Source organism: Akebia trifoliata, chromosome 3 (genome assembly GCF_017979445.1).
Source record: "Akebia trifoliata isolate Shusen 1 chromosome 3, ASM1797944v1, whole genome shotgun sequence".
Lineage (NCBI taxonomy): Eukaryota > Viridiplantae > Streptophyta > Magnoliopsida > Ranunculales > Lardizabalaceae > Akebia > Akebia trifoliata.
This window is the reverse complement of record NC_141377.1, coordinates 33,099,596-33,238,421: the sequence shown is the minus strand read 5'-3', so window position 1 is coordinate 33,238,421 and position 138,826 is coordinate 33,099,596. Positions and strand designations below refer to the sequence as shown.

The following is a 138,826-nucleotide window of genomic DNA, read 5'->3' as shown; positions in this document are numbered from 1 at the left end:
GAGAACGCTACACATGTCTGATTTTACAAGATTGCCTAAGTGGGTGGCATGATTTCAAAAACTTGTCCGAGACCGGGACATATCTCCCGAGTCGTTTCTATATCAGGCATGGATGAGACAGACGGACAAGTGAATGTATCGGACAAGATTTAAAACCCAACATGTTCATTTTTCTCATTGTTGAATGAGATGTCTCAAACATATCGGAAAACTCATTTGAGCCCTGTCGAATCTAATCGAATTTCTATATCATTATAATGGATTTAGTTGTTTCAAAAATAGCTTTTTTGCATGCAAAAGTTTTAAAAAATTATGTAATACCGTTAAGTCTTATTTTGCTTGTTGAAAATCTTTTTGTTGTAATGTGCCTAAAACTGAATATAAAATCTTGGATAGTCGTTGTCTTAGTAATGAGTAAAAAATTATAGGGTGTTCTAAAATTTAGAAAGCTTGCAAGGAACATTTACAGAGGTGTCAATGAAGATGTTGATTCATTGGGCAAGGGAGGTATATTTAAGCAATTCTTGTTAGGTTTGGTTGGGTTAGATGGTTTGGCTAGATAGGCACCACTACCCTTGCTGCCATAACCTTCTGTTTTGCCACTACTACTAATAGCCACCACTTCTTCTATAATCTTCGCTACTGCCCCAAAGTCCTCTTAGTATTCTTTGTTATCTCCACCAGTGCATAATCAATAATATGCTAATACTGCTATGTTGAAAGTTGAAATGTGATAAAATATTACATTGTGATCTTGTATTGCTGATCACTTTGGTCTCTTTTATCCAATACTTATTGATCAAGTCTAAACTATGTTGTTGAATAACTATATCAATGTGACCTTTGGAATTGTGGGCATTGTAGGCAATGTAGGGAGTGGAGGTAATGCAGCGTTAGGCAAAGAAGGCAATTGGGTGCTTGGCAATGGTGGCAAGGTTAGCTTGGGCAATGTTGGAATAGTAGGCAAAGGTGGTAACGTGGGCTTAGGGAGAGTGGGCACAACAGGCATGGTTGGTATGAGGGATTTAACTATGAGAGCCTATGCAAAACATTAGAACAACTTTCAAGAGTTGAGACAATAGTGAATTCAGGAGTGATTGGGTCGAAGTTTCTGAGTGGTTTAAGTCTAGAAGATATAAGACGAGCTGGTGAACGTTTAATGCTCCAAGATGGTTGCATAGATTTCTTTCAGAGGATTGTAAACAAGGCAGATGTCCATATGCTTTCAGAATGTTGGTGTGGGGATCTCATTAGATCATTTTTTTCATCAGGTACTCTCATTAGTTCCCTTGATGTTCTTATAACATTTTTAATTAGGATATATTACCAAGCTATTTGTGTTCATTAATTAACATTGTGACAATCTGATTTGCTGCTTTATGTAAAGTATGCTAACTTCTGATATTTAAAAAAAATTAAGTCATTTAGTTAATGGCTGGATAATTTCGTAGATAGTAGATTCCAAGAAGTTGTAAGGTAAGCAATTTAATTTTATTAATTCAAAGCTATATTCCATTGAAACAAGTATCAGAAAGAATAACTTGCATTCTAATTTTATTAAAACTTCTGCAAATTTATCCATTTACCCTTTTTTTTAACATGTTTACTTTCTACTTTTGAAATAGGTGTGGAAATTGGATGAAATGTTTAATGCTGTGACCTTTGCTACAAAAGAGTGCAAGAAAATGGATGGTTGCTCCGGCACACTGCATACACAATGCTTGCAGACTAGGATTTTGGACTACTTTAGCAGAGATGATAACAACCCTCAATGTGTTTTCCCGAATAAGATGAGTCGAAGCAGGTTGAGACAAATCTTTATTTTCTTTTCTGTTTTATTAGCTGTTATGCATAAGGAAGATTGAGAGAGATCCCGATTTCCCAAATGTGAAATTTTCCCTTGTTGATCTTTATCTTTCGCCTTAGAGATCTATGTTGGACCCATTCAATGGGGTGCCAAATACCGGGCATTTGTACAAGTGTACATCAAGGATTGGGAATCCAAGTTCTTATTCTCCCAACTTGAAAAATTAGTCTTAGTAATCGATGTTTCCTTCTAGTGGTACTTATGCGACTATCATTTGCATTTCAGCCCATTTTTGCGATCGGATATAAAGGTGAGTTCTCAACTGCTAAGTTTGCTTTTTTGTGACTCTGATGGGAAACCCATTTTTTTTATTTTATTAGATGGTCAGAAACATTCAAGGAAATATACAACATTGATTGATGTTTCCTTGAAGGGTCCTTGGAAGGTTTCTGTCGAGGATCTGAATTGCTGGTGATGTGATCTAGGGTCTCCATGTCTTGATCCGAAGGCATTCAATGGGTATTGCCAATTGAAAACATCAATCAATGTTGGTCACTCGTTTGATGAAAGTCATCCGATAATGTCAATATAAAAGAGATGTTTTTGTTGATCAGAAACGATGGGTCCCTTCATGTAATCTTTCAAAATAGTGATCATGCTCTTAGTCTCTGAATTTTGAGGGTCCCTTTTTACGAGTTCACCAACAAGGTTAGAAGAACGGATTGGTCTGAAAGGGAGAACAACATCAAAAGTAGACCACAATGCTGTGAGCAATAATAGCATGCATGCCATGATTATGATATGTTCTACTATGAACAAGTGCATGTAAATTAAGGTAGTGAGCTTGAATTGCTGAGTTTTTTTTATGGGTGTAACAAACCTACACCCACACCTTCATCCATGCTTGAATGTTGTCGTTTAAGCTGATTTTCTATGACTGGTGAAATAGAGGAATTCAACCTTGGAAGTGAGTAAGTACTATTGTTGTTAATGTTATTCCAATGACGCTTCAGCATTTTTCTTTGTTTTTTTGCTGGCCAGAGTTTTATAAAGGTGGCGAAGTGTCCAATATCCCCACCTCTTGTCAAGGTGTGTGTCTCAGACTGAATATTTCTCTGTTAGAGGATTGGGTTCCATGTTTACGTCAGCCCCTTAGGATGATCATTAAAAAACAATGTAGCCCAATACTATCAGCCACAACCCTGTCAGCCCCCTGGGAATCATTTAACACACTATTCATGCACGCGCGCGCACACACACACCACTCAACTAGACAGACATTTAACACCTTAGAAATTCCACCTGGTTTTCAAACAAGTTTAGTTTTCAAATTGATCATACAGAGACTAAGGAGAGATGAGGCCATGAGGGGATACAAATGTTAATGAAGAAAATTTTTTTTTTTTGGGTTAATTGCAGGTTTTAGAGATGTTAGGGGAAGACTATGGTGGTAGTGTCGAGCTTGCTAAAGCTTATTACAAAACCATAACTGATTCTGTGAGGAAACATTTTAAAGGAAATTGAGTGATTGCTAGCATGGAACATTGCAACGACTTCATGTTCCTTGGTACTGAAGCAATCTCGCTTGGTCGAGTCGGTACGTTTTGATCTTTCTTCCTTCTTCAATATTTTTCAATTTTGATTCATAATTTATTTTTTCAATTTTTATGTATTTGATTTGATAAGAAAGCAGGGGGGACTAATTGGATATTATTTTACTTATAACTACTAAAAGCAAAAAAAAATTGTAATTTTTTTTTTGTTGAGAGAGAGAGATACTCTATTGGCACACCTTTTTCTTTAAGGTAACTCCAATATAATATAATGTAAAATAATTTATTTCCAACAAGTACCTTTAGATTTGTATCATTATGAATGAGGAAGCTTAGAATTTGACATTACATGATGTCTCGTATTTTTTAAGGATCAACCTGTTTGCACCTACTAGATTCAGCTTTTCCACTCTTTAATTACAATTGTGTTGGCGGGAGAAGCGAAGACCATAAGAATAGTTCAAGTGAAATCACCCTAATATCCTTTATCAAATAAGAACTTTACAAGATATGTCCCACGAAGTAAAACCCAATTAGGATAAGAGATTTTTATATTGAGAATAAGTATCAAAATTGTATATGCTTTTTCACAATTGGTAAATAAAACATAATTATCTGGATAAATAATTCATTTTTCTGTTGCACTTTACATTTGCAGATGGAACCTGGACAAAGTTCATCTGGTGAGAGGACAAAGTCGAAGAGAAAAAGAGGCCGCACTCGATACCTCTCATTACAGGTTGATGAGCAGCACAATCAATGCATCTCATTATTGATAATAGAATATATTGTGTTTTAAAATATTTTATTAATAAATAAATATTTATTGATATAACTAATTTGATTAATATGTATATGAATTGTAGGTTGATGAGCAGCACAATCAATCCGACAATGATTACTGTCCACAACAACAACCATGATAGATAGTTTTTGTTTTTTGAGTGATAAACATGGATTTATAAATATTAAACATGGATTTATAAGCATTGACTCTTAATTCAATCGACTTGTTATTTTGTTATAAAAATAAAAAAAAAATCTTATTAGCGGTGGCCATTACCATCATTATAGGCATTCAAAATTGTATTTATAGTTACGGTAAAAAACTAATTAGCGGTGGTTTTTAACCACTACCATAGATCTCAATGTATATTTATAGCGACGGTAATACATAATTAGCGACGGTAATATACTATTAACGACGGTTTCTGACTGTCACTATAGGACTCACTCATATCTATAGCAATGGTAATACAAGCTATTAGCAGCGGTTTTTGACCGCCACTATATGGCTCCATATGGCCTTTAGCTACACCACCTATAGTGGCGGTACATGTGGCCATCACTATTAGTAATAGCGGCGGTTGTTTGGTATTTGCGATAGTTTTTGACCTTCGCTAAAAACCTAAAATTTTGTAGTGTTAAAATCATGATGGGTGGTGATGAGATCATTTCATTATTTCCATAAAACCAGAGTTCCTTTCTCAATTCATCTGAAAAATGCTCATAGAAACCCTAAAACAAGTTTGTTATTAGTTCATAATCCATATAAAGACAAAAATGCCCTTGGGAAAAAAGTTAAAATAGGTATCTTTCTACTTTATGTCAAACAATTAGTTACGATGCAATGTTATAAGGTACGATATGATACACTATATATTCTGATAATGATTACTACAGGTTGATTAGGATGATTTAATCATAAAATTGAGATTATCTTTACTCAGCATTCTCTTCATTGCTTTCTATATAAATCATATTTGACTCATCGTGCTCAACATCGAGAGTAGGTCATCAACATAATCATGATTCTCAAAAAGAATAGAAATGAGTCTTGATTATATGACTCCCCTTTCTGACACACACCCCCATTACAAAATTGTAGGTCATTTTCCTTGGGATACACAATAAAAAGATTTATAATTATGAGTATCCCAATGCAAATGATCTACGATTTTGTGATGAGTGCACGTGTCAGAATGGGGCGTTAGAAAATCATTACACAATAGAAATGTAAGGGTATGTATTGATTTCACAAACTTGTAGTCAAGGAGAAGTACAATAAAGGTAAAATTGTCATTTGTTAATTTTTCGTGACACAAAGTTCAAACGATAAATTAAAAAAATAAATAAATAAAAATGAGATTTACCTTGACCCATCGTATTTGTTAGAGTCACTGAACTTCAATAGTTAGGACAAAGAGAAAACTTTATCTCTGCACTACTGCTTCATTCTTCTCAACCGTCAAATATATCTCACTAATTGAATGAGACGAAAAACAATATCACGCGATGTGTCTCAACTCTCAATGGCTCCGTCACCAAGTAATAAACGCAACTTAAGCTATCCAGTCGACAACTCGGTCCACGACTCAAATTGATATATCTTTTAAATTTAACTAATATCTTTAAAGTTATATAAAATTTTATATATTTTTTTAAAATAAAATAAAATAATATAATGCAAAATGGGTCGAGTTTCCCAGACTATGAAACCAAGAACTTAAACTCAAAGAGCTTTTTTTAATTACTGAGTTAACTCAATATTAATGAGCTAAATCGAATCATTTGAGTTTTCACTAAACTTGACGTAGGTATGGAACTGAGTTACATAAACTAATATTCAAAAGATTTCATAGAATATTCACTCACCAGAATATGCGTAGCCCCTTAACACGTACGGATCTCTAAAGTTTCAGAGTTAATCAGCAAAATCTCCTCATGAGAAGGTGCCACGATCACTGAATTTTTGTTGATCTCATTGACTATGTACTCTGTCTTATACCACCAAGCTATTGTTTACATCATCCAACACACCCACACAGAATCAATATTTCGTAACCGAAACCAAAACTAACCACTAGTGATGTAGGGTGCGTAGTGTACCTTCCGTGTTTGCTAGCTCTGCATCTATATGGCTGGGTAGAACTCGAATTGTCCTGAAAATGATAGTAACTCTGTGACTCATACGTACAAACTTTGATACTCCTCAGCCATTTCACCATTCGTCCGTCGATCTATCCTGGGATAATCACCCTCACTAGAAACCCATGATCTGGTAATAAACGCTCACCATTATGCATGTAAGATAATATGACGTCTCGCGAAGGATCCACAACAATCTCACTCCTTAAACTTGTACAGTACTTGGAACCACCGCCACCTGGCAGATCCTTCAAAACACACATGAAGAGCACCTTTTCGACGGCTGAGAATACCGCATCGCTTCAAAACATCAAGTATCCCTGTTCCGCACCACACCGAAATGGATACAGCTGATGGGCCCCAGTTGAAACCGATGGTTTGTTTCACCATGACTTACTCTTTACGTCGGTTACCCGCGCAAATGAGTGTAACGGGAAACTCCTGAGTTGGGAACTCGTTAACGAGTTGGTCCATGTTGAATCGAGCGGGTCGTTTAATGAGTCCGGATACTTCAACGGTCCAATCCTCCCACTTGGCTCTTGGGAGCGATCCACGGTTTCATTCGTAGTGAATTTTGAACCGGTGTGATGAACCCTTGGTTCATGAGTCGAGTCAATGACGGTTCCGAGTTGAATGGGTGTTTTCCTATGAGTCGGAATAATGATGGGTTACGTTTGATCCAATGATCAGCTGTTGCTTCATCCCTTGGATCGAAGATCGACGGCTCTAGTTCATTGTTGAGGTTGCTGAAGTCGTTCCAATCGGTCTCTTCCTCATCTTCGTCCAAATCCTTTTCCATGATGGCTCGTTTAGTTGAAGACAAGTTACATTCACGAACCGGTGAGCAAGACCGGTTCATGAAAGTCAGACCGGATTCGATATGTTTGAATATCTGGTTCTCATGTGAAACCGCCATAGATTACAAGGAAAAATAAAATAAAGACTGAAATTTGAAAACTTTCTCACGTTTTCTCTACCTCCTTCTTTGGCTCTTTCTCATGTTCTTCTTCGTCTTTGTCTATAGTGTGAGGAGTTGAAGCCTGATTGCGGCCTCAAATAGAGCAGTAAGTTGTACACGTGTCAAACGAGGTATTGGGACCCATGATACGCTTACGTAGTTCGGAGGTTCGAAGATGACGACTGTTAGTAAAGAGACGAGGATTCAGAATAAAGTCGTGATAAACTGACGCTCCCTTTTGACAAACGCCCCCATCACAGAACCGTAGATCATTTGCCTTGGGATACATAAAACCATAAACTTGTTATTGTGTATCCCAAGGCAAATGATCTACGATTTTGTGATGGGGGCGTTTGAGGAGAGCGTCATATTGTCACGGTTCTTCCGAAAAGAAAATGGCGTCTTGTCCTAACATCAAACGACGTTTGTCATTTTCCACCAAACCGACGGCTAGGATAAGAGGTTTCATGGGCTTCTCAAACGTCCTACGAGATGTGTGATTACTCCTAGAGATTCCAACAGGGGATCGGTGATAATTTATGATGAATGCCGTCCCACTCCACGCTTTTATAGGCGTGTCCAATGAGAAAATTTTAGATTTTAACTTGACCCTTTTTTCTTAAAAAATTGATCATTTTTTAGTCTTTAAGATGATCATGATGATCCTATATATTTTAGCTGTTGACATTCCCCTTGACCTTGGCCTCCCTTAAAAATTAAGAAAAAATGACTTAAAAACCCATGATTTTTCATCCTAAAATAAGTAATATTAATCCTCTTGAACAAGATTGTGATGATGATGAATCATTATCATGATGATTGAGTTGATTGATTTTAGGATAAAGAATGGGTTTTTTAATAGCTTTTCATCATTCTGTCTTAGACGACCAAAGTGGTATGTCCCAAAAATGAAAGGAGATACTTAAATAGCAATAGGAAACAAAGGGTTGAAAAATATTCTCACAATAGATGTGACTTCATTTTGATGAGAGTAATATTTCATTGGTAGTGTTACTAGTCTTCTTTGCAAATGTCTGATGTAAGTTATATCAAACTTTCTCTCATTTGGAACTGTTCTGGTAGATACATGAGGTTCAAAAATGTGTTTTGACATCGACTACATGAGTTTAGAAGTCACCATCATTCAAAGAGTTTATATGTAAATGAACACCATAAAATGAGTTTTAAATTTTATTTATTTATTTATTTATTATTATTTTTTTTTTTTTTTTACTTATAATAACTCACAATCAATGGACAAGGGGTAGGTCCACCAAGGAACTAAGTAAAGAGATTTGGTTGAGGGGCAAGGAAGGTGTTAGATATCTTATTTCACCCATTAAATAATGATTACTAAAGATATGGTCACAAGTGAAGTAGAAAACTATTTTTTAATATTTTATAAGTTAAAGGAATGTAAGAAGTTATGAGAAAAATTGATTATAGTCTGGTTTGCAAAATCGAGAGATAAAGATAGTGAGCAAGCTAAAAATAAAAATAGGTGTTTGTTGGATTTTTTTTGTGAGCTTAGGACTTGAATACAAATCCACGTAGTTTTCATTATCTTGAGTCCCTAAGCTCTTTTAAACACTTATATACTACTTTAGGTGTAAATTTTTGTTGGTTTATCTCTTAAGAAGTATCTACTCTTCTTCCTTGCCCTTTACCTCGTTAATTTTTGTTTAGGAGGTGTCCATCAAAATGTTAGTCATTATGTCGTAATTACAATGGAGTCCATCTTTTAATGAGATGACCCCCACGACTTAGGTCCTAAATAAAAATCCCTTAAAGTTTAAGAGTACAAAATTTCATTTCCAAACATTTTGCTCTTAGGTTTTCTAAATAAGAAAATAGGGTGCCTAACACCTTCTTTTTTGCCTAAAAGGACCCCTTAGATCTTAGGTAGGCTAGTGCCAAACCATACGAGTGTCACTAAAATCAAAATTTTGAAATAAAATCAATTTGAATACCTATTCACACCCTATTCTAAAAAAGAATGGTGACAACTCCAAATCCAAGTAGAAATTGGGTTTTCAATAAGAATCTCATGTCCACAAGAAGAATAAGTGAATTACTAAAATACCTTGGTAGAAAAATTAAAAGAATGTTAATGCATAGGCATCGTGGGAAATATGAAGGATTTTCTTGAGGAATAAGTCAATTAGGAGGGAATTAAATAGTCATTTCTTTAAGCAAATCTTGTGCATACAAAAGCTCGTAACTACCTAATTGAATTGACTTTATATGAGTGAAGGTTAGAACAAAATTTGCCTGCATGTAGGTGAGTGAAGTTCAACGCAAAAATAGCATGTACACCAACCAATTAGAAGTCAATACATAAGATGGCATAACCTTTTTAGTTATAACCAACGGTCAGGCAAGCCCATGCTTGGTCGTTGGTTGCTCGGGGGCAGGCTTAAATTAAAAAACCCGATTTTAAGCCTTAATTTGCTTTGTTTTACTTAAGATGGGTCCCACTCGATTGATCAAAATTCTCTTGAGTAATCTATCCTTATTGGATTCAATTTATCTATCGGTCTCATTTAGTCAAATTGGGGTGTCCATTCTTAAATTTAGTATACTCATTATGTATAAAAAATGAGCTGATTTGGGTAAATTTAAGGTTTATTTTTCATTTTTTTAGGAAGTGGGGATGCTCATCTTCCAATTTTTTTCCTTTCTTAATTTTCACAAACTTCTTGTATTAGAACATTGATAAAAAATACTATAACAATCAAGTAAGGAAGCATTAAATTGTTTGTGTCAATTAGCTTACTCAATAAAGTCTTTTGGTGATGATACCCGAAACCTAGGTTCAAATTCTATTAACACCGAGTTATTGAACTCATTAAAAACAAGCTTACCGATTAAAAAAAAATACAATAAATTCGAATGAATCAAATATGTAAACTTGTTTATATTTATAAATGCCTAATTTGTCTTTTATCTATTTTCTTAGTTCTTTTCTATTTTGGTTTCTTATTATTTAAGTCCCATTGTGCATGTATCTTAGCGAGATTTTTTTTACATGGAGGTTATCCTTATTATGATGTTGACCCTGCTTGCTCCCACAATGTTTCTGGATATATATGAGTGATTAACTCATGACTTTTTACCTAAATAGAAATCAGTGGAAGTTGAAATATTTATTGATCACTATATAATAGTTGTCAAAGCAGTCTGAAGCCATCCCACTTTACAAATTTGAAAAACTTAAATGAAGAAATTCATTTGAGAACATTTAGTTTGGAAGGTTGAAATCCCACACATCTTAGTATCGAATAATGGGAGATATTTCACAAGGAACATGCATTGTTACTTTCTGTTAAATCCCAATGCAAGAACAAAACATATTCTTACCACCCAACACAAGATAATTGTCAAATCAATAAAGCCAACACTTGGTGTGATGAACGGAGCACTTGACCACCTTGCCAAGGTTCTTGCAATTGTTGAAAACATTACGTTACAAAAGGTAAGTATTGTAAGCTTACGATCTTCTTGAATAATACATTTGATGTTTTCATGAGTGGTGTGTCCTATCCCCTCTGAATGTATACAACACTTACTAATTAGCTTAGATATTTTCTAATTGCGATCATGTTGATTCTATTGTTGGTTTATTCACTAGAGAAGCATTGCTTAATAAGTTTGGTATAATAAGGACAATCCAACTAGATGTAATCCCTCTTATGGTTGAAGCATTCTTGTGACATGTTTTTTTTCATCAACAGTAAAAGGTTTTAATCCAATTAAGTAAATTATGGTTAACTTATTTGAATTAGAGTCTAGCCCTCTCACACTTTTTTGTGGGAGAGAAGCACGCAATCGACTCTTATATCCATTAGATTTCTAAATGAGCATCTCAAGTTGCTTTGTCACATCACCCATTATTTTTAAAGGCAACTTGTTTGTACTCTCACAAATTGGTGAATTTTGAAATAAACCTTATTTATTCAAATAAATGACAGTAACATATGAATAATAAAGTGACTAAATACCTTCATCATCAATCTAAGAAAAATTACTGTAATTTATTCTCAATTTGATCCATTAGTATATAATATTTTTATTTTTAGTTTTCCAAACAAACAAAAAGAAAATAAACAAGGTTTCATTAATTTACTTTGTTAAATAAAAAAATGTTGAAGAAGATGGATTTAGGGGAAAAATCAAGTGTTTTGGGGAAAAATATGAAATCAACAAATATTTATCGGACCCACTTGATTTTATCATCTCTTTCTTCTTCTAAGCATCACTTCTCCCATTGAAGTAGATCTCCTTTACAACTAAATCACAATGCTTCATAGTTTCTTGTATGGGTTTAAATTGTTTGAAAAATACAAAGTAACCCAGTAGAATATAATGAAGAAGAAACAAATCCAAGAGTAAAAATTAGTGATTTTTTTAGAGAGAATAAAGAAAGAATTTTTTTTTTCTACTTTAGAAATCACCGCCAGTTTTAGTGAAAAGGCAGAGGTGTCTCAAAATTGATCAAATCATAAGGGGTATGAACAATTTACCTTTTAAAAATAGTTATAAATGGAAAAAAATAACTCGAGATACTCGTTTAGAAACCCAACGAATAAAAGAGTCGTCTGTGTGTTTTTCTCCCACGAATGAGTGTGGGAGAGCTAAACTCTTTGAAGTATTGATCCAACATTATAACCCATAATGTATGAACAATGATATTTAACTGGTTAGTTAATGACATGGGAATTAATATCTCATTTGCCCTTATGCATTTCACATATCTATGGTAGTAACTATGTGGGTAAAAAGTGTTACAAAACACATAGTGTAAATAAAGCGAATATTGATCACATGACTTGTTGAACACATATCTCGAGGCATTGATTAATATATTTTAATTTAAATTTTATTTGTTTAAGATTGTAATCTTACCAAAAAATATAAAGTCTCCTTCTTGATTGGGGAGTATCTAGTTTTAGATAAAGATAGATTTAATTGAAAATCCTGAATTGTTTGTCTTTTTTTTTAGGGTTTGACTTTTGTATTCATATAAAGAGAACTATTAGGTAAAATAGAAGGCTTTTGGGGGAAGGAGGCAAAATAAAGAGGAGGCTAGCCATTGTAGATCTTGTAATGGCTTCAAGAATAGTGAATGGTTCTTCGAAGCCTGGGGACGTAGTCCAAATTTGGAACGAATCCCATAACAAAAAAAAAATTTCTCTCTTTTTCCTTTTACTTTGATTTTTTTTTTTTTTTGATTGTTCATATGCATCAAGAATAATAAAGATTTATCATTAGGGGTAAATCTCGAAGAATCAGTGGTATCCAAAATTTTACCTCTAAGCAATTAATGATGCCCATAAAAAATCACATTAGCAATTAAGTGGATGATAAATTAAATCACATTTAAATATGTGGTGGGAAAGTAGTTTCAAAAAATCATTAGTGCTGCAAAAACTAAATAATAATCATTAACTACCAAATTGCCAATAAGTGCTCCAGAAAGAACTTGTGATGGAGTGTGACTAAGAAGTACTTTAAGCTTCCTTCGACTTATAAGATGTTCTTGAAATAAGTCTGAAATAATCATATTTAAATTGTGTTTTATGATGCACTTCTTGGCATATTGGTAGTTGATCATGAGTATTTAGTTTTTACAGCACTGATGATTTTTTGAAATTACTTTTCCATCACATATTTAAATGTGATTTAATATATTGGCAACTTAATTGATTATATTTTTTTTTATGAAGATATTTTAGAAGAGAAGAAGAAATGGACGAGTATGCAAAAGAATCTTCCACCCGACCTTGTATGAAAGTTCGCTTCTTTACTTATCAAGATTCTTATCTTCATCTCTTTGTCATATACGTTATCAAGCACACATACAATCTTGTTTCTTTATCTTACAATTTTTAATTTTTCTTGTCTATATTCTATGAAATTTTTAGATAGAATGAAGACTTGTTCACAATAAGAAAAGGTGAAATAAATTTACTTGGGCCCGAAATCCTATAAACGTAAAGCTTTGCATTTGCAGTTTATTGCATGCTTTTGTGTTTTAAAGTGTTTAATAGTAACAATCGAAAAATCTTGTAAAACTTTTCGAGTGCTTGATTGTAAAAAAAAAACTCATCTGTTGAACTTGATGAACCCTAAGTCCAATAGAATCAAATATCTTATCCTTTCTTAAGGTCGACAAACTTTAAGTTCATAACCACACGAAAATTCCATCTCCTCTCTTCTCTTGAAGTCAAAAAACTCTTAACAATGTACATATATACATTTTGATCTCATGTCGAAGGGATCCTCTTTACAATTATATTTTTATCAAGAATTCAATATCCAAAGGATCATTTTGACACTGTACATAAATACTTTTTGATCTCATGTCAAAAGGATCCTCTTGACAATGAGATTTTTAACTAGAATTTAATGTTTAAAAGATCCTTCTAACACTGTACATAAATACATTTTGAACTTATGTCAAAAAGGGTCCTCTTGATATTGATATTTTTTAATAAATTAGTATCGAAAGGATCTTTCTGATATTGTATGTAAGTACATTTTGATCTCATGTCGAAGGGATCCTCTTGAAAATGAGATTTTTAACAAGAATTTAATGTCTAAAGGATCCTCCTAACAATATATATAAATACAGTTTGATCTCATATTAAAGGGATCCTATTGACATTGATATTTTTTTTTAATAAATCAGTTTCCAAATGATCCGACGAGATCAATAGAATTTGTCGATTGTGAGGAAGACAAGATGATGCCGACGAGATTCCCTTATTTTGTTAGAATTTGTCGACTTGAAATAATATGCTCATCAAATAAAAGACATGTAAATATATTTTAACAAAATGATTCAAAATCACAGACTTAAGAATTTAAGTGTTTATCTAAATATATTCATAAATTAACAAAATGATACAAAACCATGAACCTAATAATCAAACTGACTGTTTAAATATGCTCTTAATTTAAAAAAATGATTCAAAATTATAGACCTAATAATCTAAGTGATTGTTTAACATTTTCATAAACTAACAAAAACATAAAAATCTGTTTAAACACGTTCACTAACCAAAAGAAATAGATGTTCAACCCTCTGAAAATTCCTATATATCTCTGATCTGATCTTGTAGTGACACCAACTTCCTCACTCTATATTGTTCATTATTCACCAGAAACTTGTTCGTTTCGTGATAATTTTTTGTAATGATGTCATATGCAACATCATATCTAAATATTCTATACTAAATCCTTTACACTTCATCACCTCGTCATATAGCATCTTTGAGATAAATAAGACATCAACAGATTTCGTCAAACTATCAAGACAGTCAATTATACCTTCTAATATACCCTTGAGTTCCTCATAAATACGTGGCTTTTTGTCATGTTGCCTCTTTTAGGTAAAGACATTGTCCCCTTACTACCACCATCAACATAAATATATGCAATTTCATCTATATCATTCAAGTTTGGAGTCTTTTGCATGTTTGGTAAGTAAGTCGTAGGATCAACACCATCACTGATGTTTGTTCCGATCCCTCATAAGATGTCACCCCTATAACATGATAATTTTTATCACCATTGAAATCTTGTCAAAATTCAATCTTAACCCCGATCACGAAATTGCTATAATTTCTTTTTTGCCCCCCTAAAGTATATATACAAAAAATAAACTCAACTAATATTTTCTATATCAACATAAATCATATTGAAATATGAAACAATTATAAGAGACAATACTTAATTGGAGTTTGCAACAATGTACCTCATATGTCATCAAGTGCAGTCACTATTTTTTGTTCTTGATCCTCCCATAGCCACTCTTGGCTTTTAACTCTAAGAAGTTTTTATAATCTGATTTCATGGTACATATGCGATGTTCAATGTGTCTCCTATTAACCTTTTGTCCACATCTCTCAATTAGAACATCAATGATAGGGGACCATATTCTCGTGTCCTAAAAGTTTCCATATTTCTTTCCTTACTTGGTTACTTCATACATGTCTATAAGCATATGATCCATAGTACCAATCTATCTCAACTGGATTTTAGAGTTGTTGAGATTGAATTTGGCTTTACTATCATCGATACCCTCCATACCTATTACTTAAGACAAGTACAAATATACCCAATATAAAAAAAAATTCATGTTAAATTTAAGGAAATAGTTCAAAAATTATCTTCCAAAAAATTACAATATATGAGACGTTTCAAATTATTCAAATTAGGCATTACAAAAAAGTACAATCCATAGGATGTTTCAAATCAAGCAATGCTATGACGACGTTTGTAGTCATCATACATTTTGTTTGTAGTATTATCCTTAAATTCAATCTACCTCTATAGATATGCTCTATAAGTTGCTTAAGTAACTACATGCTTGACCACACTCGCATGTGAGGTATTACTTAAATGATTAAACTACCATCACCTTCAACATCTTCCCAAAATCCCTTGATTTTTTTCTAGAATCCGATCATCTTCAACCCGAAGATTAAATACAAGGTGACTCCTTCGATATCGTTGTAGTGTTAAAATTTTAAGTAAGATTAAGAGTGGTGAAAAGAAAAGAAAATTCAATTTCACCTTAAACCAATTACCAACTAGGGGTGAAAGATCTGATACCATTTTTTGAACTTGGAAACTCAATGTCTTGATTTGGCCAAAGTGAAAAGTGAAGAAGCCTTCATCAGGTTGTCGTCCTATTAGCACTAGCTGAGGTGTTATTGAAATTCCATACAGACGAAAAAGAAAAAAAAGCATGCAAGCTTAAAAGCAAGGGTATATATAGTATTTGCTTTCAAAACACCCAAGAACATAATGTAAAGGCCCTTGCATGGTTAATTAAGTCACATAAGTTGAAGTATACTGTATGTAAAATAGCTATATTGTGTAGTAATTTTTTTCTGTCGATCACAAAAACCTCAAGATCTTAAATGTTCCATGTCTAATTTTATTGTGGATTTTATTTTTGTCATTGTTGTTTGACGATCACAAACATTAAAGAGCCTTTGATATGCTTAAGTCGAAATAAAATTTTAGTTCAAAGAATGATAAAAAAATCCTTAATGTATGGTTTTCCTCCTTTATTTATAAGGTAAACGCCTCTTTTTCATGTTTTGTGGGATTCATCATTTTCCATTTTTGGGTTTTGTATCATTATATTGTCCAACAAACAAAGCCATCCCTACTCCCCACTCCATCCAAGTGGATGGACCATTCCCATGAGTGGACATGAACATGCCATGAACGAGATGTGTCTCAAATAGGAATTTATCCCATCCCAAGGTACCACTTTTATCCTATCCTTATAGGGTGTGTCTATTTGCACGCATTGAATTGGCTCATTTTAGCTTGTCATACCACCTTAACTTCAAAACATCTCTTCGTACACACCTAATAAATCTATTTTAATCTCTATTGCTTATTGCACACAATTACTTGTTTTTTTTACTCTAACACTTCCAATTGAGTCTAAGCCATTCACATGAGAAAGTTATGCCGGTAGGTATCTGCCAATTTTGTTTTGCATTCAAACACATATGAGGTACAACGACAAGTTTTTTCACCGCTACAAGGTGTAAATTCCGTCGTTTAACCGTATTGTGATGGATCAGTGGCGCAAACACCATCCATAGTACATCATCCGTCACTAACTATAATGGCGGATTTAATTTTCTAATGCTAAATGTGGTATTTATAGATCGAAACTCATTATTAGACATTATAGTACATTTAAGAAAATGAAAATAATATACAGGCCCTTCTTATTTGCTCCGCAAAGAGTTGTAAAAAGATTGAATTATGCCTTCTTCCAATAAGTTGGGTATGCATATGGTCAGATTGGTTGGTTCAAGGGAGAATATTTTAAGTATTCCAATTTTTGGACCCAACCCAAGACCAAATACTATTTTCGGACTAGATGAGGACATCCCCATTGGGTCCAATTTTTACGTTCATAGTCTTGGCTCCATTAGCAATAGGGTTGGCAATAGGCAGGATAATACCTGTCTACCCGACACATCTGACCCGAATCACCCGATTAAGAATTCGGGTAATATTATCTATACCCGTTTATCTAAAAGTTTTGTAGGGTTGAGTACGAGTATACATATATCCTACCCGATTACTTGTTTACCCAAGGGCAAAGTTATAATTTAATATTATACATATAAATATATGTAAATAATTAAAAAATTTTATTATTAACATAAAAAAATTCAGGTGAGAGGATAAAAAATTTGGGTGGCACAAGAATCTGATAAGAAATCAGGTATGGTTGTCCACTTAAAACTTGGGTAAAAATTAAAATTTGTATACTATCCCAAAAATCTGGTAGGAGTGTGTTCGTTTCAATTCGGGTATGGAGTCGATAGAGGCCTTATCCGACCCACACCCGACCTGTTGCCAACCCTAAACAACGGGGCTGTGAATTCGGCATATTGGTCCATTGGCATGGCCAACTTTATTTCTAGTCTATTCATTTGTGTTTTTTTCTTTTCCAAACAGGATGGAGAATAAACTCCTATTTTAGTCAAATGTAATTTCAAAAGACTTCAAAAAAACATAGATAAATGCATGAATTAACATTTTCATGAAATTTGTAAATCAATCCGCTACCCGAATCAAAGATCAATTTTAAGCTTTAGGTCCGATACGGGTCAAAGCCTGATGCAAGCTATAGTCTTACGGCTCACCAAAGCCCGACCCGACCCGAACCATACCGCCATTGACAGCTCTTTACAAGCTATAAGTCTACAAGAAGTGCTTTGAAATGTCTTGGCGGGCAACATTCGCGCCCTACATTTCATACTCTCTCTCTCTCGCTCTCTGTCTCGACTCGAGCCGCAATGGCTTCTGCAACTGAATCCTCTCTAATCGCAAGGTTAGAGACCTCAGATTACAGAGGTCTTCATCAAGAATTCTTAGATTACTTGCATCCATTCTCCGATTTCATCTCTCTCGATTCCAATCTCGATTTGACGAATCAATCCAAAAAGAAGAAAAAACCCCAGAAAAAAACCACTAAGAAGAAGAAGAATCAGGAAGAAATCAAAGATCAGAAGCTAATCCGCCCCCTAGCAAAGCAATTCCTTCCATTAATCTCTCGCGCTCTCAAACTCTTGCAAACTCGTCTCTCCCCATCCACCAAACCCATCGGAGAAGAAGTAGAAGAAGAAATCTCTCTAGAATTGTTTGAAATTTACAAGCTTTGTTTGGATTGTTTATCATGCTTGTCTCCTTGTTTGGATTGCAAAACCTATTCTATACATTTTCAGAGGATTCGATTGGTTCAATGTTTGGAGGCCCGTGGGAGGTACAAAGAGGCTGAATTAGAAGGGTTTTTGATGCTCGAGAGTGTTTGTTCAGTTAGCCTGATAAAGGGAAAGAAGGTTGAAGGACGATTTCTTCCATATTTGGGGACTGAGAATGCCGATCCTGAACTTGCTTGGTTGATTGTGGAGATCGTTGTGAGTGTCGTAAAGTGTTCGTATAAGAGCCAGAGAAAGGAAGAAACTGTGTATCATAGAGTGATTGATTTGGTGGATCAAGTCATGCCATGGCTCAGGTTTGGAAATTTTTTTTTTTTTTTGGGTTACGTTTAGTATTTTTTGTAATTTGAATTTTAAGCCATTGTATGAGTAATTGATTTAGGAAATTGTAACAACTATGATTATTCTAGGGTTTTAGATTCGAAGGTGCTAGAGAGGTTGCATCGTGTGCTTGTAACCGATCTTTACAAATGCACGCTATTCATGTTGGGAGATGATTCGTGTTTTGAAGATGAATTAGTACATAAATTCTGTATGATATCATTGGTCGAGTGTTTGAAGTCATCCATGAAGAATCAATTCCCAAAGGTGCAATCATACCCATCTTAAGTCATCCACTTTTTTTTTTGGTAATCAACCATTTTGACTGAACTCATGAGGTTTAAATGTTCAATGTGCAGTTAGCCCACAACATCTGTTCATCCCTCAGCTCTCAATGGTTTAGTAGACCCTCACTCATCTGCGACATATTACAGTGTGGGCTGGATTCTATTGTATGTGAATGCAAGGTAACATAATGCCACTATGAAATGTACACATTTTAATATCCAAAGAATATGCTCATGTATGGATTACATTCATAAATAGCTGTGTGTAGTGTATGTCACTAATCACATTCAAAATTCTGATATTAATATAAAGGGTTGGGGGTCCGTTGACTCTTAAGTATGACTCATGAAAAAAACACATGATCCCAACCCTTTAAACACAAAATCCAATGGTTGAGATTTATGAGTATCTTGATAATACAAATCTTGGAGATGCTTATCCTAAGGGTAAATCTCAACCATTGGATTTTGCATTTAAAGGGTTGGGATAATGTGTTTTTTTCATTAGTCATTCTTAGGAGTCAAGGGATCCTGACCCAAATGTAAAAGTATAGAATTACTCTTGTTATAAAAGAAAAAAAGCTAAATGACGATAAGTAAGCCGTTGCAACAAAGCAATCAAAGCAAGTTCAATGGAAATGACCAAGTTCCCCATCCTTAGAATATCTAATAGTTTTCATGGGTTTTGGGTAGTTTTTTTCCTAGTTCTATATTAAAGTAGAACAATGAGTGTGGTTCACTTTGAATAAAATGTTGTTTTACAAGCCTCTCGGTCTAGTTTGATGAACTACTGGGCCCACTTGCATGGATCTTTTAAATTCCTTTCGATTTGCCCCTTAAGTCATTATCTAACCGCCAATTTGTTTTTCTTTCTTCCATATGGTTACAATGATGCATCACCTATCTTTGAGAACTCGGAGAGGTTTGACCTTTTGAGGGAAAGGATATGGTGCTAAAGTCTATAGGTGGTGCATAGGTTGTTGCTCTATCATGTGAGAGGACTTCTTATGAAACACTCTTATTTTACCCTGAATTGTTGAATTCCCTAGTATTTGACTGTTATCCATTTTTTCTCCTTTTTAAAAGAAAATTCTAAATTTATGCTGTGGATGTCACATACTGAAACTTGACATCCTTTTGGATTTTATAACAAAATCCACATTCAAATTACCTTGAGTTGAAGATTGCAAACATGAGACATTAGGAGTCAATGATTGACTTTTCTCTTTTTTTTGGGTATCGACCTCCACTCCACGCCAAAATAAAAAAACCATTCTATCCCAATGTTTGGAATCTTCTAACTGTCAGTTGCTCTGCTCAAATCTCACTCTTGCTTCTGGTCATAAAATAGTTTAATTTCTGATTGTTGATGACAATCCTGCTCTCAACATAGAGTTGTTTCTTGTAGATTTTGGTAAAAAAGCTTCTACCACACCTAACTACACCTATGTCTCCCATGTAACACCTTTATTTTGGACCGGGGTGGGGGGGTGGGTTTACTGTATCAAAGACTTCACATCTCAATGAAGCCAACAAGCAATCTAAATAGGATCTTTTCCTACCAATTCGAATCCAATTATCCACTGTACCTTATTCCACCCACCCATACCCTTATCACTTTTAATTTGAGAAGGGAGTTTTTCCTCATATCAGAGACTTGGTGTTGGTTTTTGCCAGCTCAATGAAGCCAATAAGAAATTTAAATGAGATCTTTTGAACAATTCAAGCCCAATTATCCATTATGGAAGTTATGCCTCTAACAATTGTCAATAATTTTATAACCTCCTAGGAACTTCTATTGTGTCCCGACTCCACCTCATCATCTTCTTCCTTCTCAATCAAATTAATTTTATATAGATGCCATTTCTAACTTAAGGTTTTAAGAAAAAATAGTTTTATTAAACTGGACATATTACATGGGGGCCTAACTTCCTTTATATAAATGAGAACTCCATACAAAATACAAAAACTACCCTAGTCAACATAAACTAATTTCTAAACATTATTCTAACAATTTTCTTCTATACCTGTCCTCAAGTTGGGGCAGAAATGACGATGGTATTTTAATTTGTCCATAACTATTTGTAATCCTTTTCATCCAATAGTCTTGTACGTTTCAACACTTGTATGCTTCAACACTCATTTATAGGTGTCACTTCATTTTGATGCAAGCACTTACTCAATGATCATAAGTTCATAACTGAACAGTGTATTAAAAGGCTTACACCTCAAGGCTTAAGCCTCACCAAAAAGGCTTAATACTCAATCCTTATTAAAAAAAATCAAATCAAACTTTTTTTTTTTTTTTACTTTTCTTACTTTGTTCTACTTATTTATCCCTCTTAATGTTATTTATTTACTAAAATTTCTAAAGTTGAGGGTGGCAAAAAAAACACAAGATTTAGAGAAAAATCTCAAAATCTTTCTCTCAAACCCTATTTTTTCCCTATACAAGGATTTCTTCATTGTGTTTTAAATAGTCAATTCTCATCCAATTTCTATTGCGTCACTTCCGATGAGTTTTTTACTAAGATTAGGGTCAAATAATAACATCAAATCAAAGTTTTACTTCGTATTTGAGGATGATATGGATAGAGCTCAAGGATGATGAAAAATCTAGTATCATGATGACTCTTTGGAGGATCCCACTACTAAAGTGATGGAGGTGATTTTTAGCAAAATTTTCTTGTATAGTCGATAGGGTCTAAAACTTTATTGCTACTTGTTATTTTGTTAAAAGCTTAATATTTAGTCTATTAATGATGACATTACTACGTTACTAACATTTAATGTTTATTTTTTGATTGATGGTTTTTAACTTGTTTTTTTTAATATATATATATATATATATATGGATGGCGTTATTATGACCCCCATTACGACCCCCTTTGCGACACACCATTTTGTCTTATATGGGCAAAAATGTTTGAAATGGGCTGATTTTTTGTGAGGATGATCTCTGTGATGAGGGGATCATCCTGGCAAAAAATCATCCCATTCCAAAACTTCTAACCCCATCAAAATTGATTTACAAAAATTGGACGGTCTAAATTTTTTAACTTGTAAACATGGGGCTAGAAGTTTCATAATGAGCTGATTTTTGGCAAGGATGATCTCCTCGCCATAGAGATCATCCTCACAAAAAATCAGCCCATTCCAAACATTTTTGCCCATATAAGACAAAATGGTGTGTCGCAAAGGGGGTCGTAATAACCCGACCCTATATATATATATATATATATATATAGATATTTCTTTTGTTACTTCCTCAAAGTTTCATATGTTTAGGTATTATCTGTTCTGGTTTATGAATCATGCTTTTTTGCTTGTTGACTTGTTAAATTTTGAGTTTTGAGTCTTTTGAAGATGACATTGACATTGATAGAAGCTTGGACTATCAATAACAAAGGCAAATTACAAAACTCAATAACTAAATGAATTATATTCTTCAATTTTTTTTCTTATGAATTTATTGTGATTATATATATATGTTAGAATTTTTTAAATAGATTGGCTTATGCCTTGCCTCAAGAACCCATGACTCCTCAAGTGTGCCTTGGGAACTTTAAAAGACCGTAACTAAATAAGCTACAATTTGAATGAACATACATCGATTAATAGAACACAATTCATGATGATCAACTAGTATTGGTAATACAAATAGACAATACAACGACCACGCAAATACGTTACACTTGGGAAACGCATTGCACATGGTAACAACCTATGACACACACTAATGTAGGACGCAAGTCATGATTTCCAATGGAAATTTTATGCTTAGTTAGATTTTAATTTTTTTGGTTCTAGATTTGATTTTTTTTATGACTTATTTTTTTGGATTATTTTTAGGTTAGTTAATTTTTGTTTTGAGTTGTCTTTAGGTTATTTTATGAGTTTGATTTGAGTCTAAGTACTAATCACGTTTTTCTTTAGGCTTTATTTTGAGGGGTCAAAACTTCTCATATTAGGTTTATTTTTGTGTCATTTAATAGGTTATTGAATTATCTATCCAACAACTCAAGATTTTGTAATTTCGATAAGTTTTGAGAGATTTGTGGCCAACATATTGATAGAGTGTTAGTTTTACACATGATTGGCTCTCAAGGTCAAAAGTGTCAATTTTTAGGTCATGTTAGGATTAGGGTTTTGAGTCTAATATTAGATAGCCTATATATATGGCATTGTAATTGATTTTTAATAGTTTATGGAATAATATTTTTTTTATAGCTCTTTTATTGAGAATTTTCCAGTATTGGATCATGGTGTGAGACCAAGGTATTATCTATCTTCTTCTATCTCCTCTTCTTTTTTATCTTCTCATCTTTGTGAAGCATTCTTTTCTCACCATCACTTGATCATCTTTAAAAAAACTAGAACACATGTTTAATGGCTTGCAACGAAGTTGTTAAACTTCAGAGGGACAAAAAAGAAGAGCCAGTTTTTTTGGGTCCATATTTGATTCTTGTTGAGTGTTGTGTTATCCGCCTCTGTTCTCGGGTGTCTCATGCTCACGTATCATGCCCCAGTTCGACCTGTGATCCTTTTATATTCATAGTTGCACCTTCCTCGTCAGATCAGCCTTTTAGGGTAAATGGTTGTCAACTTGGTATTAAAGCGTGAGGTTTGTATAAGTCACGGGTTTGTCTCCTCGAAGGAATTTTTCACTCTTATGGGTGAGGAGTGTTGAGTGTTGTGTTATCTGCCTCCATTCCCGGGTGTCATGTGCTCACGTATTGTGCCCCAGTTTGACCTGTGACCCCCTTTTATATTTATAGTTGCGCCTTCCCATCAGATCGGTCTTTTGGGGTAAATGGTTGTCAACAATTCTTTGATTTACGCTCAACACATGCTAATCTAGGATTCCTAGCATGAAAGTGTTTCTCTTTCGTACCTAAAGAATTCTAAGGGCTTTTGTATGTAAAGGAAGATAACAAGTTGACTCTTATATCAACTCTCTACTTCCTATATCCCCCACTCTTGGACCATCTTGATGTTATTGCTCTCAATGTTGAACTGCCCTTAATTTACATTTTCGGAATATAATTGGATCATGATATCGAAGGAATATGATTCATTCAAGTTTTCACATGAGTGAACAATATTTATGGCTTGGAGATTACTGTCTTCCATTGAATTTGTGCACGATTTAGTAGTTGAAAGATAACATTGGCTCATTATTTTGACAGGGTGGGGTGGAATATACTGTAAATGAAATTTTTAATCTTGTACATTATTGCGTCAATAGATGCCGACATGCAGCCGGCATGGATACGTGTAGCAATGTTGCTGGACATGTAAATAAAATAGCAAGTGAATTCATTCAGGTGTTGTATGATTCACACATTTTACCAATTTACTTCACTTCTTTATCTATGCATTTTGATATTTTCTGTTTATAGATGAAAGAGATATGTTGTTTGCAATTTATATTTGACAAGTTAATCAGCAGGTTTTGGCACCTATTGATTCAATTCTGAGACTATATGCTTCGGGACTATATATCGATTCTTTATCGAGGTGCAGTAAATTTACTATTTTCAAAAGTTCAGTGGCTGAATCAGCAGTTACATATTCGCTTGATATTGGGGAGAATCTGCAACATTTACCTGCTTTGCTTGGTTCTTTATCAAGTTACTTCCACACTTCCAACAATGAATGCGGTTCATCACCCTGTTGTGCAGAAAAGGATATAAGAGGTGTATCATGTCCAGCTATAGGATTTGATTTTGAGTGCTCTATAGATTGCAATAATAAGCATGGACAGATATCTTTCCTGTCGTATTTAAATGCTTTGGCATTCTTCTGTCAGCCGTTGGCTGACTTAGCCAATCAAGCATGCAAACATATTTTTGCTGAAAAGGAATCTTCTCCTTTTTCTTCAAAGATAAATTATATTCAGGATGCGTTTCACCAATTCTGTGACGTGTTTCTTATTGGTTTCAGGTAATTCTACAATTGTTTTATTTGGTAATTTATTTTGATTACTTTCCAGTAAATGTATTTTGTTCATGCGGGTCACTAGTTTCATCTTATTAAGAATTCTTTGCTAATAAAATTTATCCATTCACATTTTATAAAAAAATGAGGGATGTGTTGCTGTTATCATATGTACCTGTGCAGATGTACATCTGGAAGGGATAGAGAGAGGTTTTGCGAGAGCCACAAAGCATTTCTTCATGTAGCTTTAGCGGCTTTCACCATCTCCCTCAGGACAGATGTAAATATCCAGGTTGTTCTCATTTTCATGATATTGAAGTGATCAAGTATTTCTTTGTTATCAATGATAAACTAATCTTAGTTCCCAGGAATTAAATTACTTTTGGGAGAAAAAAAATGCTGTTTAGTCCTTTACTATCTAAATAGTTTTATTTTTCTTATTTCAGAAAAGTGTGGACTGCATTGATCGTACTATATCAAGGGGATGTCTTCAGTCTAAAGAGATCAAATTTATTATTACCTCACTCTATAACATTGGTGCAGATTTGCACAATTCTAAGCAATTGAAACTGGTACTTTCTCAGAAGATATGAAATTTTCCTCAATTCATGTTTTGTTTTTGGGAATTGATCAATTTGTGTTATCAAATCACCTATTCTTTAATAATAGCTGCTTAGCTTACCTTTTTAATATTTTGGTAGTATCATTTTGTTTATCCTTGGTTTTCATTTTAGTTAATTGATTGTTGTCCTTTGGACCAGTTTCTCTTTTTGTTGTTTAATCCTTGCAATTCCTTTGGGATGAAATGGCATTTGATTGCTTTTGTGATGTATGTTATTGAGTTGAATACTTATGGTTACTTTGTGGTGGAAAGAACTATCCAAAATGAAATAAGACGGAGACAAATCTTACTTTTGTGATTCACCATGTCTTACACTTCTTATATAGGTTAACTGTGAAATACAGTATTCTATCATGTGCATGTCAACCCAAGACTCCACTGGGAATTACAGTTAGAGGCTTTTCTCAGGAATAAAATGGTGCAGGAGAGCCCACCACCTAGTTTCATTTGTGTACAAGACTATGCATCTAGCTTACCAAAAAAAAACAGAAAATGAAAAAGAAAAAAACACCGCTCTTTTGATGAAGTTTAATGGGATACTTGTGTGCAGGGTGGAAAACTGTAATGGCATCGTGAAAAACAGGTTTAACACCTTTGGTCCTGTAAATTTATTGGAATACTAATTGCTTTTATTACAAATACCAAAAATTGAAAAAGAAAAAAACACTGTTATTTTGATCTAGTTTAATGAGAGATTTGTGTGCAGGATGGTAAACCTAGAGTACTGGCATCATGAAAAACATGTTTAACATCTTTGTTCCTATAAATCTATTGGAATACTAGTTGCTCTTATTTATTTATTAAATTTATTTTTATCTTTTGTAAAAATAAGTTCAAGCGAAATTATATCTTTAAATGTTGTTGGTTACTATACAGAGAAGAATTGTAGAAAAGTGATTGTCAAATCTCATAATGAGAGCTTGGAAAAAATATATATAGTGTGAATGGACATAAATGCCCTTACATAGAATAAAAAAAACTACATTTTTTCCAATACTCCCCCTCAAGTTGGGGAAAATATATCAACTAAGCCCCAGTTTGACAATATGAGAGTTAGTGATAGAAGGATAAACAGATTTTGTAAGCGTTTTAGGGAGTTGTTTTGTAGAAGATACAAAGACTGTCTGAAGAGCACTAGATCGAATTTTCTCCTTGAGAAATTGAACATCAACCTTTATATGCTTGGTCATTTCGTGAAGAATTGAGTCAGAAACAAGCATGATGGCAGGTATGTTATCACAAAATAAAGTAAAATAACCAGAGATTGGAAAATCTATCCCCATCAACAAAAATCTAAGCCAAATAAGCTCACAAGTGCCAAGGGTCACAGCACGATACTCAGCTTTAGCAGAAGAACGGGAAACTATACTTTGTTTCTTAATTTTCCATGAGATCAAGTTACCACCATGGAAAAGACAAAAATCAGAGGTAGATCTTCTATTTGTAAGAGAACCAGCATAATCAACATCAGTGAAGCAAGATAAATGTGATTGAGTAGTGGAAGAGTACAAAAACTTAAGACTAGGACAAGACTTCAAGTAGTGAAGACTACGATAAACAACGTCAAGATGAGGGATACGCGGGGCATGCATGAACTGACTGACCACACTAACCATAAAGATCAAATCCGGTTCGTGTGTGTTAGATAAATTAGGTGGCTTACGAGTCTTTAATAAGAAGAATGACCAGATAATAGACCATCAGTTTTGACATGAAGGTGATAATTCTGATCCATAAAGGAGGAGACAAGATGAAAATCGATCATACCAATGTCCTGAAGAAGATCCAATGTGTATTTGCGCTGAGATAGCGAAGTACCACAGCGAGAGCAAACTACTTCTATCCTTTAGAAGTATTTGAGGGGATCCAAATCTTTAACCTCAGAAGCACAACCCAATAACATCTTTACCTTATCAATCTACTGTGCATCATCTCCAGTCAAGATAATATCATCCACATAAATCAAAACAATTCCTCGACGAACAAAGCAAGTATGATCTGAGTGGCATATGAAAAAATCCATAGATAAAATAATCTTAAATAAACGTTGAAACTAGGCTTGTGGAGATTGTTTCAGGCCATACAAAGATTTGAGAAGACGACATATTTTCCCAAAATACTCTTCCTGAAGATGAAACTTAGGAGGGGGATTCATATAAATAACCTTAGTCAGATCATCATTCAGAAATACATTTTTCACCGAGCTGGTGAAGATGCTAAGAATGACATGTAACTAAAGAGATAAGGAGGCAGACAATAAAAAATTTAGTTATAGGGACAAATATAACATCAAAATCCTTGCCTGGAGTTTGCGTAAATCCTTTAGCAACTAGGCGGGCCTTGTATTGATCGACGATGCCATCCGCGAAATACGTGACAATGAAAATCCATTTACAACCAACAGTCCTTTCCTCAGAGGAAAGGGAAACAAGTTCCCAGATGTGATTCTTCTGCAAAGTATCCATCTCAGTGGTCATGGTTCCAGTCCACTTAGAATCTCATAAAACCTCTGATATAAATCGAGGAACTCGAATAGAATTAGTGGTAGCAAGGAAGGCTTGATAAGAAGGAAAGAGTCCCTGATAAGAAACAAATGGACAATAGGATGATTATTAACACAACCTTGCTTACCTTTGGGAAATGCAATAGGCAAGTGAGTCAGAAATAGAAGGAATGAGAACAAGAATGGAAATAGGGAATACCTAAGTCCAATGAGGAAGTTGGCAAGGTTGGAGTGGGGCGAGGGGGATGATAGTAGGCCTTAAGAGGTGACAAAGATGAAGATGGATCCTGCAAAGGAAAAGTGTCATGCAAAGAAGATGAAGATGGAGAGAAAAACGGAGAGGGTAACACTATAGGAGAGGGGTCCTGCATAGGAAAAGAGTCCTGTAAAGAAGATGTAGCACGAAAATAGGGACATTTTAAAAAAATGCGACGTCCAAAGAATGAATTACACGATGAGAAAGTGGATCATAACACCGATACTCCTTTGACATAGACGAGTAATGTAAGAAAACACAACGAGTGACTTTGTCATCTAATTTCATGCGATGAGGAGTCATGTCCTGAACAAAACATGTACACTCAAAGACTCTAGGTGTAATGGGGAAGAAAGTGCTATTAGGTTGAATAATATGAAGATGCGTTTGCCCTCTTAAGGTGCGGTTCAGAACGCGGTTAAAGAGAAAAGCCGTAGTGAGGACTGCCATATTCCAATATAACCTAGGAACACGTATATTTCAAAGAAGACAACAAACAATGTTCATAAGATGATGATTCTTGCGCCGCCACCTCGTTCTGTTCAGGAGTGTTGGGACAAGTCAACTGGTGAAGCTTACCATGCTCATGAAGATGTGATCGAATCCTATCATGTGACAGAAATCAATTACCCAAGTCAAAGTAGCAAAGTTAGATTGAGCATCATGAAATGCAAAAGATGTACCTGGGGGCATTGTAATTGAGGCCACGATCGCAGATGAGTGAGTATGAGCATGGATCTGATCCCATACAATAGCGGCAATTTGAGTCTGGAGTTGTTGCAAATCAATAGTGCCAAAAGAAACATGATTATTAAGAGGAATTGATGATGACTCCACAACAGCAGTATGGGGGACAAATTATCCCAAAGAAGGGGTGGTAGATGATCGCAATAGATGGGGATAGAGTTGAAAGTAACGGCTCTTCTCATGATCAATCTTTCTACAATGGTTGTAAGTAAGGCCACTCCTTTTACCACAACCACGACCTCGATTCCCAGATCCCTTAGTATGAGAGTTAGAATTTGAATTGGCTACTAGAGCCATCTGATTTGTAGTTGGAGCAGAGATAATGCCAGGAGCATGAGTCTAAGAGGGAACTACACGATGATGATGTTCATCACTATCAATGGTCGCAATTGTCTCAAATAAAAGGGTAACGGTGTGGTGTTAAGGATCTGTGTCTGAAGTGCCTCGAACAAAGGACGTAAATGCATGAGAAATTGGTATGTCTGATGTCTAGCAATTTGCGTAATCACAAACCTAGCTGCCTCTGCAGACAACTCAACCTAGATTCATAATGAGAGAGCTATTCCCAACGAGACTGAAAGAATCTAAATTAGTCAGCTACACTCTGAGTCCCCTGGGTAGCCTGGGTGATGTTTTGATAAAACTCGTAGATCCTTGAGTCATTTCGAGCATGCGCATATGTCTGAGTGAGGGTTGATCACAACGAAGGAATCTCATGATACATGAATATGGTGTAGATGCACTGCTTCATGGAGTTAAAAAGCCAACCAAGGATAGTACAATTGTCAATCTCCCATTGTTCAAATTTGGGATCAATAAGGGGTGGCTTATTAATGGTGCTCAAAAGCCATCCAGATTTTCTTTTACTCCCCAAATAAGGCTTAATTGACCGAGACCAAGACTGAAAATTCTGACCATCTAATAGGGCACTAGTAATGCGTTGGACTGAGAGGTTTGCTCCAAGAATGGTGTTGGAGTCTTTATTCTCTTGATGCGATGTCATTGCTTACAATGAACAATGCAATTGAAACTTCAGTTTGCAGGGAGATCACTGTGGTTCCAGAAACACACTAAACTGTTGCAGTTGAAAGATCACCAAGGGCCAAGTAGAAATCACCACAAAACAGCTCCCTTGTTGTGGTCGTGGGTCAGAAAAAAAGGGCCTAGCTGCTGTCGCAGTCACCTACACAGCACCGTATCGCTGTCGTAGGTCAGAAAGTAGACTGGACTGCTGTTGCAGGGCTTCACATAACCCCCTGTTGATGTCGCAAATACCAACACAGCAGTCTGCTGCTGTCGAAGGTCCCAAATCTAGCTGAGCTGCTGTTGCAGGTCTTCATGTAGGCCCCAGAACCCTCCTACTTGCTGTCGTAGGTCAAAAATAGAACTTGTTTGCTGTCGCAGGGCTTCACGTAGTCCTCCCCATTTGATGTCGTAGGTGCCTATAATACAAAAGCTGCTGCTGTTGTAGGTCAAAAAAACAGCAATCTGCTATTGTTGTGGGTCAGAAACACCTTCTAGGTGATTGCTGTTGTCGCAGATGCCAAAGAGAAACTTTCTAGCTGCTGTTACACTCACCTACACATCACACTGTGGCTGTCGTAGATCACAAAAAAAAAAAGGCTCTGTAGAACCGCAGAAGGGTGGGAAAAAGAACACTATCGAAGGGTAGAAAAAGGAACAGCATAGAATCGCAGCATGTGAAAAACTTAGAAAAAAAAATTTATCGTAACATGCGATAAAGAGAAGCTCCCAAAGGGGAGACCTTCTAACGAAGCTGTGGCTAGGTTAGTAGGCTTCAAGATCCAGAGATGTTGAGAAGGGATGAAAAGAGAAGAGAGGAGAGGATAAGAGAAGAGACTTCAAGGTCCCAAAGGAAATCAAAGAGGGGAACCCAAAGAAAGAGTGGGACGTCCTCTAGAAAGCTCTGATACCAAGAAGAATTGTAGAAAAGTGATTGTCAAGCCTCATAATGAGAGCTTGGCAGATATATACATATATATTATCGAAAGTGTGTATGGACATAACTGCCCTTGCATAGAATAAAAAGAAAAAAAAAAAAACTACATTATTTCCAATATACAACACTTTTAGTAGCTGTGAAATACAAAATGCTACCACATTCTGTTTCTTTGTAGGTATCTTTATTTGCGTTGTTGATGTTTGGTTTAGACTTGTGGTACCCTCAACAATCTGTTTTCTACATGTAGATGGTTATGACATGCTCCTCTATCCTCTTGGAAGTCTTCCTTTTTAATTCTTTTATCCTTTCACACCTCATGAGATATGTGGATCTATTGATCTTTCTCTACAGGCTTCAGTGGCTTTAGATCTATGTTGTAGATCTTCATGGACTCATGTTTCGCTTCTTTGCAAGAAGTTTATAGAAAAATCAGAGGGAATACCTGAGGATTTATCAGAAGAATCAATTACTGGTTTTGTTACAGATGCTTGTGCAAAAAGCGTAATTCTTCTAGATGTTCTCCATCAACGTGGCAGTCCAGATGTGAATAGAAGTATGGTAAATTTTCTTTTGAATTGGTCGCTCGCTGGAAATTTGTTTGAAAGTTTGAGTGGTCCTGTGGCCTTGGTGAGGAAATGGGTTAAGGTATGATTTGAAGCTTTTTATTTGTTTTCAATATGTTCTGCACATTTCTTGGTGCTTAGTTTTTTTTTTTTTTTTAATATATATTTTTTATTTGGACTTCAGATCATGTGTAAAGATACTAAGGAAGATCTTGATGCTCCAACTCTATATTCTCTTTTGTCTGAATCTTCTGCAATATTGTCAAAAAGGGTGATTGGTATCATCTTGGAGCAGGTTTGGCTGTTTTATGATGCTTATTTTATGAAACCAATGATGCGTTTTGATGTTTTTTTGTTTATTGTTAACAAACACTGATTTGGATGCATTTGTTACTTGAATTGTCTACAGGAGCTTTTAGCATATGAAGAAATGGAAGCACATAACAAGAATATGTGTCAGAGAATGCAACTGAAAATCATAAATATTCTCCTACTAAATGTATATGTTACAAAAGATTACTTTTTTCAGAAATCAAGGATTCTTATTAGGAAAGGAAGAGTATTTAGGGCTCGTGGAATTGAAGGCCTGAATAACTGTATGCAGTGTTTGTCAGAGGCTATGTCCATACTTGTGAGATGTTATCCTTTGGTTTTATTTTCATTTATTTTTTGGCTTTATAAATTGAAAACCTACATTACTAAATTGTAGTTACATTTCGAGTTGATAATGTGGTTGACATGGAATATTAATCAAACAGATCGACATATCTGGTGAACATTCTAGCAGTACTGCTCCCATTTTACATCAACTAGCTCTTGCATATTGCTTGCATGCACTGTGTACCCAGGAGGCTCAACCAAACTTGGAGGTCATATTTTACAAGGGCCTGTCTTTACAAATAAGTAATTATATGTTTTTGGAGGCTCTAGTTGTTCTGTGTAGATATGTTTTGTTTCGGGCTAGATTAAAGCTATCCTTTTTTTTATACATATTTTCTTGGTTTGTGTTTCAAACAGGTAATCTTGCGTGATATTCGTCAAGCTCTAAAGCTTTGGTCGAGTATAAATTGGTCCACAGATGTTCATCGTGAATTGGTGACTGAAAATGCAATACCACTGTTGTGTTGTGTAGCTGATCTTTTATCACTAAAGGTAAGCTATTGATGGTACACAGTGCAGTAGCTTCAATGTAAAATTACATGACTGACTATTCTTATTGTACAACTGCAGGGTTACTTACACTTACAGTATGACATATATAAGCTGGTCATCGTATTATTGAAACAGAAAAGTGTTCCAGTGGAGAAGTGCTTGGCCATGTTGTGGGCCGATAGGAGGCTTACACATGCCCTTTGCATTTCACCAATTGATGAAGATTTTATCTTTAAGTTTGCACAGGATTTTGGAGTTCATTCTGATTCTGTCGGTTTCTGGGTAAGTTGTATGAAGGATTCTCAACCACTGCTAACTGGGTTTCGCCAGAAGTTCTTGCTTTCTGATTCTATGTTACCCCGTCGTCAATGTGGAAGTGATTTGGGATCTGATGTCACTATTGACGAAGTCAAAGAGGCTGCTTCCACTCTCATTTCAAATGTAAGATCTGTTAAAGTTGGATGTAGAAACAATTGATGTTCAGTCATGCTGAACTTGTAACAAGCATATTGTTATGTGCCTGTTAATCCTTGATGTTTCTTCTTGTGATAGGTTCATGTACCCGGTTCAACTTTTCTTGCTGGATATCTTTGTTATGACTTGTGTGAAAGACTCATGTCAAATGGACAGCTATTCGAGGTAAATTGCATTAGGTTTTGTCTTCTCAATGTTTCAGGATCAAACTGCATACTTTGGGATAGAATACTCTATAGAGAATTAACAACGATCCTTATCGTCATATGAAACATTAAAACTGCCAAACAGTGATGTTACTGGATTAATCAAAAGCAAATATTGAAATGAGGCTCTGAAAAGCTGTAAAGTTTGGAGAAATTGAATCCAAAAACAATTGCAACCCAACTTGGCTAGTCCATATGTAATTTCGGACAAGAGATTTTATGCTTTACAAGGAACACAAAATGGCACAAAAAACCCAATAAAACTGCCAAACGGTGATGTTACTGGATTAAACAAAAGCAATTATTGAATTGAGGCACTGAAAAGCTGTAAAGTTCGGAGAAATTGAATCCAAAAACTAGTGACCTTGCTCCAGAACATTTAAAGATGGTGGTTCAAACCATATGAAGATTCAAACCTGATGAAATCCCCTTTAAAATCAATTTTAAATTCCTTGAAATATCTTCAAGATCAACTCAGATATTGAAAATGCATCATACACTGATGCCCGTATACAAATAAAGATATGGATGCAGATATGAGATATGAGGGTATGATTTCATTTCCCAAAATCTTCAACAAGGCTGCAAATACGCATATCCCATCCTATATTTTGGGAGTAGCAAGGTCAAGTATTTTGTATTCTGATTATCATTTCTTTATTTTTATTTAATGCCAAATGCAATGAAACTATTACATGGCAAAGTTTATTACAATAAGCTCTTTCAAGATATACTTTGCAGATAAAGTTATAGGAAAAACAGTATTTAGTTATAATTTATTTTTGCAATGAATATAAAAATGATAATTTATTGTAGGAACTTTTAATTGTTCAAATGCAAGATATTTCTTTCTTGTTGAAATATAAAATAATAATATTTTATTTTATTATTAGTGTAGGGGATTATAACTTGGAATTCAATAATGTGGATATGAATCTTGAAATTTGGAAATATGTGGTGGCTACCTTAATTCTTTTTTTTTTCAATATAATTAATTATAGTAGTTGTTAAATTCAAACATCTGAGGCTTATGCCTTGAGGCTTTTGCTTTGCGGCACTTGTTAACTAAGTGCTGTTCCTCATGCTTCAATGTCCGAAAACATTTTTGTATGGACACGTGATTTAAAGTTTTGTATCGTTTCAGAATGTTTCATCTGAGACATTTCAGTTTCTGCCAAGACCGGAACAAACCGTGATTGTCTTTGAATGTTTCGGTCAAGACTATCTTGATTTTATTTCTGATTGAAGCATTGCCTTGAGATGAGATTTTGAACCTTTTAAAGATATGGGTATGCCAAAGGTATCATACTATTTTAGTATGATAGGATATGTTTACTAGATACAAATCTAATACAAACATTGACGGGAAACAAGGGCAGACAAGTACTAACATGGATCCCATCCTATAAGCCATATACCAATGTCTAAATTTTATTTGTCTTGAGCATCATTTCTTAGTTTTATATTCTTCCAAATGCAAATAAACTTTTATTGAATGAATTTTATTACAATAAGATTTTATAGATAAATTGATAAAAGATGTGGCTCTAGACAGAATTGAGTGATGGAACATGATTCATTTAGCCGACTCAAATCTTTGGGACAAGGATTTGATGATGATAATAATGTTGATAGATTAAAAAAAATTGTTGAAAGTTAACAAAATGTCTCATGTAGTATTTGGTATTGATATCTGCATCAGTACCTATGGTGTCAGTATCATCATTGTTTGATGATAGTGAAGATGATAGCAGGTTGTTTCCAATATTATCCTCACCAATAAAAGTTGACTTATATGTAAGATCCTCACCAATAAATGTATCAGAATGTTTTCTCCACCTTTCATCTTTAGGAACTACTCAATTTTTTTTTCTTGTCAGTATTTTCTGTTTTGTAATTTTTTTCCTGTTCTGTTCAGGCTCTTTCATATGCGAGGGAGGCCCTTCGCTTGCGTACAAAAATCTTACAGAAGAAATTTATTTGCACCTTTGGGAAGCTTCCTAAGAACCCCAGTGAAACTAGGGAAACTACTGAACAACATGAGTATAATCATACTCATCTAGAGGTGTTGGGATCAGTAGCTACTGAAGTTTGGCCATATACCACTCGCTTATGGAACTTTGATGGCTGTAATCTTAGTCAATGGAATGTACTTCAATGCTATCTAGAAAGCATTTTGCAGGTATCTTGCCTTACCTTTCTTTAAACCTGTTTCTTTGGAAAATAGACATGGACTTTTAAATCATTTTCTGTTGTTATAAACCACTCATATAACACATAGATTGGAGGCATCCATGAAGCAATTGGAAACGCAACTCTGGCTGAAGCCCTTTTACTGCAAGGGAAAAATATATCCTGTACGCATGGCTTGCCGATTTTTAAAGTTGCTTTCACTTCTGCCTTAGGTATTGGAAGTAATTTGTCTTAATTCTTTCCTACTAGTTGTTTCAATCCTCTCTATTTCTACATGGCTAGAGTGATCTTTTAATTTGGCACCTTTCTATTCATTTCTCCCTCTCTAGGGGAAATATACCGAAAGAAGCAACTTTGGGATTTGGCAGAAAATGAACTTAATAGTGCCAAGAAAATTCTGGAGAATGATAGCACAGCTATTTCATGCAAGCGATGCAAATTGACCTTGGAAATTACCGTTGATCAGCGAATTGGAGATTTAATCAGAAGCCGTTCTGGTGGTGCTACAATGCCTGAATCAGTTAATAGCTTTTCTTTTTCTATAGATCTGTACAGATCAGCTCTAAAGAAACTAAAGCTTCCTGAATGGGGAAGCGCTCTCAGTTTTTCTGAGGAATCCAAGGATGAGCTGAAGCCAAGGATGACTCGCTCCAAATATCGGTCCTCTCATAATCGAAATAAACAAGTTCCGGGTGAGGTGGAATCCAGCTACACTAAATGTCCAAGTGGCAGTAATGGTTTTGAAGAAGCATGCATTTGCAACAGAACAAACTGTTGGAGATGTCTTCTCTTGAAAGTGATGGAAATGGGAACCATGCAGGATTTCGTTTATATGAAATGGGAATTTCACCATAGGCGGCTATCACTGAGGCTACTCATGGGCATAGGTATGGTACAACTGTGTATTGATGACATTTTGTTTTTCATGTTGGCAATTCCTTTATCTCGTGTAGTGGAGCAAGCATTTGATAACCTTTTGGCTGTATCATAGAGCATGGTTTCTTTCTCTGTATTTCTTTTCTATTGTTATGTAAGCTGGGAGTGAACACATTATGTCCGTCATAACCATAGTGAGGAAATCGAGGTTAAGGAATAGTTTATTAAGGGAAAAATTGCAAAACTTGGCAAAGTCGGGAAAATTAAATGGTAAAAATATTAATTCTGGAAAAAATAAAAATGTATATTTCATATATTAAAACAGTTGCAAAATTTCGCATTATGAAAATGCATTTTCTGTGTTAAACATAATATAAAAAGGTATTTTTCAAAACTTTGTGAATTGGTCAGGTTTAATTCTTTGAATGAAATACGTGAATTAATCGTTAAATTTTCAAAAAATTGGTAATTTTGGTCACCATGTTCATAACATAGAGAATGCGTGCTTTTTGTTTTTAACTTTGTTCTTTGCCAGGAAAATGCATGGGGATTGTTGGTGAAGTTCATGAAACACATGAAATATTTTGGCAAAGTATCTCTGTGCTGGTCAATAGAAAGCCATTCTGTGCTACTTACTCTGCTATTCCACATCCCGTTTTGCTTGAGTTCATTGGGAAAGAAAGGCAAGGGGATATTTTTTCCATTGAGCGTGCCACATTACTATACAACATCTCTTGGTTTTCTCTGAGGAACCACTGTGCAGGGTGTAGCAGGTATTTTATATATCACTCACATGCATATACAAGGGTTGATGTGAGGGAAATGCCCTACAATTCCTGTAGATGCATAATAGTCCTTAACCTTTATATGACTAACTTCTTTTCCAATCTTCATTTTTTATTTTATTTTGGTTTATTCTCTGTTTACCAGGATTGCCTGCTGTGATTTATCTCGCATTAAGATGCCGATGATAGTATCTTGGCTGTTACAAGCATTTATACTTTGCCGTGAGCTGCCCTTACTTTTTCAGAAGGTCATATGATGTTTGCGCCTTTTTTATCATCATTTTTCATGATTGATTTACAACTTTCTTAAGCCTTATAGTGTCTTAAACATATCTTTTGAGATTGAAAGTGGTTATCAGGTTTCCTTTGTTGACCATTGACAATTGTAATTGGATTCAGACACATTTTATCCAATGACATTCAAGCCAAATTTTACCTCGAAATGTGGGTTGTTGTGGTTAATTTTTAATGATCTACTTGAGATGGTCGGGGGTTGAATTTTTCTTATGATACTGCAGGTATCTAGGTTACTTGCTACGATATTTTTACTTTCCACTTCAGGTGCACCCTTTTGTTTACCACTTTATTCCGGGAAAGCTCTCTCTGAAATTCATTGGGCTGCATTTTTCCACCAAGCTTCACTTGGTACTTATCTCAATCATCAGTTCCTTTCGAATCCCAGTGGACAACTAAAAGCCTGCAACACTATGGATTTTGAGGTCCATCTACCTATTCTTTTGTATTGCTCAGCTGTATTTTCTTTAGGACAGATGCATAGTTTGAGTTGTGATCCAATTCTTTTACTGTTTTTTGTTGCTTGCACACCATTTCACACATTGTGTTTTGAATGCTGAATACCATTATCACTAATCTAAAGATGATGTCAATTTTTTTGATAGGTTAACTATTGACAAATCTATTTCCACTTTTGGTTAACTGTTACTAATTGTACTCACATGCACATAAGCCTTGGTTCTTGTAGTTGCAATAACATGAATCAATTCAAGTTAAAATGTGCATGAGATCTAATTTGGTAAATAACTGAACATTTCTGGAATGATATATTATTGGATATTGTCACTTTATCCTCGCAAAACTGGAAGTTTCAGTTTCAGGCATTCTCTTTACCATGTAAGAATTGTCATTTCTACATAATCAGTTACGATTAAGACTTGATTCCCATTATATATTCTTGAACATAATTAGTTGCTGAGATTTTCCTTGTTAAGTACCAATTACCATCTTGCTTTTGCAATATTACATGGAAAGCATTGTAGCCTAAATGTTTTTTCATACTTTCTGAGAAATTTTGTACTTATGCTATTGTACGTCTGGAAAACTTTTGGTTTGTTTTTCTTCTGAAAAGTGCATACATTTATTTTATCATATAATGTTTATATTTTCTTTCAGGGCTCACAATTTCCTCAGTATTTTATTATTCTCCTATAGTGCATCTTAAACTGTTATGAATTAAAAAGCGTATAAATTTATTTCATCATTTAATGTTCTCATTGCATCTTCCAGGGTTCACATGTTACTGGCTCAACTAACACAGCATCAGCAGCTTGCAACTTACTCAGGTGTTAATTGTTACACCGGCAGAAAAAAGAATCATTTTCGAAAATAAAGAACTCTCCCATGACTAACAAGATTTCTTTTTTCCCATTTTATCCTGCCGCTTCTGCAGGCTTGCACCAGAAAAATTTAATGATCTTGAAAAATTTGTGACTGACTTTTTCCAAGGCCTTCCTAGTGTCACAGTCGTCTGCATAAGTTTGCTCGAGGGAGATTATTGTTGTGTGTTAAAAGATATTCTGCCTTTTCCTTCCTCATTTCGAGCATGGATGCTATTGTCACGATTAAATTCAAATGGCCAGCCTATTGTTATGCTTCTGCCTTTGGATTTAATTCCTGAAGGTATTATTCTTCTTGTTTAATATGTACTTGGATTCTCTCTCTATATATGTGTGTGTGTATGTGCATAAACATGTACTGACATATCTACCGATTTATGTAAGAAGCTCTGGATGATGATGATGCAAATTCTGGCACGGGGTCTGTCTATGAGAGCAAGAACTCATGTAAAAAGTGGCGCTGTCCCTGGGACCACACTGTAGTGGATGATGTAGCTCCACAGTTCAAGTCGATTCTGGAGGAGAATTACTTGTCATCATCCATCTCTCCCACAGTAGATTCACAAGGAAATAGGTTGCTCTGGTGGACCTGGAGAAGGAAGCTTAATGATCGTCTTGACAAATTCCTGAGGTAGTTCTCTAACCTGTTTATGTTGATACAAGTGGTTACATGTGTGCATGCATGCATTTGGGCATGGTGGGACACTTCCACAGGATGCAATATTATCAATACTCATCTTAGTCTTTGCGAATGAATTTTGACATGCCTTAATAATTTTACAGGTTGCTTGTTCAGTTAATGGCTTTGTAGAAGATGAGCACATTCTACATTATGCAATATTATTAATATTCATCTTAGCCTTTGAGAATGAATTTTAAAGTTAGTTTCCATATAATTGTGTTAATGTTTCTTGGGTGCAGGGGTATTGAAAAGTCATGGTTGGGTCCCTGGATATGCTTGCTTCTGGGTGACCCCTTAGACTACAAGCGCTTGGATTCAGTTCTTTCTGAGCTGATCTATGATCTGAAATGTAAATGTGAATTTGATGCACATGAGAATCTTCTGAGAGTTATTCTTGGAGGTGCCAGATCTGTCTCTGAAACAGAAGCTTGTGTTTCTCAGTTACTCTTACACAAAAACTACTTTATTGGAGGTGGATGTTGTCGAGAGAAAAAGTGTGGGTTCTCATCTTCTGCTTGTGGTGAAGGTGAAAAGGTATCTGGGTTGCCTCATCAACTTATAATGGAAGCAGCCAGTAAACTTGAAGTTGAATGCGTCAACAGAGAACCGATAGTTCTGGTGCTGGATTCTGAAGTGCAGGTAAATTGTTAGATTTCCCGCCCTAGTATATTTGGTAGATCAAACTAACATTCGTCAATTTTATCCTTGATCATGATATACTTGATCTTGTTCAAACTATCACATTTAATTGATTATGTTTTAATTCTATGAGAATCCTGCCATTTTATGGAAGGATACCTTTTTCTCCTTAGGGTGTGATAAAGATTTTTTCATGCCTGGTACAGTTGACTGTCAACAGTTAAATGTGCTTGGGTGTATGAGCTGAAGTTTTCCCAGATAGACTACAAAGATTGCAAAAACAGTTAAATAAATACTAGGTTGGCTGATAGGGCTTCAATGAAGAAGTTGATGATGACTGGGTCAGCAGACTTGCTTCTGAATCCAACCACTTCCTTATAGAGTGAACTGTGAGAGATTTTATTTTGGATAAATAAAACCAACCTCCACAGGGCCCAAACAGGAAATTAAACTTGTGCTGGGTTAGGACTGGATAGCCGAGATACTTCTTTCATTTTTTATTTTTTTTCTTTTAATCTTTTTGTTTTTTGTTTTTTTGATCTGTTGATTTAATCTTATTGGGTTGTCTGATTCTTTTTAAACAGATGCTTCCATGGGAGAATCTACCTGCATTGAGAAAACATGAAGTATATCGCATGCCTTCGGTTGGTAGCATCTCTGCAACACTTAATGTAAACTGCCACGTTCAAGAGAAAATTGGAAAGAGAATTCCCTCTTTTCCATCTATAGATCCCTTGGATGCATTCTATTTGTTGAATCCCAGTGGCGACCTTGACTGCACACAGGTTGAATTTGAGGAATGGTTTAGAGAGCAACAGCTGGAGGTAACTCCCACCCCACCTCACCGACCTTTTTTTTGTGAAACAATGATATAAGTTCACCTTTCAGTCCATTTAGAATGATGGTTGTAACCAGGGTCATCACTTGGCAGTTGTAGCAGGAGAAGCTATTCTTTTCTAGAATAATTAGATTTAAAAATAAATAAATCATGTTATAGTTTATTTGTGCTAATGAAATATTTAATTGCATTATTGAACAGGGAAAAGCTGGAACTGCACCAACAACTGAAGAGTTGGTCTTAGCTTTAAAACACCATGATCTCTTCATATACTTCGGGCATGGAAGTGGTATGCTACGATTCAAAACTACTAATTATCACTTTTTTCATTGCTATTTATGGTTATTGAATTATTATTAGTGCTGCCATGGTAGTATTATTGTTTCCGGCAATGCTGTTGCTGCCCTACATTCCCTATTCCAGCATTAATTGATCGATATATTTGGTGGCTCAGGGACACAATATATACCTGGGCATGAGATTCAAAAACTGAATAATTGTGCCGCTACTCTTCTAATGGGCTGCAGTAGTGGATCACTGTCTCTTACGGGCTGTTACAACCCACAAGGTGTTGTTCTCTCCTATCTGTTAGCCGGTTCTCCCACCATTGTTGCCAATCTGTGGGAAGTAACGGACAAGGATATTGATAGATTCGGTAAGGCCGTGCTTAATGCTTGGTTAGAAGAAAGATCAACTTCCTCCATTGGTTGTGCCCCACACAATCTGATTGTGGAAGAATTTGGATCCATGAAAATTGGAAGCAATAAGGGAAATGCTAAGAGGAAAGCTTCAAAAGGAAGAAAGTTGAATGAAGATTTAAATGGAAGTAGTGGCAAGGACTATTGTGTCCATAGACCAACGATTGGATCGTTCATAAGTCAAGCCCGAGAAGCGTGTACACTCCCTCTCTTAATTGGGGCATCTCCAGTGTGTTATGGCGTCCCTACAAGTATAAGGAAAAAGAAGGATTTATAACAACATGAGACCAATGTTTGCTAAGATTCACATTGGAAAAGCATCGACCTGTCATGATCTCTTCCTATTACTTGCTGTATTCATGCCCTAAAATGGGATTCTGCAAGTATTTAAGCACGTGGATCTAAAGCATGATTAATTCTTTTTTGTCTTTATGGTTGTCTTCTGTAACATTGGGCCCGACATTTCTTGTAGTCTTCCTCGGCTCCATTAGAATACCATTCATGTTCTCGCTCAAAAGTCCGACGAGTCACAAGCATGTACAATGTGAGTTGATTGTATTTTCTACCTCTTGTAAAAGAGAATTTGATGAACAATTCAAATGTAGACAGTTATCGTAAAGTGTTGTTATTATACTAGGTATTTTGGTCATTCCAAGATAATGTATTATGTCGAATCAATTGAAAACTAGAATGGAATGCAAAGCAGTGGTTTATTGAAGTCTGTTATTGTTTTCAACAGCATTGGAGGCTTACACCATGAAGCTTGTCTCAAGGCTGTCTCTGACAATGTCTTGGGGCCTTAAGGTAAGGTCTTTTTCCTCTGTAAGGCTTACACCTTACTCCAAGAGGCATTGAAAATGGCATTAGAGGGGGACCTGTGCTTTTTGTCCAAGGTGCACACCTTATGGGGATGTGATATATTTCTCTTTTTTTAGTTTTTAGTATCATTATATAATCGTCCTTATAATTATGTAAGTTGTTTTGTTCCTATTATTATCTTAATCTAAGTAATGATCTTATATATTTAATATTTTCTTTTGACCATGATTGATATTTACAATTTCTAGGTGATTTGCAACTATAGTAATCTGTGGCTCTTGCTCTTCTTCCACTATTTTTTCCCGTTTCTTTCATATAATTTCGCTATATTAAACCTCCTCCAATGCATCTCAATGTCAGGGTCGTGACATTTTTTTTTCCAGTTAGAGTGGTTTCTTCGACTCTAAGAATTGTAGTTTTTTATTTATTTTAAGGAATCGAAACTCGAAATGTTAGATATATAATCTATAGATTTGGTTCAATTTAAAATTGTACTTAATGAGTTTGAAGGGCAATATAGAAACACTGTACCCGATGTTGTTAAATCGCTTATGCTATATTAATCAATATATGCTTGTCTTCATGTGATTGCGCAATTGCATATTTAGTTGCATATCAATAAAAGTAATTTTTCCCTTTTTTAAAAATGGAAAAATATAATTATCATACTAATTCTAGAAATAATATTTTAGAATCTTGTATTACAAATTTCATTATATTTGCATATTTGTCAAGTATTTAAGAATGCATAAACTAGCAAATTAGAAAAAAAAAGTGGAATTTATTAATGCAATTATAATCTTGATTGTTGCAAAATTCTTTGAATCTTACCTCTTGATCCTTGGATTGGGATTTATTGTTTTTATTTATTTAATTTAATTTTTTTGGTGGGGGGGGGGGGGGTATTTATTGAAGTAAAAAGGTTTTAATCATATTTTTAAGTCTTTTTTTCATCATATTTTTTTACTTATGTGTATTTTGTCTACAGTTCAAATTATAATAAGTAATACCATAATGGAAATTTTTTGCATGCAAATTAAAAAATTTATTTATTTTTGTTGACAACAAACCATATTGTGCATGAATATCTAGAATAGAATTATTTACCTAATAAACCTTCATTACTTTTTTTCTTACAAAACTCTTAGTAGCTAAAAGAAAATAAAAATAAAGTAATTCCATTACTTGACGAACATGTGCATTCTACCTAAATGTGTGTGTTTTGGGAAGTTTATATAGATGTATGACCCTCATTATGTTATACACAATAGTGTGAGTAACCCCAAGGGGTTGGCCTAGTGGCAAGAATAATCTAATAAGCTCCTCAGGAAGAGTAGGTCAAGTGTTCGAAACCCTACAAAGCAATGAATTCCTTGGGACCACTCTCTAGGTCCGATTGACCCTCGATTCAACCAATAGCTTGTAGGACTTTTCGAGGGCATAAAATGGGTCGGATGTTATCCAAAATCTGAGTGATTTGAATCCAAATTTAGCAAGGTTGGACCCTTGGAGTTGATTCGAATAAAAATATGGGTTGATGTCCCTTAGCCCCCAAACCCCAAGTCGAATTAGGGTCATATACAGATCCATCTCTATATCTGAATAATATATTGCCTTCAATTTGTTTTTACTTTTCAAAATATATTTATTTACTACTTTAATAACACAATTCTTAGAAAATAAATAAATTGTATTGTAAAATAGAATAATATAACAAATAGAAAAGAAATATAAAAGAAAAAAGTTGAACGGTCCAAAATTATTTGGGTCAGATTCAGATTTAGTATTCAACATGGTTCGGATATGGATTTAGCTAATAAGGTCCAAGTCGGATTCATATCCAGATCCAGATCCGAATTTTATTGATATACTCAAATCCAGTTCGAACCCGACCCATTTTAAGCCCTTAGACTTTTCGAGGGGGCTGTTTGTGTGACACTAGTGTTCTTACATGACATTTCAAGCAGAAGATATCAAGTGAAGATTTTAAAAGATAGGAGATGAAGAACTAAAAAATGTGGATGGAAGTAAGGAAAGTAGATATCAACATGATTTTAGTAAAAGAAGTCATGGCTTTAGATATAGTGGAATAGAGTAATATTATTCACATGACTCACCCCCAAACTTTGGGAAAAGGTTTTGAGGATGGTGATGTCTTTATTGAAAGTAGGCCCAGTGTTAATGGTGGAATGGTCTACGATGTTTCAAATTGCATTCCATTTTTGGTGGAACTAAATTTTTAAAAATGAGATGAGGTTCTTTTTTACTAAGACGACCTACAAAATATATGATTTTATTTGATTATCGAGACATCTCAAAATGGTGCAATTCTTAATTGTTAGATTATCAATTCAAGGTATTTTTCGTAAAAAAATATAATAGCTACACATTACAAAAGAAAATATGAGAGAAAATTTCAGAAAAAATTAACAAATGTGAGTTGTCCCATCGTGGATTAAACATATACATTTTAAAGAAATGATAGTTCTGAATTATATGTTCAATATTTTTGTAAACGATCGGTGGGGTTGGAAAACTAACACATAAACCTAAAAGTTTTATGTTTTGACTATTTAAAAAAGGAATATTTCTTAGAGAAAAATAGGCTGACATAGAGCCTATTTGCAAAGACAACATAAATTTAGATTTGCATAGTTTATTTAAAAAAAACATATAAATCTTAATACTCATCCGATTTTGATGATTTTTTTCATTTTGGAAAGATGTTTTTGTCCCTTATCTATTCGCAATGGTGGCATATTCTAAAATTAATAATTTATTGAATGATTTATATCTAATTTATTCCAAGCTCGAAAATAAATGACAATCAAACATAACCTCAATCCATTATTTAAAAAAATTAATAATCAACCTAACATTCCTCTTGGATGATTAATCACATAGATTCACAAATAAAATAAAATAAAATAAATAAACCACTTCGTGTTTATTAAGACACTTTCTTAGAATGAGCATATGATAATTTTGAATAAACAACGAGAAAAATCTTTATAGGTACTATTATATTCACTCATGATTTAATCAGAATAATAATAATATCGAGTAAATGAAGAATATTATAAATCTTCTATTGTGTAATTGATATAAAAATAATTGAATAAATAAATAAATAAATAAATTATGTCATACAAATGTCTTATCCACATAATACGGGGCATGCATGTATAAGTTCATACACATATATAACACGGGGTCTTCCACAGGACGTTTGGGCCTTACACCTTAAGGCACTTTGGCTCTTTCTTGCTCAATTAGGGTTTTTATCAATCCGTTATGTCAATGCAAAAATATCATTTTTTAAAACATCATTATCCTGATACATTCATCGTTAATGAATTCTTCTTCCTTAAATAATATATAAAAAGAAACACATAATTTTTCTTAGATCAAGAAAATTAAAAAAAGAAGAAAATAACATTATTATAACAAAAATATCAAGAAAAATATAGGTGTGTACCTTCCTAATATTTTGGTTTGAAGATGAAATATGTTTTAGACCTTGATTAGATGAAGAACTTTTGTGTTTCACACGAAAGGAAAAGACTTTAGCAAATAAAAGTTAAAAGAACTTTTCAATGGTGTTTTTCTAGCAAATAATAATGTTTCTCTAAATATTTTAAAGTGGGGATGAGGTGAGCACGAATTTGAGGATACTTTTAGGAATTTTAAATCTTCAAAAGTTTGTTTTTCTCATCCTAGGTTCCCAACAAATTGGTGTGACATTGATCCTATAGTTTACACTTATTTAGGTTAAAATACTCCATATTTCATTATGATCATTGATTATTGATTTTTGAGCCATATAGAAACATCTTAGAGTAAAATGTCATCAATCAATAAGATTAAAACACATATTACATTTTGGATAAAAAAAAATAGGGTTCTGTGCAACAGAAAAATGTCACGTGACATAAAAGAGTTTTAAAAATTCAAAATTATCAAATTTATAGGATAAACATCAACTAATCATCCAATTTTCTCTCTTATAATTCAATAACAATTTAAAATTCAAAATAGATTATTTTGAGATACTTTTTGACTTTTGAAAATTTCTGAAAGACCTTATATAAAAAGATCAAATACATATTTTCAAAAAAATCTCAACTTTTAACCAATAACACCATCAATATCATCATATTAATTTTAAAACTTTATTATATAATATATAATGATAAAAATATAATATTATTACAAAGTAAATCATATAAAAAAAACAAAGAAGTTATAAAAAATATGTGAAGGGTAAAATAATCCAAAAATCTTATGTCTCTTAAAATTTAGGAAATCTAATATATTTTGTAAAATTATATCCTAGACATCTATTATGCTTTGGCAAAAATGATATTTTGACATTTGGGTGTCCAAATTACTATAAAAATTATTCAAATAAAAATGACAGTTACATCTTTAATATAAAGAAATTCATAATTTTTAATTAAGTTATGATTTCCCATATTCAAAGGATGATCAAACTTACGTAAAGAAATAAGTGTTTTTCTAATAAAGATATTTTCAAAGTGATTAAACTATATGTTGGTGAAATTATCTTTTTACCTTAACGAGAAAAAAAATTATATTATAAATTCGAAAAATGATAGAATAAAATTTATATCTATATGTTATCAACTATGTTTTATCAAACATGCATGTATACATATATATTATATCTATACACTTTATTATTTCAGGGTATTACAATGTCCACTCTCACTATCATTATTCAAACCCATTTTGATTTTGATTTTTTGCTAGGCAAGCAAAGGGACAGTTGTTAGCAAAAGTGAAAGGTAGTTCAATAGGATTTAAACCAGGGTTAGTTCAATAGGATTTTGAATAAATTTATTATTAGGCTTCTTTGTAAATAACCAAGAATTAACAATCTGAATTGTGCTAGGACTCTATTTTATTTCAATTAAATTTCTATTTTTTTAGTATTGTTATATCAGTAGTAATTCTATCCATATGAATTAGTGATTGGTAGGTGTTTTAGTCAATGTGAAATTAGTAAGTTGTTAGGAGTAGGACTCTTTATTTATGTAAAGATATAATTCCATTATTAATAATTAATAGGAGAATATCTATTTCAATGGTGTGTTTACATACCTTGGTGCGTTGATCACTCGAGATTGCTCATTCTCTCGTTTAAGTGGGTACGTTAGGGTTAGGTTCCTCACAGTTGATATCAGAGTAGACTCTTCTAGGCATGCAAGCGAGGAAAAAAGGAAAAAAAGCTATCAAAATCAGAAATCATGGATGAACGTATGGCCAAAGTTGAAAGTTATATATCGCAAATCTATAAGCTATGATGACAAACATTCAACAATCAATCGAGCGGCTCTCTATGCCACCACCACCACTACCACCATTGAATAATCAATCCCTACGATGAGATGATGGAAGTTAAGACAATGCTTCTAGTGTTGGTAATCATGATCAACGCCTTGAAGTTCTAGTAGTAGGACGAGTTCACCCTCGCTTTGTACACATTAATTTTCTAAATTTTGATGGGCAAAGGCCTTTAGATTTTATCTATAAAGTTGAGCAGTTCTTTAGTTATCATCTTACAACAGAGCAAGAGCGCATTCTTCTCGCTTCATTTCACATGGAAGGTGTTGGTCTAGCTTGATATCAATGGTATAGTCGAACTTATCTTAACCCAACATGGTGAGAGATGACTACAACCTTGCTGAAATGATTTGGACTGCTTGAAGCAAACAACTTATATAGAATGCTCTCAAAGTTGCGTCAAGGCTCCACGACCGTAGATATGTTTTAGGAGTTCAAAAGATTGGTGAACAAGTATGAGGTTGTTATCAATGGTCAAATACAAACAAAAAATTGATCTAAGATGATCACAACACTCACACTATGAATTTCCAGTGATGAGATGAAAATTCGGTGGGACAAGAGGTTGTGTTATAACTGCGATAAACGTACATAATAGGCTACCGATGTAAGAAGATGCAAATATATTTGTTAGAAGGACGGGATGAAGTGGATGATGAAATATTCTAATTGAAATTACTCTTCCGTCTTCGTCTTGAGGACATGGTCAATTTTTAGAGGGGGGCATCATTAGGACTGTATTTTATTTAAATTAGTTTTCTATTTTTTGAGTATCTTCAAATAAAGAGGATTGCATCAGTATGAATTAGTAATTGGTATGTGTTTTAGTCAATTTGGACATGTCGAATTAGTTAGTTGTTAAGATTAGTACTCTTTATTTATATAAAAATGTAATTTCATTATTAATAATTAATAAATTTTTTTTCTATTTCAATCATGTTTTTATACAATCCTTGCTGTGTTGAGCACTTGATATCACCCTTTCTCTCGTTTAAGTGGGACATTAGGAGTTAGGATTAAGCTCCTAACAAATTAATTTTGCCTTACTCTATCACCTATTGGACATGGATGCTTTTTTATTTATTTTTTTTAGCTTTATTTTTCTTAAGTTTTTTTTTTTTTTTAATATATTTATTTCAAAAAATAGTTCAAACTATTTAAATGTTATTTCTTTATTGCCCAGATCTTGATTATCTTGACTCATGCCATGTTTTGTTTTTAAATCTTGAGATTTGCATCGTTGACTCCGTCTTCCAATCAAGCCTTTAACTTCTTTTTTCTCTCTTTCTACCCAATCAGAGAAATCAGCCAGATTGATGAATGATTGATTTCCTCATTAATTTGAGTTCTCAAAATAAAAGCTCTAATAAAAAAAATAAAAAAGAAAAAAATTAAAAACCCACCAATTCATCAGTTTGAAACTATCAAATTTCCTCAATTACTTGTTTTCATAGCACATCAATTAAGGAAATTACATATAACACACCAAAGACCATATGTGGACACATGACGGAGTTTGGAGGAAAAAAAGAAGATAGCAACAAGGAAGTCGTTGTGAAATCAATCCGATGACAGCTAACCTTTGATTTTTTTCCTCGATCACTCACACTCTTATAACTAGTATCCCAAGAGTTCCGAAGAAATTTTCTAATCAAAATAAAATAAAAATCGAAATCATAGAGCTTATTCAAAAAAGAGAAATGGCAAAAAATGAGTATGGTCATTATAAATAAAAGGAAAATGCTGGAATGACACAAACGGAGACACAAAAGTGACAAATATGATGTGGTGGCGTGCACATAAGCATAGATGCTTTTTACTCGTATCTCACGGAAATGTGCATGACACCACAACTTTTTGTCACCCTTGTGTCTCTTTTTGTGTCACCTCAGCACGACTCTAAATATAATGGTTATCTGCACCAAAAAACCAAATTTAATTTCATTGCTTGGGATAAGGCTTTGATGATGATCATGTTCTATAAAAGAAAGTTGGTGAAGCAATAAACACTCTCTTGATTTTTTTTATGTGTTGGACAACCAAGTGATGGCCCAAAGTTAATGATGGGCCAAAATTTATAAGGTCAGTGGGCCCAAAGTACTGTGCTTAATTGTTTATTAGAAATGGGTCTTAAATTCCAACTCTATTAAATCATGAATAATCCTATCTACCAAAATGTCTCTATTTGGTCAAACATTAACCATCCTTCTGAATAAACTTGGAAGAAACGCAAATATAGAGTGCTAAGGGTCCCTTGGTCCCATATCATTTAAACCCTAACCCTTAAAAAAAAAAAAAAGAGTCGTGATTTTCGGACTTGTTTTTTTTTACTTGGTCTGTACTAGAATGACGTGGCAAGGGCACAGAACCATAGATTGTTTTTTTGGGGATACAAAAGCAAAAAAAGATTTACAGGTCTGTGCCCTTACCATGTCATTCGAGTAAAAAAACCGAGTCGGAAAAAAATATCTTAGGCCAACCAAGTGGTCCATCCATTTGCGTCTGACCTGGCACAGACATGGGTGGGTCCCACAAACTAAGGGGTTGAACCCTAACCCCAATGGTCCCTAATGAGTAAAAAGCTGACCAGACCCTTAAGTTTAAGGGTCCCTCCCTTCCCCCACATGGAAAAAGGCAACTGACTCTTGGGCTATTTCTAATGCTGTATTGCTTTCAACATCTTCACTTGAAAGGCAACCACTTATTCTAAGGAACCTATCTGCTTTAATTTTTTTCTTCCTAGAAAACAATGAATTTGTTCTCTTCCTAGAAAACAATGAATTTGTTCTCTTAAGCTTTTTTCAGAGATGGGTTCTTCTTTTAACTGTTTCTTATCAGTGAAAAACACTGTAAAGTAAAGGCTAGAAATTAAACAAGATTAAAATCATAAGGAACTCACTAGTAAAATCAGATAAGCATAAACCAATTAATTAGTTAGGTTGTGTTTGGAGCAGAATTTGAGGTGCGACTTTTAGCTTTCGTCCACCAAAAAATACTTCCCAAAATCAAAAGTATGTACTCTACTTTGGAATTTCTGAAAAAGCCATAAGCCGAAATCCGAAAAAGGGTCTAGAAGCTGAAGCTGCCTGAACCCACTTTTGGCTTCTCATTTTTTATGGAAGCAGGATGAGATTAAAATTATGGGATTTTACGATTTTGCAACAAATATGTCCCCATTTGTCTTATTAAATATTTAAAAAAAAAATTCAATACTATTTATAAAGTTATCTCGTCTCCTCGTCGGATACTGGAAACTGTTTTTTAGTTGATTTCGTCAAACATCCCACAGCTTATGCAAGTGCTTCTAGAACTCAAAAAGCTTATTTTAAGAAAGTGATTCCATAGAAGAACTTTGGTTGAAAGTAAAGCTGCGCCAAATAGGTCCTTAGCAAAATATTATACATCATAAGGCCCATACAACCAAAAGAGGGAAAAATTTTATGTAGAGTGTGTATACCAAACAATGGCTATTTCTAAATCCTAGATGCACAATTGTATACGAGTGTACGAATCACGATGTAGCCTTTTCACATAATCCAAACACAAGTGAATTATTTTTGAGGCATCAAAGGTCCCTATCATGTAGATAACAATGCACATGTAAGGCAAGGGAAGACAAAATAATAGAGACCCAGCTAGGAGATCTGATGTATCAAATAAACAGAATTGATGGGACAACGACAACCATTCGATCAAAGTGTATGGTTTAGAGTCTGACCCAAAACCTATTACATGGCTTTGAGATAAAACATGCAAGAAAGCAAGAACACAGAAACATGTAAAACATGTTGAATTAAAAGGTATTTTAACAACATCAAAGCAAAGATTACATAACCAAATGTTTATGTAACATAACCAAAACATGAAACCATAGATGAACTAAATCACTAAAAGCCTCTATAGATCACAACAAAACAAGGCAATATAGCCTTGGGATTGGACACAAATAATTCATCTAAATCCGAGTACATCCCAGCAGCACCAGCAACCGAATCAAACTCTTCTACACTAGAATCTTGATTTCTTTTCACCCTTCCAGCGATCACTCTACAAACCAACATTGCCCGTTTATCGTCTTCGGATGAAATTCGAGCAATGTCATGGGCTTTCCCACTAGTAGCTGTCGTGCAGATCCCTCCTTCAACAATGACTCCATCGTTCTTGAACCCATTCCTTATAATGCTACAAACATTACATTGGGGGATCAAATTGCAAAGATTTGAAGACCCATTCATGCCAATAGAGCAAACAAAGGTTGTGCAATGGAACCTCAGTAGCTCGTTACCGTCCGCTACACATCTTGGATACTTCTTTGCATGTTTGCTTGCTTTTGCTTTGATAGAGTCCCTATAATCTTCAAATCTAGTAATGGTTTTCTGACTGTTTTGGACTTTGAGGATCCTGTCAATCTTGCATATTGGTGCTTGTTTCTTCAACCAACTTGATTGAAATATGATCTCTACTATGTTCCTACTTGTATCTTCAGGACCCAATTCAGATACTGTGAAATTTTACAACAAAAATAAATAAAAAATGGAGGAATTAAATTAGTGAAATGGGTATTAAAATTCAACTGAAATCAGATTTTTGGGTATAAGAATTATAACAACTAGATGCCATTATTGAATTCTAATTCAAAAGGAGTAAAATACAATTAAAATTATAATTCCAAGTCTAGTATTCTCTGCCGAAAATAGTTCACTGAAACTGGAATAACATAACAGTAACAGATTGAAAAGGAAATTTATATAAAACCAAATGTAACACCAGGAAAAAATGAAACAAACCCAAACAAAACAAAGTATAAAAAAGTCAAGAAAAAGGAAGAAATTTTGAAGGATAAAAACGAATGTAACATCAAAAAAAAAAAAAAATGTAACAGACCCAAACAAAACAAATTATAAAAAGTAAAGAAAAGGAAGAAATTTTGAAGGATTAAAACAAATGTGACACCAACAAAAAATGTAACAGACCCAAACAAAAAAAGTTATAAAAAGCAAATAAAGGAAGAAATTTTGAAGGATAAAAACAAATGTAACACCAAGAAAAAATATAACAGACCCAAACAAAACAAATTATAAATAGTAAAGAAAAGGAAGAAATTTTGAAGGATTAAATCAAATGTAACACCAAGAAAAAATGTGACTGACCCATACAAAACAAATTCTAAAAAATAGAGAAAAGGAATAAATTTTGAAGGATAAAAAAAAAAAATGTAACACCAACAAAAAATACAACAGACCCAAACAATTTTTCTTTTATATGAAAAGTAAAGAAAAGGAAGAATATTTGAAGGATACCTGCATGTCTAACAGATTGGTGAAGCTCCAAATTCTCAGGTTTCATGAAAACCTCTCCACATTCAGGACAGGGACAGAGAGTAGACCTTAGAGAAGAAGAATCTCTAGATACCCCATGAGATGGATCAACAACCATTCTACACTCATAACATCCTGAGAATCTCCTTAGTTGCATTCCTCTAAATGATCCACTAACAGAAGAACGAGAAGACAAAGACATTGATGAAGAAGATGAAGACATAGAAACAACTCCATTGATCTCATTTAAAGGAGCTTTAATAGATCTGCTAGAAGTAGAACCATTAACATTAGAAGAAGCACATTTCTTGTTTTCTTCAGGAGAACATGTTTGATCAGGTCTGTGCATCACCTTTGTGTTGTTACATAGAGAACCAGAACATCTCATTTTCTTGCATTTCTTACTGTTTCCTTCAATGGGTTCTTTTTGTTTTTGTTGTTGTTGTTGTTGTTCTGTTTGGAGATGTTTACAAGTTAAGAGGCTCCTCACAACTGCCCATGAAGGTGGTTTCTCTGTATTTTTTGGTTTATGGGTCTGGTTTTGGTGGTTTTTCTTGATGGGTTTTTTGGGATTTCTTGTTTCTTCCATTGATGAAGAGATTTGAAGATGGTTTTTGAGATTGAAATTTTAATGGGTTTGTGTTTATTTCAAATGGGTTGATGAGGAACCATGGAGTGAGAAAGAAAGGTTGCAGAGCAGAGAAGGAGCTTCTGTTGTGGACTGTGGACAGATTTGGTTTTTGGGAAATATGATGGGCGTTTTGGGTATTTAAAATTTCATTAATTACAGGCCCTAATTAGTAGCTAATCACAAAGAAATCATGTGATGCTTCCCAAGAATCTAGCAATTAAGTAATCATGAGATATCCATATGCCACGTGTCACTTTTAATATATATATTTTTATTTTATAGTTAACATTTACATCAAATCCTATTTGGACATTTGTATCCGTTTGATTTGGGCTTTTCATGAATAGGCCCATGTATATTTTAAAGCCCACAAAACAGTGTGACTTACTTGTGTAGGTCCACCAAGAAATGAGACAAATATCTATGATAAGTTGGCAAAATAGAAAGACGGTTTTGATATGTTTTTGAGTTGGGCCACATCAAACTTTTGATGCACAAGTTGTCAGCAAAAATGATTTTCTATTGTGTAATCTGGACCAGTGCACGTGGAGTTGGAAACCTCCGAGATGTCAGGCTTAAATATATGGACAGATTGCGGATCCCTTACCGGGGGAGATGCACAGATAGACTCATAGTATTAAAGCTTGACTCGAACTCGGCCGAGTCAATTTGACTTGACTCAACTAGATTTTGAGGTGACTCATCTTTTAAAATTCGATTGCACCAGCTCATCAAGTTGGTTAGGGAAATCATGGATTCAGTTCATCAACTTGGTAGAGAAAATAAAAAAATGAAAATGTATTGAGTCAGACCATAAATAAATTGAATTTTGGTTTCTATATTTAATATTTTTAGGGAGAGAGAATATAAATATTATTATTATTATTTTAAAATATTTATAAATATAATATACTTTCTTTAGAGGTAGATCGGAGTTTTGCCTCGAATAACTCTACTTAGTTATGAGAATATGCTCCTTGCTCCTCTTTGATAGCACATGTACGGTACCTGCCAATAATCTTCTAACGATCAAGTTAGAATTACAGAGAAGGTTTTGTAAGTGTTCGTTTCAATATTCAATTCAACGATCCAAAAAAGCCCCTTTTTGCTCTTAGTCATCCCTTGGATATACAAGGTCTCCCCCGAATTAGGGTTTCCCGTTCATTTGGGATTTGATCATGGGCAATCCCGTTATTGAAGTAATTTCAAATCGAATTGGAATCTTTTTTTATCCATGCTCCAAGATTCTTGGGATTTCTCCTAGAATCTTAGAGCTTGATATGCATGTTATGTGCGAATATTCTGATTTAGTCTTCCCTACCAGTAGGGCAGATCTATATCTATGTACTGCTCTACTGCTAGGTAGAGCTGAGTTATTGACCTGCTTCGAGTTCCACTTCTCCTTTTTAATTATTATTCTTCTATTTAATTTATGCATTCATAGGGATACATGTAAGGGTCTAGTACCGATTTTACTCTCTACACTTTTTTTTTTTGTTGACATGTTGATCAATTCTGGGTTGTCAACTTGACTCGATTCGATGGGTATTTTAGTCAACTTGGGTTTTTAAATTTAGGAAAAGTTACTTAAAGGACCCTCACGAAAGAATTTTTTAATTAATCCCTAAGTTTTAGGGTTTCTCTTAATAGTCCATTTAGTAAAAATTTTTTTTCTAATCAGTCCCTGAATCCCATTCATCACATTTCTCACGATTGAATGTCCTAATTGTTCGAACTCATTATTTTTCGTAAAAAAAAAAATATATATTTTCGGCATTTAAATCGAGTTTCAAAGACTATTTCGTCAAAACTTTTTTATGACGTATGTAAAAAAACTAGGATTGTTTCAATTTTTTTTCTTCGTTTTAGGATAAAAATTGATCAAGGGTGGTTCTTTTGGTTTGAAATCATCTAAGACAAATCTAGTTTTTATTCAAATTTTCATGTATTTTAGTTTGAAAGAACTCGAAAAATAAATATAGATAGGTTTTACTAGCGTCAAGTTCATCACTTTTTACTGTCGAGTTTGACATTTAAAAAAAATTTTGAATTTAACAATAAAAATTGGTGAGCTAGACAATAAAAAGTGGTGAGCTTGACAATAAATAAAAGTGGTGAGCTCGACAATAAATGAAAATTGTGAGTTCGACAATAAAAATATTGACCTCGACAATAAATTAAAATTGGTGAGCTCGCCAATTATGAGGGATCAATAAGAAATTTTTTTTTTTACTAAATGAACTATTAAGAAATAGTCCAAAACTTAGGAACTATTTAAAAAAAATCCCTCCGCCAAGGTCCTATGAATAATTTTCCTTAAATTTATAGCATAGATGTCATATTCAACATATCTTTACCTGAAGAGAGAAAGGTGAGAATTATTGTTATAATTTGACATTAAATAATTTTAAAATTACAAAAATAACCTTGAATCTTAAATCTATATTTACAGTTAATAATATATGCATACTATAGTTAAAATAGTCTTACATCTTAAACATGATAAAATATCTAAACATCTAGGAATTTCTTTAACTACTTGTTTTTTTCTCCCATATTTTCTCCTTTAGGGTTTTCTAAAATATTTTATTATCGAATCAATTCTAGTTGGGTTCGGGCATATAGGGGCAGAGCTAGGATTTTGCCCACAGGGGGACAATCAAGAGTAAATTATTTTTTGTGAAGGCAAATAATAGTGAATTTTTTTTATATGGAGATAATAGCAGCATATTTTTTTTTATCTGTCGTTGTTATCTGTCATTATAACTAATAAATCATTAAAGACTTTGAAAAATCTTGTGGGGACAACTACCCCAATTATCGTCCTTGTAAATCCTCCCTTGTAGGCATAGACATCGGATTGTCCATACCTATCCATACTTGAACCCGAACTTAATATGATTATAGTTTAAAAATATTTTTTAAATATCTTTGCTTCTTTCTCATTCACAATTCATACTTTAATTAATCATCATCATCTTTTTTATGACAAATAATTATAAAATATTTTTAATATTTTCTTATACTAGATAATTTCTCATTCACAATGCATACTTCACACTTTAGTTAATCATCATCCTCTTTTAAAAGAAGTTGCAAGCATGCTTTTTTTAACATACCATTTATCTTTATATAATTGTAAATTATATATATATTTTTTACATACCATTGATCATTATTATTATTATTAAATTATCTAGTATTAATGAGGAATGAGCCAACCTAACTTGGGTTGGGCTTGGGCACGGGTTGGTGTTTGTCAAATGTGAGTTGGGAGCAAATTGATCTCCAATCCAGTCAATCTGCCTGAATTGTAGACGTTGTTGTGATATTTGTCAAAGAGACTCTTATATATAAGTTGGAAGAAGAAAAAAAGAAATAACTCACACATACATATTCCTCTCCACCAGAAATTTCTTTCTTATTAGAGTATACATTTCCCTAACTTTGATGAGTTATGCTACATTGCCTGTCTTGGACACTACGTTCAACATTGAATTGATGTGGTAGTGCACAGATAACCATTTTTTGCAAGATACAAGTTAAAATCAATGGTTGGACGGTCTAACTCAATGCCCAACGCAAGTAGTCCATCATTTTCCGAATTATTATGATAGTTGTCTCAAAACCATTTCCACAAATAGGATTGAATGATACCGTCGCATTACCACAGTTCTTGCATTTTCATACCCTTTTTCGTGGGATTTCATCTTGGTTGATCTAATACAAATCTCGAGACGGTAAATATACAAATCTGATGGAGTGCATATTTTTACTTATAAGTTACTTTGTCATATATTTTTTCTAAGTAAATGAAGTCATAAACCACCTTCCTTTTCTTTAAATCCAAATCATTTGTCTAAGTTGAAAGATGTTCTTGATGATCTTTGTCAAATTTAAAGCTATAAAGAGTAGTAAAAAATAATCAAAATCAGTGAAATATAATCCTTTTTTCAAACCTTCTCAGAATCGACGGATAGGCGGGTCCAGAAGTTTTATCTCATGATCGGACGGTTAAGATCCATTGAATCCCCCCTTCAGAAGGTTGGCACATCATCTAGATGGTTTGTGCTTAGTACAATATGTATACACCACTAGTACGAGAAAATTAAAGCCTGATTTGATTCTCTTTGCCGAAGATAGTTTAAGGCAAAGTAAGCAGCTTTAATTAGATTCTCTTAATGATAATTATTTATTTACTTTTGGCTTTTGATTTTCAAATTTCTATTTGAATAATTTTGAACGGTTTAAAAGGCTAAATATTGCAATAAATACGGTTTAATGTAGAATTTATTTTGGGAAAAATTACTTAAAGGACCCTTACGGAAAGGTCTCTTTCTAAATAGTCCCTAAGTTTCAACGGTTACTTGGTAGGACATTTAGTAAACTTTTTCTTTCTAATGGTCCTTGGACCTCCTCTCTTACATTTCTCATGATTGAATGTTTTAATTGTTAGAACTCATCGTTTTTATCCAAAAATTGGATTTTTGACATCTTAATTGAGTTTTGGAGACTCCATTTTGTCATAAAGGATTTAAGAAAGAAGAAGAAACTATTTCTAAGGGTTTTTTTTTTTCACTTTTTTTCCCATAGTTTTTGGATGAAAATTGATCAAGAATGATTCTTTTGGATTGAAATCATTTAAACAAGTTGCTATCTCAAGTTTTTAGTCAAACTTTCCATGTATTTTAGTTCAGAAAACTTGAAAATTGTACCAATAAAAAGTGGTGAGTTTGACAATAAAAATTGTTAACTCAACACTAAATAAAAAAGCATTGAGTTTGATAGTAAAAATTGCGAATTCGACGAGGGATCACTAAGAAAGAAATTTTTTTTACTAAATGTCCCATCAAACTACCATGCAAAACTTAGGGATTATTTAGAAAGAAACCCTTCTACGAAGGTCCTTTAAGTAATTTTCCTACTTATCCTCTCACTTTAAACCATTAATGGATTGAATCATACCATAAATCACTCAAACACAATCATATAACTTAGGGTTTGGATCAAAGATTTGGAATCCAATCCAATAGCATATCAATATATATATTGGGGAAAGCTAACATCCAATACTTCGTGGGGATATTAGCATTGTCTAACACTTTTTTTTTTTTTTCAATAATAATCCTCTTCATTTTGTCTTTTAGTGAAAAGAAAATGTTATATTAGTTTTTTACACAATAAAAGAAAAAAAAAAAATAATTAATCGAGGTTGAAAGGGAATTATATTTCCCGAAAATAATTACGGGTTTTGGCAAGAAGTTGAAGATGAATTCCAACCATTCTTTGTTTGTCTCTCGTAGAAGACATGGTCAAGGGTTGTGTCATCAGCTTGAAAGCCCATGAAGTACCTCTTATTTGAAAAAAAAAAAACAGAGGGGTAAGTCAAAATTATACATAAATAATTTATAACTTTATGATAATAAAATGAGTCTAGTTGAATTTAAGTATATCCATGTTAAGATCCAGATAAAAATACGACCTTGAATCCAAATCTAACTTGGATCATATTACTCTAAAGATCCAAACCCACCAAATTTAATTTTCGGATCACTTCGATTTTGCATCAAGACCAACCCAATTTATGCCTTAATAATAGGGTAAATTACACTTTCACCCCCTATGATTTGACAAAATTCAATTTCGACCCCCTACATTTTATAAAGACCATTTTACCCTTTTTAAAATATTATTCTTTTTTATAAACAAAAATACCTCAGTGAAAAATGAATTTACTTATGAATGCTTAGCCATCGATATTTTTATAATTTTAAAATTTCATTTTTTAATAAAACAAAGATAAAATGAGAGTATAAAATAGTAAAATAACATCTCAATTTTAACACAGTATATGAAAGGGAAGGTAAGTGCAATTGTCAAAATGTTAGGGGGTCAACAAGAAATTATGCCAAACCACAGGGGGGGGGGGGGGGCAAAGTGTAATTTACCCTTAATAATAAGAGTGATATACATATATTTTTAATTTTTCCCAGGTAATTATTTTGGCGGGAATATTAAAAACCCATGAAACGAACTTTCTTCTTAATAATTAAATTAAAACTATTTAGAGACTTTAAAAAGCATTTTTTAGTGAAAAATAGAGCATATTATTGTGTGGTTATCTGTGATGATTGTCGGGAAGTGATGGGGAAAGCTATAATATAATTTGCGTTCAATACTGTCCTTTTCTGAAAATGATGGTACCAGGAAAGTGGGGGACACTAGTTCATGGAAACTGAACATATCTGTAGTTTTTGAGATTCCTCACATCCTTTTTTTGGGTCCAAATCACGAGAAAATAATTCTGGTTTGAAATGATCAAGAGTGGGCCTGATACTACATTACCGTCGATTGATTGATATGTCATTTAATCATATAATCTAGGATATTGGTCAAGGTTTTCAGATCTTATAAGATCATGATTCGATAGTATATATCTTGAATAAACGTATAAGTTTTTTTGGATCAACTTCAAGGGACTCGTGAAAAAATACGAAATCTAACAATCAAGATAAAATATGTATCCCGAGGGTACATTACATGTCCCTAGTGTAAATCTCATCTAATATTAGATATTATGTTTTAATGATTAGGATTTCATGTTTTTTTTTTTTTTATGATTGATCATATCTCAACCCCTTTTTTTAGATGAGTGTAATATCATCTAAGCTAAAGGAGAAGACCAAAAAGGGCATAACCCCAAGGGGTTGGCTCAATGGTAATTTTGGACTGATAAGTGGTTAATGCCCATAGGTCATGAGTTTAATAAATTCTTTAAGGGCACTTGTGAAGGCACACCCTCACTTATCTAGTGCATGTGATGTGGGAACGTTGCACGTGCCCCGGGACTGATCCTTGGACAAGACCATGGTTTATGGATTAGGCAAAACTCAAATACAGGTTGGTCCGTTGTCTATAGGGATACCTGGTTATCAAAAAAAAAAAAAAAAAAACAAAGACAAGAAATCTGATCTAAACAATAAGAAAAAATAAAAATGTAAATTCTTACAAAGCATCTTAAAAATAAAATCTTCAAAATAAATTTTTTGAATTCTTTTAATAACTTGCACAAGTGTGATTTAACGAAGTTAAAAAAAATGCATATGATGAATCAATTTGATTTTATGTCGGATGAATAAATCATTGGCATATTTATCCATTTAAACAAATGATAGAGAAGTATAGAGAAAAGCGAAACATCTCTTATAATTTATATTGATAGAGATAAAGCATATGATGTACCAGAACAGTAATTTAATTTGAAGGCTATTAGTAAAGAAAAGAGTTCTTAATTGATATATAGACATAATTAAAGATGTGTATGAAATGTTTGTGACTAATTTGGGAGTAAATGTAGAAGAGACAAATGAGTTTCCAAGTACAATTGATTTACATAAAAAATTGACTTGGAGCCCTATTTGCTTCTACTACTTATAGATGAAGTAATTGTTCATATTCAATACCACATACATTGATGCATGTTATTTGTAGATAATCATTTTCGTAACCAATTTTGTTATTTTTGGATTTATTATACATAAAGATGGATAGATTGAGGAAGATGTTGCTCATTGAATCAAAGTTGAATGGTTAAAGTGGAGGTATGGTTTTAGAGTGCCATGCTACCGATTTATACCAATCAAATTAAAAGAAAAATTCTATATGACATTACTAAGACTAATTATACTTTATGAAGATGAATGTTGGACGATCTAAAAATGTCATGTTAATTTAATGGTTTTGAGATTAATATGTGGAAAGAGCAGGAAATATTGAAATGGTTTGAGTACATTCAAAGGAGGTCGATATAACCTTAGAAGGAACATACAAGTTAAAGATTCTAAAAGAATGAGAGGAAGATCCTAAAGAACGAGTAGGTGCCAACTAACTTAGTTGGTAAAGTCTACATTGATGATTCCACAATATTGGGTTCAAGTCTTGCCTGCAACAAGTTACCAATCTCATTAAAAACAAGATTCTAATAAAAAGTGCCCAATGTGGATCAGGATACTGAAAATGATATAAACTTACTTTTAATAACAAAAGACATGACTATATATAAAATTGAATGGAATAACATGGTTTGTTTATGACCCCAAGTCTTTGGAATAAATCTTCAATGATGATGATGATGACCCCAAATTAGAGAGAACCTTTCTACAAGCTCAATACAAAGTCATGCAAACCATTTTTCCTTTTATCCTATGTATATATTTACCACACAAAGACTTAATGAAATCATAGAATGTCACAATCTCGTCAATGTGCTCTGGAAGTGGAAAGGGTTGCGATGATCGAGGGGTCAAAATGGATCCATCACATTGTGGAATGGAATGACAAAGAGGAGTGCAACGAGTCCCACATCGAATATGAGAATGTTCAAAACATGGGCTATGAAGACATACTATATCCTACATGGTACGGTTGTAACTTGGGGGGGGGGGGGGTTCTGGCCCAAACTAGATCTGATTGATGGGTGAGCCTGGGTCAAGTAATGTAGAAGATGAATTGAGTCTGGGTTAGAATATCTCAACATGAACTCTATTCGGGTTGAGGGACCGGGCAACCTAACTCAACTCGATGCCAATATACTAATATATAAAAAAATTTATATTAATTATTTTTTATTCCACCTTATTATTATGGCTTGAAGACAATTATATATTATTAATGTGGGTTCTGGTATTGTTGAGTGTATATTTTCCTCCACTTTCGAGTGTGTCATTGCCTTGTCAAGCCTTGTGACCTTCTTATATTCATTGTTCTCCCCTTTTCCAATAGATTGGTCTTTTGGGGTAGTTGGTTGATAAATTTGAGGGTCCAACTCAAAGCCTATTTGCAATGAGTGGAGAGGCCCATGAGCTTAAAAAGAGAGAAACAATGCAATTTGTGTCTGATGTGGGATTAAACTTAACACCCCCTTGCATGCGTGGGCTAGACTTGGCCGAAGCACGTGGAGATATGATTTGGGTGATGTGGAGGAGAGAAAATCTCACTCTAATACCATGTTAAATTTAGGGGTCCAAATCAAAACCAATGGGCAATGAGTGGAGAGGCCTAGGAGCTTATAAGGAGAGAGACAAGGCAATTTGTGTCCGATGTGAGACTAAACTCAACAGATACCATGTTAACCAATCAACTACTCCAAAAAATCGATCTGTAGGAGAAGGGGAGAGCAATGAATCTAAGAGGGTCACAGGACTTGGTTGGGATATGACACACCTGAGCGTAGAGGAAAATATACACTCAACGCTCTCCCTCGCACATAAGGGTGAAAAGATTTGAACCCATGACTTATAAGAACCTAGCGCTCTGATACTATGATAAGTTTGAGGACCCAACTCAAAACTAATTGGCAATGAGTGGAGAGGCCCAACAACTTATAAGGAGAGAGACAAGACAATGAGTGTCCGATGTGTGACTAAACTCAACATGTTTAGTATGGTTTGTTTAAATATTCTCTCAATGATGGATTTGGTGGTTGTATGTGATTTTATTTTTGATGTTGAATGTATTTAGATATAAAATTTAATTATTGATTGTAAGTGCATTTTTCGGGTTGTCGTTGATACCTTGTACAATGCATTACAAAAAAATAAAATTGGACACAAGAATAATCAAGAAAGAAAAGAATATGAGACGATGATTTCTTGACAAGGTTCCCCAAAAATTGTTAGGTACGTCCATGGGTTCATAAAGTCATTTCACTATAAAAATCCATGAAGACAATACAATAAATCCCCTCCACTATTGGTTGTCCCCTATACTACAAATCATTACCCTTTCTCCCCCTCCTTTAAGGATAAGATGTCTATTTATAAATTTACAACATGGTGTCTTCCAAAGCCTTTTGGAATTTGTAAGCACAATTTCTTAAATTCTCCAAATACACTTATAATTATTTGAAGAATATCTTTTTAATATTCTTCGAAGAATTTCACTTCGATATTGAGCGAGTAGTTTCATGAGAAGAGGATGACACAAAAGATGGCACATGGACGATGGACAATGTATGCAAGTTTTTGACTCCCACACTGATCAAAATGAAATTAGTGTTATTCAATAAGCCCAACCCTCCCAAAATTATGTAACTCGGGCTAACCCTAGCTCAACTTGATTTTTGAAGATCAAGCTTGGGTTAGGAAGTCCCAACCAATGGTCAATTTGAGTTGAGCTTGGGTTGGGGGTTCTACCACTTGGGTAGACCTATCCAAGTTGTAGTCCTACGACATTGTACAATGCATTTTAAAGCTGTGCAAGCTTCAGTCTAAAGCGAACAATATTATAATATTGTGGGCTTAGGGTATTACAAATGGTATAGAGTTGAGGATGAATTTTCCTAATTGGTGGGGAGGTTGTCACACCCTCACCAATGCACCATTGATTAGACATGGAAAGGGTTGTAGAGACCTAGGGGTTGAAATGAAATCGTTATATTGTAAGGTGAAATAGTAGAGAAGAGTGTGATTAGTCTCATTTTGAACAAGTGAACGTTTAGAACCTAGGCTATAAGAACAAACTAGACCCTACATAATACAACACGTTTTAAAGTCATACGAAATTCGATTCAAAGTAAATAATATCATATTGTTGTAGACCTTGTGCGGTACACAAAAGTGAGACCTTCTATTAATATGAATCACAGTACTTTCCAAGACAACACACTCAATAACTTTACAAGATAATAGTTGTTGTCCCATATTTTGAGAATGCTTCAATCAAGATTATCTTAATTTATTGTCCAGAATTGTAACAAGTCAAGTCGTATTTGAAGTTAACTTGTTTTAAAGTTATGCTAAAAACCATCCATAAGAGTTTCTTGAAATTAAGTTGTTTAGTTGAAGTTTTTGCTTCTAAAATTAGACAAATAAAATATATATTTAAAATAAATATTTTTGAGAGGAATAGGCCAAAACTTAAGTCTTTTTTCATGAGTGAGACTAGCATGACTAACTTAGTAAGACTTCAATTTTACTAAGGGTTGTTAGCTCACAATGTATCATCCAAAAACATTGAACAATGCAACAGTTATGTGGAGGATACAATTTTAAGAACTTGGGAAAAAAATTCCAAAAAAATAAAAAAGATTATCTTTCACTGTTGGATTTTAATTTTAAATTTGGAAGTTCAGTAGCCCATTTTCTACACCTTGGATGAGGTGCAAAACATTTATTTATTTATTTGAATCTGAGTTTTTTCATGAATTCGAAAATGTCGTAGTGTTGGATTGGATGCCAATGTGATAATCAATGTGGGCCTAAGGACCTTAGTAATCTTTGAAACTTACTAAGTTAGTAAGAAAATCAATTTTCTCTTTTAGATAAGCCCTTGTCTTAAGTTGGAAAGGACACGGAAACCTACCCTGTTGTGGCTCGATTACAAGTTGATAGTCAACTGATTCGGCAGAAATTTAGTCGAACATTCTCAACACCCGACAACGAGTGCAATGAGCCAAACAGGCTGAACATGTTGGATGTCCGCAATTTGCACGATCAGCACCCTCCCACAGCAAAAACAAACAAAGCATATGTAGGTTGACGAGGGAGGAGTCATGTGGGGAGAAAAATTACAAAACTTACAGCAGTGCTCATGATCATGACCAGGTTTGTTGCAAACAGTGCAAAACAGATGGTCATATCTGGTACCAAAAGGTCCATTACGTCCACGGCCCCAATTTCTATCACTCCCCTACCATGAGTATCAAAAGGCTAGAGAGAGAAGCAATAGCAGATATTTCATGAATGGTAGGGCTTGGATACAACAAGACCACACAACAATGCTTTTGGCTGAATATCGTTTCATTAACAGATTCTACGAGAAGGAAATGGGTTCATTGCAAGGCTTTGGGTGCAAAACTGCTCATACTTGGGTTGGAGTTCTCCTAAAAATGCATAAAATTGATGTCCCTCACATGATTGATAATTTTGGTTGCCTTGGGACAAAGCATAAAAAATGGCTCATAAGTTATCAAGCGATATGATACTGAATGGCTCCAAAATATTTTGTAAACAGACTATCCCCCTACTAATATCAAGCAATCTCACAGATTATCTGATAGATGCAAGTATCGTACTCAGCTAGATCATGGGTCTTAGTTAGGGATTCCTAAAGCTCATAAACAGTCTATTAGACAATGTAATTGATAGCAAACTGTGGATCATAGAGTTAAGAAGTCATCCAAAAATAGTGCAATTCTCAACCTCCCATTTGTCTGATTTAGGAGGTCCATTAAGAGGCCTAAGAATAGCCCCAATAAGATATTTCAACTTAAATCGACCTCCAATATAAAGAGGAAACAAGTGAAACCATGTCGAAAAACTATCAGCATTAAACTTGATGCTAGTGATAGGTTGGGTCACATTATTAGAGAGTAGAGAGAGGAAAGATATTTGAAGTCCATAACTCAATCACAAGGAGAATGGACCAACACACACACAATCCCAATCACAAAGAAACTCAAAAAACAAGGATATTAATAGCCTAGAGAACCATGAAACTCTCCAAGGCAAACGAAGACATCAAGTGAGACTAAAATAACCCAAAGCCATGTTAAAGTATCAAATTAGCCTCAAATGTCAAAACTATGACTGATTTCAGCAAACAAGGGTTGCACGATTACACACAAAATGAAGAAAAAGAAAACATAACTTCCTCAATTCTTACCAATTTGAAAACCACCTACCAATGGCTTCCTTAGTGAACAAAAAAGATCAAGAGACGTTCACTGGTTTTCTCTTCTATGGGCTTGAGATCTTCAGAAAACGCGACAACAAGACTTTTTCATGAAGCAGCCATTCTCTTTACTTATGTTTTACAAGTTGCACATTTAGAAGGTTTATCAACCAAAAGTATGTGGGTCCTATCCAAAGAAATCCCTAATGAAAAAATAAGGTAATGGGATGGTCTGAACAATCAGATCATTTGGCCAGCCAAAAAGAATATTATGAACATCCACAGAATAACTATATAAATTATGTTGTAGACAAACCCCACATATCCAATCTAAGAGATCAACTCTCGGATTCCTTTCCATCAAAGCCAACTCTATCCATGAGACAAATCAAAGAGAAGGTCCAACATAACAAAGGATGCCTCTTTGTCCGACCTTGACCAATCCAAGGTCCAATAATCAGTTCATGTACTAGTGGTTGTATTTGTAACCCATTTGTGCATGACCAGAGCTCCAACCATGTTCAACCCCCTTTCTGGTGATCTCTATGTGAGAATTACCATCTGTCTTATCCACTGTGTTTTCATACATCCCTTTAAATCCTTTGGAACTTACCAACTGGAGAAAGGCCACAATCTTCTTCCACGTTGCGCACAACATTGCAACTCAGGCTACTAAATGGTTGGATTTTCTTTTTAAAATTTTATCCTATTTTATATAATTTAATCACCCTTTAGGTTCTACTAGTAGTTTCATTCTTACTGTTTTGGGTTTAGGTTTGACATATCGCATTTTGGAGATTGGAAAGCTATGATCTGTTGTTTCTGCTGGGTTTATCTCCACAATTGAAATTGGAGTTTAATTGAGGTTGTATATAATCAAATAGTTCACTTGTATTGTGTTCTAGTTGATGCTTCCTTGCTCATAAATACTGTTTGCATCAAGAATAACACCATCATCTGATCAAATTGTAGTTTGACTGAGAAGTTCTGTATGGTTCACAGAAGAGGGAACTTCTTTTGCCCTCCCACGCTAACATAAATATTATTAACATTAACACTTCTCCTATAAGTAAAAAAGGAAACATTTTTATTCAAAGAGAGGAAACAATAAACATGGTCAACAAGAACAGAAGAAAAAACTGATGGGGCGGGCTTGTGGGGCATCTGGAAGTAGCGGAATGCGAGAGTCTTCGAAACTAAGGAGTGCTCAATTCATGGTTTGTTTATCTCTTCCTTTGGAGTCAATTGTTCGAGGAATCAAAAGGGGTGTTTTTCGAGGATTTCACAGGGAGATGGGTTCGGGTTTGTAAAATTGGGTTCTAACTGGGCTTCGTGTGATTTTTGAGTTGTTTTTTTCTTGAGCTCTTCTCTATCTTGTTTTGGGTTTTGTCATCTCGACCATCCTTTTTTTTCTTCTGAATAAAAATTTCTTCCTATTAGGAAAAAAAAAAAAAAACAGAGGGGGGTGGGGGGGTGTTACAAGAAAAGGTCCCCCAATCTCAAGACAAAAGAAAGAGTCAAGAGTTCATGTCATATAGGAAAAAATTATCTGATCCACCCCTTAACGGATAACCCCTTAAACACCGACCTCTCAATGGATATCATTATTCATGTACAAGTCTTTTATCGTTATAAGGATAATGCATATGTGGTTCAAGCCCCACCAGATCTGTAAACATATTCTTGCTCAAAAAACATAAAAATAAATCAAGACTAGCAGACAACTATCATAATGGCGATAGCAATAACATGCAGCTTTATCTATAATAATAGACAAGAAAAACTTTTAATTATAGCCTTCTGGCCCGTACAAATTCAATCTAATGATGTAAATACCTTATAAAACTAACATATATATATATATATATCATTGCTTTCAGATGAAAATCATGCTAGAAAAGAATTTGATCCACATAAAAATACCATGATAGCTTAGTAGAATTTTGATGATAGAAACGACACACCCTTCACACAAACATCGAAATTAATTGGATGAAAGCAAACTAACTTCATGCGCTTCAGAGCAAGTACTACAAGAAATATACAATACATAAATCTTACTCTTTCAAACACTAAAAATGCTCAAACGACAAATACGTAAAAATAAAATAAAATAAATAAACGAATTGATTAGGCAGAACCCAAAGCAGACAATAATAACAAACAAATAATCAATGAAAACGATCTCCATTAAGTCCATATCAAAAGACATGTAAAACCATATTTTCTATTAACAATTACTCATAATAATACCAATTTACCCAAATCAGGCAAGCGAATCCAACCTTCAACCGAAACCCAACTGTTGATGCGAAAATCACCGAATTGCAAGCCATCTCCTTCTTCCCGGAACATTCTCTCCCCCCAACCCACCACTCGAAGAAAGAGAAACAACACGTAAATCAAATAAACACTATAATTCCAGCCAAACAATAGTAATTGTCTCAGAACCCAAATTCAGAAATAAAATAAAGATCTCATTCTCATTCTCATTTCTGATCGCTATTCGGACATTCCCTCGCAAAATGCCCCTGTTCTCCACAATTATAACAACCACCACCACCACCACCACCACTAGCACCAAATCTCCCTCCACCCCTACCACCACCACCACTAAATCTCCCTTCACCCCCACCACCACCACTAAATCTCCCTCCACCCCCACCACCACTAAATCTCCCTTCACCCCCACCACCACTTCCTTGGTAGCAATCCCTCGCTAAATGACCACTTTTTCCACAATTATAACAAGCGCCGCCACCACCACCACCACCATAACCTCCGCTGCCACCAATCCTCCCTCCACCACTCCTACCTCCTCTACCATAACTGTCATAACTGCCGTAACCGCCACCTCTGCCTCTTCCACCGGAGAATCCTCTACGACCACCACCACCACTACCACCGCCGGACATGTATGATCCATTCTGTCCGACCACATCGACGGCTTTCGTCCGACCATCATCACCATGGTCGGTCTCGAATTCTACTGGTTCACCCTCCGAAAGGGTTCTGAAACCATCTGATCGTATGGAAGTCTGATGGACGAAGAGATCTTCGGTACCATCGTCTGGAGTGATGAATCCGAAACCCTTCAGCCCATTGAACCATTTCACTACTCCAGTAGATCTCTTCACTTGCGCCATTACCCAAAAACCCTAACCCTGAAATTGAAAAAGTTTATTAATTTGGAAGAAAGAAAAAGTGATTTAAATGGATCTGTAAGAAAGAAAGGAAGGAAGGAAGAGAGTTGTTGGTTGTTCTCCTTCAGTTCAGGTTTCCTTGGAATTTAAAACGGTTGGTTTTGGAGCGTTTTATACGGAAGTTACTTCTTCTGTACTATACATCCTTAAAATACGGAGGATCTTCTGTGGTATAATTTCAATATACCCCTGAATTTTGAAAAATATTTCACATACCTCCAAATTGACTATGGTCTTCTTTCAAAGACTAGTAAAATGATTAAAATACCCTCAAATTCTCTTTAACCTCTTTACCAATGACAAGATCTCTCACCTCTTACATGAAATTCAAATAATCAAATTGCTTCGGAAAATGAATATTGGGTTGTAATTTGTGGGTTTTATTATTTTTAAGAATTGTGATAATCTATCTAGCCCACATGGCACACTCAATCGACTCTCATGACGTGACAAGTTTGAGAATCGTAGATTTGTATATATCGGGATACAAAAATTGTACTTCCCATAAAAATGTGTTTCCTAAGACATACAGATCTACGATTCGTGAACTTGTCACGTCAGGAGAGTCGATTGAGTGTGCCACATGGGCTAGTCATATTATCAGGACTCTTTTTTTAATGGTCATCTATAGAATTGTCTAAATGTATTATTTAGCTCCATATTTCTTTGGTAGGTGATAGATAATTTTAATAAGTGATTAATAGAACATTAATGATTTTCTAACTCAAAAATTTTCACTCAATCCGTACTCAGCTGATGTGGCAAGAGTACATAACCGTCGATCATTTTCCTTGTGTATCCCAAAGAAAAAGATCTATAATTTTGTGTCCTTGCCACCTCAGCCGTGTTCACATTGAGTGAAAATTTTTCTAGTTAGAAAATTAATACTCTTAATAGAATGCACATGAACTTGAGTGAAAAATGGAAATATGAAACAAATGCTAGAGACAAAAAAAAATATACCTGTAAATATATTATATCATATATATAGGTGGAATAAATATGGTATATTTAAAGATGGAATTATTAGAAGGAGACATTAACGGAGGAGAAACATAGAATATTAAAAAGATATAAAGTAGATTAAAAAGAGTGGCCATGGAATCACCTCTATTTGGAATAAGTCTTCTAAAGAAAAGCATATATCTTTGAGCCATGATGAGGTAGGAATCAATTTATTCCATCAATCACAAACCCACCCATTTTAAGAGGTGCACTTTGAATTAAATGTTGTTTTCCAGTCTTGAAAAATTATTTTATAATATTTAAGAGTTAAAAAGTGGGGGCAAAATGTATGAAAGGTATTTTAATCATTTTGAAAAATGAATGTTTTCTGTGAAATTTCACATGAAAATGATTTTAGAGTTTTAAAAAATATTTAAAATATCGAATATTGCTTTTAGAACACAATCGATCATCGGGAATCTTCTATAATAGAATGATGAATTGTTGGATCAAGCGAGTACGAAAAATGGAGTATCTACAGGGTTATTTTCATAATTTCGTGTGCATGTTATTATTATTTCGTAAAAAAAATATCTTCAACCTCCCTAAAAATCTTATATTATTCTTGTTCTTGACATCTGAATGCTGGGATAATATAAAATTCCAGGAGTGAAGGGTAAGAAGATTACTATATGTTTTGACTAATTGATAAATCACCAATTAATTCATTGATTCGAATTTAATCGCCATGCCTCATATTCAGAGAAATCTTTGAATTTTTTTTAAAGGAATTTTGTGTCTATTAAGTAAAGATGGAACATTTCTAAAATTCAAATTTCAGGTTATAAAAACCCTTTTCTTCTTACTTTTACTGTTTCAAAGGAGCCTTGAGGGTCTCAAGTCCCTTACACATCTACAAGATTAGTACACCGTTTGGCCATTTGAACACACCCTTTGCAATTGAGACCATGGTTTTAAAACTTTTGGACTTTTTGGATTAGACTTTGGCAAGTCGTAACAGACTTTTCCATCTCATTTTTTCAAATCAGCCAAGTTCGTCGACTTGAATCGATATCAATGTTTTATATATATATATATACAAAATCAAAGTTAAAGATTTGAAATGTTTGTGATTACTATAAAATTATATTTTTAATTGTAATGTCTTCTAATCCAGATTATAACCCAAAAAAAATTGAAATATGAGTATCCATTTTCCAAAAATCATGGAAAAAAATGTATATTTAGAGATGGAGGGAACATGTGAAGATTGAAGTCCAGTTCACCCATCAACAAAAAAAAAAAAAAAAAAATTGACGATAATCCCGCAGAATTGCTTTGCTTGTGTCGATAGATTTAAGTTTGGGAACACTGTTGTTTGATTTCAAGAACTAGACATAACTCCTATTCTTGGACTTAAGTTTGTTCATCCCAAATCATGCATACAATGCAAATTATCAGGGTTAAAAAAAAAAAAACCATCCTTACAATGCGGACTTCAAAATATGAATTTTTTTTCTTGACTGAGGATCCAATACAGTGTCTCGTTCCTATAGTAAAGGTCGGGTGTCTACATGACACGCTTTTATTGGAGTTTGAAAACAGAGGCTCTAAACCAAGCCCAATGTGTTTGAACTCCAACAAAAATGTGCCATGTTGACACCTAACATTGTTATAGGACCGGAACACCGTTCTGGATCGTGGCTTTTTTTTTCTTTCCACAAAAAAAAAAAAAAAATTGAGGGATCAAGGTGGCGGCAGCACCTCCAATCTCCGTCATTTAACTGATGCAAATTTCAGAAAATGTTCAAATAGATTAAAGGCCAAATAACAGAAAAATATGCACGCCTTGCTAGAGAGACGAGTTAAAAAAAGGAAGCAATTTCATTATAAAAAAGAATGAAAGGTGTATTTCTACATCAAGTCAGGTAATTTTCTCAAAAGCAAGCATTTGAAACATAGATAATATTTTTTCTTCTTTTTTCGAATAAGAGTATAGAGGTAGGAATCAATTTATTCCATCAATCACAAACCCACCCATTTTAAGAGGTGCACTTTGAATTAAATGTTGTTTTCCAGTCTTGAAAAATTATTTTATAATATTTAAGAGTTAAAAAGTGGGGGCAAAATGTATGAAGGGTATTTTAATCATTTTGAAAAATGAATGTTTTCTGTGAAATTTCACATGAAAATGATTTTAAAGTTTTAAAAAATATTTAAAATAACGAATATTGCTTTTAGAACACAATCGATCATCGGGAATCTCCTATAACAGAATGACGAATTGTTAGATCAAGCGAGTACGAAAAATGGAGTATCTACAGGGTTATTTTCATAATTTCGTGTGCATGTTATTATTATTTCGTAAAAAAAAATATCGTCAACCCCCTAAAAATCCTATATTATTCTTGTTCTTGACATCTGAATGTTGGGATAATATAAAATTCCAGGAGTGAAGGGTAAGAAGGTTACTATATTTTTTGACTAATCGATAAATCACCAATTAATTCATTGATTCGAATTTAATTGCCATGTCTCATATTCAGAGAAATCTTTGAATTTTTTTTAAAGAATTTTGTGTCTATTAAGTAAAGATGGAACATTTCTAAAATTCAATTTTCGGATTATATTTTAACCCTTTTTTTCTTCTTACTTTTACCGTTTCAAAGGAGACTTGAGGGTCTCAAGTCCCTTACACATCTACAAGATTAGTACACCGTTTGGCCGTTAGAACACACCCTTTGCAATTGAGACCATGGTTCTAAAACTTTTTGGACTTTCTGGATTAGACTTTTGGCGAGTTGTAACAGACTTTTCCATCTCATTTTTTCAAATCAGCCAAGTTCGTCGACTTGAATCGATATCAATTTTATTATTATATTATTATAATATATATATACAAAATCAAAGTTAAAGATTTTAAATGTTTATGATTACTATAAAATTATATTTTTTTATTGTAATGTATACTAATCCAGATTATAAACCAAAACAATTGAAATATAAGTACCCATTTTCCAAAAATCATGGAAAAAAATGTATATTTAGAGATGAAGGGAACATGTTAAGAAAAGAGTGATTTACATGGGAAGATTGAAGTCCAGTTCACCCATCAAACAAAAAAAAAAAAATTGGTGATAATCCCGCAGGATTGCTTTGTTTGTGTTTGTGTCGATAGATTTAAGTTTGGGAACACTGTTGTTTGATTTCAAGAACTAGACATAGCTCCTATTCTTGGCCTTAAGTTTGTTCATCCCAAATCATGCATACAATGCAAATTATCAGGGTAAAAAAAAAAAAAAAAAAACCCATCCTAACAATACAGACTTAAAAATATGAATTTTTTTTTTCTTGACTGAGGATCCAATACATTGTCTTGTTCCTATAGTAAATGTCAGGTGTCTACTACATGACACGCTTTTATTTGAGTTTGAAAACTGAGGCTCTAAACCAATCCCAATGTGTTTGAACTCCAACAAAAATGTGCCATGTTGACACCTAACATTGTTATAGGAGTGGAACACCGTTCTGGATCATGGCTTTTTTTTTCTTTCTAACAAAAAAAAAAAAATTGGTGATAATCCCGCAGGATTGCTTTGTTTGTGTCGATAGATTTAAGTTTGGGAACACTGTTGTTTGATTTCAAGAACTAGACATAGCTCCTATTCTTGGCCTTAAGTTTGTTCATCCCAAATCATGCATACAATGCAAATTATCAGGGTAAAAAAAAAAAAAAAAAAACCCATCCTTACAATACAGACTTAAAAATATGAATTTTTTTTTTCTTGACTGAGGATCCAATACATTGTCTTGTTCCTATAGTAAATGTCAGGTGTCTACTACATGACACGCTTTTATTTGAGTTTGAAAACTGAGGCTCTAAACCAATCCCAATGTGTTTGAACTCCAACAAAAATGTGCCATGTTGACACCTAACATTGTTATAGGAGTGGAACACCGTTCTGGATCATGGCTTTTTTTTTCTTTCTAACAAAAAAAAAAATGCGGGATCAAGGTGGCGGCAGCACCTCCAATCTCCGTCATTTAACTGATGCAAATTTCAGAAAATGTTCAAATAGATTAAAGGCCAAATAACAGAAAAATATGCACGCCTTGCTAGAGAGACGAGTTAAAAAAAAGAAGCAATTTCATTATAAAAAAGAATGAAAGGTGTATTTCTACATCAAGTCAGGTAGTTTTCTCAAAAGCAAGCATTTGGAACATAGATAATATTTTTTCTTCTTTTTTCGAATAAGAGTATAGACATTAGACATATATAATGACAAGCGTGCACAGTTGTTGAAACATGAGTACCTCCTCTGGCACCTTAACCTCCACAACAGGAACCACATGCAGGAAGAGAACCTGGAAATTATAAAAACGGATCCTTTGTTAAATGGAAATTAAATAAAAAATCACTAAGCACAAGTTTGAAAAGCGTAGACTTACTATGATCAATTCCTCGGACATTATCTAATCCACGTGGAGGTCCACGAGGCCCACCTCCATATGGACCTCTTCCAGGGCCACCAGGACCACCCCCATCCCATTTCTTGCTAGAACCAGAGCTTTTCTTATAAGCATCTGATTTTTCCATCTAAAACAAGGCAGATATAAGGAATGAAATAAGTTTCCAATACCATCAAGCCTCTTTAAAATGGAAGGGCAGAATAGGGAATCTCAAATATACCGAAAACATTGTCGTGAAAAACACGCCAACGAAGTTAATAATGGCCCAAAAGAAATCAATAATTGTACTCAATCTCCATAACGATCGTTTGGATTTTACAACACCTGAGAGGAAACAAAGAGCCAAAACAATTAATCATTAAACTTCTGAATATGGATCGAGAAGACCAGACATAAAAGTATCCAAAAAACTTTTGTTTGCTCCCCTCAATTAATCATCATCATCATCATCCATGCCTCGTCCCAAAATATTGGGGTCAGCAATATTTGCTCATCTAAATCGAAGGTGACACCTTTCGTTGGTTTAGTACAAGTATGTGGAGGTCAAATGGGTAATTGAACCGCCAAACAGATGGCAGTCCAAATGGCCCAAGGGCCTTGGTCCAGGCTCTACATGGTCTGCTGATCCAACTAAATATCACAATACAGACTAGAAAATTAGAGCAGCTATCCTTGAATATCTATGGAACTCAGGGTTATCTTCTGTTTAGAGGGAATTTTGTTGAAGCTTTAAAATTTTGATTCCAGAGTATATTTTAATTAGCTTAGAAGTGATTTCTTGGAAGACTTATATATAGATATACAAATCAAATTATTTCAGTGGAAATCCCGGCACACGCAATGGAAACATTGTTCTAAACGCATCATTTATGACTGCAAAGTACCTTTTCTCAAAAAGAAAAATAGAACTCATGCATTGCAACAACATTAAACAAATTCCCATCTCTCATAAACAATTTCAAGTCTTAATTTTGCAATTTAGGTATGTGGTAATGCAGTTCTTGATTGAAATCATTAACATTCTACTTTGTAGTGTTTAAGGATTCTAGATACAAATAATACAAATGTAACAAGTCATTTTTTAGCCTGAAAATATGCAAAGTCCCTTGGTGTATGTTATTTGTATATGTCTAGTATTACTATATTAGTTGACAAGACTAATGATGGCAACAATGCAAACCAAATGGATTCAAATATGTTAAAGAGTTTTATGCCTTGAGGCTCACCTCAAGGTGAGGCTCTCATAAAACACATTGATGCTTTAAGGAAAGGTTCTTTTTCCCCACAAAGGATTACTCAAAATGGTGTTTAAAAGGCTTACATCTTTGGGGAGAAGAGCAACTTTTGACTGAGGCGTGCACGTTTTAGGGATGTGTTGCATTTTCTCTCTTTTTTTTTTCTTTTTTAACTTTATACGTGAAGAATCACTACATGGTAGTCTTTATAATTATAACGTCTTTCTTTCTTTCTTTCTTTTTCATTAGTAAGCCTGTTTTTAATGAGTTTAGTAACTCGATGCTGACGGGATTTGAACCCAGATCTCTAGTATCATCACCCAAAGACTTCACCAACAAAGCTAGTTAATTTTTCCATCTCTGCTTTTATTTTTCTTCTCAACCTCCCTTGTATTGTTTTCCCTATTTAACATATTTTCTTTTATTGATCAGAAAAAAGAGGGGGAGGGAGGAAAACCAAACAAAATATGGATTGAGGTAGTGATAGGTGATACGAAATGCTATAATTAACAAAAAGGAATGGCTTTCCATTAGAATTAAATGAAACCAACGAACAACATTAGTTCAGCCTACTACAATTTTTTTAGATTAGGTTTTGATGATGTAAAAATTGAATTGTCAACCATACTTTTATTTTAATGAATTCATATACAAGAATCAAATCATTTGAATTAAGACTTAAAGATCATATTTGAATCATAAGATTCAAACCATAAATCATAGAATTTTTCCAACACATTATACACATGTATGATCATGGTTTAAAATATCATATCAATTGAATGTTTCGGTTAATGAAAAACCCAATACCGTATCGTCCGATACATTCAATACAAACCCATACATTCTTGAAACAGTGAATATCTCATATCGGTCTGAGCCGATACTGAAACATTTCGATATTTTAACCCATGTGTATGATGTCTATGTACACGTTACTTTGCAAGAAAATAGAACAACATGTGAGAATAATACAAAAATGCTGGTGAAAAGTTAAAAAACACCATGCCTAATAAGTTACTATTCTATCTTATTGGCTATTATATGACATTAAGGCAATCTTCCTCCCTCCATCAATGAAAAAATAACATTTTTTTTTTAATTTGAAAACTTTGAAAAACCAAATCAAGCTTTACCCATACACCTAGAGGTGGTCATGAAACTAGGCTAGATCTAAAAATCCCAATCTAGCTATTTTAATGCTTCATTAAGCTTACTTTAAAAAATAAAAAATAAAAAAGACAATCACACAAACAATATTATTGCTTTTAAAATATAATATAAAAAACAAGTTTTAATCCTAATTCAAGCATGAATCAAGATTCATCTAAGCAAAGATCTTAATGGAACCCTAAATTCGAATTTAAATAAAAAAAAAAAAAAAAAGAGTCCGTACCTCTCTCGACGTAAGCCATGGTCTTCTCTACGGTTTTCTTCTTTGTAGAGAGAGAGAGATTTGAAGGTATTTATAGATGGACGAAATCCAGAATCATCTGTGACAGGTGGGCATGGGCTCCACTATTACGTGTTCTCCCATTTTTCATTGGTCGGTAATTATGGTTCAGAGTCGTCCTAGTAGCACCCACCATTTCCTCTCTTGACACCCACACATGATGGTTTTTTAGAAAAGAAAAAAAGTAAAAGACTAAAATACCCTTTTCATATTGTTTTTAATACATCTTCGCTACCTATTCTCACCAAATAGAAAGCCTTTAACCATCTCACTATATTCAGTATCTAATCTCTTCTTCCCTCTATCGTCCACTTTTCTCTCTCATTCTTCTTCTTGAAAAGTTATAAAAATATTATTTTATTATAGGATCCCGTTCCCGCCCTAAGCTATACCCTACACTTTAACAAACGTGTTTTGTCCTACATGGGTTAGAAGTTTTGAAATAGACTGATATTTGGTGAGAATGATCTCTATGACGAGGAGATCATCATCACCAAAAATCAGCTCATTCTAAAACTTCTAACCACATCAAAAATGGTTTACAAAAAATGGACGGTCCACAATTTTTTCACTTGTAAACATGGGGCTGAAATTTTTGGAATGGGCTGATTTTTGGTGAGGATAATCTTCTAATCATAAAGATCATCTTCACTAAAAATCAGTCCATTCCAAAACTTCTAACCTGTAGACACCTCAATTTGAACGGGCCACTTCTCGAAAGGGCCCAAAAATATCGATTTTCCAAATAAATGGGCCAACGGGCCTTAAGGGCCCAACTCATTGAAAAGGGACATTTTTACCAAACCGAGGCCCCTAAGACCTCTCAATGGTTTAGGAGGCCGCCAAAAGGACTCGGCCTACCTTACGACTTCCCAACATTCACCGCTCCGCTTCCAAAATAAAAAACGTCAAATTTTCGATAAATTTCACCAACGGGCCTAAAAAGCCCGATTCGCCAACACGTGGCATTTTTTATCAAATTAATGATTGCAAAAATCTAAAAAAATTTTAAAATTAAAAAGGTGAGACTTGAGATGCCTACCCCTCTTCTACTATCACCGCTCCGCCTCCGTATTCGTAAAAATCACTTCTAAAACCCAAGCCCAACACTACAAAAGCCCACAAATCATTAATCATATCCAATTCATTATCCAACCCACAACCCTAACCCATAAACCACAACCCACATCAACCAATCACTCTTTTATCATCAAGAGATGACACATGTCATCACCCCATCTCACCTCCCTCACCCAACCACCTACCCCATTAATTTGCTTTAAATCCCATCTACCCACACATCAACCCATCACCTTTTCTCTCAAATCAAACACATCTACCCACACCCCTAACCTATACCTCCCCTAATCTACTCTCATCATTCCCTACAAAACCTACATCTACAACCTAAACCTACACCATCCTCTCAAGTCAAACACTCAACCTCTCCCATCAACCTATCCCAACCCTTCATTTCCACCCACCTTAACACATGGCATCATCTCCCTCACCCTCCCAAAATATCATCAACCACCATTTAAATCCTTCATGCTCTTAAATCAAATCACAACCACCATCTTAAATTCACCTCACCAAACACTCCACCCAAATGGGTTGGGTAGGATCCAAACCATTTGGGTCAAAACTCACCCATTTAACCCTCCTTACCTAAATACCCTCCAATCTCCTCTAAATTGCACCCACTTCTCTCTCAAACTCATAACCATTCTACCCATTTTCTTCACTTCACCCCATTATATCCCTAAAATAACTCCTAAACATCTATAAATACCCTCATCCTCTTCCCAAAAATGGCCCCCAACTTCTCATTACAAAACTTCTCCCCAACACTCTCTCTACTAACAACCATCATCAATTCTCACTAAGTTTACCAACTCTTTCACACAAATCCTCTACAAGTCTCACTAAAACAAAAGAAATCCCTACTCTCTCTAATCACCTCTTCCCATTCTCATACTCTCATATTATACTAAGGACTCAAGAAGACTCAAGCAAGAAGAAGAAAAGAAGAAACAAGATACAAGGTGGGTTTGAAGCACACCCCCTCTCTTTCTCTAACCTTCTACTCTTTCCCTCTTCTAACACCCCCTTCTTCTATTTTATTTTACCCCTTTAGATGATTGGGCCCCAAGGCTAAGGTTCATAAGGGTCATTTCCATTAATGAAATGACCCTATGATCAAGCCGAAAATGAATCCCTACTTAGGGAACATATGCACCCACGTGGCACATTTTTTTCACCTTCTTTTAAAAATAAAAAATGATCGAGTTATTTGAGGTTACCGCCACGTGGCGGGGAGGAAAGGGTGCCTAACACCTTCCCTTTTCTCCAACCGAGCCGCTTACCCAAATCTCGAGGTTTGACTACCCCTTATCCATTGTGAGTCACTAAAATGCCAAAAATCTCATCTTTTGGAAAATGTACCCCGGGTGACCATTCACACCCACTTCCAACTTGAATGGTGGCGACTCCAAATCATTGTAGATGTAGTCATCATAATGACGAAATCACGCGTCTACATAACCCATGTAGAACAAAACACATTTGTTAAAGTGTAGGTAAAGCTTAGGGTGCTGAACAGTTCCCTTTATTATATTACTTATAAAATCATTTTTTCATATTTTAAAAGTAATATTTTAGATTGTCTATTTAAAATTATAAAAGAATTAATCATGCATAAATCATAATATTTGTAATATGTGTATATGCACTTGCCACCAACTTACTCTCTACTCTCCTTATTTTAAGAAATTTTCATTACCACTCTCTCTTCTTCATTACTTAAAAAGAGTACAAAGTAGAGAGATAAACAAAATAAATAAATAAATAAATAAAGTTGGAATGGTGACTAGGATTAGGATTTATTGGCTTTTCCCCTTTCTTAGAATTAATTGAAGGGGGTGCTATCTCCATCCACTTTACTGCTATCACCAACCTAAAAGTGGTGAAAGACAATAATTTTAATTTTACTATTTTCACCCTCTACCGAATCTGATTATGTCTCCTCCTCCCCCTCTCTCTCATTCGCCTGTTCCTCTTTCTCATTCTTCTTCTTTGAATTTACATAAGTTTCAACTAGGGTTTCATATAGGGATTAAAATGGGTCGGGTTCAGTCCGGATATGAGTATATCCATACTTGAATGTTTTTATTCGAATCCAACTTAAATCTTATTAAGCTAATTAAAATCATATCAGAACCATTTTGCTTTCACTAAATTTGTATTTCGGATCTGACCTGATCAAATTAATTGATTCGCACTAGTCAAGTTGAATAGTTTTGAATTACCCTTCCTCCATGCGTACCAAGTTATTTCAAGAAAAATCCCTATAAATTGCCAAAAGGAGGCTTAAACTCAAGATCTCTCCGAGAAGAAGACCTTAGCCACTACATCCAACACTTGTTGCTTGAAAAACGTATAAATATAATTTTCAAAGTAATATATCATTCAGATCTAGATGAATATGGGATGGATTTGTATCCGACTCACGTCAAAGGACAACAAATCATTTTTTTATTCGAATATACTCGATGGATCCAAACCCAATACATTCAGATTTGAATCACTTAGATTTCAGATAAAATCTGATCCATTTTATGCTCCAGTTTCATGGTACAAGAAATAAGGCTTAAAACGGGTTGGATAAGAGTATGTTCATATCCGACTTGGATCCTAATAGCTAAAACCATATCCGAACTATTTTACTTTTATCAAATCCATATCCGGATTTGATCCGATCGAATTAATTGATTCAGATCGGATAATGTTAAACCATTTACGGTTATTTATAAAAATGTGGTCAAATGGTGATTTAAACGCAAAACCTCTCAATTTTAAAGAGAAGTCTCAACCAATACACCCAACTATTGTTGGTTGATGGAAGATATCTTGAAAAATATAAAAATACAACTTGCAAAGTAATATATCATTCGGATCTTAACAGATATAGGAATGAATTCGTATCCGACTCGAATCAAGGAATATCAAGCCATATCAGAACCATATTTTAATTTGGATATACTTGATGGAACCAAATCCGCTAAATTTGGATTCGACGCACTCGAATTTCAGATAAAATTCATCCCATTTTAAGCCCTAATAAGAAACAATACCCTTAAAGCTTGCAAAATAGGTTAACAATGATTATGAAAACTCCAACTCCTTATTTAGTAGTTGTTAGAAAATCTCAACAATGAAAAAAAAAAAATCAAATGAACCTTCGTTCGATAGGTCAAAACCGATTTCGCCAACATAGATTTGATAGGAACCATCCCTATATTTGTCTAGATCTTAATAAAAATTCGATAGGTCAAAAATTCGATGGGTGAAAAATTCAGGTTCTATTTGATTTTGGATTGCAAAAATTCAATCAAATTTCGATAAATGAAAAATATGCGGCATGTGCACCATACATGTATTATTCGTCTCATTTAAAAAAAATTGAAAATATGATAGTGATGTTAATAGTGATGGTGATGATGAAATCGGTGATATTAATGGTGATGATGAAGGTGATGGTAATAATGATGGTTGTGATATTGAGGGCATTGAAGTTATTGTTCCATTGGTTTATAAAAGAAGACTAAAGTCAATGGACAAATCAATTTGGAAAATAAAGGTGTAATCTCAAATAAATGTAGAGGGGGCCATGTCATTATTCTTTTTAACGATAAAAAGGTGGATTCCTCCAAAATTTTGGCATGATTGCTTCAAAGTCAATTTGTGTTAAACGTCACAACTTACAAATTTACAATTTGCAACATACAAGGAGTTACATTAGCATTTTTTTTCCGATTGAGTTTTATAAAAATTCATAAAAAATCACATTTTTTTATTTTTTATCTTAAAATATGTGAATTATTCAAAATAGTTCAATAATCCGAAAAATAATACTTTCATTGAAAAAAATGAAAACTTCATAAATTTTTCAAGAATTAAACGGGAGATTAGTAACAAGGGTATATTTAGTTATTTACCCAGTAAACGTCGAATTGATGGTGTATATCTTTTGCGAGGCTAAAGATAAAATATAGTCGTTCTAAACCGACTTCTTTAGACACTGCACTCAAGACTGTGCTGATGTGGTAGTAGGTAGAGAACCATAGATATTTTTCCTCGAGATACAAGGAATAAAAAAATCTATGATTCTCTGCACACTGCCACGTTAGTGTAATGTCCACCGAAGTCAGTTCAGCATTTTCCTAAAACATAAAACTATATTAACCAAACGAAAAATGCTAAACTGACTTACTACAACACTGCATTCAACACTGTGCAGATGTGCCATTGTGTACAGAACCATAGATGATTTTCCTCGGGGCATGAGTGAATAACATCTATGGTTTTGTAAACACACCACATGAGCACAGTGTTTTAGGAAGTCAGTATAGAACGGCTCAAAACAAGATTATCACACTTTTTTCTTCTTTCTACTAATCAAGATAATCGCAGTTATTAAACGTTACCCTTTATTGCAATTCAGGTACTGGGCAATGGGGAGTTCTATATGAGAGCTTGGTGTGCAAGGAGAAAAAGTGCATGTATGGTATGATATGGTATGCGTTTGGAACACCACCGCACTTGCGAGTGCGATCAGAACCTGTCCAAATATTCCACCAAAACCTAAATTCAATAAGCTCCCACAGTAAGGAAAATATACAGCTAGGAAACTTTGGACAAGCTTCTGATACTAGAATGGCTTGGGTCATTTTGTCAACGAATTTCTCTTTCTTTACAGTTTTAAAAAGATCTAAACTACCAAATGATAAGACATGTTTTTCATGTATTTACAGCTCTTCCTGTTGAGAAATCAAATCATGTAATGGGTTTTCATCGATAAGTGAATCCTTTACAGTGTTGGTCTCTTCACATGGAATTGAATTTGCCGAGGAATTTAAACTCGTGAAATTCTTTATGACGGTTGAATCCTCTTACCATGCGCTTAATGGCTTCCCCCATGATGGTTGTGTGGTGCTCGTCAGTCTAACAATCTTTTTTAGCAGCAGCTGCAATGATAGTAAAAAAAAAAAAATAATGAAATAATGGGATGACCGAAAAATGCAATTTTTATACCATAAAGTACTGCCCTTGTGTTTTACTCGGGCGTTTATATCAAACGTATCTGATGATATCTCCTCTCTCAGCTACAAAATGTCATCAAATTCCCCAAAAAGGCTTCATGCACAAGATAATTCTAGAATCGAGTAAACCAGAATAATTACATGACAAAATGCTTCATACCAATATGAAATGCATGGCAACATTAATTAGTACAACATCCTTCAAGAAATCAAGGTTCCTTGCTTAAAAAATATCATATTGTTTGATGAGGAAGTTCTTCAGTTCATCATCATCATCATCCATAATTTGCAATGCCCCAGCCCAGCTATTGTTGCGGACATCATGATAATTACTATAATGTCATGAACCTAGCTTATCCCAAGCTTAGATATATCACAAGTCAGCCTTCTCCAAGTAGTTCTCTCCTAATTCACAAGATACTCATCATGACAATAGTTGTAAAGGGAACTTCTTTGCTCAACACTCTATGAATGATTGTGAATGAGGGACGGGCTTCTCCCCCTTGAGTAGGTGTGGGGAGGTGATACAAACAGTTAGGATCGAGCTAAAAGGCGATGATCTAACAGCATTGAAACCTGCCCAAAGTCTCTGCAACACAATATATCTCTAGAATTAGACCTACTTTAGAATCTTTTAGTACATGATTATACATCATAAACTATGGCAAAACCATACAACAACAAAACTCTATAGAATTGTCCATATAGAGATGGTTCATTCTAGAGCTTTCCTAGCCTCACTGAATTTTTCGAGCTTCTTCAGGAGTGGTAAAGGGGACAAACCTCAGGTTGAACATTCTGCCCATGCCATTACATTCCTTAAAAAGGAGAGAAAAAGAAAATCAAATAACAAGGTTGGCCACTGTACCCTTAAACCAAGTAGAAAATAAGGCATATAACAAGATCAATTCAAGAAAATTTTAGCTAGAGTGAAATAAAAAAGCATTCTTTACCAGTTCCTCTAAGGAAATTGATTTTCCAATAGAAATTATATTAGTAATGCTTAACCTTAAATTCCCTCTTGATTCCGGTTTGCTAATCGACTTAACATGCCTCAAAGTTCCTTTACATTCAAATTCTTGCTCTTTGTTTACCTGACTCACCTCATTCACAGAAAACATATCAAGCATACTCCTGAAACACTTGAAAGACCTCATGACAAAGTACCAAGTAGCATTTGAATCTTAGAAGATACTTTCTATTTTCCTCTGTTGCAATGCTTAATTGCTAAACAAAGTTGAGCATGTGAAAAGCAAATTTTGGTCTGTGTTTCTTTCACCCAAGCTGTCCTAAAACTTATTTAAAACACCACTTGGTCATTTACATCACCACAAAAAAAAAAAAAGCTTCCTATGAAGAACCAGGAGTGCATTGATCACCTATTTATACTATCACTTGCAAAAGAATTTTTGGAAGTTCTACTTGCTATCTTTTGGACATCAAGGGTATTCCAAAGAGACAAGAAAGTGTTTCTTGGTTGGTCAAGTGTAGGGCTATTTGATCATTTTTTTTTTTAAATAAGTAAAGAGTGGGCTATTTGATCTCATGGAGGAAATTGTAGAGAAGACCCTTTGTTATGCCATCATAAGAAAAACCATTAAGATTCTATGCACACAAGAAGAATCATAGTGAAGTACAGCTTGTTAAATTTATTGTAAGAGAAGCATAGGTCCATTTTTGAATGTCTGCTGCACAAGCCCCCAACCAAATGGTGAGGAAAGAAGCAACACATGCTAGAGTTAGCAATCATCCTTGTAGGAAATTGCATATAAGGAACAGAGAGAGCTTAATTCAAGAAACTTCTTTTTGAGACCAAGAGATTGAAAATGCCTTACCAGCCAGTTCCCAGGAAGAAAAATATTCAAGTTGATTTTATCAAAGAATTGACCGCAACAGAGCTTTTCTGAACCCTTTGTGCCCATCTTTCCATGTTTTCTCTTACTTCCCATATTTTACTTTCCCTTTCCCAGTCCCATATATCCACGACAGTCGAGTTCCAGCAACCTTGTTTGCGAGAATCCCTTAGTTCCTACAAAACCAAATTAACCATATTGCTGAGGAACATTCAAATCTGGGATTCTAATAACAAGTATGAGTTATTATGTGATTCCTGGAAATCACTTCCACTCATAAAGATGTCTCACTTTTAAACTAAATTGAAGGAAGTCAAGTTACCAATACCGCAGTTAAAATCATCCACTCAAGTATATTTGTCATTTACATCACCAAAAAATTTCCAGTTACAACTTAGAAGTATAGAAGCCACTACTCACATTATAAATAAGGAGGAAATTATTCTAATATAATCATATACTTTACCTACTGAAGTTTAAAATTGGTATACTATGTTTGATACATAAATAACATAAAAAATATGATTTTTAATACAATTATATTACCTATTATAATAGATTTACCATAACAAAATTAATTAAATCATATTTTGAAGTCACGATACATTACATACTAGTAAAGTATGGTATGGGATTTCTAACCATGCTCTCAATAATATGGAAAATAAGCATAACTGCTAGATCTCACCCACATGAGGCCTGAATCCTCGTGATTTTGATGCACATGTACTTACCCACGAATGCCCTCAGTTATTAAGCATACTCAATGTGAAGCCAGTGAAGAGATTAATGCTTTTTGGCAGATAGTTTTTTAAGTATATTTATCCACAAAAAAAAAAGTTTTAAGTAATAACATTGCTAGCTAATAGGATATGCATGTGCATTAATAGATAAATGATGAAATCAATCAAATATCTTAAAAAAAAAAGTAGAAAAAAAGACCTACTTAGGAAATAGTGCATCAAACCATAAAAAAAATGACTGTAAGAGTGAAAATTTGTACCATGATTGGTGATTACCAAAAGAATGATGAAACTCGAAATCCTATACAAGAGGTCATTCAAGGTATTAGCTTTCAATTTTGTTGTCCATTTTGGTCACCCCAAAACAGAATATTTGGTGGAAATACTTGGATCACTTAGAAGTTTGGGTGGGCTTTGATGATGATGATGTGTAGATCATATATTTTTCATACAAATTATGGAGACATTGTTGAAACTTTAGGAGAATGGTAAAACAAACCTAAAATCACAACCCATAAGTCAGTATACAAAAATAGTAACATTACGAGTAGAATGTAATGTGGACAAGGAAATTCATGGCACTCTCTTACATGCTAATGCACACACCAAATATTGTCACATTAGCTAAATAAAGTATAAGACGTGGGAAGGTCTCACACAGGTAGAACTTCGACCCATCATCTACATCCTGATTCCTGACCAAGACCCTATAGAGAAATCATCATCATTTTTTTTTATGAGTAACAACAGAGGAATCATCATCGTCATCATCATCATCAAAGCCTCATCCCACATAGAAATGACGCACTATCCATCATTTGAAGGCCTGTCAAGTTGATCTGGAAATGAAGACTTTTAAAGGATCATTTTCCTAGGATTTCTTTGTCATGGGGATACTTTGTTGAGTCTTAAGAGATTAGATGATTGGGAAGACTGTCGACAATCTACTACAAAGGATTGCCCTAGAGTTTTAGGGTTTATCATTTAAACCCTTAGTAAGATGGGGGATATACGTCTTCCTGACCATTACTTGAGGAATTGTAGTGAGCTAGGTTTTAGCACCCGTTGGAGAGTCTAATGGAGTAATCGTTCTCTGTTGGGTGTAAATCCATGGTTCTTGTGAAGTCGATATTTGTCACACCACACAATAGAGACACATGTCATAGTAAAAATAAGAGGGGCCCACTTCAAATTTCAGATCGATTCTTAAAAAAGCAAAAACACATAGGAGTACAGAGCACGGTTCTAATAGAGACCATCCAGATAGCAAAGCAAGAAAGAGCTTTTAAGTAGATAAGAATAGAACAACAAGCTATAGTCGAGCTAAAAGGAACCAACTGAGTCAGTTCAAAACAAAACCAGAGAGAATTAAGAGTTCCTTCTTAAAAGTAAATCATTTCATTCATAAACACATAACCGATCTCAAGATACAAACTCACACTCAACTAGACCCACAGCACGGGAAACAATCCCAAGTTAACATGAAACACCGAGCACATCCAAGATAAGTACAAAAAAGATCTAAATCATACAGATGGGGCACCATGTGTTAAGAGATATTTTCTCACATTTAAGTAACCTGCAACACTTACATATCAAGCAAAAAATCTTTGACAAGTGATAAGTTCATCTCCCAAAGCACTCAAGTGCATTCCCAACAAGTAGATTATCTAAGTCAGTTGTGTGGTGACATCTGTCCAAAAGGACTCATCTATAAAAACGAAAAAAAACATCAGCAAAGGAGGAGGTCGATGGGTGAAAAAAAACTAATTGGCAGAAACAAAAAGGAAGAGAAAGGCTTGATGTGAGAGAGACCATTCTGCAACACCTTATTCCCCATTCATCATTTTTTATCTGTGTACTAACAAAATCGTTGGAAGAACATTGGCAGGCACCACACCAGGGCCCCATCCTTCAACCTTCTTGCCATCTATCATTCAAGAAGCCATAAAAGAGCAGGGAGATCCCAAACCGCCATCTTGAAGAAGAAATAAAGCCTGATATTAGAATGATTCAACCAGGTTAGTAGGCCGACCAAAAAAAGGGAACAATCAAGTCAGCAAGAAATGAAAAGGGATCAACAAGCCAAAGGAGGAGGCAGAAGAACATAGGTCAAAGCCGAGTCTTCTAATATAGGGAGACGTCTGACCTAACACCAGCAAAGAAAGAGAACCGAGTCGTCCAGCAGAAGGAGAGTCCTAGTAACTCCAACAGCAAGCTAGAAGTGAATCAAGACACAACTTGAGAGAAAAGTCAAAGACCAAGAGTGAAAGTCGAAGCCTTTAGCCAGAGAGGTTGGTCATAACGCCAAAACATGAGAGAAGAGACACCTTGGGTCATCAACCGAAATAGACAGCAATTCGCAACCCGAGATGTGGAAGACCAAAAGGCTTTCGAGCATGTCTGGAGCAGTAGGCAGAGGTCCTAGGTTGAGGAAGTCAAACGGCCACCATTAACTGAAAAGGTTAAGGACCAAGGTCGACCACCTTTCCCATCTTAGTGTTCTCTACCAACCAAGGAGGCATCAGGGGAGCGGAAGAAAGTTGAAGTTCGTCCACTTGAAAGAAAAGACTGAGCTCAAACATCAAAGAATGATACACATCTCGAGGAGTGGAAAGCCCAAAAACCTCTCCACAGTTCTAAAGCTATTCGTTGCATTAGTGATCATCCACGGTTAAGGAGTCTCCAACTTATCTCTATGTTCACTATTGCTTTTGGTTAGGGGTGTGCCCACTACCATCAGATTGTAGATGTCATCAAACTCATAAGTATGCTTATAATGTACTTCTGGGGAGAGGAGAGTGCCACAAGCACACAAATAAAAATCCAGTTTAGATGGCTTACCCTGAAGATTCATCTCACTGTACTCAAACAGACACTTATAGCCATACAAAAAAGGTAATTAAACCCAGAAAAAAGGAAAAGGCTAGATATATTAATATTAAGCCATGCAAGATAATGAACTCCAAAATACTTTTCAAGCACTAACAATGACATTTGCAAATGTCAAACATCAAGAAGAAAGGACTTTAGTATACCTCCACCGAGAAATACGAAGAGTATAACAGTCTATTTGGGTGTTCTGGACCATCAACACGTAAACGAAGAGGCTGATTCACAATCAAAACTGCTGTCTCGCTATCAAGAAGCCCAGCATCCACCATTCTCCTCAATGCTCTTGCTTGGGAGGTCTTCCCTCTTTAAGAAAGTCAAAAGTAAGATTTTTTAGGAGGAAACCCGTTTGCAGAAACCATAGAAAGCTCCAAAATAAAATTCTTTCAGTAAATCATACAGACCTGCTTGGGTCCCTAAATGGTGACCGAAGCTCGGGAGCAGGTATGATCCCAGCAAGCATTGCACATTCTCCCAAACTAAGAAGTGAAGGATGCTTGCCAAAATAGAATTCGGATGCTGACTCAATTCCATAGATACCATGTCCCCAATAAATCTGTATCACAATATTTCCTGTTAGACATCCCCATAAATGGTGTCAGCCTACCCCCTAAATTTAGTACTAGTTCAGGAAAGAACTTGGTCAAGAAAATTGAAAAGGTAAAACCATACTATGTTTGGATCAAATTGAATAATATGCCCATTTGAAAGTTCCAAGATTTTTAAATTTCTATAAACTAAGACATTTTCAATAAAAATCCATTCAACAAAAAAGACATAACTGATACAGTATCAAGGCAATTTTTTATTTTTTTTTATAAATAAAATCAAATTTATTGACAAGAGGCTGAGATATCCTCAAAAGGACAAAACAAAAGTTACCTTCTCTCTTTACAAACCAAAGCTCATCTAAAGGGAAGATCCTCAAAAAAGATTCCTCTAAAGTCAAAAAATTGTCTAGTCCAAACAAATATATATATATATATATATATATATATATATATAAGGCCCAAAATACAAAAGATAACTTCCTACAAGGACTACTCCTTCCCATAGAAGATTCTCCCGGTCCTTTCCTTACATAAGCCCCAGCAAACAGCAAAGGGAACAAGCTTCCACAGAATCCTCTCTCTATCAGTTAAGGCCATGGATTTCCAATTTCTCGTTAGGCAAACTCCCAATGAAAAAGAAGAGAAAGAGAGATTCTGGGAAAGAGAAGAGAGCTGTCAATCATTTCCCTCTCCACTTCACTCCAATTAAGAGTAGAAAACAGAAGCATTACTAAAATTAACCCCAATCAACTTAAGTGAAGGTGTATGTATGGGGAAAAAAGAGAAAATAACTATGTTACCCTCACCAACTTATATATTTAAATAGAAAACTTATATTATGATACTCCCCCCTAAACCTAAGACAGGTGCATAAATATCAACCATGGTCAGCTGGCTTAGAATGTCTTGCAATGTTTCCTATTCAGTGCCTAAGTGAGCCTGTTAACTAACTGATCTTCAAACCAGTTAGAAAAAAATGAAGGTAAAGACACACGACTCATTGATTAAATATTCATTCCATTGAGGGATAAAAAAATAGAAAGCAAAATGTAAAACAAAGAAGAGCATTGAATGCACTTATAGAATGCAAAGAACATAGCTTGCGTTGCCAATCTAAAAAGTCTAGAGAAAAAAAATAACTTATGTTGGAATGGATGTTTTGAATGTGTGGAGCTTTGTTCACTGTAAGTTTGTTATAGAGATGTGGAGCTTTTTTAAATCATTGTTCAACATTAATGTATATTTCCTAGAGATATTGAAAATATTCTCTCTTTTAGGTCAAACAAGCTGTTCGGCATTAGGGCAAATCCTTTGGTACATTCTCCTCATGCTCTTTGTAGGGATGTTTTCAAAGGGTACAACAAATTGATCTTTGATGACCTAGTCAGATGTTAACAAAGGTTTTTATTTTTATATTTTTATAAGTAGATGTTAACAAATGTTTGTAAGATTATCAGATTTCATTTGATAGAATGGTCGTCTAATTTGAAAGAATTAAAATATACCAAGAAGGAAGATTATTAGCGAGAGTATGTCCTATCGAAGATTTAGCCAATAGTTGTGGTACTATTGGATAGGCATCTTACAATGTCTAATTACTTTTCCTGGGAAACGGTTTTTCCCTATGCTTGTGTCATTCATATTTTAATACAGCATATTATTGATACTTATCAAGAAAGAGAGAAAAAACATCACTTACCTTACTCAAATAGGAATTTATAATTTTCCTTTTAGTCATTGTCCTCTCCAATATCAACGCCAATACCATCTCAACAGCTTTTCTTGAGAAGGTTTGCTCACTCTTTAAAAAGGTGTTCTTCACAAGCTGCCAAATGTAATTAGAAAGCCAATACTGCGGTTATATTTCAGTATTGATAAAGGATCATCAAACAAGCCAACAAAATGAAATAAGAAAAAAAGGTGAGCATCTACAACTAGAATGCCATGCTATTTTTTAAAGAATAGATTTAAACCTTCTAAACCTAATATGGACTCTACAAAAAGTAACTAAACTAACAATACAACTGATGTTAGGAAACTGACAAATGAAGGACTCAACTTCCAAAATTAAAACTCAAATAATCATCACAAGCAAAGGCTTAACCCAAATATCTAGGGTCAGCTGAAAAAATCATTCTCTTTTGACGGGCAAGCTGGACTTGAACAAATCTTGTTCATCCATTCAATTCTTAAATGAAATGAATCCTCATCCCAGAGATCTTGGGACCAGCAATGCAATGCAAAAAGCACTTATGACGGAAACCTAAACTCAAATATGAAACTTAATACTTGTTGGAATTTCCTAATACAGTAATCCCATGAGAAGATCGTAATTTGGTTCACAACCTACTCAAATGTTGAATCATATCGGAATCGCATAACGCTAAATGAATATCACCACAAGTGATGGAATTGTAACCTCATGTATTGTGGATCTTGACATGTTTGTTGGCCCATGGTACTTTATGCGCTCTTCCATGCTCCAGTGTTCTTGTGGATCTTGACATGTTTGTCGGCCCATGATACTTCATGCGCTCTTCCATGCTCTTGTGTTCTTCCAAAATTTTGGAAGGTGTAAGCAGCTTCAACAATATATCGTAGTATATGAACATATGGGGACGACTTTCAATAAGAATGTGCATAACTTCTTATTGTGACCCTAAACCCCTCTTACTTTATTTGACAAAAGTTTAAAGGGGATACAAGAGGATCTAAATAATATTCCTCAACTATATTTTTTAATTTAATTGAGAAGGGGTGCAAGAAGATATAAATGACATTTCCCAATGCTAACATTTCTCAATCTTCCCTTTCGTCGTCTTCTTCTTTGCATACTCTATTTATTGTTGAACCGAACAGATATCTGAGCACCAAACCACGCTATACCTGATGAACAAATCATGTTAAAGAAAGATTTAGAGTTCATTAATAACCTAACACATAGAGCCATCATTTTCCAAGCCAGCTTAGTGATCTTTCATGCAAATAAGTTTGTCGACACTGATCTCAATGCTTATGATCTAGTTAAGAAGCATCGAAGAAAGAAATCCACAACATTGACCGAGTCAAATTTGTTTGACCGAGTCAACTCAATCCAATCTTTGACCAGCCCACAAGACATTGTCCAACTTCTCTTAGGACTCTTTCTTTTATTAAGTTTCCATTTTCTAAGTTGCTTAAGTAGTCCTAGTTAGATTCTATTTCAATTTTAGAAAGTTTCTTTTCCTAGTTAGTTTCTAATTTATTTTATGTTTAAAATTCGTTTTTATTCTTTAGGTTACAATTAGAAGTTCTTTTAGTTGTCCAAATTGAGTTCTAATAGGATTAGAAGGTTAGTAATATGTTATAGATAGATTAAGAAGTTACTTTTTAATGTTTTAAAAGGTTTCTAAGTTGTTATGAAGGAGTTACCTATATCAAGGGCTCCAATAAACAAATTCAGTAAAGTAAGTTTTTTTGAAGATTGATTAATAAAAGAAGAGACTTTTCTTCCCTTTCTTTGTTTTTTTGAGCATAAGAGCCCGATATTGGTTCTTAATTTTAGTGCTTGCAATTGATTTCCATCCATCTCAAACCTAGGTTGAAGTTTTTAGTCTGTTTTACTCGACATAGAGATTCTTCATTACTCTTAGTTCTTAGGATTTCACCCTAGAACCAAATTTTTAATATAAACTCCAGGTTTGTGTGTTCTACCTATTGGAAATAATTTAGTTAGTTGTTATTTTAGTCATAATTACTTAGTAGTGATAGTCTTTTATTTAATTCTTATTTGTAAGGGCTTTTCTATAATTTGACTTTTTTAATTAATATAAATTCCTGTCAAACTCTCACAAAGAGACTAGACATTATTCTTCTCAAATTCTTCTTAGTATCAAGCTAATGAATTTTTTCCTCCCTCTACTTATTCTCTTTACTCACTAAACCCTAACTTAAAGTCAATCTCATTCAATCTTTGGGGGGGGTCTTTCAATTTTCTTTTTTCGTTTTATCACATGCTGCAATAATGCGATGTGCTTCTACTTCTACTTCTACCCTATGCTAAGGTTTGTCTCTACGTAACAGCAGTTGCTCTTTTTTTGGTGTAAGATAGCACTTGAGCCACAATAGTGGCTGTTTTTGGTGCTGCAGCCCCTATTATTGAACCCTGCAACAAACTAGAGCTTCTGATTGACCTTGTGACAGCACTGTACCGTTTGTTTGCACCCATCAATAGTAGTATCTACTTGTGAAGGAACCCTGCGACATCACTGCAACCAGACGACAGGAGTGGCTACCTCATTTTGGTCCTGCAATAACGCTTGAGCCTTTGATTGACCCTGCGACATCAGTATCTGCTTGTGAGCCCTGCGACATCACTGGAACCAGGCAACAGCAGTAGCTGTCTCATTTTGATCCTACGATAGGTCTGTTGGACCTTGTGAAGGAGTACAACACAAGTAGGACCATTCTTTGAGTCTTGCGATTATAACAGCAGGTTGTTAACAGAGTTCGATAGCAGTTTGGACATTGCCCTACTATTTGGGCTGCTTCTATTTATTGTGTAGGTTACCAACAACAGTAAAACTATTGTCTTTGTATTGTAACAACTTTGCGATTGCACCAAGGGTGCCCTAAAAAAAAATTAAACAATTTCTTCTTCAGGTATCCCTTCAAACAAAAGCAATGTCTTCGAAACAAGGAATTACAACTTCCGCTACAGTCCTTGGGTCTAACTCAGATCAACGTATTACCACTGCTCTTCTCGATGGTCAGAACTTTCAGTCATTGTCCCGATCTCTGCGTCTCTATCTAGGGAATAGAGAAAAATCTGGATGGCTCTTCGAGACTGTTACTAAACCACCTCTAACTGATCCTAAATTTGAATCATGGTAGATTGACAACTGCACTGTCCTTGGGTGGTTGTTTAACTCCATGGAACAACGCATCTATACCACGTTCATGTACCATGAGACAATTCCATCTTTATGGTCAGAGCTTACTCAAACATACGCACATTCCAGGAATGACTCGAGGATTAATGAACTTTATCGAGACATTGCCCAGGCTACCCAAGGGACTTAAAGTGTAGTCAATTACTTTGGATACCTTCAGTCACGTTGGAAAGAACTTTCTCACTGAGTTTATGGCTGAATTGTCTTCAGATACAGTCGATTATGTTGTTAAACGGATTTTCGATGTCAAACTTACCAATTTCTTATGGGACTACATCCAGAGTTTAAGGTACTTCGAACACATATCCTCAACACCACTCCTTTACCTTCTATATTTGAGATATTTGCAACCATTGACAGTGATGAACGTCGTCGCCGTATTGCTCCTCCTTAGACTCAGGTCCCTGACATTCTTTCTGCTCCAGCTACAGATCAGATGGCTTTAGCTGCCAACTCGAGTTCCTCCGACTCCCGTGCCCTTGGATCAGGGAATCGTAGCCGTGGTTGTGGTAAAGGGAATAATTTTACTTACAGTCATTGTGGAAAGACTGGTCATGAGAAGGCTCGTTGCTTTCAGCTCTATTCTTATATGATACCACGATCTTCCTCCATTTCATCTTTGGGACAGACTGCTCCTCGTGCTGCCACAGTGGAGTCCTCGTCTATTCCTCTCACTGATCCTCCTTCACTTGGCACGATTGACTTCCAACAACTACAAACTCAAATTGCCAATATTGTCCGGGATTAGATTCAAACTCACACTCAAACCTCTTCGACTACGACCTCAGGTATTACACCTCCAGGTACATCCTCTGCATTCAATGTCACTCAGTCTAGCTCTACTCCTCTGACATGAGTTATTGATTCTGATGCCTCTGATCACATGACTGGTGAGTCTAGCCACTTTACTTCTTCTATGTTTTCCACCACCCATAGGGAGGTTCGCCTTGCTTACAGATCTCTTACACCTATCCAAAGCAAGGGTATCATCTCTTTATCTTCAGGGATTTCTCTAGATTCTGTGCTTCATATCCCTCACCTATCTCTTAATCTTTTGTCTGTCAGTAGTATTACTAAATCTCATAATTACTTAGTTACCTTTTTTCCTAATCACTGTATTTTTCAAGACCTGACTTCGAAGAGGATTTTTGGCAAAGGGTATGAGAGGGATGGGCTATACTTGTTTGGATCTCACCCTACTGCTGCTCCAGCTTTTGTGCTTCCATCATCTGGTAGCCACATTTTTTCATCTCAGACTCTAGATTTATGGCATGCTTGCTTAAGACATGCTAATTTTCAACACTTACGTTTTTTATTTCCTACTTTAAAAACTGCCTGTAGTGGACATAAATTTCAGTGCTTTGTATGTGAACTTTCTAAAGACACGTACTTCTTATATTCTTCGCATGCATCGATTTAATGCAATATATGATTTAATTCATTCTGATGTGTGGAGATTTTCCCCTGTTACTACCTTTAACGGTCATCGATATTATATTACATTTATAGATGATTACTCTTGTTAAACTTGGGTTTATCTGATGCGTTCACGTTCTAAGGTACTCCAAATTTTTGTAAATTTTCTTAAAATGATTCAGACTCAATACAATATCACTGTTAAATCCCTTAGATCTAATAATGGAAAGGAATATATATTTGATGGGATTCGGTCCCATCTTCATGAGAATGGTATGCATCACCAGTTAACTTGTTTTTATACTCCTGAACAAAACGAGGTGGCGGAACGCAAGAATCGCCACCTCATGAACATTGTCTGTTGTCTTCTTCGCGGAATGCATGTTCCAAAGGCATTTTGGAATATGGCAATCCTTACTGTGGCTTTTCTTCTTAACCATGTTCCGAGTCGCACCTTAGAGGGACAAGTGCCTCTTGATGTCCTTCAACCTCATAGCATTCTCTTCCCTATTACACCTCGAGTCTTTGGGTGCACGTGCTTTGTTTAGGACAAAATACCCAATCGTACAAAATTAGATGACAAAGTCATTTAATGCGTTTTATTGGATTACTCCTCTATGTCCAAGGGATATCGGTGTTATGATCCAGTTTCTCATCGTGCCATCCACATTCTTGATGTTACTTTCTTTGAAAATGTTTCATATTTTCATTCTGCATCGACTTTGCATGACTCGTCTCCTATCGTGCTATTTTCTCCAATTTTTCCTCCATCTTCGCCACCGCTTCAGGTCTACACTCATCGTACTCACCCCTCTACACCCTTGCCAACCTCCTCATTGGATTCAGGTATAACCTCTTCTACCTCCAGACATATACCTACTCTTATCCCTTCTATTTCTAACTCTCACTTACTTATTACCCTTCGCAAAGGTAAGCGGGGGTGTGTTACTGATCATCCTATTGCCCAGTTTATTTCCTATCAGGATTTTTCTTCCTCTTATTAGGCCTACCTTGCCGCCACTAATTCTATTCGAGTTCCTTGGTCTGTATCAGAGGCTTTGAGAAACCCTCAGTGGACAAAAGCTATGATTGCTGAAATAAATGCTTTGCAAAATAATAATACCTAAGAACTTATTCCTTTTCCATCTAGAGAGCGGACCGTTGGTTGTAAATGGGTCTTCAATGTGAAATGTCACAGATGGTATTGTTGATTGTTATAAGGCACGCCTAATTACTAAGGGATTTACACAGACCCCGAGGAAAGATTTTGGTGCCACGTTTGCTCTTGTCGCCAAACTCTCCACTATTCGCCTTCTTATCTCCCTAGCTGCGTGTAACTCTTGGCCACTTCACCAACTTGATGTGAAGAATGCCTTTCTGAATGGTGATTTGACTGAAGTTATTTATATTGATGTAGAACATCTACAGCTCTAAGTAGTTTTCTAATTCTATTAGATTTCTATTTCTATTTCTAGTAGGATTTATATTTCTACTTCTAGTAGGATTTCTATTTCATAATTATATTAGGAGTACAATTCCTTGTTAGTTTCTAATTTGTTTTAAATTCGTTTTTATTATTTAGACTATAATTAGAAGTACTTAGAAGTCTCCAATTTGAGTTCTAATAGGATTAGAAAATTAGTATTATGTTATAGATAGGTTAGGAATATTAATTTTTAGTATTTTAGTATGATTACAAGTTGTTATGATGGAGTTATCTATATAAGGAGCTCCAAATCCGAAAATTAAAAAATCAATCAATCAATAATCAATTCAATTATCTTTTCTCTTTTAATTACTTTTTTTAGCTTTATATGTTATTTTCTTTCAAGCTATTGCTTGTTTATCAATTGAATCTATTGATTCAAATTGATTTTGAGTGTTCCATTGAACACGATCTATTGAATCTATTGATTCACACGCTTCCGCTACGTCAAGTGGTATCAGAGCTCTTGCTACGATCCACATTCATAGTTGGTGAAGGAGAATTCATCACTAAAACTGAATTGGAAGCCCAATTCGAGAAGTTTGAAGAAGGTGAACATCTTAGTTGTATTATCCGCAACTTCTTGCCAGTGCAACATATTGATCCTTCAACTTGACAGTCTTTTCTGGACTACATGTAAGGTTCAAGGTAAGTTGTGCAAATTAATTATAGATAATGAAAGTTCGGAAAATATAATTACATGGTCAATGCACTCAAGCTATCCACTACGCAACACCCTACACCTTATTTTATAGGTTGGGTGGACGATGAATGCAAGAAGAATGTAACAAGCCAATGCTATCTTTCTTTTAACATTGGGTAATATAAGGATGATATTATTTGTGACATCGTCCCACTGAGAGTATGCCACATCCTCTTAGGAAGGCCTTGGCTTCATGATAATGATGTCACCTACCGAGGCAAAGCCAACACCTATTCTTTCATGCACAATGGTGTCAAAGTGATCTTACACCCTTCCCATTCAAAACTCAAGGCTACCCAACCAGCCAAGGAGAATGAAACATGTTTTGTTTCTACCAACATCAACGAGGACTTAAAGGAAGCAAGGAAAGTGTTTCCGATGGTAGTGCAATCTTCCAACTAAGACCCTCCTACTCAAGTTCCCATCAGATGCAACCCCTAGAGGAATTTTCTCGTGTTCTTCCTTCAAAATTGTCGGATTCATTGCCTCCAATGGAAAATATCCAACACCACATCAATTTGGGTATCCGGTGCAAGATTCCCAAAATTGCATCATTATATGATGAGTCTGAAAGAGCATAACACATTGAAGAAACAAGTGAAAAGGAACCTTGAAACCTCTACTAACAAGTACAAAATTGGTGTCGATAGAAGATTCAATAAGTATGAAAAAGGAGACTTGGTCATGGTTTATCCTAGTAAATATCGTTTTCCCGTCAGAATTTACAAGAAAACCAAGTTGAAGAAAATTGAACCTCTTCATCTCTTGAAGAAGATAAACAATAATGTTTATGTGAAGATTTTGCCTGATCATAAGCTATGGTCAATTATATTCTCTAATCTAAGTCTAAAGAACGGATATCACTGGAAGTGGATTAGAGCGAAGGATGAATGAAAAAGGCAAAAAAAAAAAAAAACAAATGCCTTCAAGATCAACTCGAGGACAAGTTTTTTCAAAGAAAAGGGGCCTGATGTAGGACATCTACAGCTCTAAGTAGTTTTCTAATTCTATTAGATTTCTATTTCTATTTCTAGTAGGATTTATATCTCTACTTCTAGTAAGATTTCTATTTCATAGTTATATTAAGAGTACAATTCCTTGTTAGTTTCTAATTTGTTTTAAATTCGTTTTTATTATTTAGATTATAATTAGAAGTACTTAAAAGTCTCCAATTTGAGTTCTAATAGGATTAGAAAATTAGTATTATGTTATAGATAGATTAGGAATATTAATTTTTAGTATTTTAGTAGGATTACAAGTTGTTATGATGGAGTTATTTGTATAAGGAGCTCCAAATCCGAAAATTAGAAAATCAATCAATCAAATAATCAATTCAATTATCTTTTCTCTTTTAATTACTTTTTTTAGCTTTATATGTTATTTTCTTTCAAGCTATTGCTTGTTTATCAATTGAATCTATTGATTCAAATTGATTTTGAGTGTTCCATTGAACACGATCTATCGAATCTATTGATTCACACGCTTCTGCTACGTCATATATGGACCTTCCTCCAAGGTCTTGTCTTCAGGGGGAATATTCTGAGAAGGTATGCCGCTTTCTTAAATCTTTGTATAGTCTGAAGCAGTACTCGCGAGCCTGGTTTCAACGGTTTTCTAAGGTTATTGTTTTTATGAAATTTTTTAGATGTCATTTAGATCATACTTGTTTTGTTCGTTGAGGAGTGGATGGTCGTTTTACCACTGTTTTGGTCTATGTGGATGACATCATTGTGACTGAAGATGATACATGGTGGATTGATAAGGTTAAGACACTATTGAGTCGTGTTTTTGAGGTCAAGGACTTGAGTTCACTCAAATACTTCTTGGGGATAAAAGTGGCCCGCTCTCGCCGTGGTATATCACTATCTCAGCGTAAATACACATTGGATCTTCTTCAAGATACTGGGATGTTTGGTTATCGTCCTATTTCCTCTCCTATGGATCAGAATCATCATCTTCAAACTGATTCTGGCAATCTTATATCAGACCCCTCTTTTTATCAGAAACTTGTAGGCCGTCTGATTATCTGACTAACACTAGACCGGACTAATCCTTTGCGGTCAGTATGGTCAGTCAGTTCATACATACTCTACGTACATCTCATCTTGGTACAGTTTATCTCTTTCTTCACTATTTGAAGTGACGTCCTGGTCTTAGGCTTTTTTACTCTTCTACTACTCAACCGCATGTCTTGTTTTATAGATGCTGATTATACTAGCTCTATTACAGATAGGAGATCTACCTCTAATTTTTGTACCTCTTATGGTAATAATCTTATCTCGTGGAAAAGTAAGAAACATAATGTGATATCTCGTTGTTTTACTGAAACTGAGTATCATGCTATGGCCTTTGGTACATGTGAACTAATTTGGCTTCGATCTTTACTAACATAATTAGATTTTCCTATTTCTGGTTCTTCTACTCTGTTTTATGATAACAAGTTGGCTATTATGCTTGCTTCTGACTCCATTCTTCATGAAAGAACTAAGCATATTAAAGTTGATATTCACTTTCTCAAAGAGAAAGTTCGATCTAGTGACCTTCAAACAGTCTTTGTTCATTTTTCATATCAGTTTGCCGATATGCTTACGAAGTCTGTTGGTCCGTCCATTACTAATTCTCGCCTTGTCAAGTTGGGTTTAGTTGATATATTCTCCCCAGATTGAGGGGAAGTATTGAAAATAATTTAGTTAGTTGTTATTTTAATCATAATTACTTAGTACTAATAGTCTTTTATTTAATTCTTATTTGTAAGGACTTTTCTGTAATTTGACCTTTTTAGTTAATATAAATTCTTGTCAAGCTCTCACAAAGAGACCTGACATTATTCTTCTTTACCTTACATCAGCCATTCAGGATTGGAATTAACTCCAACTATGGACTGTAGAAGAGCTCGAATATTTATTTTCAAAATATCTTACTTTAGGACCAATCCTAGAATTGAATATTGAAAAAAATAAAATTGAGTTGAGATAACTAACCCGAGACTGTTCTAAATATCAATCAGCTCAGGCTTAAATCAGAATTATCAAACCTATTTTGGATAGGGACGGGCACAACTAACCATGGCTCAGCATGAACTCAACTTATTGATATTGATGGACTCCGCTTGTGGTTTATGCTATTGTACCATTGAAGTCACTAAATTGAAGCCTACTATTGACTATTGAACTTGCAATCAAGTACCAGATCTTAGGATGGAAAGGATAGGATACTATGTAGAAATTGATCTAAGATTTAGAGAAGATAAGAATAAATTCCAAAAAAGTTGTGTTTATTCTTTCTTCATTCCTATTTATAAGTTACATGATAAATAGGAAAAAATGAAAACGGACGTGACATAAACATAAATAAAAAATAACTATCACTGATAACACTCCCCTTCAAGCTAGTACAAAAATATCACACATGCCCAGCTTGCTTATAAGATTATCAAAACTGGCATGACCCAAGGCTTTAGTGAGGACATCGGCTAACTGCTGTGTTGTAAGAACAAAGATGGTGCAGATGTCACCGGAAGTAACTTTCTTCATGATGAAATTGTCAGTCAACCTCAATGTGCTGGCGCAATCATGTTGAACTCGATTATGAGTTATGTTAATGGCAACCTTGTTATCATAGTACAATTGAAAATGAGTAGGAGGTGAACAACTTGGCTCAAGAAGTAATAGTCGTAACCAAAAGAATACACATTTGCCAAAAGTCATGGCTCTGAACTCAGCTTCAACATAAAGAGAGCAACCACAAACAATTTCTTACTGTGTCAAGTTACCAAATTACCACCCACCACAATGCAATACCCAGAAGTCGAACAATGATTGGTAATAGAACCCGCCCAATCAAAATCTGTCCATGCTTCCACAAGCATGTGACCATGTGAACGGAATAATAAACCTTTCCCCGGGCATCCTTTCAAATACCGAGGGATGTGTAGGGCAGCATCAAAATGTGTTGTACGAGGGGCATGCATGAATTGGCTAACAACACTTACTGCATAGTCAATATTTGGTCACGTAAGAGATAAGTAGATGAGTTTACCAATCAAATGTGGATAATGACAGATATCTTCAAGAGCTTCACCATCACTTTCACTCAATCGGTAATTTGGCTTAATTGGAGTATCAACTGATTTAGTCCTAAGTTTACCAACCTCCTAGAGCAAATCTAACACATACTTGTGCTGTGAGATAAAAATGCATGTCTTCGATCAAGTTATCCCAATACCCAAAATATATTTCAAAAGTCCAAGGTCTTTTACTTCAAAGAGATTTCCAAGAAGACGCTTCAAAATTTGAATCTCAGTAGAACAATTTTCTATAATGACAATATCATCATCATACACAATAAGAATTGTAGTCTGAGGTTCACTATGTTTGACAAACAGTGTGTGATCAACCTAACATTGTTTGCAACTCACATCCTGCAAAACAGAGTGGAACCGCTCAAACCACGCTGGCAGGATTATTTGAGACCATATAAAAACTTCTTTAGACGACACATTTTCCCATCAACATTGGAAAAAAGAACTCCTGGGAGAGTATCTATGTATACTTCTTCTTGCAAATCACTATGTAAGAAGGTGTTCTTCATATCTAGTTGGTGAAGCTCCCAAGAGAAATTTGCTGCCAAGGAGAGGACACAAATAGAATTCATTTAGCTACCAAGACAAAGATTTCTTGATAGTCGATATCGTAAGTTTGGGCATATCCCTTGTCAACCAACCTAGCCTTGTGCCTGTCAATTGATCCATCTGACTTGTACTTCACTGTGAACACCCACTTGCAGCCAACAAATTTCTTCCCCTGTGGTAACTCCCAAGTATCATTCTTTGCTAAAGCTCTCGATTCTTCGCACATAGCATGTTTCTACTTGGGATTGAAAAGAACTTCTCTCACACTGGATGGGATGGAAACAGAAAACATAAAAACAACAAAAGAGCAATAAGATGGAAACACGTTATAATAGGAAACAAACTGAGAAATAGGATGCGAAGTACAAGTACATTTACCTTTCCAATGAGCAATGGGAATATTAGAATATGAAGAAACGATGTAAAGTGGTCATGAGAACATGATTTGGCTCCTTAGTGGTGTGACATGATCAATCAACAATGGCTTGTTTTCCCTTTTTGGTGTAAGTGTGTCCAAAAAGAGTAGGCACTGACTTGGTTGGTTGCATAACTTCCACAACAAATTCTGAAATAATTGCCATAGGTAGTGAAACTGGAAAAAATGACTCCAAAAGGGACTAATGATTAGTGGATGGAAGGAACAACTCCCCTAAAGAGATTATCGATCAAGGCTAGGAAAGTAACACTGATTTTCAAAGAATATGATGTCCATTGTGACAAATCGACGACGGATAGGTGGATGATAACATTTATAACCCTTCTGAGAATTAGAATAACCAAGAAACACACACTTCAATGCCTTAGGGTCAAAGGTTAGTATAAACATGACTGAAGATATGAATAAAACAGACACACCCAAAGATTCGTAGAATCACATAAAATAAATGACGATCAGGAGAAAGAAACAACAGAGAAGGTTGGAAGTTCAAGACACTAGAGGGAGTTCGATTGATAATGTAACATGCAGTAAAAATGACTTCAGACCAGAAATGCTTAGGAACGTTCATCCCAATCAACAAAGCTCTTCCTAATTCCAACAAATGACGAATTTTTATTTCGGCATTACCATTTTGTTGGGGTGTGGAAACACGTGAAGTTTGTTGTTTTATCCCTTGAGTAGCACATAATTATTTCAAGCCCCCATAGGAATACTCTCATCCCTCATCTAAGCGAAGGATTTTGATCTTCACTCTAAATTGATTTAGAACCATCGCATGAAAATCTTGGAATATGGAACAGAGATCAACTTTTGTTTTCATTAAGTAAACCCACGTACGTCTGCTATAGTCATCCACAAAGGTAACAAAATAGCAAAAACTCAATAAAGAAGTAACATGGGATAGACTCCAAACATCAGAATGCACAAGAGAAAATAAAGATGAACTTTTTTTATTTAAACTTATTGGATAAAAACAACAGTGCTTGGACAATTGACAAACTTCACATTGTAACTCTAACAATGACATAGACTGAAACAAAGAAGAAAACACACGCTACTAAAAAGAAACATAACCCAATCGAATATGTCATTATTTGGGATTTATTGACTACCCTAATATTACTCTAAGAAGCATGAGCATGTGGAATGTGCTAAGACATTGGGATGTTGAGAAGGTACAAACCATTTGTTTCACGATCACTACCAATCATCCTCTTTGTTGCCAAATCCTGAAAGACACAATGAAAAGAAAAAAAGGTAACACTACAATTTAGATATTTTGTAATACAACTAACAGACACAAGATTAGTAATGAGATTAGGAACATATAACACATTAGACAAAGAGAAACTATGAAGAACCTTGATGGTTCCTTTACCGGCTATGGATGATAAGGAACTATCAGTTAGACAAACTTTGTCTTTGCCTGAACAAGGGTTATAGGACTGAAAGAAAGAAGACATACCTGTCATGTTGTCTAAAGCTCCTAAATCAAGAATCCAAGAGTTGGATTGAGATGAGGAAACATAATGAACAATGGTAAGAGTACCTATGTGTGCAAAGGAAGAGGTCGCAATGGAACCATCCAATAGAGCTCTCAGACGAATAATATCTTCCTGGGAGAATGATGCATGTACCGTAGAAGGTGGTATCTTAGAACTCGGGGAATCATCTAGTATGTCAGCATTAGAAGGATGATGAGCTGAGGAAGATCAATACTTAGGCTGAAATGAATCAAGACGACCTATCAAGTCCCAACACTTTGCTCAAATATGTCCAAATTTGCCACAATTGTCACACTTCAGCTTCTCTCTACTATTGGGTGCCCTGGTGGATTTATCAAACTTCTTTACTCTTGAAGTGTGTCCTTCTCCATGTCTACTAACTGCCATTATAGATTTATCACTCACAAGAATATCCAGATATCCCATAATCAAGCGTTGACTCTCCTCACTTTGAACATCAAAGTACATAATATTCAAAGGAGGTAAAGGATCTATGTTCAAAATTTGAACTCTAACCATCTCATACTTGGGATTCAAACCGGCGAGAAACTGAAATGTACATGTCTCAACATGTTAGTTGTGCACAATCTTTAAGACTTTCCTAATTGAATGGTAAATAGTGATTGAACTCTTCCCACATGCTGCGCAATTAAAAAAAATAGCCTAACAATGTCTTTTCCCACTGTTTGAGATGTAAAATATTATGTTCCAAATGATAGATTCTAGCACTATTCTAATCCTGAGAATAAATTTAAGTCACTGATTCCCAAATTTTTTGTGTCGTCTCCGAGAAAAGATATTCTCTACTAATATGAGGTTGCATTGAATGCAACAATCAAGACATAACCAAAATGTTCTCAACGTCTCATTGTTCGTACTTAGGATCTGAGATATTAAGTTGTTTCTCTTTCCCATTCAAATAGCCCGCCTTCCATCTTCCATGGATGGCTATTTTGCAAACTGAGCCCACTCCAAGTAGTTTGTACCATTGAGTTTGACTATGGTGATTTGGAGATTTGGATTTTCATCTCTGATTTGCGAGGATCCAAACCTACTATTGGTAGACTATCCTGAAGTTACTTCTGACATGACTTTAGAGGAATAAACTACTCATAGAAAATCCAGATTACTCAGAAACACTAACGAAACACGTATAACATAAGATTAGAATCTATTTCTGCATTCTTGATGAAAGGAAAAAAAAAACATGTGACTTACCTTGAAGGCTATTACAACCATGACATAGGTTGTAATAGCCAATCAAGTTTGAAGAATGACCCGATGGAGATCTACAAAACCCTAGGTGACTGGAGGCAACCTTAGGTGACTAGAGACAACCCTAGGAGGTGGTTGAAATGGTGCAATAGCCCTTAGGAGAAGTGGCTAATGGCAACCCTAGGTGATGGCTACTGACTTGTAGCAACACCTAGAAGGTTGTTGTGTGGCTAGCGACAGCCCTAGGGCTGCAAAAGGTTGGAGATTGAACACTCTACCTGCTTCGGAACTCTCTTCGATCTTCCGGTCGTCACCAGAACTCTGATACCATGTAGAATTTGATCTAGGATTTAGACAAGAAAAGAAGAAATTCCAGGAAAGTATGTTTATTATTTCTTCATTCCTATTTATATATTACATGATAAATAGGAAAAGACGAAAAAGGACATGACAGAAAAATAAACAAATAACTAAAACTATCACTGATAACAACTTCTTCACCATCATTCAAACAGGGTTTTCGACAATTTCCCTTAAGCAAGGTAGTAAATCTTGGTTTCATTTTTAATTTCGGCCAATCTGAAAATATGTGGAAATAATAGAAATATAAAGGAAATTTTCTTTGAAACTATAAGATATGATAAAGTAAACATGAAAATGCACATATAAATCATTGAAGTAAAATATGCAACCATGTGGAATATGGAAAAGAAGATCAATAGTGTTCCAGTGGACATTGGCGCAGGTGTTTGAAAGCTTCACAACAACAACAAAAACTCTATAACAGTGGAACCTACTGATGTGACCCCCCATCAAAAAATTCACCAAATTTCGAGGGGGGGGCGGAATCGCCTTAAAGGGGCCAAACAAAAAATAGGCAATCAATCAGATGAGCCAAAAAGAATATTTCAAAAAATCGACAATTTTTTGAATTCATATATCCCCTTCAAGTTTTTGGGTGGCACTATTTGCACACCTAAAATGCTCAATGTACCCACTTACTCATTGCACACACCTAAAAAATTGGTTCTCTTTACACACTCCTAATCTAACATTTTTTTTTTGTGTTCTCATGCATTCACCCAAGAACCTACCGAACCTCCTCTCTCTCTCTCTCTCTCTATCTATCTATCTATCTATATATGGGGAATGATAATGTCCAAAACCTAATGGGGACGTTAGCATTCTCCATCACATTTTTTTCTATAATAACCTTATCTATTTTGTCTTTTAGTGAAAATACAAGGGTATATTAGTTTTTTTGCATAATAAATGCTTATCTTTTACATAATAAATGCTAAGGGAATTTATTCCTTAGATTTAATGTTTTGTTTGCAATAAATATTTTGGCAATTAATGCAAACAAGCATTTATTATACCAACATACCCCTATCTTTTTCATTAAAAGACAAAAAGATAGTGGTATTACTAGAAATAAAATGTGACGGACAATACTAACGTCCTTATGAGGTCTTGGACGTTAGCATTCCCCTATATATATATATATATATATACAGCCACCCTGCACGTGTACAACAGTTAAATATAGCCATTTTATGTGGAGGGGTATATAGAGATTCGAAGGTGTCTCTATATGCCCCTCCACATAAAGTGGCTATATTTAACTGTTGTACACGTGTAGGATGGTTAGTATGTGTAGTCCGCACGTATATATACATATATGTATATGTATGCATGTATATTTCCCTCTTTTTTTCTCCTTCTTCACCATTTGCTTCTTTGTCTTTCTCTCACATTCTTTTTTTTCTTCTTTACATCTAAAAAAGTTTCAACGAGGATTTTAAGCTTGGATCTTACACCTTTTTTACCCTAACACCTCAAAATTTAATCGAATGAAGTCATTCATATGAGATCAATAATGTGCAAAATTTTCGGTATGATATAATACCAATATTGAATCATTTTTGCAATATTTGGTGGGTGCCTACCGATCTCATACAAAGAGATTCAGTACTGGCATACTAAACTCAAAGAGTTACATGAGAAAGTTTTGTTCGTTAGATATCTGCCGAATCTGTTTTGTACTGTTTGATAGGTACCTACTGAATCGATTTTGTAACGTTGGGTAGGTACTCATCAAATAAAATTTGTACTGTTTGGTAGGTACCTACCAAATCTATTTTGTAATGTTCGGTAAGTATATACTGAATCAACTAAGACATATTCAGTCTTAACCTACTTAACAAAATCTGTCAAAAATCTTCGAGTTATTCGATCTAAAATAGTCATTTTGGAGGTTTTAATAGTGTTTTTCCATCTTCCTTGGTGATTAAATGCAAAAAAATAAGAGAAATTACAATGAAATAAGATAAGGACGTACTATTGCACACACCAAAGTGGCTGATTGTACCCATTTTAAGTGAAAAATATTTTAAAAGGGTAATTTACAATTTTACCCTTTTCTATGTGCTCATTGCACCCACCATAATCTTGTTCTTCTTCTTCTTCTTTTTCTTCTCTCTCTCTCTCTCTCTCTCTCTCTCTCTTCTCTCTCTCTCTCTCTCTCTCTCCATGTTTATCTCCTTTTGAATTTTGTGAGAAGTTGAATCGATAGAGATTAGGTTTTAGGTTTTAGGTTTTTTTTCAAGTTATCTTATTTATTTTGCATTTAGTCACCAAGGAAGATGGAAAAATCATTATTAAAACCTCCAAAACGGTGATTTTGAATTAAAAAATTCAAAGATTTTTGACAGATTTTGTTCGGTAGGTTTAGACTGAACTTGTTTTAGCAAATTCAGTTGGTGCCTACCGAACAATACAAAACAGACTCGGTAGGTACCTACTGAACAGAACCTTCTCATTTGAATCTTTAGTTCGATATGTCAATCCTGAATCTCTACTTATAGGATTGGTAGGTAGGTACCTACCGAACGTAGCAAAAATGATTCGGTACTAACATACCGAACTGAAAGTTTTAAACAAAATTTCTCATATGAATGGCTTCGACTCGATTGGAGGTATTAAGAGTTAAAAAAATAATTAAGATCAAAGCTTAAAATCCTCATTGAAACCTTTTTAGAAGTAAAGAAAAAGAAGAAATGAGATATAGAAAGAAGAATAAATGGGTTCGGTAGGCTATTAAGTGGTGCAATGAAAACCAATTAAAATTAAGTGAATTAGGTGTGTGCATTGAGAACTTTAATTTTTTAGGTGGGTATAGCGAGTAAGTGGATACAATGAGACGTTTAGGTGTGCGCAAGAAGAGCAGCCCAATAAGATAACTTGGAAAAAAAAAAACCTAATCTCCATTGATTCAACTAATCAAATAATGGGTTTTTTGATCGGTGGGTTATGGAGAGTGCAAAGAGTAATTGTAAAATGTACTATTTTTTTAAATACCTAATTTTTGTTGGGGGCCAAATGTGAGCACCCACACTTTATGCATTCTACTCTCTTCTCCCTTTCCTTCCTCCACCCATACCGAAATCCGGTGCTTCTCTTCCTCGACGGCTGCCAAACTCTAATAACTTCCACTGAAAATCGTCATTCTCCGGTGAAAAGCTTCACCATTTCGATGATGGTGAAACTTAGAAATCCTAGACCATCGATCTCAAACACATTTTTGTCCCAAAAAAGTAGAAATTTGGGAACAAAAAGAGGGATTTTGACGTAGCAAAAGCATGTGAATCAATAGATTCGAAAGGAATTAAGAGATTATATTCAATAGAACACAAAATCAATTTGAATCAATAGATTCAATTGATAAACAAACAATAACTTAAAGAAGATAAAGCAAAGAATTAGAAAGTAACTAAGAGATAAAAGAAAATTGTATGAAAATATTTGAATTTTATTAAATTTCATTTTTGAAGCTCCTTATATAGATAATTTTATCCTAACAACTTAGAAACCTTCTAAAATACTAAAAAATAACTTTCTAATTTATCTATAATATGATACTGTTTCTCTAATCCTATTAGAACTTAATTTGGACACTTACTATGCACTTTTAATTATATCCTAAAAAAACAAAAACAAATTTAAACAAAAATAAAAATTTGAAAACAAATTAGAAACTAGAGAAAATATAAACTTCTTAAAGTTAAATAGAAATCCTACTAGAACTAGAAAATAGAAATAAATCCTATTACAATTAGGAAATTACTCAAGGCTCTCCAACTACAATCGTAGACGTCCTACATCATTTTTTCAATAGGTTTTGAAACCCTAGAAATCAAACCTCATTGATTAGGCCGATGATGATTAAAGAACTAAAATTATAGAGACTAGAAATCAAATGGATTTCATCTTGGATTCAAAAGAGAGAAAACAATGAACGAATTAACCCAATGGTGGTTACAGGTCGTGGGTGGTGCAATGGATATGGCAGTGCTGATTAAATGGGGTCAAGAAGGTGAAAAAGTTGAAGATTTGGGTGTTCACTGATGGTTTTGAAGGCTGTCGAAAGTGCAACGGTGCAACAATGTCGGTGCTCTCCCACAGTGGTTGTGGTTGTGGTGGTGTAAGAGGTGAAGAAGATGAAGAATCGTTGAAAATGTTAGGGTGCCCGTGTAATTGTGGGTGCCCCTGCTAAACTCATTAAGTCGGAAATAAGACGTGGGTGCCCATTATGAAAATGGACACCCAAGCTAAATATATGGGCGCCCCTTAACACCAACCTTTGACATTAAGTGGGTAGGTTGAGTATTTTAGGTGCGTGCAAATAGCACCACCCCAATTTTGTTATTTGGTCTACCCATCCACCCAAAATTTCCATGAATTTTTTCTTAAACTTACCCAAATTTATCCAGATTAATCGAAGTGATCCCACCAAACAACTACCAAATTCCAATTTGGTTACCATGTTGTGACACCTCACTGCGAACAATCATCAAACACTTTCTAGTTTTAACATGATTTTTGCAAATGACAAATCATAGAGTAAAGCAATTATTTGCAGCTCAACAGCACATTTGAAAACTAAATTCCAATTTCCAACAACTTGACAACAAAATAAAAAAAAATTTAAAAAAAATCCATAATTAATTAACCTGTTGTGTTATGGTACTTCCGCCTCCTCCACCAGGAAACAATAACAAAGCACGAGCGATCCCAATCGGATCGATTCCACAATGTTTGAAGAATCGACGATCTTCGTAAGCCACAACAACTTTCCACAAATGCGGAGGAAAATTGGATGATCTCGCATCTGCTTCAGAAGAAGAAACCATGAAACGATGCCATTGTTGAGGAAAATTGGGAGGGAGGAGAGAGGAGAGAAGACGAAGAGAGAGAAAGATGGAGAAGTAGGCAAAGAGAAGGATTGATTCAGGGGAGAATAAGAAGAAGAAGAAGGAGAAGGGTTTTAAGGGTTTGTGAGGAGAGTTTGATGGATGGAGTGAGTGAAGAAGAAGAATTTCTTTGTGTTTGAAGATTGAAGTGTGGAGAGGTTTGGAAGTGAAGAGAGGGAATGAGAATTTGGTTGATCGAAATGTAATGGTCTTCGACTCTCTATGGGAATGGTTTGTGGTGTGAAAGTTGGTTAGGAGGAGACGACGATAGGGCGCAACTTTGTTCATGATTTTGTGAGTGTTGGTAAGAGAGAAGCCATTTAACCTAGGAAAATGCTGAAATGACAAAAATTATTTACTGCGATTCTCACAAGTCTGACATGGGATGTGCACGTAACCATAGATGTATTTTCTTGCGATACGAGTAAAAATCATTTATGGTTACATGCACATCTCCACATCAGAATTGTGAGAATCATAGTAAATCTTGTATCACCCTAGCACGGCTCTTTAACCTAACTAGGTCATGAATTATTAATGAGTTGTGCTGGGGTGACACAGGATTTACTATGATTCTCACAATTCTAACGTGGAGATGCGCACATAATCGTAAATGATTTTTACTCGTATCGCAAAAAAATACATATATGGTTATGTGCACATCTCACGTCAAACTTGTGAGAATCGCAGTAAACACCTTGTGTCATTTTAACACTTTCCATTATTAATAGGATAATGTTGAAGTAACGTTGAAATGTACATCGTCTGTGTGTGTGTTATATTTCTGACGTGGATGTGTGTTAGAATCATATATGTTTTTTATCAAGATATCAATAACATTGAAATATACATCGTGAGGGACATATCTGACATTACTCCAACACGATTCTTATTAATAATCAAACAATTCTAACCTTTACAAAATAAGATGGGTTAGACTCATGGTTTTAAAACTCATTTTGGCATCATTGGTAGACGATACTGAGATGAATAGGTCTCAATAAAGATCTAAAATCATGATTAGAGGATACTTTAAGTTATAAGATCATATTAATAAATATTTGAATTATTAAAAAAATATTTTAAAAAAAATTAGAATGTAACATGTGCAAATGCACTTGTATCAAAAGAGGTTGTATGTCACTTAAAACATTGATGATAAGAATTTTTTAATATTATAAAATAAAAAGGTTATTTTTTGTAATTTTGAAATTAACTACCGTATTAAAAAAATATTTTAAAAAAAATTAGAATGTTACATGTGCAAAGGCACTTGTATCAAAAAAGGTTATATGTCACTTAAAACATTGATGATAAGAATTTTTTAATATTATAAAATAAAAAGGTTATTTTTATAATTTTAAAATTAACTATCGTAATTCTATGTTGGTTATAGTAAGCTGTAACTTTTTTCAAAAATTTTAACAAAAACAACTTTGATTATATTAAATTAAAATATAAAGGTGAAATATTTGTGGGATCCAAACTTTGGTGTGGAACCACCTATACTTAGCCTTCTTAGTCGTCTGTAAAATCACGATTCACATTGAAAATCTTGCTCTAAAATCAAGTTGGTTACTGATATATACAAAATTTTCATTTAGAGTTTAGCGACTGAATAATGTAGCATTCTTGTTCTTAAATGTACTTTGAAGGTTCGGGATCCACATACTCATAAAATTATAACGTGTTTTGTCTTATATTGGTAAAAAGGTTCAAACTGAGTTGATTTTTTGTGAGGATAATGTCTATGGTGAAGAGATCATCCTCACCAAAAATCAACTCATTCTGAAACTTCTAGCCCCATGTTTACAAATTGAAAAATTCTAGACAAACAATTTTTTGTAAATCACTTTTAATACTTTGGGTGACTTACCCGAGTCAACTAAGCCTCAAAAGAATTCTTAAACCATGTCATTAGTGACTTTTAGTGATAGATTTCAAAAAATTTCCATAATTGGTTGCTAGTCAAAATATTATTATACTTTTACTTAGTCTCTGTCATTGTCTTACTTAGGTCTAGTGAACATGAAATTGAAAACAATCAAAAAGAAAAGCGTACATAAAATTGATCCGACGATATTACATGAAATCACTGAACATCAATCAGGACCGTCAATCCTTCTTCCTCCCCTCCTTACTACTCTTCGAATAATTGTTAGAGTGAAAATTAGTGAAGAGGGCAAGAAGAGAAGCATTGAAAACAGCATTAAAAACCCAACCCCAAATCCCGGAGCACCCTATTCCCGTAAAATGGAAGTACAGCATCAAAACCGAAACACCGAAACTAAACAAAAACTGAACAATTTGACAATCCGTCACCAATCTCTTCCACCGAGGCCTCCTCCCTAAGGTGCACATCATGTAATAGGCGTACATTAGCGTATGCACTGAGGCATTGGTAACGAGCGCCACTGGGATAAGAGACTGCGAGGTATGAAGCCACAAATAACACATCACAACCACCACCGCATGATGGTACACGTGGAGGAACGTCAGCCGTTTGATATCTTTATTGATGAGGATCAAGAGTGTATCGATGAATTCGAGGATCTTGGAGAGGTAAAACACGTAGGCCCAAAAAAAGACGGGCCCACTTGGTGGGGTTTTGTTTGGTGGAAAACAGAAGATCCAACGGAGATCTAGCATTTGGGTTTTAGTTGAGATGGTACATCCAACGGACATGATGAAAGAGAGGATAACGAGGATGAGGTTGTGTACGACGGAGATGAGACGAAGGGTTGTTGATGAGGATGATGATGTGGCAGTAGTTTTGACCGTTGATTTGGAGGAGATGGTGGTGAAGTAGATGATAGCTGTTAGAGAAAGATAGGTGAGGACAGTAGTTATGAGGAATTGAGTTGATGCGCCCCATGTTTGCCCTTCTTTCCACTCGAACTCGCTTATTACGGGGTGTTCTACTAACCAGTAGCGCACGTTAGCGTAAATCCTCTCCATCCTCTCCTCTCTCTCTCTCTCTCTCTCTCTCTCTCTCTCCACTGAAATTGGGGAGGCGCTAGGGCGGTAGGATAATTAAAAACCGGATTTTGGGATCGGATCTGGACCCACCGATTCGATCCACCCGAATCAAACCACCCAAACCGGTTCACAAAACGTCAAAATTTTCTGATAAAAACACCCTTTAATGAATTTATACATAATCACACCCAAAATAAGGTTAAAGAGGCACCAAAATTTATCTTCTAAAAGATTTCTTTAAAAAAAGTAGGAAATTTTACTTAAAAGACCCTGGTGGATGGAGTTTCTTTCTAATTAGTACTTAAATTTTAGGGTCTCTCTTAATAGTCCATTTTGTAAAACTTTTTATTTCTCATCAATTTCTAAACCCCATTTCTCACGATTGAATGTCCTAATTGTTTGAATCCACCGTTTTCATAAATAAATAAAAATTTTGATTTTTGACATCTCAATTGAGTTTCGAAAACTCTATTCCGTCATAAAGGATTTAAAAAGGAAGAAGAAGTCATTTTCATAGGGGTTTTTCAAATATTTTGAAGATGTATGTTATCTCAAGTTTTTAGTCGATCTATCCATGTATTTTAGTCGAAAAAAACTCAAAAATAAAAAATGGGTGGGTTTTAACCAGTGTCGAGTTCACCAATTTTTATTATCGAGTTTAAAAATAAAAAGTAGTGTACTCGACAATAAATAAATAAAAGAGGGAGTTTGCCAATGATGAGTGACCATTAAAAAATAAAAAATTTATTAAATGGACTATCATGTAATCGTACAAAACTTAGGGACTATATAAAAATAAAAACCTCCGTCAAGGTCTTTTAAGTAATTTTGCCAAAAATTAAAAGGGTCAGGGGGAACATGAGAAAGCAGGAGCGAGGTAGAGGGATGATGGCGTAATCAATGACCATGATGTACATGATGAGGAGATGGATAGTGAGGCCCATGATGAAACTAGCCCTCCCATTCTAATTGAGGATAAGGCAACAAAAGGCCATCACGTGAGATTCAAAAATCAGCCCGTTTCTGTGACTAATGAGGAAAGCCGTTGTTGTTGTTGGAGGAAGATACGATCTTGGTCAGTGGCCCACCTTATTTCCTTTCTTTTCTTTTGTTTACTCTATTTATTGATTAAACTTTATTGATGTTGTTACTGTTGGAGGAAGATACGATCTTGGTCAATGGCCCACCTTATTTCCTTTCTTTTCTTTTGTTTACTCTATTTATTGATTAAACTTTATATTTTTTTATTACTAGTTATAGGAAACTAGAGTATCAAATAGTGATGTTTCCTAGTTTGTTTTTACTTTCTTAGTAAGTAGGATATGTGATAAAAGGCACAAACAGAATAGTAAGAAGTAGTTTTGGGAGGTAGTTCTTTTTCTGAATAAATACATTGCAGTCTCTGTAACGTGTATTACTCGTGTTGGATTGCCTTGCATTCATTTTCTCTCATTCTATTTACTTGTCAATTAGTAGTTCCTATTGGAACTGTATTAGGTAGGAAGGGAACAGAGCAGGAATGAATATGATTTTAAAAATCCTACAAGAAATCTTATATTTCAAAAATCCTTTTTTTCTCACTATTTTTTTTTATATAAAAAAAGTCTTATAAGAAGTAGTAAATCTCAAAAATCCTCCACAACAAAGACTCCCACTCTCTCTTTTTTCAAAAGAGCATTTTAAGGACAATAAAGAAGAAAATATGAGCCTATGTTATTTCAAAAAAGTTTGGTGTGTTATAAATAAAAATTTATGTCAAAAATAATTTACCATAATTATACATCATTTATAACCTCCCGAGGGGAGCATCAAAAGTTGAGCTAGGAGAGACAGAGAAAAAACATAGTTTTTAAAGATCTCTAGGAGTGTGTTTTACAATTCGAGGTTGAGTGTGGAAGTTGGACTTTTAACTCGTAGAAGTTCAACTTTTGAAAGTTGATTATGAGAGTTAAATAAATTATTGTTTGGTTATTGAACAAACAATTAAAAGCATCAATCCATCCTTGTTCAAATGGCTTGAGTAAAATTGAATCAAGGGATGGAGAGAAGAGTGTTAGGTGAACGCATGTGAGGGTTTTGTCTTCTTAGATTCAGAGTTCATTATGTTATTTTGAAGATTCCTCTTGCTCAGATGGTTATGTAACGATCGGATGGGGTATGCAACCCAATTGATAGGGAAAGTGATATTAAGATTATGCTCCTCCAACTAGAAAAAAAAAGGAGAAAAGAGAGAGACCTAATTTTAGATGAAAGAACTTGAAAGAAATGTTAGCATCGTAGTAACTCTCCCCCTCACATCACGTGGTCTCATAAATTTTAGTAATTAATTTTAGAGTCTCACTAGCCTTACTAATTTATGGTATGTTTGGAAAAATTGTGTGTGAAGTTATTATTACTGAATTTAGTTGCTGCTGAGAGAAAGTTGTTGTTGTTATTGCTAAAGCACCTTGATGAATTGAGTGTATTGTTTGGTAACTTGCTATCCAATTGTGTTGTCTAGGTGTTAAAATATTTGGAAATATGTTGCAAGAATTTGGCTAAATGAATTTAAAAAATAATATTTCTATAAAAACTAATTAGATTATTTGTCATGTAGTAGAGCTACTACATTTTCTTGAATACATTTGTTTCTAACTTTATATTTCCTACTACATTTTTTCGAATACATTCGTTTCTAACTTTTTATGTCTTACTCTTTCCACTCATACATCTCAACATCCCCATCTCGATATGATGTTACTTGACCACCCAATGTAATAGTGGTTGTTGACACATACCTGACCAAAGATACAACCCCAATGGTATTCAATACTGAAACAAATTTTATATTGTCTACCGTAACAGTTGATGATGATGGCCCTTAGGAACCATGCTTCCAAAATTGGAGAAAATTATTAGTATGAATAAAGATTCCTTAGGACAAGTAGATACCACCTTTCACATTCACAACTATGATTATAACATGTTTACATATACACTATTGCACCTTCCATCATCATGCCCATTGTATTGGCACAACGTGAAAAAAGCCTATATTTGATGGCCCAAGACCGTCGAATTTCATAAAATTTGACAGACCGAGGTGTCAAATATATTTTTTGATGGACCGAAACTGTTGAATTGACGGAGGATTGAAGAAATTTGATGGCTCTAAGCTGTCGAATTAGGAATCATCAAAAATTTCAATGGCCATAGGCCATCAAAATTCGCTTTCTAAAATTTGTGGGCTTTGGCCCGTCAAATTTTGTCAAAATTTTCAGTTTTCACATAGTGTGGGTTCTAGCTTGCATGATACTAATAGGCATGTTTCACACAGATGCTATAGTGAGGAAAATTTTCAATGATTTGATCTTCAATATAAAATTTCAATGACAAGTTTGTATAACAAAACATACAACCAAAAAACTTCAATTGTATTAACCTTAAGTTTATAAATGATTAACTCTATAACAATCTCAAAGAGGAGGGGGGTGTCTTAGATTGAAAAGGAGGAAAAATTGTGTTTCTACCAAGTGAAGAAGATGCAAAGGAAAATCAATAAAAAAATTTAAAGAAGAAGATGACCCAGAAGTAGAGGGGGTTCCTCAAAATGAAAGGGAGAGAGTAAGGATGATGTCGTTTGCTTTGTGTAGAGGCTTACCCGCTCATTCATGGCTAAGACATTCAAAAGAATTTATTGAATGAAACTGCATCCAACATCGACTTTTTCCCACACAAACAAGCAAGACTAGATAAAAGAATGTGATCGACACCTTCGCATAGTTAAAACAAACACAACATTAGTAGGATTTCAACTCTAACTAAGGGTTGTTGAGCTTATCTTCTGGCAATAAAAACACAACACTAGTAAGATTTCAATTCTATAAGTTTTGAAGAAAACAAATTTTAAAAAAAAAAGTTATTTTTCACTGTTAATTTTAATTTTAAATTTGGGAGTGCGTAGAAGTTTTGCGGATTTGTGTTTTTCGATGAAATTTAGAGGGTCATGGTGATTGATTGCCAATGTTGTAGTCCCTTTTAGCAAAATAACCTTTAGTAAGACTTAAAATCTTACTAACTTTATAAGAAAAGTTTTTTTCTTATGTTAAATGGCACTTGTGCTCTCACCCTAACGACATGCCCCTCAACATTGTTATAAATATTTTAAGGCACCTCCTCACGTGTTTTCAAAGAGATCTTGGCCTTTCCTCATAATCTAATAGAAAGTGACCACAATGCCCTCATCACCATCGTCATTATTTTTTTTATCAGTATTAAAATTTTAGTATAATAATTAGGTAAGCTTGATTTTAAAGATATAATAAGTGACTCGAAGATGGCAAAAATTGAATCCACGTAAACGGTATTATCATCCTCGTTGTTATTATAGGTATGATTGTCATCATCGAAAAATGATCTCTCGTAAAAAATTAACTTTAATGCCCTCACCATTCCTACATGAAAAAATGGTAAATTCGACGCTAAGGTCCATCAAATTTAACATATTTTTTTCACGTAGTGTTTAAAATAGTTGCGTCGAATTTATCCATTTTTTCACATAGTGTATCATCATCATCATAATATTATCATCACCATGATTGTCATCATCAAGTTGAATCATTTTCCATTAGTCTATGAGAGAAGATTGACGTTAAGGGACATTAAGCAATTTGAAAACATAGATTATCTGGATTATTTAACAAGCTTTGAATGATCACAAGTCACCGAGAGGGAGAGCATCATTGCAATTTTCCTCTCTCTCTCTCTCTCTCTCTCTCTCTCTCTCTCTTTCTCTTCGATGCATCATTAAAATGAAGTTTTACGGTGCAGACTTTTCGACGCATTTTTATTGAAAAAACTCTTTTAGAGTTTTGACAACTCCAAGGGAACCTTACTTTATCATATTTGTTTCTAGAAAAACCTTAGAGTTGGACCCACATCATTTTAAAATATAAAATACTTATAATACCTTCATTTAAAAAAAAAATCAAATACCTATTATATCCTCTCACTCAACAACGATTTTCCCCCCCAAAATCATGTATAGAATTCAAAAAAAAATTATTTTATTTTAATAGCCAAGTTCTACCATAGATTTTAGAGGATTGCCAGGTGGACATGTGGCTTCGACGATTTTTTGGGAGAGAAAGTGAATGTGAGATTAGAGAGAGTATAATAAGTTCTTGATATAAATAATGGAAAACATTATAGTTATTTTATCTTTTAAAATAATGTGGATCTCACTTGAATGTTTGTTGAGTAACAAACTTGAAAAGCAAGATTTCCTTGGAGTTATTAGAACTCCAATGGAGTTTTAATAGAGTGAAATATAAAGATTTGCTGGGTAAATCTCTTCATTAAGAGTTGTAAATAATTTTTTTATATGCATAGTTGTTCAACAACCATTTGTCTCAAGAGATATTGTTTTATGATTATATATTAGAAACCATTTTTTATTGTGTCGCATTTACTCGGTCAAAATGATCTATGTGGCAGAACATGAGGGTGGTGCTCAAATAGTGTGGTGGATCCACTTTTTAGTGAATCCTACTTAATGATAGATCTTCTAGGCTACAAATCGACTATATCAATTGATACTTGATCATTTAATTGCTCACTCTCTTTGATACCTAAAATACAATCCTTAATTAAATGAAGTTTGAATATCTTTAAATTTCAATTGGACAAGTTTAAGTAACCATCGCTAAATATAACATTATGTCTGCTAGCCTTGTTTTCATCTTGAAGGTTAATCACCCATACCTTGGTAAGCATCAAAATTTTCTGTATGGTTTGCTTTCATATTGTTTCCTTACAAGTCGTTTGTCAAAGATTATTTTTTTTATTGTTAGATAAGTGTTGTTGCTCGTTGATTTTTTTCTTTTGGTTCATCATTGTCCCTTTTTGGACCATTAAAGACTAGAATTTAAATTTCATAAGTATTGTGCTTGCTTGCTTGCTCATTTTCTTACCTTCAAGTTATGTGTGTAGTGTAATACATATTTACTTTCTACAAATGAATAATAAATAGAAAATTGTTGAACATTTAAAAGTTAATTCAATTTGTTGTTTAACATATGGAGAAAATCTCAATATGTTAGTTCAAATACAAACATAGAAATGTAACCATAGAATGAAAAATGTAATTATAACAAGCATGAAAAATATAACTAGTCATTAATGAATATTTCAATCTCAATCCTGTTGTTTTCTTTTAGCATGAGGTTCATGATAATTGACAAAAGACTTGTTTAACTTACACAGATAGGCATGTTTCTTGAATACATAAATTTTTGGATAGCATGAGATCAAATTTGTTTCTGGCACTTTAGACACCCCAATTTGAACGCCCCCCCACTTGAAAGAACAAAAAAAAATATCAATTTTCTAGCAAAATTCGTCGACAAACATAAAAACTCCAAATCTTCAAATTTTGATTTTTCGATCAAATCAAAAGGTCCTAAGACCCCTAAGTGTCTCATGGACCACAATAAGGCCTCACAAGACCTCACCTCCTCCATTTCTTACCACTCCAATTTTAAATTCGAAAACTTCCTAAGCTTACATAAGGCCCACCAATCTTCAACTCCCTAAAGTATTCTAAGACTCAAATACTCATCAAGACATAAGCCCAACCCAATCAATCCCAAACTTAAAGTCCATACCCTTATCCATATACATATTCATGATTAATACCAATCAAGATCCATGCAACCCTTGGTCATCAAGGGGGATACTTGCCACTGCCACCATTCACCTCCCAAAATTTTCTAACCAACCCCTTCATCACTCTCATAAAGTAAACCAACCCACACCCATGTCATAACCTACCCCCATCATTCTATTAAAAAACAACCAACCCATACCCATTTTTCCTTAATCAACTCACCTAACACACACACCCACACATTTGAGATATTTATCACCATTTCCTTCACCTTCCAAAATCTAACTATCTAATTCCTTACACAACTCATTCTCTTAACCAAACACCACACCCTTTAACCCCACCTAACACTCAACCCATATGAGTATAAGAGTTCAACCTATTTGGGTCAAGAATGACTCATTCCTATCACCCTACATAAATACACCTCTCCAACCCCCAAATAACACCCCTCTCATACCTACACCTCATGACATTATCTTCTAACATTTTCCTTTGACATTTCTAACCTTAAAAACAACCCACAAATTTTATAAATACCCCCTTACCTTTAAAAAAAGATTCATATTCACAAGCCCTAACAAACTCAAAAAAATGCCTCTCCATCTCATTCTATTCAACTCACATTCTTTCTTGTTAACTTCCTTTTTTGTAAAAAAGAAATTTATATAACTCTACTAAAGACTAAAGAAGAAGAAGAAAAAGGAAGGTCCAAGCCTCAAGGTGGGTTAAACATAATATTGCACCCCCTCTCTCTATTCTTCATCTCCCTCTTCTAATTCTTCCCTTCACTTCTTTAATTTTATTTTTAGAAAGCTTTTAAGATGTAGTGTTCACACCCTCCTACCTCCGATAGATTGGACTTCAGTTCTGTCGAAAGTGTAACGATTGTAACCACCTTCAAAAGAAAGTCATTAACATAATTTGCACACACCCCACTCAACTAATTTTGAGACCATCAAGGATTAGGTTATTCTCAACTCATGAGAAAATGGGCCTATAACCATTAGCCAACATTTTTTTCAAAAAGTAAGTTTCTAACGCTAGATTCCTATAAGGATCACTTCTTTTAATGAGATGATCCCTATAATCCGAGCCGATAGTAAATCACTTTTTAGGATACAAGTTGTCGATCATTCGACTCTTTTCTTTATTTATTTATTTCACTTTATCCAAAAATGATAAACTCTTTCAAGGTTACCATTATTTGATGGAGAGAAAGGGATGTCTAACACCTTCCCCTCTCTTGGACTACTTACTTAGATCTTAGGTAGATTAACACGTCGAATCTGTATAATAGTCACTAAGATGTCACAATAACATTTTTCTCTAAAATACTTTTTAGGTGACCATTCACACTCTTTTACAAAAAAGAATGGTGACGACTCTAAATCCTTGTAGATGTGATCTTTGAATTCGAAAATCACGCATCTACAAGCATAATAAAGAAGTTTCTAAATTTTACAAGTCAAGTAAGACAAAACTAAATCTATCAAGGGTACGCTTGATTGCAGGGAAAATATTACCTGAAAAATTATTTTTCAAACCAATGATGTACATGCAAACCCTTTTTCCACTTTTTGAGCACATCAATCACATGAAAAAATCTTTTTGTACTTTTTCATTTATTGGGTGAATCTAGCCTTACTAACTTGGTAAGATTTCAAATCTTACCAAGGGTTATTGAGCTCACCTTTTGGCATCCAAAAACATGATCTCGTGCCGTAGGTAGGGCTATCAATGGATCGGGTCCAGATCAGATCGAGGTCGATTTGGTACCGATCCAATAAGGATTAGATCGGATTTTAATACAAAATCTGAGTAAACTTTTTATATCTCAACAAATATATAATGTAATTTATATACTTTCTAACATACTATTGGATCGGGTCCTTATCAGATTGAACCCTTATCGGATCGGATCCTTATCGAAATCCAAAACATCAATCCAAACCTGAAGTTATTGAATCAAATTTTGAGTCGAATTCGATCCATTGACACTAGCCACATCGATGTAGATCGAGGACACATTTTTATGAACTTCAGAAAAATGAAATCTTAAAAAGGTTATTTTTCATCATTAAATTTTAATTTTAAATTTTGGGAGTTCGATATCCGTCTATTTTCAAAATGTTTGATCAAGTCCAAATTTTTTTTTTTCATTTTTTTGTTTTGTTTTGCTATGAGTATTTCCATGAAATCTAGAATGCAATGTATTACCAATTTGGTAATCCATTTAAGCTCAATGACCTTAGCAAGACTTGAAATCTTACTGACATAGTGAGGAAAATGTTTCTCTTTCTCTCTCTAAATTAAATTAGAAGGTGGTATGTACAAAAACAAACATGAATTAAAGGGGTTTATTTATAAATTTAAATACACTAATTAAATGGTTTGTGAAGGTTATACAGTAAAAAATGATATGTTTGTAGTTTTGAAAACTAACTGTCATGATTATAAGGTTGTGAACTGCAATTTTATTAATTTTTACCAAAGTGACCTTGATTATATTAAATATAAATGTAAATGCGATGGCATTTATGAGATTCAAAATTTGGTGTGGTGTGGTGTGGAAAATCGTTTTCGTAGGGGGAGGGTGAAAAAAGATTTGTCCAACAAATCTCATGTGTGAGGCAAATCATTTTTCCTAATTTTAGTTAAATACCATTAAATTTAAGTTTTTCATGAGAAACTATTTTCTTTAGAGTTTTCCAGGCAAACCCACCCTAAATTTTTCAACAATTGTTTTTTACTTGTATATGGAGAAAACACATCTATGGCTATCACATTAACGTAACGAAAAACAAAGTTCCCCTAAGATTTTCCTTTTACAATAGGATCAGATTCTGTAGATAAACTTCTAAACAAAGTGTTTTTGTCTATTGTGGCTAAAAGTTTTGGAATGGCCTAATTTTTTTTTTTTGTGAGGAAGATCTCTATGGTGAGGAAATCATCCTCACAAGAAATTAATCATTCTGAAATTTCTAACCTTAATTTATAAATAAAAAAATGTGAATCGTCACTTTTTAACCGTTAGTTTGTAATCACTTTTCATGGGATTAAAAGTTTTGGACTGATTTTTTTTGTGGGTTTAGAGTTCATCCCCACAAAAAAATCAACCCATTCCAAACTTTATAATCATATAAGACAAAACTTTGTCAATGAAATATTACCCATTACAATATATATAAAAACTAAATCTCAACTGGTCCCACCATTTTATCAATGAATGATGGAACCATGTACAAGCATACAATTTTCGTTGACGTGTCATGTTATCATCTCACAGTTGGATGAACCGTCATCCTGCTAACCTACATATTAGTTAATTTTTCTAGTTTTCTTCCACAATCCACAATGAAGGAAATAGGGATGATGAGAGGAGCGGGAGGACCGTTGCTTTGCATTGGTGATCTGCTAAGCGACGTTGGAGAAGGAGAAGGAGATGGAGATACTGGAACCGATCAAGTTCCGCCATCTTCTTCTTCGATTTCGAATCTCAACGATTATCCTCTTCGATCGCTAGATCTCAACCAACAATTTCAGGTTTATCCCTTTAAACCCTAATTCAAAAATATCTGTTTAATTTCACGGAAATCATTTTAGTTTGTTTGTTAAATTTCACTCATAAATTTGAAGCTTGAACTGTTTAAGAAAATAAAATGTTTGAGCTTTAAGGGTAATTGAAAAATTGTAGATTTAATTGGATTGTCCCTTATTCGATGAAATTTTGGGATATTTTTGTGATCCATGAATCTTAGCTAAAAGTGGTAGAGAAGAGTTATTGTTGCAACCAATTGCATTTTTAAATTGATATGCTTTTCTCATGCATCCATTGGTATACATAAATGGGGTTTGTGCATTGAGGTATTAAGACACGGCTTTAGACATAATTGAATGTTTGAACGATATTTGTTCGGCCTATCCCAAGTTTTTGGGACAAGGCTTTGAGGATGATTTAAACAACATGCACATACATGGGCTTAGACCCATAGTTCAGTTGGTTTGACACATTGCAAAAACAATTTCGAGGTCGTGGGTTCAACTCCATGTTACCCATAAAAAATAAAAAAATGCACCCACGCATTTAAAAACAGGTCATGTTTTTCTGAGCATCAAGGATTTGCTAATCCAGAGTCTAGTTTATTTGCAAGCCAATGCATTTTTGATACTCTTTGTCTTAGTGTATTGGAATATTTGGACCTGTTTTGTTGCAAAAAAAATCCTCGACCATCTTCTACCATTACAAATATTTTAGTTCTCAACGTGGCTGATCCTCGAACTGATCACCTTGGCTATTTCTATTGCGGGCATTTGATATTATTTGATTTTTCGAGAAAGTGGCAATCTACCCAATTACACTTGTATAAAGATCACAACAAGTATATACTGTAATTTAAACATTAATTACCGAAAAAGGGGAGAAAACAATTCCAATTTTATGGTGTCTTTTTTTCTATACTTAATCAAAAACAAATTTATGTTGTCTTTTGCGCTTCATGTTTGAATTTCACTTTTAGAAGTGTTAAGATGCATTTATCTTCTGAGTTTACAAATAGAAGCTATGCCAAATGTACTTATACTAGAGTTTGCCCGTGCCTATGGCACGGGTGTCTTCTTTGGTGTTAGTGGGTAAAAGAGGAAAATAATAAACTTGGAGGAGTATTATTAAAAAATCTTTAGGGTTAAAGGTGTAAAAGAGGAAAAATAACAAAGTTGGAGAGGTATTATTAAGAAAGGTGGGTGAAGAGGAAAGATTGTAAAGTTTGTTTTTTGATAAATGTAAATTTTATTGAAAGTAAAGGAACAAGAGGGGTTATACTAGAAAAGGGGAGAAGAAGAAGAAAGTGAATAAAGTTAGGGGTATTTTTGGAAAGAGGAAGAAGAGAAAAGGAAAAACTTGTCTTCGAAATATGTTGTTTATGGGATATAAATCTTGAGACAAAGAGAGTCGGACCCACCGTTGTATTTTATTATATAGATTTTTAACAAATACAAACTGCCAGTCAAAAAACATTCTCCATTTTTGCGAGCCTGTTTTAAATCAGGATCATCTCTAAGAATCTAATGGTCGGCATATCACATCAGGAAAACTACAACCAGTTGAATGAAGCATTGGCAGGGAATGACCACTCATGGACAGCTCTAACACTAAAGGTAATGGTCAGGACTGAAGAACATCTATGACAATTACAACCATAGTGACAAAATTCTCCTATTTTTTTGAAAAAAGTCACGATTAATTTGTAATTCTCTTAATTGATGATTTAATCCCTACTTATTTGCAGAGTTTTGAAAAATACATTTTTTTATTATGTTTAATATGAAATTTTGTATTAAAACATTTTAATAATATGAGAATTCATAATTTTGCTTAATATATGAACTGTACATCTCCATATTGCCCATGAGTAACAATTATATTTTTTCCCGATTTTCCCCCAACGTAGCCTGTTTTTTCCGAATGTTTTCTTTACCAAATTATCACTGTACCCCGACTTTGTCACTATGGTTACGACGTACAGAAAGTCATTTACTATTCTCACTGTTCCAATGGCTTCCATATTTTTCTTTCCCAGTTATGCACTGCTTTGGAGACTGCAGATAAGTTAGTACAGTCTGCAAATTCTAATGTTACACTGCTTTCGGAGAAAGTTGAGGTGCTTGAGAGCATTGTGAGGCGGGGAGATTCTGCGGTAAAAGCGGTGAAAGTCATCCAAGGTGCACAGAACAAAAAGGATCGCCCTTCTGTTGGGAGTTCAAATATTAAATGATTTGGGTCTTAATAGGCAAAAGGTGAGTGAAGTAGATTTTATGAAGTTATCTGCCTTTGTTTCTTAATTGAAGTATGACCTTGATCCTTTGTTTCTAAAGAAACCAAATATAGTGATTGTGGTATCGGTAAACCTTCAATACTTCACATAATAGTTTCATGCTCAGTTTTGGTTGAGACCGGAATGAAACATCGACTCCAAAATATTTAATGCTTTGGGATTGTATTTGACTGAGTCGGTTTTTCTTGGCACGTTCGGGGATGTTGCGGTCGAGACAATAGGTTTTTCACCTGACATTGACATTGCCTTGAGAAGAGATTTTAAAACCTTGCTTCCATGACACCTTCCTTTGACATGACCACCACTTTTTCTTTCCATCACCTTAAATTTATTTTTATACGCTGAGATATGCTACTTTGGATATGTTATATGGGTCTTGTTAACATGTGCCCGTGCCCTAAGGACACATGTTAATGTGCAATAAATACATCTTTGGAATAAGCATTTTTGGGTATTTCTGGTATAAAAAATATTTTTGATGGCATTTTTGGTAGGAAATTCAATTTCCAAGGTGTATTTATTGCACCTAAACATGTGCCCTTAGGCACATGTTAACAAAACCCATGTTATATTGAATTGCTCTCACCTTTGATTTGTCATCTCTGCATGCTCAAGCTGCAATGAAGTTTCCTCAATCACACCTGAAACAACATTTTCCAGTCCAGTCTCATTGGAATCTCTTTTCTCTTTTGCCCCATTGAAGTTCATTTGCCCATCTTTCTTGAAGCTTTGGTCCACTAATGGATTTGAGATCAAGCAAAGCAGGTTACTGATTTAGATTCCAGAAAATTATCAGGGTCCACATGTTCAAAATACACAATAAATTTATGAATTTTCTGAATCATGTTTTTTTTTATTTTCTTTGCATCAATTAAGTACTTACCTATGTTACAGTCCCCATATTTTAATTGGTGAGTTGAATCCCACATTCATGAAATAATTTCTTTAATCACACAAATATAACTTTTGAGTTATTTTAAACTTTATTTTATTTTACTTTAAATTACTTTTCATTTTCTCCCTTGAATTTTGAGTTGTCTTTATTTTCCTCAAACTTTTCATCATCTTCTCCAACGATGAATTTTATTTCCTCTCCAATGATAGCGTTGAATCTATACCTAAATGGATTATGCAAAATAGGATTAATGTTATAACTATGAGATCACTATCTATGAGAGCTTTTTTTTTATTGGCTCGAGCTTGAAGATGAGGAACTTTTGGACGTTCCTCTGTGATCTTTTAGGGAAGACCATAGTCAAGGGGTACTCCATCAATTTGCCAAACATTTCACCATAATCGGAGCATAGTTAAATCACGAGGCTCACTAATGGTAGATCACAAGTTAGTTGTTGCACCCAACCTAACTGCACCTCATTTCAATAAGAGCTGGTTGGGATACACTTAGAGCCCATTTAGATACACAAAAAAAGTAATTTTTTTTTACTATTGAAAGTTAAAAAATTTGTTTGAATTCATTTTAGAAAACTACTTTTAAAAAGTAAAATATCTTAATTTTTTAAACAGTAAAAGAAAATTCACTGCGTTTGGATAGAGCTTCATGACGATTTTTGCTCCTGCGAGGAGCTACCAAATGTTTGGATGGGTTTTGGCTCTTGTGTGGAGAGATTTTTTTTCTTTTGTTGAGTAGTTCCAAAAACTTGCTCTTGCCTGGAGAGGTGTATTCACATAGGGTCTTATTTTCTACTTTCTAAAAGTTATTTTTTTCCAAAATAATTTTTTTTTTTCTAACTATTTATTACTTTTTATCCAATCGGGCTCTTAGAAAGGTAACTTTGTTATTCTTGAAAGTTAAAAAGTAAGATTGGATTCATTTTAGAAAATTACTTTTTTGAAAGCAAAAGAAAATTATAATTATTTTTTTTTTTCCAAAGTTGCTTTCTACTTTTCTTTACTTTCTATACAAATGTGGCCTAATTCTCTCTCGTAATTTCTTTGAATATCAAGAAATGAAGATTTTTTTTTAATACTTGTAAAGGAATATAACTTTCTAAGGAGATTTGTACTTGTAACAGAGTATAACAAACAATTGTATCATTTTAATGATTAGTAGGTGCTAGTCAACTTGGTTGGTAAAGTCTTCGGGTGATGATATGAGAGACCTAAGTTTTTATTATGCCATCATTAAGTTACTGAACTCATTAAAAATGGTCAAAAAAAGAAGAGTCGTGTTGAAGTGACCTCAACGGGGGACATCTTGATGTGGTGGCGTGCGCATGTCCATAGATGCGTTTTACTTGTATCTCAGAAAAAATGTATTTACGAGCATGCGCACACCACCACATCAAGATGTCCTCCCATTGAGGTCACTCTAGCATTAATCAAAAAAGAAAGAAAAAGAAGGAAAAATAGAGTATAACTTCCAAAGAAGGTAGAATAATTATAAACTGATTTGAGCTTTTAAAGGAATGTAAACTACTTTTTTTATTTATTTTATAGTGCTATCTTACTAATGAAGTGCTAAGTAAAAGTTTCTAAGTGATGGACTGCAATCAATAGTAGATGATCTACAACTAACTGCTCTCTTAAGTCGCACACCATAAAAACCATCTTTTTGAATATCACCTTTTTTTTTTTTTAGAGTCACGCTCTAAAATGGTGTCGTGTTCCTATAGCAACACACGATGTCTACGTGGAATGTTTTGGTTGGTGTTTAAACACATTGGGTTGTTGCCATGTAGGAGATAACTTGATTAGGAGCCCAATGTCTTTTAGACTTTAATCAAAACATGCCACATATACATCATTCCTATCCTATAAGAACTTGTTTTTTGATGTGGAGGTGTGCTCAGAATCAAAGATGCTTTATACTCGTAAGAGCACAACTCCACGTGGTTGTCGTGTTAGTCGTAGTGTCATAGTTTCTTTCTTTCATTTCGAAAATTTTAAATAGTAGGGATCCAGAAGGGTGACTTGTTCCTATAACAACATGAGAAACATTTTCCTTAGTAAGATTTCAAGTCTTACAAAGGGTCATTTTGCTCAAATGGATTACCACATCATCAATCCAACACCACAACCCTAAATTTCTTTTAAAAACTCAGATCCATATTTTTTTTTTTTCTAGAAAAACAATTTCTTTTGAGATTGAGCTAAGATTTTGAAAATGGATGGCTACCAAGGGCCTGTTTGGATACTAGGAGCAGAACTACTCTTCCAAAGAACAGGAGCTGAAGTACTCTATGGAGGAGTTGGAAAAGTAATTATGTGCAGAAATGGCGTTTGGCAATCAACTCTATGAAGTACTGGCAGAAGTACTTTTGTACTGGAAGTCTGTTTGGGAACCATACTGACTTCTCATGACTTCTAGAAAAAAGACCAGAATACCCTTATATTATATCAATTACTGTTTTTTATCTTTTAGTGTCATAATATGCCTTCAAACTATATTGTTTTTGACATTTTAACTATAAATATTAATATAATATAATATAATAAATATTAATATAATATAATATTTAAATATTAAATATTAATATTAATATAATATGTTAAAATCCATTATACTTAAATTTTTAAAAAAAATTTGACGACTGTTTTTGACATAGAATGACATAATATTAAAAAAAAAAATTGACAGACTGTCTTTTAGTGTCATAAGATGCCTTCAAACTATACTGTTTTTACATTTTAACTATAAATATTAATATAATATAATATAATAAATATTAATATAATATTTTAATATTAAATATTTTAATAATAATGTTTTAAATCCATTATACTCAAAATTAAAAAAAAAAAAATTGACAGACTGTCTTTTAGTGTCATAATATGCCTTCAAACTATATTGTTTTTGACATTTTAACTATAAATATTAATATAATATAATAAATATTATATAATATAATATAATATTTTAAATATTAATATTAATATAATGTGTTTAAATCAGTTACTCAAAATTTTTAAAAAAAATTAATATTAATAAATGTTTCTTTGTTTGATTAAGGGCAAATGAATTAGAAATATTTTCATAGAAAATTAATAAAGTTAGGGGTATTTTGGTAAAACGAACCGTTAGATTTTGACTCCCCGCAAGAAGATTTTGAGAAATAGGTTTTCTTGACTTCTTCATAAAGAGTAATTTCTTGCTCTTGCGCGGAGTAACTCTTCGAAAGAGTAGTTCATACAAACGCATCCAAACGACTTCTACTCCCCGCAAGAGTCAGAAGTAGTCAAGGAATCCTATCCAAACGCCTACCAAACTTCCACGTAACTCCTAAACTTAAACTTGAAATTCAAATGAAAATAACTTTTTTTTGGATTTGTTTTTTTTTTTTTATTTTAAAATTTATAGAATTGTTTCCTCTACAACCATGTTTTTGGGTGGCACAAGGTGAGCCCAAAGACACTTAGTGAGGGTGAAATCCGAATTTACATACCATGTCTATGTGGCACATTTTGATTGAATATTAAACACATTGACCTGGCATAAGTAAGGTAGAAAAATTGCTGATTTTTTAACTCAAAAACTCACTGATGTAATAACCTTAGATTTTTTCTCTTGGGGCCCAGGGAAAAAATCTACGATTCTTGTAGAGTACACGTCAATTAAAATTTGAATTATCCTATTAGGTTGAGTTACAAAATCATTATAAAGTAGAAAATTGTTTGATTAAGGGCAAAGAGTAATGCTAGGGTGACAGTAGTTTTATTGTGATTCTCACAATTCTGACATCACTTAATATCCACGTCATCCACTTAATGAGTTAGCAGCCATGTCATCTTTTATTTAAAAAAAATAATATAAATTTGATGAAGAAGATAAAAAAATAGAAACTTGGTGAAGAAGTTAAAAAATAGAAATTTGGTGAAGAAGCTAACATCTTCTCCTCTTCTCTCCTTTCTAAGAGAAGAAACTTGGTGAAGAAGCTAAAAAAATAGAAACTTGAATTAATCGTTGCTATGGTTTAGTGAAGAACGGGGTTTATTGGTCGTAATGAATACTTCAAACTTCAATAGAACTTTCGAGATTCAAAGAGAGAACAGAAGAAAGAGAGAGAGAGAGAGAGAGTGGAGCTTTCTATCAACGTCATTAATGAAATTTTTAAATGGTAAAATCCAAAAGCCAAAGGAAAAGACAAATAAATATTTGATGATTCATAAATCTTTAAGTATTTGAACTTGTTAACTTCAATCTAAGAAATAAAAAGAGAAGATAGGAGATGACTTCATCTAAGAAAAAAAGGAGAGGAGAAGATGTTAGCTTCTTAATCAAGTTTATGTTTTTTTTAGTTTTTTCACCAAGTTTCTATACTTTTAATAATAAAAGATGACATGGCTGCTAACTCATTAAGTGGATGTTAAGCTACGTTAGAATTGTGAGAATTAGGGGTGCACATTGGATTGGATAAATCCGATAACCGAATCAATCCGAAGCTTTTGGATAGGATTGGTTCGAATTGAATACACTCACGGTTCGGGTACAGATTGAAAAAAAAAATCAGGTTGATTTGGTTCGATTCCAGATTAAGGATATATATATAATGGGAAATGTTCAGCAACAAACATTTTGGCAAAACATTTTTCAAAATATGGGTTAGAGGTTTTGGAATGGGCTGATTTTTGGTGAGGATGATCTCTACGGTGAGGAGATCATCATCACCAAAAATCAGCCCATTCCAAAACTTCTAACCTATCAAAAATGGTTTACAAAAAATGGACGGTCCACGATTTTTCAACTTGTAAACATGGGGCTAGAAGTTTTGGAATGGGCTGATTTTTGATGAGGATGATCTCCTCACTGTAGAGATCATCCTCACCAAAAATCAACCCATTCCAAAACCTCTAACCCATGTTTTGAAAAATGTTTTGCCAAAATGTTTGTTGTTGAAAGGGACCCTATATATATATATATATATATATTTAAAATTATTTTAAAAAAAATTTGTTTTCTTTATCTCTATTCTTCTTCCAGTTAGAGTCTGAAAACGAAAACCTAGTCGTCGTCGTTCTCGATCTCGTTCGTCTCCCTCACTCACCCCACCTCGCCATCTCGTCGGAAAACGAAAAAGTAACTCTCTCTCTGTGTGTGAAAATCTTGTCGCCGATGCTATCATTCTCGTTCGTCTCAAAAACAAAGAGTTTCACTCAGTTCATACTGCAATTTTAAAATAGAAATTTCTCTCTTTCTCTATGAAAATCTTATCGCCAACGTTGTATGAGAACCTATTCGAACTAAGATTGGATTGGATTGATTCGATTCTATAGGATAATTGGATGGGATCAATTCCAATTTTGCTAAAATCCGAATCAATCTAAATCATGTACACCTCTAGTGAGAATGACAGTAGAACTAATGTGTCATCCTTGCATTATTCAAGGGCAAAATGTGTTTTAAATTACCACCGAAACGGGACGGGAAACCTTAAATTCGAGAGTTATTTCGCTAAAAAAAATTTTCCACACAATTCTCTCTAGTGAGTGCCACATGTCATAGTCAAAAGAGGGTAGTTTTATAAATTGGGGATGTCATTAACACACGTCATAGTCAAAAGAGGGTAGTTTTATATGATTTTGTGAGAATTTTTTTTTCCCTTATTTTATACTGCCGTGCTAAACTGACTCATTGAAACACTCAAATAACGTGAAATGTGCATAAAACCATAGATTTTTTTCCTCGAGATACACAAGGAAGCTTCCACTACTTCAGATATTCCCTCGATTTTGATAAAACACCGACATCTCGTACACACCGTTACAAAAAAAACGTGAATATTCCTCGCACGTGCCAAAAAAAACCATTGTCATCAATCGGCACGTGCCTCCACTTGTTCTAAAAACCAAAGCCGCTTACACAGCAAGACTGGAAACACAGTAGAAGGAAAAATGGATGGAGAGAGAGAGAAGAAGAGAGTGTGCAGAGGCGATGATGGCGATGGTGGTGTTAATGGAGGTTGTTGGGAAGATCTGAGTCCAGAGATTCTCGCTCTGATATTCGTTCGAATCCCAGCAGACGAACTAGTACGTGTGGTCTCCTTCGTTTGCAAGTCTTGGCGAGAGGTCGTTGCTGGACCCTACTGTTGGTCCGACATCGATCTTGAACAATGGTGTCGTCGTTGCAATCACTCTGATCGCATTGATTTTGCTGTTAGCAAGCTCATTCGTCGAAGCAAAGGCACGTGTTGCCGTCTCTCTGCTTACAAGCTTAGTGACTTTGGTTTCTCCTTCGTTGCTAACTGGTATAATAATTTTTATAATGACGCTTATGCCCCCATCTCTCTATTTTTGATAATTTTTTGTTGAGATTACATCATTATTTTTCATGGGTAATTGTAATTGAAGAACAATCCTAAGTTTAATCATATTTAATCAGTGGAGCAGAGTAAGGAAATGTGGTCATTTTTCCACCTCTACTAACCTTTGATCAAGGTTTTTGTTTAAACTCTGAATGAGTTATGGTGATTTGGGTTTGTAAATCTGTATTGGTTTCTGTACTTGTTTGTTGTTTTGGCCCTCTCTCTCTTTTTATTTATTTTTTCTCTGAGAAATAGTAATATTGTTTGTTGAGATTATATAAAAAAATATTCCTAGTTCATCATTATTTGGTAATTAAAGAATAACAATAGGTTTAATCATATTTAAGGAATACCCAAGGCTTTGTAGAAGAAGGAAGGCTCAGTGAAGAAGAGTAGGGGCAATGTGGTCATTTTTCCACCTCTACTAATCTTAGATCAAGTTTTATTTAACCCTAAATGACCTATGGTGATTTGGGTATTTAAACTTTTATTGGTTTCTGTATTTATTTGTTTTGTTCCATCTCTTTTTTTCTTTAAATTTTCTGCGAAATTGTAATACTGTTGTTCGAGATTATGTAAAAAAATCTTTCTAGTTCATCATCATTTTTTTATGGGTAATTAAAGAATAACCCTAGGTTTAATCATATTTAAGAAGTACCCAAAGCATTGTTTATGATCTTTGTAGAAGAAGGAAGGTTCCAGTGAAGAAGACTAGGGGCACTGTGGTCATTTTTGCACCTCAACTAACTTTGATCAAGTTTTATTTAACTCTGAATGAGTTATGGTGGTTTGGTTATTTAATTTTTTATTGGTTTCTGCACTTGTTTGTTTTTGCCCCTCTTTTCTTTAAATTTTGTGAGAAATAGTAATATTGTTTGTTGAGATTATGTAAAAAATCTTCCTAGTTCATTATCATTTTTCATGGGTAATTAAAGTATAACAATCGGTTTAATCATATTTAAGGAGTACCCAAAGCATTTTTTTATGATCTTTGTAGGAGGGTTCAGTGAAAGCAGAGTAGTAGGACAATGTGGTCATTTTTCTACTTCTACTAACCTTAGATCATGTTTTATTTAACTCTAAATGAGCTATGGTGATTTGGGTATGCACATTTTTATTTGTTTCTCTACTTTGAAAAAGTTTTGTCAACTCTCAATGAACTATGGTGCTTTGGGTGTGTAAACTTTTATTGATTTCTCTAATTGTTTATTTTGGGCATGTTTTAAAATATTGGCCGAAACCGATTTGAGTCATTGACCCTGAAACGTTGAATGTTTCGAAAATGTATCGGTTTGTAGCGAATGTATCGGCCAATACCGTGTTGGTTTTTTCATTCACCGAAGCATTCAGTCGACACAACATTTTGAACCTTGGTATTGGGTGTTGATGGGAAGGTCTGAGTTGGTGTCGATTTAGTAATGTTGGAATTGATGAATGGTATGTGATTTGTGGCATTTTCACACTAATTCCTTCTTTCCATTTTGATCTCACGTTTACTTCAGGCAGGAATAGGTAAGATTCAAAATGTCGTATCGATTTAATGTTTTGGTTAATGAAAAAGCCTATACAGTATTAGTCAATGCATTCAATACAAACTAACACATACCTGAAATATTCAATGTTTCGTATCGGTTCAGCCGATACATTTCGATATTTTAAATGTTAGGCATGGGAATTTGAAGATCAGCATGATTAGAGATATATCCCAGTTATAATTAAATAAGAAAACTTAATTGAAACCCCATTAATGAAATCTGTCCAATATTTGCTAATCAGGAGGTATTGAAAAAGACAACTGACAACAGATAGAAAATGTTTGGCAATTTTCAATAACATGTGTAAAAAATAGACACATTTTTGTGAATATTCCATAAATGTTTCTAGGAATATAGAATTAGGAAATTTAAATAACCAACTCCATATTTCTATTTTATTTCGATTGTGGAATTAATTTATATCATTTGTTTTAGAAATATTGATTGAGGTGTAAATGAAAATCTTTAGATGATTTTATTGAATTGTAAATCATTTTCATGGTAACCAACTTGAATCCTAATTCTTTATTGTAGTGGGAGCTGCCTTAAGGTACTGCAAGTCCCGATGAGCACGGTGACCGACAAGATCATAGAGGTGCATGCGGAGTCTCTTGCGAACTTGACATTCTTGGACATTAGCTACTGTTTGAAGATTACTAGCAAAGGCCTTGAAGTGTTGGGTAAGTCCTGCAAGTCCCTGATTCACTTGAGAAGGAACATGCCTCCGCCTGAGTGGGGGCAGACCTCAGAAGCAATGAATGTCAAGGCAGATGATGGAGAAGTGATGGCCATAGCTAATACAATGCCAAGGCTTCATCATCTTGAGCTTGGGCACGGCCGCTTCAGCGACCTTGGTCTCAATGCTATCCTAACCAAGTGTAAGGATCTTGCCCACCTCGACATCCAAGGGTGTTGGAATGTGAAAGTTGAGGGTGATCTTGAGGACAAGTGTGATCAACTCTTGGAGTTTAAGGGCCCTTGGTATCATGATTATGATGAAGATACTGATGATGATGACGAAGATTCCTTCTCAGGCTCGGATTAGAAAGGTCAAAGGTGCTTAACTTAGCTTGGCATTTACTTCCTTTTCGTAGGTATTTGGTAACCGTAAGTCCCATATACTTGTTTTGTTTGGTGTCTTTGGGATACTTATTCACTTGTGAATTTTGGGGTATAGAGTGGGTAGTTTTTCTTTTTCATTTCCCTTTTGGGGTGGGATATATGCTTCTGAAGGAAACTATATGCACATATAGGTAGGATTGAGTTTAATATACCTGGGAAGAATGAACCGATTTTGTAAAGTTCCCAATTTATATGAGCTTGGTATATGGGGTGTCATTAATTTCTATTTCTTTATCTGCGTAATGGCTATAGTTTCATACCCGTCACCATTCTTTTTTAACTTTCTCTATGCATTGTATTGTGTTTGCTCTCTCTCTCTCTCTCTCTCTCTCTATTTCTTAGTCCGTATGACATCTGAGTGAGATTATAATCAAGAATTCATATTTTGTGTATCCTGCAGAAGGGTCTTCTTAAAACTTGACTGGATATTGAACTATAAACTGGATAATCCCATCTGGTTGTAAAATTAATGATCGAGGAAATTTCCTCTCTAGCAAAGCAAATTTATTCTACTTTCCAACATTAATCTTATTGTAGAATGACGATAAATTGTAGATCTTTATAGTTCTCTTTTTCCCTCCTCTGTTATGGTTGTCGACAGCTTGACATCCACGATATAAAAATGTATCACCATTGTTTCTTGTTATTTCTGTATAAAGCATAGAAACAGAGATTAGAGGATTGAGAATTCCATCGAACTTTGTATCATTATGGTTTCGCTTTGGAACCTTTACGTAATTAAATAAACCTTGAAATTTATTGATGCTGTCTATCATGTACTAGAGTCGGTTTAGCTTGTTATTGCTCCTCATGCCATGTCATAAAAATTGGTTTTTGCCCTTTGGCTAATACTCCGATTGAGTTTGGGTGATTGGGCAGGAATTAGTGAGTAATTCTCAGTCCTGAGAATCTTGTAGCTGCATGTCATGATTTGATCCACCTCTCAATCATTAAAGTTTCTTCTAAAATCCAAGTTCTAAGATAGTCTGTGGGGCTGCAACTCGGGCGGGTTGAGGATCAACCTACGCTCAACCCTAACTTGATAAACACCAACCCATGCCCATGCGTACTAGACCTCGGACCTCGGGCATGAAATGTTCAACTCGAACCCAACCCAACCCAAGTCGAGTTAGTCCGGTTGTTCAGGTTGGTTGGGTTAACTCATTCCTCATTAATACTAGGTAATCTACTATTGAAAATGTTTATATAAAGATAAGTGGTATCTAAAAGATCTTAAAATTCACAATTATCTGTCCTAAAACTGATTGATACATAAAATTATAAGCAAATTAAAAAAGAGAAGAGGAATAAGAAGATTAACTAAATAATCATTTTATTGATAATAGCAATTTTCAAAAAAAAAAAAAAACAAAAATATTTATTAAAATTTCAATATAATCATTATATGACAATATGAAATTACATTTAAACAAAAGCATACATATCGAAATACTTCTAAATTATAACCATATTAAGTTCGAGTTGGTTGATACCTATTCTAGAATCCAACCCCATTTGAGTTAGGCATTTGTTTTTTTTTAGTCCAGACCCGAGGCAGAATCCAAGCTAACTATGCCTAGACCTAACCCAAGGCCGGATTCAATCTGGGAGGTTTAGATTTGGCCCACCCAAGTTGCAGCCCAAATTCGAAAGATCTGACTATTAGGTTTCAGGTTATTCATCTGTCTCTCATTCATCACAATTGAGGCTTCTCTTCATCACTTCTTTC

At 34.4% G+C, this 138,826-nt stretch overlaps 8 protein-coding genes and 1 pseudogene across 23 annotated transcripts; 3 read left to right on the top strand and 6 right to left on the bottom strand.

Annotated features, from left to right (window-relative positions):
* LOC147406466 (nitrate reductase [NAD(P)H]-like) overlaps positions 1-7,204 on the bottom strand; it is a 9,030-nt pseudogene extending 1,826 nt beyond the window's left edge.
* A 10,826-nt stretch (positions 7,205-18,030) lies between these two features.
* Positions 18,031-42,907, top strand: ESP (separase). 3 transcript variants are annotated; one of them, XR_015176471.1, is made up of 28 exons: positions 18,031-18,809; positions 18,924-19,101; positions 19,194-19,301; positions 24,311-24,448; positions 24,574-25,067; positions 25,245-25,353; positions 25,508-25,633; positions 31,504-31,797; positions 31,900-32,010; positions 32,125-32,346; positions 32,474-32,584; positions 32,733-32,867; positions 32,946-33,308; positions 33,420-33,506; positions 35,466-35,729; positions 35,829-35,952; positions 36,070-36,627; positions 37,152-37,389; positions 37,547-37,649; positions 37,920-38,120; positions 38,926-38,981; positions 39,089-39,318; positions 39,423-39,666; positions 39,957-40,356; positions 40,941-41,180; positions 41,396-41,483; positions 41,649-42,436; positions 42,632-42,907. XR_015176471.1 is itself a non-coding variant. In XM_086434515.1 (27 exons), exons 1-27 carry the CDS (start codon positions 18,091-18,093, stop codon positions 42,167-42,169), a joined length of 6,462 nt encoding a protein of 2,153 aa, XP_086290641.1. In that variant the 5' UTR covers positions 18,031-18,090; the 3' UTR covers positions 42,170-42,621. The 3 variants fall into 3 exon arrangements, 2 of the variants coding, with proteins under 2 accessions (XP_086290641.1, XP_086290642.1); XM_086434515.1 differs by lacking the exon at positions 42,632-42,907 and having other exon boundaries at positions 41,649-42,621; XM_086434516.1 differs by lacking the exons at positions 18,031-18,809; positions 18,924-19,101; positions 19,194-19,301; positions 42,632-42,907 and adding an exon at positions 19,333-20,113 and having other exon boundaries at positions 41,649-42,621.
* Positions 42,908-51,853: 8,946 nt separating this feature from the next.
* Positions 51,854-54,144, bottom strand: LOC147406464 (uncharacterized). Its single transcript, XM_086432785.1, has 2 exons — positions 53,379-54,144; positions 51,854-52,579 (listed from the first exon to the last, which is right to left on the bottom strand). Exons 1-2 carry the CDS (start codon positions 53,983-53,985, stop codon positions 51,966-51,968), a joined length of 1,221 nt encoding a protein of 406 aa, XP_086288911.1. The 5' UTR covers positions 53,986-54,144; the 3' UTR covers positions 51,854-51,965.
* Positions 54,145-67,968: 13,824 nt separating this feature from the next.
* Positions 67,969-70,083, bottom strand: LOC147406463 (uncharacterized). Its single transcript, XM_086434514.1, has one exon. The coding sequence runs from the start codon at positions 69,843-69,845 to the stop codon at positions 69,189-69,191; it is 657 nt and encodes a 218-aa protein (XP_086290640.1). The 5' UTR covers positions 69,846-70,083; the 3' UTR covers positions 67,969-69,188.
* A 4,893-nt stretch (positions 70,084-74,976) lies between these two features.
* Positions 74,977-78,095, bottom strand: LOC147406462 (uncharacterized). The gene is made up of 4 exons (XM_086434513.1): positions 77,949-78,095; positions 75,538-75,641; positions 75,297-75,444; positions 74,977-75,212 (listed from the first exon to the last, which is right to left on the bottom strand). The coding sequence occupies exons 1-4, from the start codon at positions 77,965-77,967 to the stop codon at positions 75,175-75,177; spliced, it is 309 nt and encodes a 102-aa protein (XP_086290639.1). The 5' UTR covers positions 77,968-78,095; the 3' UTR covers positions 74,977-75,174.
* Positions 78,096-83,603: 5,508 nt separating this feature from the next.
* On the bottom strand, positions 83,604-112,043 carry LOC147406461 (uncharacterized). 9 transcript variants are annotated; one of them, XM_086434510.1, is made up of 7 exons: positions 111,483-112,041; positions 111,229-111,309; positions 92,565-93,031; positions 91,845-91,970; positions 89,999-90,150; positions 89,741-89,900; positions 84,188-86,135 (listed from the first exon to the last, which is right to left on the bottom strand). In XM_086434510.1, the coding sequence occupies exons 3-7, from the start codon at positions 92,664-92,666 to the stop codon at positions 85,968-85,970; spliced, it is 708 nt and encodes a 235-aa protein (XP_086290636.1). In that variant the 5' UTR covers positions 92,667-93,031; positions 111,229-111,309; positions 111,483-112,041; the 3' UTR covers positions 84,188-85,967. The 9 variants fall into 9 exon arrangements, 7 of the variants coding, with proteins under 7 accessions (XP_086290635.1, XP_086290633.1, XP_086290636.1 ...); XR_015176470.1 differs by lacking the exons at positions 92,565-93,031; positions 111,229-111,309 and having other exon boundaries at positions 84,555-84,695; positions 84,890-84,924; positions 85,942-86,135; positions 111,483-112,040; XM_086434509.1 differs by lacking the exons at positions 84,188-86,135; positions 92,565-93,031; positions 111,229-111,309 and adding exons at positions 83,604-83,625; positions 83,961-84,031 and having other exon boundaries at positions 111,483-112,043.
* Positions 112,044-113,756: 1,713 nt separating this feature from the next.
* On the bottom strand, positions 113,757-114,726 carry LOC147406460 (fatty acid elongase 3-like). Its single transcript, XM_086432784.1, has one exon. The coding sequence runs from the start codon at positions 114,678-114,680 to the stop codon at positions 113,838-113,840; it is 843 nt and encodes a 280-aa protein (XP_086288910.1). The 5' UTR covers positions 114,681-114,726; the 3' UTR covers positions 113,757-113,837.
* Positions 114,727-124,687: 9,961 nt separating this feature from the next.
* On the top strand, positions 124,688-130,555 carry LOC147406459 (histone-lysine N-methyltransferase). Of its 6 annotated transcripts, none has more exons than XM_086434505.1 (4): positions 124,688-124,893; positions 126,436-126,504; positions 126,927-127,143; positions 130,346-130,555. In XM_086434505.1, exons 1-3 carry the CDS (start codon positions 124,705-124,707, stop codon positions 127,119-127,121), a joined length of 453 nt encoding a protein of 150 aa, XP_086290631.1. In that variant the 5' UTR covers positions 124,688-124,704; the 3' UTR covers positions 127,122-127,143; positions 130,346-130,555. The 6 variants fall into 6 exon arrangements, with proteins under 6 accessions (XP_086290631.1, XP_086290629.1, XP_086290627.1 ...); XM_086434503.1 differs by having other exon boundaries at positions 130,340-130,555; XM_086434501.1 differs by having other exon boundaries at positions 130,322-130,555.
* A 2,538-nt stretch (positions 130,556-133,093) lies between these two features.
* Positions 133,094-137,745, top strand: LOC147406458 (F-box protein FBW2-like). Its single transcript, XM_086434498.1, has 2 exons — positions 133,094-134,383; positions 136,510-137,745. The coding sequence occupies exons 1-2, from the start codon at positions 134,031-134,033 to the stop codon at positions 137,018-137,020; spliced, it is 864 nt and encodes a 287-aa protein (XP_086290624.1). The 5' UTR covers positions 133,094-134,030; the 3' UTR covers positions 137,021-137,745.
* The last annotated feature ends 1,081 nt before the right edge of the window (positions 137,746-138,826 follow it).

Coding starts and splice junctions, on each gene's coding strand:
- ESP (XM_086434515.1), top strand. CDS start 18,091: ATGGCTTCTGCAACTGAATCCTCTCTAATCGCAAGGTTAGAGACCTCA. Junction 37,390..37,546: donor CACTGTGCAGGGTGTAGCAG/GTATTTTATATA, acceptor TCTGTTTACCAG/GATTGCCTGCTGTGATTTAT. Junction 40,357..40,940: donor TGCTGGATTCTGAAGTGCAG/GTAAATTGTTAG, acceptor CTTTTTAAACAG/ATGCTTCCATGGGAGAATCT.
- LOC147406464 (XM_086432785.1), bottom strand. CDS start 53,985: ATGGAAGAAACAAGAAATCCCAAAAAACCCATCAAGAAAAACCACCAA. Junction 52,580..53,378: donor CCAATCTGTTAGACATGCAG/GTATCCTTCAAA, acceptor AAAATTTCACAG/TATCTGAATTGGGTCCTGAA.
- LOC147406463 (XM_086434514.1), bottom strand. CDS start 69,845: ATGGCGCAAGTGAAGAGATCTACTGGAGTAGTGAAATGGTTCAATGGG.
- LOC147406462 (XM_086434513.1), bottom strand. Junction 75,445..75,537: donor TTTTCACGACAATGTTTTCG/GTATATTTGAGA, acceptor GCCTTGTTTTAG/ATGGAAAAATCAGATGCTTA. Junction 75,213..75,296: donor TGTCCGAGGAATTGATCATA/GTAAGTCTACGC, acceptor TATAATTTCCAG/GTTCTCTTCCTGCATGTGGT.
- LOC147406461 (XM_086434507.1), bottom strand. CDS start 112,010: ATGAACAAAGTTGCGCCCTATCGTCGTCTCCTCCTAACCAACTTTCAC. Junction 91,971..111,482: donor GAAGTACCATAACACAACAG/GTTAATTAATTA, acceptor TACATTTGGCAG/CTTGTGAAGAACACCTTTTT. Junction 86,136..89,740: donor CTTCGTATTTCTCGGTGGAG/GTATACTAAAGT, acceptor TTGGTTTTGTAG/GAACTAAGGGATTCTCGCAA.
- LOC147406460 (XM_086432784.1), bottom strand. CDS start 114,680: ATGGAGAGGATTTACGCTAACGTGCGCTACTGGTTAGTAGAACACCCC.
- LOC147406459 (XM_086434505.1), top strand. CDS start 124,705: ATGAAGGAAATAGGGATGATGAGAGGAGCGGGAGGACCGTTGCTTTGC. Junction 124,894..126,435: donor ATCTCAACCAACAATTTCAG/GTTTATCCCTTT, acceptor ATATCACATCAG/GAAAACTACAACCAGTTGAA. Junction 126,505..126,926: donor GGACAGCTCTAACACTAAAG/GTAATGGTCAGG, acceptor TTTCTTTCCCAG/TTATGCACTGCTTTGGAGAC.
- LOC147406458 (XM_086434498.1), top strand. CDS start 134,031: ATGGATGGAGAGAGAGAGAAGAAGAGAGTGTGCAGAGGCGATGATGGC. Junction 134,384..136,509: donor TTCTCCTTCGTTGCTAACTG/GTATAATAATTT, acceptor TCTTTATTGTAG/TGGGAGCTGCCTTAAGGTAC.